General features: G+C 46.1%; 3 protein-coding genes across 3 annotated transcripts; 2 read left to right on the top strand and 1 right to left on the bottom strand.

The window, feature by feature from the left end:
• The first annotated feature begins 34,957 nt into the window (after positions 1–34,957).
• LOC138657431 (zinc finger protein 300-like) lies at positions 34,958–102,965 on the top strand. Its single transcript, XM_069745221.1, has 9 exons — positions 34,958–35,177; positions 64,093–64,239; positions 64,542–64,721; positions 91,947–92,070; positions 95,021–95,118; positions 95,197–95,275; positions 95,381–95,478; positions 95,601–95,718; positions 100,197–102,965. The coding sequence occupies exons 2-9, from the start codon at positions 64,150–64,152 to the stop codon at positions 101,597–101,599; spliced, it is 2,190 nt and encodes a 729-aa protein (XP_069601322.1). The 5' UTR covers positions 34,958–35,177; positions 64,093–64,149; the 3' UTR covers positions 101,600–102,965.
• Positions 53,215–62,740, bottom strand: LOC138657410 (uncharacterized). The gene is made up of 2 exons (XM_069745183.1): positions 61,912–62,740; positions 53,215–56,693 (listed from the first exon to the last, which is right to left on the bottom strand). Exon 2 carries the CDS (start codon positions 56,685–56,687, stop codon positions 54,039–54,041), a length of 2,649 nt encoding a protein of 882 aa, XP_069601284.1. The 5' UTR covers positions 56,688–56,693; positions 61,912–62,740; the 3' UTR covers positions 53,215–54,038.
• LOC138674417 (uncharacterized) lies at positions 68,056–84,360 on the top strand. Its single transcript, XM_069762266.1, has 6 exons — positions 68,056–70,860; positions 70,939–71,017; positions 71,123–71,220; positions 71,342–71,459; positions 82,528–82,699; positions 84,276–84,360. Exons 1-6 carry the CDS (start codon positions 70,738–70,740, stop codon positions 84,358–84,360), a joined length of 675 nt encoding a protein of 224 aa, XP_069618367.1. The 5' UTR covers positions 68,056–70,737.
• Positions 102,966–144,179: the final 41,214 nt, after the last annotated feature.

Raw genomic sequence — 144,179 nt, 5'->3', positions numbered from 1 at the left:
CCACAGGTGACCTAGGTTATTCTTAGGCTGGCTTCTCTATTTAACTCCACTCAGATCGTTACTCCATGCCAGCTGTCAATGTTCCTGTACTGGTTCAGTTCGCTCTTGGATCTTTCTGGTGACCTGTCTCTTCCTGCAAGAAGCTAAGTCCCCGATTGTTATTTTCTGTTCATTGCTTTCTTGTCCAGCTTGCTTTCATGATTTTGTCTTGCTAGCTGGAAGCTCTGGGATGCAGAGTGGCACCTCCGCACCGTGAGTCGGTGCGGGGGTCTTTTTGCACACTCTGCGTGGTCTTTTGTAGTTTTTTGTGCTGACCGCAAAGATACCTTTCCTATCCTCTGTCTGTTTAGTTAGTCTGGCCTCCCTTTGCTAAAACCTGTTTCATTTCTGTGTTTGTGACTTTCATCTTAACTCACAGTTAATATTTGTGGGGGCTGCCTTTTCCTTTGGGGAAATTTCTCTGAGGCAAGGTAGGCTTTATTTTCTTTCTCTAGGGCTAGCTAGTTCTTAGGCTGTGACGAGGCGTCTAGGTCATGTCAGGTACGCTCCACTGTTATTTCTAGTGTGTGTGATAGGATTAGGGATTGCGGTCAGCAGAGTTCCCACTTCCCAGAGCTTGTCCTGTATCGGTGTAACCATCAGGTCATTTCGGGTGCTCCTAACCACCAGGTCCATAACAATTTGCCCCATATAATGCTGCACAAATGCTGATTATGGCCCCATAAGATGCTCCATAGAGATATTTGCCCCCATATAATGCTGCACATGGCTCCATAAGATCCTCCATAGAAATATTTGCCCCATATAACACTGCACATGGCCCCAAAAGATGTTCCATAGATATTTGCCCCATATAATGCTGCACATGGCCCCATAAGATGCCCCATACAGATATTTGCCCCATATAACACTGCACATGGCCCCATAAGATGCTCCATAGATATTTGCCCCATATAACGCTGCACATGGCTCCATAAGATCCTCCATAGAAATATTTGCCCCCATATAACGCTGCACATGGCCCCATTAGATGCTCCATAGAGATATTTGCCCCATATGCTGTTGCTGAGATTTAAAAAAAAAAAAATCACATACTCACCTTTCATTGCTCAGGCCCCCGGCACTTTTATTATTATTATTATACATTTTTATAGTGCTATTTATTCCACGGTGCTTTACATGTGAACGGGGCAAATATAGACAAGTACAATAAACATGAGTAAAACAAGGCACACACAAGTACAGGAGGAGAGAGTATCCTGCCCGCGAGGGCTCACAGTCTACAGGGGATGGGTGAGGATACACTAGGAAAGGGTAGAGCTGGTCATGCGGCGGTTCAGTAGACTGGGGATCACTGCAGGTTGTAGGCTTGTCAGAAGAGGTGGGTCTTCAGGTTCTTTTTGAAGGTTTCCGTGATAGGCGAGAGCCTGATGTGTTGGGGTAGAGAGTTCCAGAGTATAGGGGAAGCACGGGAGAAGTCTTGGATGCGGTTGTGGGAGGAAGAGATGAGAGAGGAGTAGAGAAGGAGATCATGAGACGATCGAAGGTTGCGTGTAGGTAGGTAACGGGAGACCAAATCACAGATGTATGGAGGAGTCAGGTTGTGAATGGCTTTGTATGTCATTGTTAGTGTTTTAAACTGTAGCCTCTGGGCAATAGGAAGACAGTGAAGGGCCTGGCAGAGAGGAGAGGCTGGGGAGTAACGGGGAGACAGGTGGATTAGTCGGGCAGCAGAGTTTAGGATGGATTGGAGTGGTGCCAGAGTGCTAGAGGGGAGGCCACAGAGTAGGAGGTTGCAGTAGTCGAGGCGGGAGATGATAAGGGCATGTACTAGTGTTTTTGTGGTTTCATGGTCAGGGAATGCACGGATTCGGGAAATGTTTTTGAGTTGGAATCGGCAAGAGGAGGCAAGGGCTTGGATATGTGGCTTGAAAGAGAGGGTAGAGTGAAGGATCACCCCGAGGCACCAAGCGTGCGGGACTGGGGAAATTGAGCAGCCCCATTGACATTAATGGATAGGTCAGGTGGAGGGGTAGAGTGAGGTGGGGGAAAGATGATGAATTCTGTTTTGTCCATGTTCAGTTTTTGAAAACGAGCAGAAAAGAAGGATTAAATAGCAGACAGACATTGTGGGATTTTGGTCAGTAAGGAAGGGAGGTCGGGTCCAGATAGGTAGATCTGCTTGTTATCAGCGTAGAGATGATATTGTAAACCATGGGATTCTATGAGCTGTCCCAGGCCGAAAGTGTAGATGGAGAAGAGTAGGGGTCCTAGAACTGAGCCTTGGGGAAAACCGACAGACAGGGGGCAAGATGGTGGTGTGGGAGAGGGAGACACTGAATGTCCGGTCTGTTAGATATGATGAGATCCAGGATAGGGCCAAGTCTGTGATGCCAAGAGATGAGAGAATCTGTAACAGGATGGAGTGGTCCACAGCGTCAAAGGCAGAAGACATGTCCAGGAGATGGAGGACAAAGTAGTGTCGCTTGCTCTTGGCAGTTAGTAGGTCATTGGTCACTTTAGGGCAGTTTCAGTTGAGTGATGTGGTAGGAAGCCAGATTGTAACCAGTCAAAGAGGGAGCAGGAGGAGAGGTGGGAGGACAGTTCAAGATGGACATGCTGTTCCAGTAGTTTTGAGGCATAAGGGAGAAGGGATATCGGGTGATAGCTGGACACAGAGGATGGGTCGAGGGAGGGGTTTTTGAGGATAGGTGTGATTGATGCGTGTTTGAAGGATGAGGGGAAGACACCGTTTGTAAGTGAGAGGTTGAAGAGTTGTGTTAGGGTTGGGATGAAGACTTTTGCGAGGTTAGGGATGAGGTGGGACGGGAGCAGGTCAAGCGTGCAAGTGGTGAGATGTGATCTTGACAGAAGGATGGAGAGCTGATAGTCTGTCATGGTGGGGAAGCTGGCTTTGGAACAGGGCTGTGAAGTCAAGAGGAGGGGCATTGGGGGCTGTGGGCCAAAGCTTTATCTGATGTTATCGATCTTCTGCTTAAAGAAAGAGGCAAATTCTTCAGCCGAAATGAGAGGGGAGGGAGGATATGCTGGGGGATGGAGTAGAGAATTGAAAGTGTTGAAGAGCTGTTTAGGGTTGTGAGTCAGGGAGGATATGAGAGATGAGAAGTAAGTTTGTTTTGCGGCAGTGAGCGTGGACTTGAAGCTGACGAGGGACTGCTTGTATGCAGTGAAGTGGTTGGCAGAGTGGGATCGCTTCCATCACCGTTTAGCGATCCTGGAAGCCCGTCTCGGTTCTTTGGTCTGGCTGGTTAGCCAGGGCTGCCTGTTTATTCTACGAATTTTGCTATGCATGAGCGGGGAGGCCGAATCGAGTGTTGCTGTTATTGTGGTGTTATAAAAAGTGGCAGCAGCATCTGTGTCATGGAAGGAAGCTATGTCTGTAAGAGGGAGAAGGGACTCAGAGTGAGTGTAGATTGAGGTGTTTGAGATTTCTGCAAGGGTGAGTTTGTGGAGTGGAGGTTGCACACTAGGAGGGGAGAGGGAAGCAAATGTCAGTAGGTTGTGGTCAGACAGGGGGAGGGATGAGTTAGTGAGATTAGTAAGGGAACAGAGGCGGGTGAAGATGAGGTCCAGCGTGTGGCCATCTTTATGGGTGGCTGCGGATGACCATTGAGTGAGACCAAAGGAGGCAGTGAGCGATAAAAGTTTAGAGGCGGCTGAGGTGGAAGTGTCAATGGGGATATTAAAGTCACCCATGATGATAGTGGGGAAGTCAGCTGAGAGGAAATAAAGTAGCCAGGTGGTGAAGTGGTCAAGAAAGGTGGAGATGGCTAGTTCTGGGGGGCGGTAGATGACAGCCAGCTGGAGGTTGGAGGGGGAGTAGATGCAGACGGAGTGCACCTCGAACGAGGGAAGAGTAGCGGAGGGTGGTAGTGGAATTGGGGTAAAGGAGCAGGTATCGGACAGGAGCAATCCAACTCCTCCACCACGTTTGTTGCTGGGGCGAGGGGTGTGAGAGAGGTGGAATCCGCCATAGGAGAGCGCAGCTGGAGAGGCAGAGTCAGAGGGGGTGAGCCAGGTTTCAGTGATGTCGAGGAAGGAGAGTTTGTTATTGATAAAGAGGTCGTGATAAATAACAGTTTATTGCAGACAGATCGTGCGTTCCATAGTGCTCCAGGTAGGGGGATTGGGGGAGTGGGGGCTGGTTGAATGGATATGAGGTTGCTGTGGTTGCGAAGACGTGTAGAGGATCATGGCAGGGGATTAGAAATGAGTGTGGGGATGTGTTGAGGAGGGCCAGGATTTGGGGATATGCCGCCAGGAATGAGGAGCAGCAGACAGAGCGTTAGAAGGTGGGAGCAGGATAGGACATGATGTGGCCGTGTGTGCCTGGAGAAAAAGGATTGTATGTGGAGGAACAGTTCTGTGGAGGAGGTGAGATGACTGGGGAGGATGGAGGAAGAAATGACTAGTTCCTTACTGGGTGGAGGGATTACAGGAGATAGGAAGAAATAAAGTAGTATGGGGGTGAATGTTACAAGAAAGTGAAACATTATAGTAGTTTTCTATTCCTTTACTTTCCAGTCAATTCCAGTCTAATTCTATTCTAATTCGTAGTAATTAAAAATCTGTAATTTAAAAGATGGAATTTCAAAGATGGTCAGACACATCTGGTCAGACTCATGGCTTTGAATTTATGTGCACCTAAGGGCTCGCAGCTGAGAGGGAATGTGGGCGTGTGTGTCCAGAGCACATGTTCACAGTTAAGCCAGGTCATAAAAATGTAAAAATGGGGTGGTGTAGATTGACCACTCAGTTATGCAAAGGAGAAGCAAGAGGAGTGAAGTACATATGGATAGAAAATAATGGGTAAGCAAAGCATACCAGGTGGGAATTATATGCACTTTTTATAGACAGACATAGCAGGAAAAGCTGAGTAGATGAGCAGCATGCCAGGTGGGAATTATATGCACTTCACATAGACAGACATAGCAGGAAAAGCTGAGTAGATGAGCAGCATACCTGTGGGTAGACAAAACAACTCGATTAGATGATACAGTTTGGTGACGATGATGGAAGTACAGCAGTGATGAATGGGTAAGTGCTTCATGGAATTCTAGTCTAATTCATAGTAATTAAAAATCTGTAATTTAAAAGATGGAATTTCAAAGATGGTCAGACTCATGGCTTTGAATATTCACCTGTCCTCCGTTCCACCGCTGAGCGTTGCTGTGTCTTCCGCGTCCTCCGCACTGATGCTCAGGCACAGGGCGCGCACTATACACGTCATCGCACCCTCTGACAAAGCGTCACTGCAGACGACTCAAGACAGCGGCGCCGACAGTGGAATGAGGGACAGGTGAATATAGCGCACTGCCCCCACCATACTCACCTGCTCCCGGCACGGTCCCTGGATGTCCCTGTTTCTCCGGGCGCTGGCAGCTTCTTCCTCTATTGAGCAGTCACATGGTACCGCTCATTACAGTAAAGAATATGCGGCTCCACCCCTATGGGAGTGGAGTGGGGTCCATATTCATTACTGTAATGAGCGGTACCATGTGACCGCTCAATACAGGAAGAAGCTGTCAGCGCCCGGAGAACCAGGGACGGCAGGGACCACGCCAGGAGCAGGTGAGTATGATTAGACAGCTGCCGCTCCCCCTCCGCTGCCGAACCCCGGGAATGACTCGAGTATAAGCCGAGGCAATTTCAGCCTAAAAAAATGGGCTGAAATTCCCGGCTTATACTCGAGTATATACGGTAAATTGTGTGCTGCCTTCATTTTTTTGCTACTATATTGAGGATCAGTAAATGCCTGGAAGATTTGGCAGCCGTATAATACACAGTTTCCTAGTGCTGCTTTCACATCTTTTTGCTGTGTGTGTATATGTCCATATATATATATATATTGTAAAGCTGCAGTAGCATCGTACACTGAAGAAGCAGTGACCCACAAATTCAAACACAAAAGTCTCTTTCTCTGTGGAGGGGTATTGGACCTACTTTAAAACACCTGAAGCTAGGAGGCGGGGAGTGCACGATCAGAAGGCTAGAGAATACATTTCAAAAACCTGATCTGCACATCCAAACATAGACTGAGTGTGAACAGGTGCTGAACCCAGAGTCGCCAACTCGTATATAGTTAAATAAACAGGGCAGCACACTGCAGCGCCAAAACATGCAATACCCCTCCACAGAGAGAGAGAATTTGAGTCCAAGAAGAGGTTTTCACATGTACCCATTCAGATGGAGACATTTATTCTCAGCGAGGTAGGTTTAGAGTAGGACCTCGTATAAGAGAGATGCCGTAAAGTGGCTACGAGGTACACATAAAATTGGCCATTTTTATGCTCTAAAAGCTCTCATTTTTCATATTTCTAGTGCAGTAATGCAGTTTAAATTTCGTGTTTTCAAGTTTGCATGTTTTGGCGCTGCAGTGTGCTGCCCTGTTTATTTAACTATATACGAGTTGGCGACTCTGGGTTCAGCACCTGTTCACACTCAGTCTATGTTTGGATGTGCAGATCAGGTTTTTGAAATATACCAGTATATGGTCACCATATGGTGGTAATATCAGTCTTGGCCATTGTATAGAGATTTATGTCAGTTACAGCGCTGTCATCTGTTGATATTCCCCAATACCCACGGCTAGAGTGCGCCACCTGAGTTGTAATCAGGGTTACCGGTTAGGGGCCCACTCAGATTTTTTGCCCCCCCGAGCTGAACCCTTAGCTACGCCTCTGAACAGAGGAGTTGTGTGTGGGTGAATATAACAGAGCAGCCTGTGTGGGGAATGTGATGGAGAGGAGCTGTGTATAAGGGGAATATAATAAAAAGGAACTGTGTGTAGGGGGAATATGACGGAAAGGATCTTTATGTGTGAAGGGACTATAACACAGGAGCTGTGTGTGGGGATATGATGAAGCGGAGCAGTGTGTGTGGGGGGAATATGACAGAGAGGAGCTGTATGTGTGAGGGGAATACAACAGAGAAGAGCTGTGTGTGTGGGCATATGACGGAGAGGAGCTGTGTGTGTTAGCTGCAATCATAGCAACCTAGGAAAATACTCCAGTACAAGAAATGCTGAGAGGGGTTAATCAGCCATATTTAGTGCTAGGCTGATTGAACATCTGTAGAGTGAGAGGATTCCAGAGGATAAATACACAGCCTTAGGCTGGCGTCACACTACCGTAGAATATGAGAGTGCTATGCGATAAACATCGCATAACACTCGGACCAGTGTAAACCTACGGGACAGCTCACATCAGTGTGCCAGAATTGACACATCTTAGTGATGCACGTTTTTCGAGTGGCTGAGAGCAGATGTTTTTAACCTGGGGGGGCAGTATCCATGATCCCTTCCTAGGCTATTAATATCAGCCCGCAGCTGTCTGCATAGCCTTTGCTGGTTATTAATTATAGGGGGACCCTACGTCATTTTTTTTAGGATCCCCCATTTTAATAGCCAATAAATGCTAAGTATACAGTTGTGAGTTGATATTAATAGCCTGGGACGCCCCATGAGTATTACATCCTTCCCAGGCTATAAACATCGGCCCCAGCTGTCTACTTTCACTCTGCTGGTTACGAAAATTGCTCAGGAGTCCATGCCATGAAAAATAATCTTTTTTTTATTAAATACTGTAACGGAGTCTGCCGTGCTGGAGTACCTCTTTCAGTACCACCCCGTGTTTCAGGAGGTCCACTCTGCTTTGGCTGGAGTCGAAATGAAGGACGCTGGCTGGAATTCCTTGATTACATAGGCACATATAAAAGATCACTGCGTCTCCACATATTTCCGGTATGACAACACTTTACTCACAGGACACAGAATATATATCACACAGATACAGAGGGCAGGCCAATTGAAAAGCGGCAGGCCAGACATACATTACCTTAGCCGCAGGTGGTCGGAGCCTGACGATATTTACTGTGGGAATTAAAAAGGTGGGGAAGGTCAAAAGGGGAATATCTTGTCCTCTCTGCCCAGGGGCGCACCTGGTACCTATTATACATACATATAACTGCACAACATATTCTGGGTGCTGAGTGGTTCCATAACACGGCTCCCCTTTTCAGCGACGCGATCGGCATACACAGTCTGATCCTTAACGGATCAGTTTGGGGATGACCGAAGTTTATAGGGTGGGTACATGTTCCGTTTGTCGACTTAGTCCATCGGCGTTACCGTTTTGTTTGCCGGGTCTGTAGTGGATGGTGAAGTCCAGAGGTTGTAGGGCTAAACTCCACCGCAGTAATCTGGCGTTGTCTCCGGAGACCCGAATAAGCCAGACTAGGGGATTATGGTCCGTTAGGAGGGAAAACTGTCGTCCATACAAATATGGTTGCAACTTTTTGAGTGCCCATACTACTGCCAGGCACTCCTTCTCGATGGCCGCATAGCTTACTTCACGGGGCAGTAGTTTCTGACTCAGATAAGCTACCGGGTGTTCTTGGCCGTCCGGCCTGACTTGGCTCAGTACTGCCCCCAATCCAAACATAGAAGCGTCTGTGTGGACAAGGAAACGTTTAGTTGGATCGGGTGCAGCCAATACAGGGGTATTGGTGAGGGCATCCTTTAGCTGGCGGAAGGCTTCCTCACACTCTGGGGTCCAGGTTACCTGGCAGGGTTGGTTCTTACGGGTCAGATCAGTGAGGGGCTTGGCTACGCTGCTGTAATTGGGGACAAATTTCCTGCAATACCCTGCTGTCCCTAGAAACGCCATGACCTGGGTTTTAGTGCGTGGGGTGGGCCATTTGGCTATCGCCTCAATCTTGGCTGGTTCTGGTCTCTGTTTCCCACTTCCCACCCAATGCCCTAAATACTGAACCTCTGCTTTGCCCACCTGACACTTGTTTGGGTTCAGGGTGATTCCGGCCTTGTGGATCCTGTCCAATACTGTCTCTAGGTGATTTAGATGCTCTTCCCATGTCGCGCTGTAGATGGCGATGTCATCCAGGTAGGCACAAGCATAGTCCTGGAGACCATCCATAAGCCAGTCAGCCAGCCTCTGGAAGGTCGCCGGGGAATTCTTCATCCCGAATGGCATAACTCGAAATTGGAATAAGCCAAACGGGGTGACAAAGGCCGACTTGGGAATAGTGTCAGGACTAAGGGGAATCTGCCAGTAGCCTTTGTATAGATCGATGGTGGTCAAATACTTTGCCCCCGCCAGCCGGTCTAACAACTCATCTACACACGGCATGGGATACGCATCCGTCACCGTTTTCTCATTGAGCTTATGATAGTCTACACAAAACCGTGTAGTCCCATCCTTCTTGGGCACTAACACTACAGGGGATGCCCAGGGACTATCTGACTCCTCAATGACCCCAAAACGCAACATCTCTTGTATCTCTTGTTGCATCCCTTCTCGTACAGACTCAGGGACATGGAAGGGGGTTGTCGCAGGGGGTCTAATCCTGGGTCTCCACCTTGTGTTGTGCCAGGCAAGTGTACCCTGGTCTCCCCGAAAACATCCTCTGTCACTGCCTCAACAACTCCTATGCCTGCTGTCTCTCCCGGGGGCCTAGGTCTTCACCCAAGTGTACCTGGTCCCATGTTTTAGACTGAGCCCTTTCCCCTAAGACATCAGGCAAGGGAAGTCCAGCTAAATCCTCTGCTTCAGGTGCACAGATGGCCACTATCTCTTCAGGGCGCTCCCGGTAGGGCTTCAGCATATTCACGTGAAACATGCAGATAACCCTGGGGTCGTCACAATCGACGACATTATAGGTGGTGTCGGCTATTTTCCCCACTACCTGGTAGGGCCCCTGCCATGCAGCTTGGAACTTGTTCTGCCTAGTGGGCTCTAACACCAGGACCTTCTGTCCTATTTCCAAGGTGCGTCCTCTGGCCCTCCGATCGTACCATACGCGCTGGCGCCGCTGGGCCACCTGCATGTTCTCACGTACAGCCTGGGTCAGCTCCTGTAGGCGGTCCCGGAATTCCAGCACATAGGGTACAATAGGTACCCCTTCTATGAGGCCCTCCCCTTTCCAGTGTTCTAGCACTAAGTCTAGGGGTCCCCTTATCCGTCTCCCGTATACCAGCTTGAACGGGGAGAACCCCGTGGATTCTTGGGGCACCTCCCGATAGGCAAACAGGAGGTGTGGCAAGAATTTCTCCCAGTCTCTGTAGGTCCTGGTAAAAGTCCCAATGAGTTGTTTTAACGTCCCGTTAAAGCGTTCACACAACCCATTGGTTTGCGGGTGGTACGGGGCGCTTCTAATGGACTTTATGCCACACAGCTTCCACAGTTGGTTGGTCACCTCTGCTGTAAACTGGGTACCCTGGTCCGAGATAATCTCCTGGGGAAATCCAACCCGTGAGAAAACCTGGAGCAGGGCGGCCGCCGCCGTCTCTGCCAGTATGTTAGGTAACGCAACCGCCTCTGGATACCGTGTGGCATAATCTACCACTGTCAATATATACCTTTTCCCTGATGGACTGGGTTTGGCTAACGGCCCTATCAGATCGACCGCTACTCGGCTAAATGGTTCCTCCACAATGGGGAGGGGGTGTAATTTGGCCTTGCATCGATCTCCCCTCTTGCCAATGCGCTGGCAACTGTCACAGGTCTGGCAGTATTGACGAACATCATAGGTTACCCCTGGCCAAAAGAAGTTTTGTGTCAGACGATGCCTGGTGCGACTGACGCCGAAGTGCCCGGCCAAGGGTATGTCATGAGAGATTCACAGTAACTCCTGCCTATACTTCTTGGGAACTACCAGCTGTCGTTTTATAGTGGGGCTCGTCCCTGTGTGGTGCTGCTCTGTGATCCGGTAGAGGAGTCCCTGCTTCCATACAAACTGTTCTCCTTCCAGTACCCCACTCCCCTCCTGTGCCTTCCCACGATATTCCTCCAATGAAGGATCCTCAAGTAACTCCCTCTTAAATTCATCTGGGGTGGCCCAAGAAATGTGTCTGGCTATGGGAATACGTGTAGGGCTGCGATGTCTTACCTGGGCCTCCTCTGAGTGTGATTCCGCCTCCGCAGCTCGAGCTTGTCTCCGGGTGGTCACAGGATATGTCTCAGCCAGAGGGACAACCGAGAAGGCGGACAACATGGGCCCCAAGTCATTTCCCAGCAAGACGTCTGCAGGCAAATCCTCCATCAAGCCGACCTCAACAAGGCCATCCCCGACTCCCCAGTTCAGGTGAATCCTGGCAGTGGGCAGTCGATGTATAGCTCCCCCTGCTACACGGACTGCCACTGTCCAGTCCGTCTTCTCTTGGTCCCGGACGAGATGAGGCTTCACAAGGGTCAAAGTTGCCCCGGAATCTCTTAGTCCCTGCATACGTTTCCCATTAACCCACACGACCTGTCGATGCTGTTGTCGATTATCTGCCCGGGCTGCCTGCATGGGGTTTACTTCATGCAGCACTTCCTCCATCTATTCCACCCTTTGGTTAGTCGTAGCCCCCAATGCCGGGTCAGCTTCGCCTTGGTAGCAGTGTAGAGCAGCCCAGCTAAAGGTAGCTGTTCCTGCCTTTGGCCACTGGGTATGCTGAGTCCGGTTGGGACATTGTCTTTGCAGGTGGCCCAGCTGACGGCAGGTGTGGCATTGCGCCCCAGGGGGACTGTGGTAGGCCGGGTTTTTAGCTGGTCCCCCTACAACAATCTTCTGTGGTTTGGGGGCCTCCAGGTCCATGGGCGGACCTCTAGTGACCATCTTTGATCCGGACAGCTGAGGCCTCCTGGCATCATGATGTTCATCGGCCAGCCGAGCGGCTCCCTTAAGAGTCGTTGGCCGCCTGTCCCGAAGCCATTCCTGTGTCTCGGGGGTTAGTCCATTAAAGAATTGTTCTAAAAAGAAGAGCTGGAGGACGTCCTCCTTAGTGGTTGCTTGGCTCCCTTGTACCCACTGTAGCAGTGACCGCCATAATTTACAGGCCCATTCAGCATGGGTATTGGTTACTCGTTTTATAAGTCCGCGGAACTTTTGGCGGTATGCTTCTGGGGTCAGCGCATATGGGGCCAAGATCATTTCTTTGATCCGCTCATAGTCCATACAGTCCTCATCAGGTACCGTGCGATAGGTGTCCGCTGCCCGGCCTGTCAGCTTGCTGGCCAGGATGTGAACCCGTTCCTCCGGCTTCACGTGATGAAGGGCACACTGCCGCTCAAAATCCTGCAGAAAGCCATCAATGTCTTCCTCTGCCTCCCCCAACTGTTGGAAGGCATTATACTGGATCTTTTTGTGGCTTACTGTTGAAGGTACCTGGTCGAAGGCCAGAGCTCCCCCTGCTCGCTGACTCTCCTCTCTCCGCTGTGCCATCTCCATCTTGGCCAGCTCCACTTTGGTCCGCTCTGCCATCTCCATCTTGGCTAGCTCTATCCTGGTCCGCTCGGCCATCTCTTCCTTCAGATCAGTACGCACATCAGCCATCACCTCTCGTATGATCTCTACTGCAGGGTTTGGGCCATAGAACGCCAGTCTGTTCTTTACCTCCCTCTGGATTTCAGTCTCCTCCACGTTCACATTGGGGGGCGCTGCACTGTTGTGTTCCATGATGGCTGCTATCAAATCCACTTTTGTTTTGTTGCTGCCGATTAACCCTCGAGCTTCCACCAGATCTTTTAATGTAGTCCTCTTTAACTTCTGGTAGTTGTTTTCCATTCATTCCTTTTCTCCTGTAGACTGGGTATCACATTCCGCTGTCTGCCACCAGTGTAACGGGGTCTGCCGTGCTGGAGTACCTCTTTCAGTACCACCCCGTGTTTCAGGAGGTCCACTTTGCTTTGGCTGGAGTCGGAATGAAGGACGCTGGCTGGAATTCCTTGATTACATGGTCGCATATAAAAGATCACTGCGTCTCCACATATTTCCAGTATGACAACACTTTACTCACAGGACACAGAATATATATCACACAGATACAGAGGGCGGGCCAATTGAAAAGCGGCAGGCCAGACATACATTACCATAGCCGCAGGTGGCCGGAGCCTGCCGATATTTACTGTGGGAATTACAAAGGTGGGGAAGGTCAAAAGGGGAATATCTTGTCCTCTCTGCCCGGGGCACAGCCTGTGCCTGTGAGCTGATGCATTAGGGACATGCATCTCACCTGGAACCTATTATACATACATATTACTGCACAACATATTCTTGGTGCGGTGGGGTTCCGTAACAAATACATGTTCAGAAATTTGCACACACACTGCATTAATTGTATTTCTCACTAACATCTCTATATATTCTATATGTATTTACTGTATGTAATCCATCTCTTCTTTCCTGTCGGCTCCTGCAATGATTTTACAGTACAAGGCAGATGTATTGTCGGCTTTTCTTCTATGAATGTAACATAAATACATATATATATATATATATATATATATATTTATATATATTTGTATTGCTCAAAAAAATAAAGGGAACACTTAAACAACAGAATATAACTCCAAGTGAATCAAACTTCTGTGAAATCAAACTGTCCACTTAGGAGCAACACTGATTGACAATCAATTTCACATGCTGTTGTGCAAATGGAATAGACAACAGATGGCAATTATCAAGACACACTCAATAAAGGAGTGGTTCTGCAGGTGGGGACCACAGACCACATCTCAGTACCAATGCTTTCTGGCTGATGTTTTGGTCACTTTTGAATGTTGGTTGTGCTTTCACACTCATGGTAGCATGAGACAGACTCTATAACCCACACAAGTGGCTCAGGTAGTGCAGCTCATCCAGGATGGCACATCAATGCGAGCTGTGGCAAGAAGGTTTGCTGTGTCTGTCAATGTAGTGTCCAGAGGCTGGGGGCGCTACCAGGAGATAGGCCAGTACACCAGGAGATGTGGAGGGGGCCTTAGGAGGACATCAACCCAGCAGCAGGACCGCTACCTCAGCCTTTGTGCAAGGAGGAACAGGAGAAGCATTGCTAAAGCCCTCCAGCAGGCCACAAATGTTCATGTGACTGCACAAACGGTTAGAAACCGACTCCATGAGGATGATTTGAGTGCCCGACGTCTACAGATGGGGTAGTGCTCACAGCCCAACACCGTGCAGGATGCTTGGCATTTGCCACAGAACACCAGGATTGGCAAATTCGCCACTGGCGCCCTGGGTTCTTCACTGATGAAAGCAAGTTCACACTGAGCACATGTGACAGATGTGACAGAGTCTGGAGACACACCGTGGAGAGCGATCTGCTGCCTGCAACATCCTTCAGCATGACCGACAGTGGGTCAGTAATGGCAGTGGGTCAGTAATGGTGTGGAGTGGCATTTCTTTGGAGGGCCGCACAGCCCTCCATGTGCTCGTCAGAGGTAGCCTGACTGCCATTAGGTACCGAGATGAGATCCTCCGACCCCTTGTGAGACCATATGCTGGTGCGGTTGGCCCTGGGTTCCTCCTAATGCAGGACAATGCCAGACCTCATGTGACTGCAGTGTGTCAGCAGTTCCAGCAAGATGAAGGCATTGAAGCTATGGACAGTCCTGCCCATTCCCCAGACCTGACTCCGATTTAACACATCTGGGACATCATGTCTCGCACCATCCACCAACGTCACGTTGCACCACAGACTGTCCAGGAGTTGGTATTTGTTCCTTGTATGTGGTATTATTGGTTATCATGTGGTGGTAATATGTGGTCTGGACATGGTGCAGTGGTATTTGTCCCTTGCTTGTGATATTATTCGGTCACTGTGGTGGTAATATGTGGTCTGGACATGGTGTGGTGGTATTTGTTCCTTGTATGTGGTATTATAGGTCAATATGTGGTGGTAATATGGTGTATGGTCATGGTGATTGGTGAGAAGTGGAGTTTTTCCGAGACAGAGCGGTGGGACTGTGGACAGTTCGAGGGGTGGAGCCTGGGTGGAGTCTCAAGGAGGCCCTGAAATTTTTGCCAGTATGGAACCCCGAAATTCCTAGTGGCAGCCCTGATTATATAAAAATCTCCAAAAATAAGTAAGGGACCTTTTTGGTGTTTAATGACTTTTCATTAATTTTTTAAAACCGATATTTGACCTCTGTTAGGTGCATAGATGTTGACTATCCTGTAGGTTGTTGTATCGATATTACATATAAGAATATGGTATTTTCCGTTGATGTCATCAATTTCGTAAATTAATTAAAAATTTCCAGAATTTTGTAATTGCGATGAGCACACCGGCTTTTTTTCTTTTCAGATGAGGAGTTAAATATATGAGGGAAATCCTTGTGAGAGAATTTTGGTGGGTCGTTCTGTGTAAATTTGGTTTCCTGATATGCTATTATATCAGAGTTGCATCTTTTTGCTTCTTTCCAAGCAGAATACCTCTTGAAAGGGCTATTAAGTTCTTTCACATTCAATGTCAACATTTCTAACACTATAATTACACATATTGAAATACTGTTGGTGATCCAGAAATACTGTGGGTACGGAAAGTATTCATAGGCTCATAGCCCTTTAAATTTTTCACTCTTTGTTTCATTGCAGCCATTTGATAAATTCAAAAAAGTTAATTCATTTTTTTCTCATTAATGTACAGTCTGAACCCCATCTTGACTGAAAAAAAAAACCATAAATGTAGAAATTTGTGCAAATTTATTAAAAAAGAAAAACTGAAATATCACATGGTCATAAGTATTCAGACCCTTTCCTCAGTATTGAGTAGAAACACATTTTGAGCTAGTACAGCCATGAGTCTTCTTGGGAATGATGGTGGACAGCCATTTTCCGGACTCTCCAGAGATGCTCAATTGGGTTTAGGTCAGGGCTCTGGCTGGGCCAGTCAAGAATGGTCACAGAGTTGTTCTGAAGACACTCCTTTGTTAGTTTAGCTGTGTGCTTATGGTCATTGTCTTGTTGGAAGGTGAACCTTGGGCCAAGTCTGAGGTCCAGAGCACTCTGGAAGAGGTTTTCATCCAAGATATCTCTGTTCTTGGCCGCATTGATGTTTCCTTTAAAGGCAACCAATCGTCCTGTTACTGCAGCTGAAAAACACCCCCGCAGCATGATACTGCCACTACCATGCTTCACTGTTGGGATTGTATTAAGCAGGTGATAAGCAGTACCTGGTTTTCTCCACAAATACTGCTTAGAATTATCACCAAAAAGTTCTATCTTCATCTCATCAGACCAGAGAGATTTCTCATAGTCTGGGAGTCCTTCATGTGTTTTATAGCAAACTCTTTCATATGTCTTGCACTGAGGAGAGGCTTCCGTCGGGCCACTCTGCCATAAAGGCCTGACTGGTGGAGGGCTCCAGTGATAGTTGACTTTGTGGAACTTTCTCCCATCTCCCTAGTGGAGCTCAGCCACAGTGATCATGGGGTACTTCTTTACCTCTCTCACCAAGGCTCTTCTCCCCCAATTGCTCAGTTTGCCTAGATGGCCAGGTCCAGGAAGACTTCTGGTGGTCCCAAACTTCTTCCATTTAAGGATTATGGAGGTCACTGTGCTCTTAGGAGCCTTGAGTACAGCAGAAATTCTGTTGTAAACTTGGCCAGATCTGTGCCTTGCCACAATTCTGTCTCTGAGCTCCTTGGCCAGTTCCTTTGACCTCATGATTCTCATTTGGTCTGACATGCACTGTGAGCTGTGAGGTCTTATATAGACAAGTGTGCACCTTTCCAAATCAAGTCCTATCAGTTTAATTACACACAGCTGGACTCCAATGAAGGAGCAGAACCATCTCAAGGAGGATCACAATGAAATTGACTGCATGTGACTTAAATATGAGTGTCTGAGTAAAGGGTCTGAATTAGTGATGAGTGAGTGTACTTGTTGCTCGTGTTTTCCCGAGCACGCTCGGGTGACCTCCGAGTATTTGTTATTGCTCGGAGATATAGTTTTCATCGCCTCAGTTGCATGATTTACGGCTGCCAGATAAGCTGAATACATGTGGGAATTCCCTAACAAACAGGCATTCCTCACATGTATTCAGTGTATCTGGCAGCCGTAAATCATGCAACTGAGGCGATGAAAACTATATCTCCGAGCAATAACAAATACTCGGAGGTCACCCGAGCGTGCTTGGGAATACCCGAGCAACGAGTATACTCGCTCATCACTAGTCTGAATACTTATGACCATGTGATATTTCAGTTTTTCTTTTTATTAAATTTGCAAAAATTTCTAAATTTCTGTTTTTTTCAGTCAAGATGGGGTGCAGAGTGTACATTAATGTACTTTTTTGAATTTACCAAATGCCTGCAATGAAACAAAGAGTGAAAAATTTAAAGGGGTGTGAATACTATCCGTACCCACTGTATACAAGTACATTGGTTATTAATATTTAGGCAATAAAACCTGTGAAGAAAAATGTTAAATAACACTAAATTTTTTGACTTGTTTGAATTGTTAACGCCACAATTCAGAAACATGGAAATACCAAAAAGAAAAACCAAAATACTGGGTTTCCTCAGACGTTCTGATGAAGAGGACGAGAGCAGCATGACTCGGGCGCTCAAGTACCTTTTCCAGATGTTGGGAGGTAAAGAAAAGTTTGGCCGACTCTGCCCATGAGTCCTGGAATTAGGACACAAAGAATTAAAATATCAAATAAGATAAAATCAGAAGACGCTTGTAGAATGCTTTCTCAAGATGTCACTTTGGGGGTTCTGGGTTCCTTTTCTGATGGGGATTGCGGTCATAGCCGGGAATGTTTATAGGTTTTTAAAAAATTCCAGCCATCATCAGGATCAAGTATTGGATGAGATTAGTGGGGAAACCCCATTTTTAGAGAGTGTTATTAGCTCTCAGGATGGTGGGAATAGCTGCAAATGATTTTCTTGCGTTTAAGGTCTCTTTAGAAAAATCCGGAAACACTTTGATGTTTTCATATGGAGGATAAAAATTCTTGTGCTTCATAAGATAATCTAATAGTCTGTCTTTTGTTTTAAAGAAATGAAGTTTAGCAATCACTTCCCTCGGGACCTCTCTTGGGAGAAAAGTAGGTTTTTGCAACCTGTGAGCCCTGTCTATGGTCAGATCGATGTTGGAGAAAGTTGGTAGAGCCTAATGAATTAGATCTTGGATCGATGGAGCAAGATCTGCAGGTGAAACATTTTCTGGAACATCTTGAGGTTACATCTTCTGTTACAATCCTCCAAGTCTGTGAGTTTTGCCTTCAGTACTTTAACCTCGTGTTTTAACAGGCAATGATCCGTCTCCAGTGTATTCTGTTTGGTGGCTATAAACTCAACTTTTTTGTCTATGTCTGTAATTTTTTTATTCATTGTTTCTATTGACCACGTTGACCACCTGGGACCCCCATCTCTTTTTTGCAAATGTTTGCATTTTAAAGTGTTTTCAATAAATTGACTTTTTAGAAGATCCATGCTGGAGATTATTTTTTCTTTTTCATTGCTGGCTCTGGACTACGCCCTTGACCAAGGCGGCTCCGTGCATGGACATCATTGCACTGTTGAGGGATTGGTGAGCTGACTTATTTTCTTCCCATTTTTTCCTTTTTCCCTATTTTTGTATTGTTTCTATTTGGGTTCATATAGCCGCAAATGAGGAATGAGGTCGGTTTTCAAAACAATCAAACTTGGTTATGACAACCCTCCGATGTAAGGGTTTCTTACTTCTATACATTGTCTTTGGAGACCCACTGACATCATACTGTAACGGGGGCCAGGGTGGTAGCCGGACCGAGGGATTGCTGCTTCTTCATCACACCCCGATGCTCCGCTACAGAAATTTCATGTCCATTCTTTGGTGTGCTGTGTGTGTCAAGTAGTTCACCCACCTGTGAGTCAGAATCCTTCACCGCATACAGGGCTCCAATCCGTCGCAGATACACACAAATGTTATCAAAGTCCTGATTCATTTTCAATAAAACTTTACTTAACTCCTTCAGTTGCATTACAGACACCCTCCAACAGTCTTCACATGTCACAGATGTTTCACCTTCTAAGCTGTCACTGGTTTTTCCTGACAACACATCAAATGGTACCGTGATCTCCATTCCTGCAGTATTCTGGATTGTCGGCCTAGCTGGTCCCTGTTGCTCCCCGTCCACTTTCCCCATCTTGGGTGAAAAATCAGGTTGCCTCTGCAATTCCTGTTCGGACCGTAAGTCCCAGATGTCATGGGAGGTAACCCACAGACAAGCCACGACCCTTCCAGACTGCTTCACTTCCCACTTGCTTCAAGATCTAACATCTGCAGACCTGCTTCCCTCAGTGCTCCTTCTGTCTCTTTCAACTGTAACTCACCACGTAACTATTACCACTCCATCTAGAACAATTCCTCTCACTCTGCTCTAGCTCCTCCCACTAACTGAAAGGCACTCTCCCTGCCACTACATTGGTCCCACCTCCTTTCTCAACTGTCACTACTTCGGCTGAAACCAGTTCTTAACACAATCTAATATCTAACTCTACAGTGCCCTCCAGTGTGTCTAACCCACAACTACACTGCCATAACCCTTACCAATGCTGACCTACCACTGCCACTGAGTGTCCCTATTTGTGTCCCTAACACACAAATAACAGAACAGTGTCAGCCATTATTATATTATACAGTGTCAGCTATCATATATTACACAGGGCACACAGTAAACACAAAATGTACTCGGTTTCATTAGGTAGGCATGTACCGAAATGCAGGGCCCAAGCCAGCCGCCTGCACACCCCTTACATACCTCCCTCCTAAAACCATGGTCGTCCCCGACCATGCAGCACTGGTACACATGAAATGCAAAAAAACATGTAAACACATTCTATTAAAACATGTTTAAACTATAACAAATATTACTCTTCACATCAGAGTCCATTGTTCCACTCCACCACGTTTGACCTGTCTTTGGTCAGGACTGGTATCGCATGGAACAAACAGTTCAGTTCTTTTCTCACCAGCTCACCATCACGTGAGCACAGTCCTTGTATAACCCGGCTCGATCCTCGGGTTTTGCAGACAGGTCCACTTGACCCTGGTCACTCTCCTTATGGGATCCGGACACTTAAACAGTTCTCAAAAGGACACATCAGGCCCTTTGGCCAGTCTTTTTCCTGTTTTCTACCAGTGTCCACACTATTCTTCATGGCCCACATGGCCAAATTACTACAGCTCCAACCGTCTAGGAGCATGAAGTCCATTCTGTTCTGACCCGACTCACTCATCAGGTCATCCTGCATATGTTTTTTCCCCTCCCTCCTATTTCCAGACCACATTCCCTTTAAAACATGTGTGCAGCTCAGTTTACCTCCTGCAAACAAAATTCAGGTTAAACAATGACATTTCACAGATCTTATGACAGTCCCCAGAGCAGCCACACACAGTAACCCAGTAGTCTATAGGGCACCATCTCTTTATAAGGTCTGAGTCCTGCAATCCAGCAGGGGAAGCGCAACTGGCGCAACATAACTTAGAAAGGGGGAAAACTAAACGTCTCAACTTTTCAACTGTGGCTACTCCAACCACGCTATCTTCAGGACTCCTGTCCTCAGGGACGCCGAACAGTCCCAATTTCAAATTTCAGGGCTCCTGCCCACAGGGACGCAGAACAGTCCCAATTCCTTTCACATCATGTGCTAGTTGCACAACTTTCTTATAGGACAAGTTGCAGTCACTGTCCTTCCTCAAGTGAGAACCGGAGGAGCGTCCACTAGCCTCTGCTCCACTTCCCCTCCGGTCCCATACATCATCATCATCAGGGCTCTGTGCCCACGCTCCAGACATCCTCTCTGGCACTGCAGCTTCTGGGATACCAGAGCGGATAGCACCAGGCCTCAGGTGCATGGTCTCCCTGTTGTGAATTCTGTTATCGAACTCCCTCCTGTGGTCATGAATGGTACTTTGGTGAGTTCTGTCCATGGACTCCCTCTGGTGGCTGTGAGTGGAGCTGCTGGTTCTGAGGTTCCTTCCACAGGTGACCTAGTTTAGTCTTAGGCTGGCTGCTCTATTTAACTCCACTCAGATCGTTACTCCATGCCAGCTGTCAATGTTCTTGTACTGGTTCAGTTCGCTCTTGGATCTTTCTGGTGACCTGTCTACTCCAGCAGAAGCTAAGTCCCTGCTAGTTATTATTTGTTCATTGTTTCCTTGTCCAGCTTGCTATCATGATTTTGCCTTGCTAGCTGGAAGCTCTGGGATGCAGAGTGGCATGTGCTGACCGCAAAGATACCTTTCCTATCCTCAGTCTGTTTAGTAAGTCTGGCCTCCCTTTGCTGAAACCTGTTTCATTTCTGTGTTTGTGACTTTCATCTTAACTCACAGTCAATATATGTGGGGGGCTGCCTTTTCCTTTGGGGAATTTCTCTGAGGCAAGGTAGGCTTTATTTTCTATCTCTAGGGCTAGTTAGCTCTTAGGCTGTGAAGAGGCGTCTAGGTAGAGTTAGGTACGCTCTACGGCTATTTCTAGTTGTGTGATAGGATTAGGGGTTGCGGTCAGCAGAGCTCCCACTTCCCAGAGCTTGTCCTGTGTGAGTTTACCCATCAGGTCGTTCCGGGTGCTCCTAACCACCAGGTCCATAACAGTACAGCTGGCCCAAAGTATTAATGCATCTCAAAAGAGGGATAAGAGAAGTTCTGAGACCATTTTTTTTTCTCTGCAGTGTGTTTTGTCTTTCTTTTCCCCTTAACCTCTGGGTGGTTCAGGACACAGGTGTAGATATGGACATTCAAGGTCTGTCCTCTTGTGTGGATCATCTCACTGCAAGGGTACAAAACATTCAAGATTTTGTGGTTCAGAATCCGATGTTAGAGCCTAGAATTCCAATTCCTGATTTGTTTTCTGGGGATAGATCTAAGTTCCTGAATTTCAAAAATAATTGTAAACTGTTTCTAGCTTTGAAACTCCGCTCCTCTGGTGACCCCGTTCAACAAGTAAAAATCATTATTTCTTTGTTGCGTGGTGACCCTCAAGACTGGGCATTTTCCCTTGCGCCAGGAGATCCTGCATTGCGTGATGTAGATGCGTTTTTTCTGGCGCTTGGATTGCTTTATGATGAACCAAATTCAGTGGATCAGGCAGAGAAAATCTTGCTGGCTTTGTGTCAGGGTCAGGATGAAGCGGAGGTATATTGTCAGAAGTTTAGAAAGTGGTCTGTGCTTACTCAGTGGAATGAGTGTGCCCTGGCGGCAATTTTCAGAAAGGGTCTTTCTGAAGCCCTTAAGGATGTCATGGTGGGATTTCCCACGCCTGCTGGTCTGAATGAGTCTATGTCCTTGGCCATTCAGATCGATCGGCGCTTGCGTGAGCGCAAAGCTGTGCACCATTTGGCGGTATTCTCTGAGCATAGGCCTGAGCCTATGCAATGTGATAGGACTTTGACCAGAGCTGAACGGCAAGAACACAGACGTCGGAATGGGCTGTGTTTTTACTGTGGTGATTCCACTCATGCTATCTCCGATTGTCCTAAGCGCACTAAGTGGTTCGCTAGGTCTGCCACCATTGGTACGGTACAGTCTAAATTTCTTTTGTCCGTTACTCTGATTTGCTCTTTGTCATCCTATTCTGTTATGGCATTTGTGGATTCAGGCGCTGCCCTGAATTTGATGGACTTGGAGTTTGCCAGGCGCTGTGGTTTTTTCTTGGAGCCCTTGCAGTATCCTATTCCATTGAGAGGAATTGATGCTACGCCTTTGGCCAAGAATAAGCCTCAGTACTGGACTTAATTGACCATGTGCATGGCTCCTGCACATCAGGAGGATATTCGCTTTTTGGTGTTGCATAATCTGCATGATGTGGTCGTTTTGGGGTTGCCATGGCTACAGGTCCATAATCCAGTATTGGATTGGAAATCTATGTCTGTGTCCGGCTGGGGTTGTCAGGGGGTACATGGTGATGTTCCATTGCTGTCAATTTCGCCTTCCACTCCTTCTGAAGTTCCTGAGTTTTTGTCAGATTACCAGGATGTATTTGATGAGCTCAAATCCAGTGCCCTACCTCCTCATAGGGACTGCGATTGTGCTATTAATTTGATTCCTGGTAGTAAGTTTCCTAAGGGCCGACTGTTTAATTTATCTGTACCAGAGCACGCCGCTATGCGGAGTTATATAAAGGAATCCTTGGAGAAAGGTCATATTCGCCCGTCGTCATCACCGTTGGGAGCAGGGTTCTTTTTTGTGGCCAAGAAGGATGGTTCTTTGAGACCTTGTATTGATTACCGCCTTTTTAATAAGATCACAGTTAAATTTCAGTACCCTTTGCCGCTGCTGTCTGATTTGTTTGCTCGGATTAAGGGGGCTAGTTGGTTCACCAAGATAGATCTTCGAGGGGCGTATAATCTTGTGCGAATTAAACAAGGCGACGAATGGAAAACAGCATTTAATACGCCCGAGGGCCATTTTGAGTACCTGGTTATGCCATTCGGGCTTTCTAATGCTCCATCTGTGTTTCAGTCCTTTATGCATGACATCTTCCGAAAATACCTGGATAGATTCATGATTGTATATTTGGATGATATTTCGGTCTTTTCGGATGATTGGGAGTCTCATGTGAAGCAGGTCAGAATGGTGTTCCAGGTCCTTCGTGCGAATTCCTTGTTTGTGAAGGGGTCAAAATGTCTCTTTGGAGTACAGAAGGTTTCATTTTTGGGTTTCATTTTTTCCCCTTCTACTATCGAGATGGACCCTGTTAAAGTTCAGGCCATTTATGATTGGACTCAGCCGACATCTGTGAAGAGCCTGCAGAAGTTCCTGGGCTTTGATAATGTTTACCGTCGCTTCATTGCTAATTTTTCTAGTGTTGCTAAACCGTTGACTGATTTGACCAAGAAAGGTGCTGATGTGGTCAATTGGTCCTCTGCGGCTGTAGAGGCTTTTCAGGAGTTGAAGCGTCGTTTTTCTTTTGTCCCTGTGTTGTGCCAGCCAGATGTTTCGCTCCCGTTTCAGGTCGAGGTTGATGCTTCTGAGATTGGAGCAGGGGCTGTTTTGTCGCAAAAAAGTTCTGATGGCTCGGTGATGAAACCATGTGCCTTCTTTTCTAGAAAATTCTCGCCTGCTGAGCGCAATTATGATGTTGGCAATCGAGAGTTGTTGGCCATGATGTGGGCATTCGAGGAGTGGCGACATTGGCTTGAAGGAGCCAAGCATCGCGTGGTGGTCTTGACGGATCTCAAGAATCTGACTTATCTCGAGTCTGCCAAACGGTTGAATCCTAGACAGGCTCGATGGTCGCTGTTTTTCTCCCGTTTTGATTTTGTGGTTTCGTACCTTCTGGGCTCCAAGAATGTGAAGGCTGATGCCCTGTCAAGGAGTTTTGTGCCTGACTCTCTGGGTGTTCCTGAGCCGGCGGGTATTCTCAAAGAGGGGGTAATTTTGTCTGCCATCTCCCCTGATTTGCGGCGGGTGCTGCAGAAGTTTCAGGCTGATAGACCTGACCGTTGTCCAGCGGAGAAACTGTTTGTCCCTGATAGATGGACTAGTAGAGTTATCTCTGAGGTTCATTGTTCGGTGTTGGCTGGTCATCCTGGAATCTTTGGTACCAGAGATTTGGTGGCTAGATCCTTTTGGTGGCCTTCTTTGTCATGGGATGTGCGTTCTTTTGTGCAGTCCTGTGGGACTTGTGCTCGGGCTAAGCCCTGCTGTTCTCGTGCCAGTGGGTTGCTTTTGACCTTGCCGGTCCCGAAAAGGCCCTGGACGCATATTTCCATGGATTTTATTTCAGATCTCCCTGTCTCTCAAAGGATGTCTGTCATTTGGGTGGTTTGTGATCGCTTCTCTAAGATGGTCCATTTGGTACCCTTGTCTAAATTGCCTTCCTCCTCTGATTTGGTGCCATTGTTTTTCCAGCATGTGGTTCGCTTGCATGGCATTCCGGAGAACATCGTCTCGGACAGAGGTTCCCAGTTTGTATCGAGGTTTTGGCGGTCCTTTTGTGCTAAGATGGGCATTGATTTGTCTTTTTCCTCGGCTTTCCATCCTCAAAAAAATGGCCAAACCGAACGAACTAATCACACTTTGGAAACATATCTGAGATGCTTTGTTTCTGCTGATCAGGATGATTGGGTGTCCTTCTTGCCTTTGGCTGAGTTCGCCCTTAATAATCGGGCCAGCTCGGCTACTTTGGTTTCGCCTTTTTTCTGTAATTCCGGTTTCCATCCTCGTTTCTCTTCTGGGCAGGTTGAGCCTTCGGACTGTCCTGGTGTGGATACTGTGGTGGATGTTATGTTAACCAATTCAGTAACACAATGGACATAGAGGTCAGAGCACATACAGTGATCTGACAAAACCCCAAAATAATAGAACGAGCTCTGAGACGTGGGAACTCTGCAGACCGCAATCCCTAATCCTCTCCAACAACACTAGAGGCAGCCATGGATTGCGCCTAACGCTCCCTATGCAACTCGGCACAGCCTGAGAAACTAGCTAGCCTGAAGATAGAAAATAAGCCTACCTTGCCTCAGAGAAATACCCCAAAGGAAAAGGCAGCCCCCCACATATAATGACTGTGAGTTAAGATGAAAAGACAAACGTAGCGATGAAATAGGTTTAGCAAAGTGAGGCCCGACTTTCTGAACAGAGCGAGGATAGGAAAGGTAACTTTGCGGTCTACACAAAACCCTACAAAACCACACAAAGGGGGCAAAAAGACCCTTCGTACCGAACTAACGGCACGGAGGTATACCCTCTGCGTCCCAGAGCTTCCAGCAAACAAATAGACAAGCTGGACAGAAAAAATAGCAAACAAAAATAGCAAAGAAGAACTTAGCTATGCAGAGCAGCAGGCCACAGGAACGATCCAGGAAAAAGCAAGTCCAATACTGGAACATTGACAGGAAGCCAGGATCAAAGCACTTGGTGGAGTTAAGTAGAGCAGCACCTAACGACCTCACCAAATCACCTGAGGGAGGAAACTCAGAAGCCGCAGTACCACTTTCCTCCACCAACGGAAGCTCACAGAGAGAATCAACCGAAGTACCACTTGTGACCACAGGAGGGAGCTCTGCCACAGAATTCACAACAGTACCCCCCCCTTGAGGAGGGGTCACCGAACCCTCACCAGAGCCCCCAGGCCGACCAGGATGAGCCACATGAAAGGCACGAACAAGATCGGGAGCATGGACATCAGAGGCAAAGACCCAGGAATTATCCTCCTGAGCATAACCCTTCCACTTAACCAGATACTGGAGTTTCCGTCTTGAAACACGAGAATCCAAAATCTTCTCCACAATATACTCCAATTCCCCCTCCACGAAAACCGGGGCAGGAGGGTCAACAGATGGAACCATAGGTGCCACGTATCGCCGCAACAATGACCTATGGAATACGTTATGTATGGAAAAAGAATCTGGAAGGGTCAGACGAAAAGACACAGGATTAAGAACCTCAGAAATCCTATACGGACCAACGAAACAAGGTTTAAACTTAGGAGAGGAAACCTTCATAGGAATATGACGAGAAGATAACCAAACCAGATCCCCAACACGAAGTCGGGGACCCACACAGCATCTGCGATTAGTGAAACGTTGAGCCTTCTCCTGGGACAAGGTCAAATTGTCCACTACCTGAGTCCAAATCTGCTGCAACCTGTCCACCACAGTATCCACACCAGGACAGTCCGAAGACTCAACCTGTCCTGAAGAGAAACGAGGATGGAACCCAGAGTTGCAGAAAAATGGCGAAACCAAGGTAGCCGAGCTGGCCCGATTATTAAGGGCGAACTCAGCCAAAGGCAAAAAGGACACCCAATCATCCTGATCAGCAGAAACAAAGCATCTCAGATATGTTTCCAAGGTCTGATTGGTTCGTTCGGTCTGGCCATTAGTCTGAGGATGGAAAGCCGAGGAAAAAGACAAGTCAATGCCCATCCTACCACAAAAGGCTCGCCAAAACCTCGAAACAAACTGGGAACTTCTGTCAGAAACGATATTCTCTGGAATGCCATGTAAACGAACCACATGCTGGAAGAACAATGGCACCAAATCAGAGGAGGAAGGCAATTTAAACAAGGGTACCAAATGGACCATCTTAGAAAAGCGATCACAGACCACCCAAATGACTGACATCTTTTGAGAAACGGGAAGATCTGAAATAAAATCCATGGAAATATGCGTCCAGGGCCTCTTCGGGACCGGCAAGGGCAAAAGCAACCCACTGGCACGAGAACAGCAGGGCTTAGCCCGAGCACAAATCCCACAGGACTGCACAAAAGTACGCACATCCCGCGACAGAGATGGCCACCAAAAGGATCTAGCCACTAACTCTCTGGTACCAAAGATTCCAGGATGACCAGCCAACACCGAACAATGAACCTCAGAGATAACTTTATTCGTCCACCTATCAGGGACAAACAGTTTCTCCGCTGGACAACGATCAGGTTTATTAGCCTAAAATTTTTGCAGCACCCACCGCAAATCAGGGGAGATGGCAGACACAATTACTCCTTCCTTGAGGATACCCGCCGGCTCAGACAAACCCGGAGAGTCGGGCACAAAACTCCTAGACAGAGCATCCGCCTTCACATTTTTAGAGCCCGGAAGGTACGAAATCACAAAGTCAAAACGGGCAAAAAACAGCGACCAACGAGCCTGTCTAGGATTCAACCGCTTGGCAGACTCGAGATAAGTCAAGTTCTTATGATCAGTCAATACCACCACACGATGCTTAGCTCCTTCAAGCCAATGACGCCACTCTTCGAATGCCCACTTCATGGCCAGCAACTCTCGGTTGCCCACATCATAATTTCGCTCGGCAGGCTAAAACTTCCTGGAAAAGAAGGCGCATGGTTTCATCACTGAGCAATCAGAACCTCTCTGCGACAAAACAGCCCCTGCTCCAATCTCAGAAGCATCAACCTCGACCTGGAACGGAAGCGAAACATCAGGTTGACACAACACAGGGGCAGAAGAAAAACGACGCTTCAACTCTTGAAAAGCCTCCACAGCAGCAGAAGACCAATTGACCACATCAGCACCCTTCTTGGTCAAATCGGTCAATGGTTTGGCAATACTAGAAAAATTGCAGATGAAGCGACGATAAAAATTAGCAAAGCCCAGGAACTTTTGCAGACTCTTCAGAGATGTAGGCTGAGTCCAATCATGGATGGCCTGGACCTTAACAGGATCCATCTCGATAGTAGAAGGGGAAAAGATGAACCCCAAAAATGAAACCTTCTGCACACCAAAGAGACACTTTGATCCCTTCACAAACAAAGAATTAGCATGCAGGACCTGAAAAACCGTTCTGACCTGCTTCACATGAGACTCCCAATCATCCGAGAAGATCAAAATGTCATCCAAGTACACAATCAGGAATTTATCCAGGTACTCTCGGAAGATGTCATGCATAAAGGACTGAAACACTGATGGAGCATTGGCAAGTCTGAATGGCATTACTAGATACTCAAAATGACCCTCGGGCGTATTAAATGCAGTTTTCCATTCATCGCCTCGCTTAATTCGCACAAGATTATACGCACCACGAAGATCTATCTTGGTGAACCAACTAGCCCCCTTAATCCGAGCAAACAAATCAGATAACAACGGCAAGGGGTACTGAAATTTAACCGTGATCTTATTTAGAAGGCGGTAATCTATACAAGGTCTCAGCGAACCATCATTCTTGGCTACAAAAAAGAACCCTGCTCCTAATGGCGATGATGACGGGCGAATATGCCCCTTCTCCAGGGTCTCCTTCACATAACTGCACATAGCGGCGTGCTCAGGCACAGATAAATTAAACAGTCGGCCTTTTGGGAATTTACTACCAGGAATCAAATTGATAGCACAATCACAATCCCTATGCGGAGGTAGGGTATCGGACTTGGGCTCCTCAAATACATCCCGGTAATCAGACAAGAACTCTGGAACCTCAGAAGGGGTGGATGACGAAATTGTCAGAAATGGAACATCACCATGTACCCCCTGACAACCCCAGCTGGACACCGACATGGATTTCCAATCTAATACAGGATTATGGACTTGTAGCCATGGCAACCCCAACACGACCACATCATGCAGATTATGCAACACCAGAAAGCGAATAACCTCCTGATGTGCAGGAGCCATGCACATGGTCAGCTGGGTCCAGTACTGAGGCTTATTCTTGGCCAAAGGCGTAGCATCAATTCCTCTCAATGGAATAGGACACTGCAAGGGCTCCAAGAAAAACCCACAATGCTTAGCATACTCCAAGTCCTTCAAATTCAGGGCAGCGCCTGAATCCACAAATGCCATGACAGAATACGATGACAAAGAGCAGATCAAGGTAACGGACAGAAGAAATTTTGACTGTACCGTACCAATGGTGGCAGACCTAGCAAACCGCCCAGTGCGTTTAGGACAATCAGAGATAGCATGAGTGGAATCACCACAGTAGAAACACAGCCCATTCAGACGTCTGTGCTCTTGCCGTTCAACTCTGGTCAAAGTCCTATCGCACTGCATAGGCTCAGGTTTAAGCTCAGGTAATACCGCCAAATGGTGCACAGATTTACGCTCACGCAAGCGTCGACCGATCTGAATGGCCAAAGACATAGACTCATTCAGACCAGCAGGCATAGGAAATCCCACCATGACATCCTTAAGGGCTTCAGAGAGACCCTTTCTGAAAATCGCTGTGAGCGCACCTTCATTCCATTGCGTGAGTACGGACCACTTCCTAAATTTCTGACAATATACCTATATCTCATCCTGACCCTGACAAAGAGCCAGCAAATTTTTCTCTGCCTGATCCACTGAATTAGGCTCATCGTACAGCAATCCAAGCGCCAGGAAAAACGCATCGATATTACTTAATGCAGGATCTCCTGACGCAAGAGAAAACGCCCAGTCCTGAGGGTCGCCACGCAAAAAAGAAATAATGATCCTAACTTGTTGAACTGGGTCACCAGAGGAGCGAGGTTTCAAAGCCAGAAATAGTTTACACTTATTTTTGAAACTCAGAAATTTAGTTATATCTCCAAAAAACAAATCTGGAATAGGAATTCTCGGTTCTAACATAGAATTCTGAACCACAAAGTCTTGAATATTTTGTACTCTTGCCATGAGCTGATCCACACATGAAGACAGACCTTTAATGTCCATTGCTATACCTGTGTCCTGAACCACCCAAATGTCTAGGGGAAAAAAAAGGCAAAACACAGTGCAGAGAAAAAAAAAATGGTCTCAGAACTTTTTTTTCCCCTCTATTGAGAATCATTAGTACTTTGGGCTTCCTGTACTGTTATGTTAACCAATTCAGTAACACAATGGACATAGAGGTCAGAGCACATACAGTGATCTGACAAAACCCCAAAATAATAGAACGAGCTCTGAGACGTGGGAACTCTGCAGACCGCAATCCCTAATCCTCTCCAACAACACTAGAGGCAGCCGTGGATTGCGCCTAACGCTCCCTATGTAACTCGGCACAGCCTGAGAAACTAGCTAGCCTGAAGATAGAAAATAAGCCTACCTTGCCTCAGAGAAATACCCCAAAGGAAAAGGCAGCCCCCCACATATAATGACTGTGAGTTAAGATGAAAAGACAAACGTAGAGATGAAATAGATTTAGCAAAGTGAGGCCCGACTTTCTGAACAGAGCGAGGATAGGAAAGGTAACTTTGCGGTCTACACAAAACCCTACAAAACCACACAAAGGGGGCAAAAAGACCCTCCGTACCGAACTAACGGCACGGAGGTACACCCTCTGCGTCCCAGAGCTTCCAGCAAACAAATAGACAAGCTGGACAGAAAAAATAGCAAACAAAAATAGCAAAGAAGAACTTAGCTATGCAGAGCAGCAGGCCACAGGAACGATCCAGGAAAAAGCAAGTCCAATACTGGAACATTGACAGGAAGCCAGGATCAAAGCACTAGGTGGAGTTTAGTAGAGCAGTACCTAACGACCTCACCAAATCACCTGAGGGAGGAAACTCAGAAGCCGCAGTACCACTTTCCTCCACCAACGGAAGCTCACAGAGAGAATCAACCGAAGTACCACTTGTGACCACAGGAGGGAGCTCTGCCACAGAATTCACAACAGGTGGACAGGTTGCAGCAGATTTGGACTCATGTGGTGGACAATTTGACATTGTCCCAGGAGAAGGCTCAACGTTTCGCTAACCGCCGGCGCTGTGTTGGTCCCCGACTTCGTGTTGGGGATTTGGTTTGGTTGTCGTCTCGTTATGTTCCTATGAAGGTTTCCTCTCCTAAGTTTAAGCCTCGTTTCATTGGTCCGTATAAGATTTCTGAAGTTCTCAATCCTGTGTCATTTCGTTTGGCCCTTCCAGCTTCTTTTGCCATCCATAATGTGTTCCATAGGTCGTTATTGCAGAGATACTTGTCGCCTATGGTTCCCTCCGTTGACCCTCCTGCCCCGGTGTTGGTCGAGGGGGAGTTGGAGTATGTGGTGGAGAAGATTTTAGATTCTCGTATTTCGAGACGGAAACTCCAGTACCTGGTCAAGTGGAAGGGTTATGGTCAGGAAGATAACTCCTGGGTTGTTGCCTCTGATGTTCATGCTGCCGATCTGGTTCGTGCCTTTCATTTGGCTCGTCCTGATCGGCCTGGGGATTCTGGTGAGGGTTCGGTGACCCCTCCTCAAGGGGGGGGGGGGTACTGTTGTGAATTCTATTATCGAACTCCCTCCTGTGGTCATGAATGGTACTTCGGCGAGTTGTGTCCATGGACTCCCTCTGGTGGCTGTGAGTGGAGCTGCTGGTTCTGAGGTTCCTTCCACAGGTGACCTAGTTTAGTCTTGGGCTGGCTGCTCTATTTAACTCCACTCTGATCGTTACTCCATGCCAGCTGTCAATGTTCTTGTACTGGTTCAGTTCGCTCTTGGATCTTTCTGGTGACCTGTCAACTCCAGCAGAAGCTAAGTCCCTGCTAGTTATTATTTGTTCATTGTTTCCTTGTCCAGCTTGCTATCATGATTTTGCCTTGCTAGCTGGAAGCTCTGGGATGCAGAGTGGCACCTCCGCACCGTGAGTCGGTGCGGAGGTCTTTTTGCACACTCTGCGTGGTCTTTTTGTAGTTTTTTGTGCTGACCGCAAAGATACCTTTCCTATCCTCAGTCTGTTTAGTAAGTCTGGCCTCCCTTTGCTGAAACCTGTTTAATTTCTGTGTTTGTGACTTTCATCTTTACTCACAGTCAATATATGTGGGGGGCTGCCTTTTCCTTTGGGGAATTTCTCTGAGGAAAGGTAGGCTTTATTTTCTATCTCTAGGGCTAGTTAGCTCTTAGTCTGTGAAGAGGCGTCTAGGTAGAGTTAGGTACGCTCCACAGCTATTTCTAGTTTTGTGATAGGATTAGGGGTTGTGGTCAGCAGAACTCCCACTTCCCAGAGCTTGTCCTGTGTGAGTTTACCCATCAGGTCGTTCCGGGTGCTCCTAACCACTAGGTCCATAACATCTCCCGTAATGGCGCTGTCAAGCCAGACATGTGGTTTTCTTCTTCCTGGCTCTGTCCGGACCAAAGCGGCACTGACTCCGGCTGCTCCTATCAGCATGGGACTCCTCCTGCTCTTCAGAAATCTGCTGTGGGAGGTAATTTTCCTTCTTTCTTCGCCACACCCACCACAGGCGGGCACCGCTCACCCAGGGGGTGGCCTAGGCGCAAAGCACCCTCCCCACCAGATGAATTTTCACGCCACTTTCAGTTCAGAATGCCTACGATGGGCGGAGCTATCTTCAGCTACTGCGCCATCATCCGCCATTTTAAAGTTACTCACGGCCGCCATCTTTGCCATGCTGGGGGTTCCTCCGTTTACTACATGAGAGGAATCTCCATCCTGCCGACTATGCCACTTTGTAACGGGGGCCAGGGTGGTAGCCGTACCGAGGGATTGCTGCTTTCTCATCACACCCCGATGCTCCGCTACAGAAATTTCATGTCCATTCTTTGGTGTGCTGTGTGTGTCAAGTAGTTCACCCACCTGTGAGTCAGAATCCTTCACAGCATACAGGGCTCCAATCCGTTGCAGACACACACAAATGTTATCAAAGTCCTGATTCACTTTCAATAAAACTTAACTCCTTCAGTTGCATTACAGACACCGTCCAACAGTCTTCACATGTCACAGATGTTTCACCTTCTAAGCTGTCCCTGGTCTTTCCTGACAACACATCATCTGGTACCGTGATCTCCATTCCTGCAGTACTCTGGATTGTCGGCCTAGCTGGTCCCCGTTGCTCCCCGTCCACTTTCCCCATCCTGGGCGAAAAATCAGGTTGCCTCTGCAATTCCTGTTCGGACAGTAAGTCGGTCCAGACTGCCTCGCTTCCCACGTGCTTCAAGATCTGACATCTCCAGACCTGCTTCCCTCAGTGCTCCTTCTGTCTACTCACCACACAATTATTACCACTCCTTCTAGAACAATTCCTCTCAGTCTGCTCTAGCTCCTCCCACTAACTGAAAATTACCTCAGGAAGGCTCTGTCCCTGCCACTACACTGGCTCCGCCCCCTTTCTCAACTGTCACTGGGGCTGAAACCAGTTGTTAACACAATCTAATATCTAACTCTACAGCGCCCTCCAGTGTGTCTAACCCGCAACTACACTGCCATAACCCTTACCAGTGCTGACCTACCACTGCCACTGACTGTCCCTATTTGTGTCCTTAACACACAAATATCAGATCAGTGTCAACCATTATTACATTATACAGTGTCAGATATCTTATATTACACAGGGCACACAGTAAACACAAAATGTACCTGGTTTCATTAGGTAGGCATGTACAGAAATGCAGGGCCCAGACCAGCCGCCTGCACACCCCTTACAGTACCCTGCATACTGCCTGAGGATTTATATCTAGTATGTGGTCACCAGGACTATAAATGGCTTCTCCTGGGTGCAAAAGGAACCTGCACCTTAGCACGCCTTATATTATTATTATTATACATTTTTATAGCGCCATTTATTCCATGGCGCTTTACATGTGAACCGGGCAAATATAGACAAGTACAATAGACATGAGTAAAACAAGGCACACACAAGTACAGGAGGAGAGAGGATCTGCTACCTTCATACTTCTGTATGGTGGCCCAGATATAAATGCTGTCCCCAAACATTCCCTATATAAACGAGCTGCAGACAATCGCCCTGAATGGTGGACCTCATATAGTGGAGATAGGGACAGGGAATAAGAATATATTCATTTACCCTTTCATCATACATAAATGTTGCTATTACTAGTGGATATAACCGCTAGAACTGGTATATTTGTTATGACGACACTATGTAAAGAGACGTAAGATCAGACATCATAGATCGTCAGTTATCACATCTGCAGAATATCACCGAGCTCCGCCAGTAATCATATATGACGAGATCTACAGACAAGATGTCCGTCAGTGACCGGGATTCGTCCCCTCCAGGCTCTTATAGCACAAGGAAGTATCTGATGGACACATTGTCTGCAATAATAAAAAGGAGGAATTGTTATGGGAAATATTTATACATTGATTATTATTATACAGTTAAATCTCCCGCTATATCTCTCATAATTCTGTAGTTAGTATTCGCTCTATAAGTGTTATTGATAATATCAGTAACACCGGGCGCTGTCTCTATATAGAGGGTCTGTGTGTTATATAATGCTTGGTCTCTGAGTATTGTAATCTGGGGAGAAAGGAATTTGGCAAAATCCATCACTTATTATTCTGTTTTTTCTCTCTCAGGTAATGTAAGCAGCCATTCCCACTTTCCTTATCCTCAGCCACCCTCAGTGCCCCCTCTGTGCCCCTATACACACTCCCTGCCTGTCATTATAGGACACATTCTGCTCAAAATCAGGAGAAAAACTAACAACAGCTCAGAAACAGCACAGAAAAGGGCAAAGAATCCGGAGGAGCCTCCTAGTCTGTGTATATATGTATATAATGGCTGATAACAGCGAGAGCTAGAGAGCCAACACTGCACAACCTGCTCCACTATAAGGCTGCCGTCACACTAGCAGTATTTGGTCAGTATTTTACATCAGTATTTGTAGCCAAAACCAGGAGTGGGTGATAAATGCCGAAGTGGTGCATACGTGTCTATTATACTTTTCCTCTAATTGTTCCACTCCTGGTTTTGGCTACAAATACTGATAGTGTGACGGCACCCTAAGGCAAAGAACTAGTCACATGACACTGACGTCACAGGTCCTTCACCACACACTACTGAGCTCCGCCCCTGATCACATGACACTGACGTCACCACAGGTCCTGCAGATCATCCACCGCAACAGATTCGACCTGAAAGAGCAAAAAATTAATCTATCAGATATCAACCAATAACCTCAGCAGTGCGATCAGCAGAGGCCGAATGTACAGAGAGCGGGAGGCGGCTCAGTACTGAGCGTGTACCAGCACCTGAGTGACGGCAGCACCGAGGAGAGGAGCGACAGAGACTCCGGTACAGGATCCATCAGTCACTGACGTCTTGTAGATGTGATCGGTCCCTTAGTTACAGGATCCATCGGTCGTAGTCGGTGACTTCTTGTAGATGTGATCGGGGCCTTAGTTACAGGATCTATCGGTCGTGGTCGGTGACGTCTTGTAGATGTGATCGGAGCCTTAGTTACAGGATCCATCGGTCATGGTCGGTGACGTCTTGTAGATGTGATCGGAGCCTTAGTTACAGGATCCATCGGTCGTGGTCGGTGACGTCTTGTAGATGTGATCGGAGCCTTAGTTACAGGATCCATCGGTCGTGGTCGGTGATGTCTTGTAGATATGATCGGAGCCTTAGTTACAGGATCTATCGGTCGTGATCGGTGACGTCGTGTAGATGTGATCGGAGCCTTAGTTACAGGATCTATCGGTCGTGGTCGGTGACGTCTTGTAGATGTGATCGGAGCCTTAGTTACAGGATCCATCGGTCGTGGTCGGTGACGTCTTGTAGATGTGATCGGAGCCTTAGTTACAGGATCCATCGGTCGTGGTCGGTGACGTCTTGTAGATGTGATCGGGGCCTTAGTTACAGGATCCATCGGTCGTGGTCGGTGACGTCTTGTAGATGTGATCGGAGCCTTAGTTACAGGATCCATCGGTCGTGATCGGTGACGTCGTGTAGATGTGATCGGAGCCTTAGTTACAGGATCTATCGGTCGTGGTCGGTGACGTCTTGTAGATGTGATCGGAGCCTTAGTTACAGGATCCATCGGTCACTGACGTCTTGTAGATGTGATCGGAGCCTTAGTTACAGGATCCATCGGTCACTGACGTCTTGCAGATGTGATCGGAGCCTTAGTTACAGGATCCATCGGTCGTGGTCGGTGATGTCTTGTAGATGTGATCGGAGCCTTAGTTACAGGATCCATCGGTCGTGGTCGGTGACGTCTTGTAGATGTGATCAGAGCCTTAGTTTCAGGATCCATCGGTCGTGGTCGGTGACATCTTGTAGATGTGATCGGAGACTTAGTTACAGGATCCATCGGTCGTGGTCGGTGACGTCTTGTAGATGTGATCGGAGCCTTAGTTACAGGATCCATCGGTCGTGGTTGGTGACGTCTTGTAGATGTGATCGGAGCCTTAGTTACAGGATCCATCGGTCGTGGTCGGTGACATCTTGTACATGTGATTGGAGCCTTAGTTACAGGATCCATCGGTCGTGGTCGGTGATGTCTTGTAGATGTGATCGGAGCCTTAGTTACAGGATCCATCGGTCGTGGTCGGTGACGTTTTGTAGATGTGATCGGGGCCTTAGTTACAGTATCCATCGGTCGTGGTCGGTGACATCTTGTAGATGTGATCGGAGCCTTAGTTACAGGATCCATCGGTCGTGGTCAGTGACGTCTTGTACATGTGATCGGAGCCTTAGTTACAGGATCCATCGGTCGTGGTCAGTGACGTCTTGTAGACGTGATCAGAGCCTTAGTTACAGGATCCATCGGTCGTGGTCAGTGACGTCTTGTAGATGTGATCAGGGCCTTAGTTACAGGATCCATCGGTCGTGGTCAGTGACGTCTTGTAGACGTGATCAGAGCCTAAGGCTATGTTCACACTTTGCAGATTCCACTGCGGATTTTTCCGCAGCAGATTTCCAAAATCCGCAGTGAAAACCCGTTGCGGTTTTTACTGCGGATTTATCGCGTTTTTTACTGCGTTTTCTTCTGCGGATTTTCATCTGCAGTTTTCTATTGGAGCAGGTGAAAATCCGCAGAAAAGAAGTGACATGCTGCGGAATGTAATCCGCAGCGTTTCCGCGCGGTTTTTTCCGCAGCATGTGCACTGCGTTTTTTGTTTCCCATAGGTTTACATTGTTCTGTAAACTCATGGGAAACTGCTGCGGATCCGCAGCGGTCAAATCCGCTGCGGATCCGCAGAAAAATCCGCAAAGTGTGAATATAGCCTTAGTTAGAGGATCCATCGGTCGTGGTCAGTGACGTCTTGTAGATGTGATCAGGGCCTTAGTTACAGGATCCATCGGTCGTGGTCGGTGACGTCTTGTAGATGTGATCGGGGCCTTAGTTACAGGATCCATCGGTCGTGGTCTGTGACGTCTTGTAGATGTGATCAGAGCCTTAGTTACAGGATCCATAGTTTGTGGTCAGTGACGTCTTGTACATGTGATCGGAGGCTTAGTCACAGGATCCATCGGTCGTGGCTGGTGACGTCTTGTACATATGATCTGAGTCTTACTAAGGGTGGTTTCACACTTGCGTTTTTGTCTGCAGCGTTTTTTTGCACAAAAAAACGCATGCGTTTTTTTTCTTATATTTAACATTGAAAACGCATGCGTTTTTTGTTGTGCGCGTTTGGTCGCGTTTTGAAACGCATGCGTTTTTTTGCTGCATGCGTTCTTTTTCAGAAATGCAACTTGTAGTATTTTTGAGAGGCGTTTTTTTGACACATAAAAACGCATGCGTTTTCATGCGTTTTTTGTGTGCCAAAAAATACATTGGAGTCAATGGAAACGCATGCGTTTTAAGCACATGCGTTTGTTTGCTTTAAAAACGCATGCGTTTTTATAAAAAAAAAACAGAAAACACACTGATATGCCACCCCCCAACATAAAGGTGATAAAGGGATCCTAACCCTAACCCTAACCCTAAAGGGATACTAACCCTAGCCCTAAAGGGATCCTAACCCTATCTCTAACCCTATCCCTAACCCTACCCCTAACCCTAACCCTAAAGGGATCCTAACCGTACCCCTAACCCTACCCCTAACCCTAAGCCTAAAGGAATCCTAACCCTAACCCTAATCCCTTTAGGGTTAGGGTTAGGATCCCTTTAGGCTTAGGGGTAGGGTTAGGATCCCTTTAGGGTTAGGGTTATGATCCCTACCCCTAACCTTACCCCTAACCCTAACCATTTCTGTTTATAGTGGGTTTTTTACTTTATTTTGATGATTGGCAGCTGTCACATTTCTCAGCATGCGTTTAAAAAACACAAATGCATGAAAAAACGCATGTAAACGCGTCAAAACGCTGCGTTTTTTTCACCACATGCAAAAACGCATGCGTCAAAAAAACGCAGCGTTTGCACGCGTTTACATGCGTTTTTTCACCATGTGTTGTTTTTTAAAAAAATGCATGCGTTTTGAAACGCAAGTGTGAAACCAGCCTTACAGGATCCATCTGTCTTGGTTGTTGTCATCTTGTAGATGTGATCGGAGCCTTAGTTACAGGATTTATCGTTCGTGGTTGGTGTCATCTTGTAAATGTAATCGGAGCCTTAGTTACAGGATCCACCTGTCGGTGACGTCTTGTAGATGTGATAGGAGCCTTTTTTACAGAATCCATCGGTCATGGTTGGTGACGTCTTGTAGATGTGATTGAAGCCTTAGTTATAGGATCCATAGGTTGTGGTCGGTGACGTCTTGTAGATGTGATTGGAGCCTTAGTTACAGGATCCATCTGTCATGGTTGGTGATGTCTTGTAGATGTGATCGGAACCTTATTTACAGGATTCATCGGTTGGTGACATCTTATAGTTGTGATCGAAGCCTTAGTTACAGGATCCATCGGTCGTGGTCGGTAACGTCTTGTAGATGTGATCGGAGCCTTAGTTACAGGATCCATCTGTCGTTCTCGGTGAATTCTTGTCGATGTGATCGGAGACTTAGTTACAGGATCCATCAGTCGTGGTCGGTGATGTCTTGTAGATGTGATCAGAACCTCAGTTACAGGATCCATCGGTCCTGGTTGTTGACGTCTTGTAGATGTGATCAGAGCCTTAGTTACAGGATCCATAGTTTGTGGTCAGTGCCGTCTTGTACATGTGATCAGAGGCTTAGTCACAGGATCCATCGGTCGTGGCTGGTGACGTCTTGTACATATGATCTGAGTCTTACTTACAGGATCCATCTGTCTTGGTTGTTGTCATCTTGTAGATGTGATCGATGCCTGAGTTACAGGATTTATCGTTCGTGGTTGGTTTCGTCTTGTAGATGTAATCAGAGCCTTAGTTACAGGATCCACCTGTCGGTGACGTCTTGTAGATGTGATAGGAGCCTTAGTTATAGGATCCATCAATCGTGGTCGGTGACGTCTTGTAGATGTGATTGGAGCCTTATTTACAGGATTCATCGGTTGGTGACATCTTATAGTTGTGATCGAAGCCTTAGTTACAGGATCCATCGGTCATGGTCGGTAACGTCTTGTAGATGTGATCGGAGCCTTAGTTACAGGATCCATCTGTCGTTCTCGGTTAATTCTTGTCGATGTGATCAGATACTTAGTTACAGGATCCTTCGTTCATGGCTTGTGATGTCTTGTAGATGTGATCGGAGCCTTAGTTACAGGATCCATCGGTCGTGGTCGGTGATGTCTTGTAGATGTGATCGGAGCCTTAGTTACTGGATCCATCAGTCTTGGTTGGTGACGTCTTGTAGATGTGAGCGGAGCCTTAGTTACAGGATCCATCGGTCGTGGTCGGTGACGTCTTGTAGATGTGATCGGAGCCTTAGTTACAGGATCCATCTGTCGTGGCCATTGACCTCTTGTAGATGTAATCGGAGCCTTAGTTGCAGGATCCATCTATCGTTCTCAGTGAATTCTTGTAGATGTGATCGGAGCCTTAGTTACAGGATTCATCAGTCTTGGTTGGTGACGTTTTTTAGATTTAATCGGAGCCTTAGTTGCTGGATCCATCTATCGTTCTCGGTGAATTCTTGTCGAGGTGATCGGAGACTTAGTTACAGGATCCATCGGTCGTGGTCGGTGACGTCTTGTAGATGTGATCGGAGACTTAGTTACAGGATCCATCGTTCGTGGTCGGTGACATCTTGTAGATGTGATCGGAGGCTTAGTTACAGGATACATCGGTCGTGGTTGGTGACGTCTTGTAGATGTGATTGGAGCCTTAGTTACAGGATCCATCGGTCGTGGTTGGTGACGTCTTGTAGATGGTATCGGAGCCTCAGTTACAGGATTCTTCGGTCGTGGTTATTGACTGCTTTTAGATGTGATTGGAGCCTTAGTTACAAGATCCATCTGTCATTGACGTCTTGTAGATGTAATCGGAGTTTTAGTTACAGGATCCATCGGTCATGGTTGGTGACCTTTTGTAGTTGTGATCGGAGCCTTACTTACAGGATCAATCAGTCATGGTTGGTGACGTCTTGTAATTTTGATCGGAGCCTTCGATACAGGTTCCATCGGTCGTAGTTGGTGACATATTGCAGATGTAATCGGAGCCTTAGTTACAGGATCCATCTGTCTGTGACGTCTTGTAGAAGTGATCACAGTTTTAGTTACAGGATCCATCTGTCTGTGACGTCTTTTAGATGTGATCGGAGTTTTAGTTACAGGATCTATCGGTCTTGGTTGATGACGTCTTGTTATTTTGATCGGATTCTCAGTTACAGGGTCCATCGGTCGTAGTAAGAGGTGTCCTGTAGATGTGATAAGAGCCTTGATTACAGGATCCATTGTTCGTGGTTGGTGATGTCTTGTAATTTTGACTGGAGCCATAGTTACAGGGTCCATCAGTCGTGGTTTCGTGTACTCTTGTCATTGTGATCAGAGCTTTAGTTACAGGATCCATCGGTCGTCTTCAATGACGTCTTGTAGATGTGATCGGAGACTTAGTTACAGGATCCATAGGCCGTGGTTGTTAACTTCTTGTAGATGTGATTTGAGCCTTAGTTACAGGATCCATAGGCCGTGGTTGTTAACGTCTTGTAGATGTGATTTGAGCCTTAGTTACAGGATCCATTGGTCGTGGTTGGTGTATTTGTGTAGTTATGATCGGAGCCTCAGTTACAGGATCTGTCAGTCGTGATTGGTGACATTTTGTAGATGTGATCGGAGCATAAGTTAACCCTTTTCTGTCCTCGGATGGAATAGTAAGTCCGAGGACAGAACTCCAGCTTTGATGCGGGCTCCGGCGGTAAGCCCACATCAAAGTCGGGACATATCAGCTGTTTTGTACAGCTGACATGTTCCCGCAATAGCAACGGGTGGAATTGCGATCCACCCGCCGCTATTACCGCTGTCAAACTCTGACATCGGCATTTAACTAGCGCTTCCGGACATCCAGCCGGAAATACCCTCATCTCTGACCCCCATCACGTGATCGGGGGTCAGCGATGCGTCGGCATGAGAACCAGAGGTCTCCTGAAGACCTCTATGGTTGTTGATGCCTGATTGCTGTGAGCGCCACCCTGTGGACGGCGCTCACAGCAATGCTGTAATTCAGCTACATAGGAGGGATCTGAGCATCGGTTCTATGTAGCAGAGCCAATCAGGCTATGCCAGCTTCTATCCTACCATGGAGGCTATTGAAGTATGGCAAAAGTAAAAAAAAAATGTTTTAAAAAATATGAAAAAAATAAAAGTTCAAATCACCTCCTTTTTGCCCCATTCAAAATAAAACAGTTAAAAAAATAAACATGCACATATTTGGTATCGTCGTGTTAATAATCACTCGATCTATCAATTAAAAAAATTAACCTGATCTCTAAACGGCATAGCGAGAAAAAAATTAAAAATGCCAGAATTACTTTTTTTTTGGTTGCGCGACATTGCATTAAGATCCTATAACGGGCGATCAAAAGAACCTATCTGCGCCAAAATTGTATCATTAAAAACGTCAGTTCGGCATGCAAAAAATAATCCCTCACCCGACCCCAGATCACGAAAAATGGAGATTCTACGGGTAACGAAAAATTGCGCAATTGTTTTATTTTAGCAAAGTTTGGAATTTTTTTTACCACTTATATAAAAAATAACCTACACATGTTTGGTGTCTATGAACTCAAAATGATGTGGAGAATCACATTGGCTGCTCAGTTTTAGCATTTAGTGAATCTAGCAAAAAGGCCAAAAAAAAACCAAGTGTGGGATTGCACTTCTTTTGCAATTTCACCGCACTTGGAATTTATTTTCCTGTTTTCTAGTACACGACATGCTAAAACCAATCATGTTTTTCAAAAGTACAACTTGTCCCGCAAAAAATAAGCCCTCACATGGCCATATTGACGGAAAGATAAAAAAGTTATGGCTCTGGGAAGAAGGGGAGAGAAAAACGAAAACGCAAAACTGAAAAAAGCTGGGGTCATTAAGGGGGTTACAGGATCCATCAGTCGTGATTGGCTTCGTCTTATAGATGTGATTGGAGTCTTAGTTACAGAATTGATCGGACGTGGTTGGTGACATCTTGTAAACCTGATCGGAGCCTTAGTTACAGGATCCATCAGTTGCGGTTAGTGACGTCTTTGAGATGTGATCGGAGCTTTAGTTACAGGATCCATCGGTCATGGTCGGTGACGTCTTGTAGATGTGATTGGAGACTTAGTTACAGGATCCATCGGTCGGTGACGTCTTGTAGATGTGATCGGAGCCTTAGTTACAGGATCCATCGGTCGTGGTTGGTGACGTCTTTTAGATGTGATCAGAGCTTTAGTTACAGGATCCATCGGTCATGGTCGGTGACGTCTTGTAGATGTGATTGGAGACTTAGTTACAGGATCCATCGGTCGGTGACGTCTTGTAGATGTGATCGGAGCCTTAGTTACAGGATCCATCGGTCGTGGTCGGTGACGTCTTGTAGATGTGATTGGATCCTTAGTTACAGGATCCATTGGTCGTGGTCGGTGACGTCTTGTAGATGTGATCGGAGCCTTAGTTACAGGATCCATTGGTCGTGGTCGGTGACGTCTTGTAGATGTGATCGGAGCCTTATTTACAGGATCCATCGGTCGTGGTCGGTGACGTCTTGTAGATGTGATCGGAGCCTTAGTTACAGGATCCATCGGTCGTGGTCGGTGACGTCTTGTAGATGTGATCGGAGCCTTAGTTACAGGATCCATCGGCCGTGGTCGGTGACGTCTTGTAGATGTGATCGGAGCCTTAGTTACAGGATCCATCGGTCGTGGTCGGTGACGTCTTGTAGATGTGACCAGAGCTTTAGTTACAGGATCCATCGGTCGTGGTCGGTGACGTCTCGTAGATGTGATCGGAGCCTTAGTTACAGGATCCATCTGTCGTGGTCGGTGACGTCTTGTAGATGTGATCGGAGCCTTAGTTACAGGATCCATCGGTCAGTGACGTCTTGTAGATGTGATCGGAGCCTTAGTTACAGGATCCATCGGTCGTGGTCGGTGATGTCTTGTAGATGTGATCGGAGCCTTAGTTACAGGATCCATCGGTCGGTGACGTCATGTAGATGTGATCGGAGCCTTAGTTACAGGATCCATCGGTCGTGGTCGGTGATGTCTTGTAGATGTGATCGGAGCCTTAGTTACAGGATCCATCGGTCGTGGTCGGTGATGTCTTGTAGATGTCATCGGAGCCTTAGTTTCAGGATCCATCGGTCGTCTTTGGTGTCGTCTTGTAGATGTGATCGGAGCCTTAGTTATTGGATACTTTGGTCGGGGTTGGTGTCATTTTGTAGTCTTTGCAAAAAGGAAAAAAAAGAGCATGAACCGCACATCCCAAAATCATACGTTGATCTAAAGCCGCTAGGCAAAAATTTATATACTGAACATGAGGTTTTCAGTTTAACATTCTGATCAGACTGTATGAAGCCCACTGCCACTTCACGGCAAACCTCGTGGGTCCTATCGCCCTAACGGAGCGGAGCCGTGCAACGACCACCGCCACAGCGGCCACGCACCAGCAGGGCGGACGGCCTGTTGCCCCACAGCACCCATGCTGCGAGACTGAGCCGCCATGACTCCAGACCGCGCCGCCCCACTAGCACAAAGCCACAGCAACGATGGCCGCCACACAGCACCAGCACCAAAATGAAAGGAGCATTGAAACTCACCTTCCTCCAGCTCTTCAGTGAGAGCCAAAATGGGCTAGACCCCATACAAAGCATGTTCTAGTCTTCTTCTTGGACCAGCACTCCTCCCATTTGGCACAGGTGATTTTAATTAGCAGGAGACTGCAGAGTAAGGGGTCTAGCCCATTTTGGCTCTCACTGAAGAGCTGGAGGAGGGTGAGTTTAAGTGCTCCTTTCATTTTGGTGCTGGTGCTGTGTGGCGGCCATTGTTGCTGTGGCTTTGTGCTGGTGGGGCGGCGCGGTCCGGAGTCTTGGGGACTCAGTCTTGCAGCATGGGTGCTGTGGGGCAACAGGCCGTCCGCCCTGCTGGTGCGTGGCCGCTGTGGCGGTGGGCGCCGCACGGCTCCGCTCCGTTAGGGCGATAGGACCCACTACGAGGTTTGCCGTGAAGGGGCAGTGGGCTTCATACAGTCTGATCAGAATGTTAAACTGAAAACCTCATATTCAGTTATATTAATTTTTGCCTAGCGGCTTTAGATCAACGTATGATTTTGGGATGTGCGGTTCATGCTCTTTTTTTTTTTCTTTTTTGCAAAGCATTTTGTAGTCTTTATTGGGGCCTTAGTTACAGGATCCATCGGTCGTGGTCGGTGACGTCTTGTAGATGTGATCAGGGCTTTAGTTACATTATCATATTCACATCAGAATAAGTGATAGAAATCCAGAAACCCGGGCAGCAGACTTTTTTTTTTGGTAACTTTATTAGTCCAGAAGAATCAGCACATTTTGTCCTCACAATGCATTTATCTAGCCATATAAATAGAGAGATTTGCATTCTGGATCTCACGTTATATTGTTTTTTATATTTTCCATCTTCTCCTTCATCATGAAGACGCCGGCAGGACGAGATCCCTCCAGCTGATCCAGTGCTCATCCCTCCTCCTCCTGAATGACCCCGAGGATGGACGAGGACAGGGATGAGACCACCAGAAGATTATTCCACTTCGCCCTGGAGATCATCTCCCTGCTGAGCGGAGAGGTAACTCCTCTACATTTCTATCAGCTTTATTGTGTTCTGTGACAAGTCCGACATCCAGAATAGAGAGAAGGATTCTTTACTGTAAGAGCAGTGATTGTGTGGAGCTCTCTGTCCGGAGGAGTTGTCATGGGGATTCCCTATAAGAGCTGTAGAGGGGCCGGGATGTCTGTCCGGAGGGGAATAATATTCCCGGTTATGGCCCCAGATTACTGGAGACGGTTATTGATCCCGGGATTTCTACTGATTGTCAGATCTGGAGTCGGGAAGGAATTCTTCTCCCTAAGTGTCTCTCTCCATACACAGGATTACACAATAGTGAGGAAGACACCGGGGGACGGTGTGACTCCCATCATCCATCTCCAGGAGTCAGGAGGGCGGAGCCCGGGCCCCATCACAGAGCCTCCCCCGCACTCCCTGCTACATGAGAGGAACAAGAAGGTCCTGGAGCTCAGCAACAAGATGATTGAGCTGCTGAGCGGAGAGGTGACTGCTGGGAGATTATACAGGACTGGAGGATTCTGGGTGATGAGCGGAGAGGTGACTGCTGGGACATTATACAGCACTGGAGGATTCTGGGTGATGAGCGGAGAGGTGACTGCTGGGACATTATACAGGACGGCACTGGAGGATTCTGGGTGATGAGAGGAGAGGTGACTGCTGGGACATTATACAGCACTGGAGGATTCTGGGTGATGAGCGGAGAGGAGACTGCTGGGACATTTTACAGCACTGGAGGATTCTGGGTGATGAGCGGAGAGGTGACTGCTGGGACATTATACAGGACGGCACTGGAGGATTCTGGGTGATGAGAGGAGAGGTGACTGCTGGGACATTATACAGGACAGCACTGGAGGATTCTGGGTGATGAGCGGAGAGGTGACTGCTGGGACATTATACAGGACGGCACTGGAGGATTCTGGGTGATGAGAGGAGAGGTGACTGCTGGGACATTATACAGGACGAGGATTCTGGGTGATGAGCGGAGAGGTGACTGCTGGGACATTATACAGCACTGGAGGATTCTGGGTGATGAGCGGAGAGGTGACTGCTGGGTCATTATACAGGACGGCACTGGAGGATTCTGGGTGATGAGCGGAGAGGTGACTGCTGGGACATTATACAGCACTGGAGGATTCTGGGTGATGAGCGGAGAGGTGACTGCTGGGACATTATACAGCACTGGAGGATTCTGGGTGATGAGCGGAGAGGTGACTGCTGGGACATTATACAGGACGGCACTGGAGGATTCTGGGTGATGAGCAGAGAGGTGACTGCTGGGACATTATACAGCACTGGAGGATTCTGGGTGATGACGGTTTGGCTGTTGTCAGGTTCCTATAAGGTGTCAGGACGTCGCTGTCTATCTCTCCATGGAGGAGTGGGAGTATCTAGAAGGACATCAGGATCGGTACCAGGATGTGATGATGGAGGAGCTCCGGCCTCTTACACCACGAGGTGAGAGGCTCCTTGTTGGCTCTGGTGGATGTGATGACGTCTCTCCGGCGTCGTCCTATAGTAGATGAGTTTTCTCCAGATTTGCTCCGGTTTTCTCTACATTTTCTCCGTCTGACAACAGCTTTCATTTCCTGATTATTTCCTTCTGATCTGTGAGTCGCGGTTTCTCAGCTGTTGTTTCGTCTTCATCAGTCTTGAGTCTTCGTCCTCGGCGGCTTCTTTCAGAATCTTTCTCCTTCCTTAGAGCATCGGTCACATTTTCTCTGCAGATCTCCCGTCCTTCTGTCCATTCTCTCCTGTGAGTTCTTTCCCTAAGTCTGTCGTGGATTGTTACTCAGCAAAGTCGGGGTTAATTTACAGCTGATTTTCCCCCTAATCCGCTGTCGCTCCTCCGTCCCTCAGAATCGGTGCAGGCTCAATGTCGTCATCACTTGTGGTCGGTGTCCGGCTCCTCCCTCTTGGCTGACACTTGTGTCTCCTTCCTTGGTCTTCTCCTTCATTCTCTCTTCTTCTTTGTGACAAATCACTTTCTCTGTTCTGCGCACAAAGTCCTGGATAAATATCGGCACCGGACCGTCCCTCAGACCTGGAAACACATAAAGATGGGACGTGGTGGAGCCGATCACCGTCAGTCTGACATGGAGGCTTTCCAGCCGTTCTCCGGCTCCGCGTCTTTTCACCACTCGCTCTGGAGGTGTAGAAGCCAGAACTTTCCGTTCTGGAGGAGATGGTCGGATCACTGCACACTCCTCTCTTTAGGGGGTAATGTTTCTTTTGAGGAGAGACGCAATTTTGAGTACGGAGAGTTATAGGCCATGCAATGTCCCATGGGAAATATGATTTGCAAATTTCCTCTTACCAGATGCAGAGGACGGGGTCTCTAGCGCCTCCTATAGGAGACAGCAATCCATGGAGTCAATATCAACGTTTCAACCCCGTCCTGATGGGGCAAATTTCCATTTTTGCATTTTTTTCCCTCCTCTTTTTTTTTATATCCACATATGTTTGAGATCTTGTGTTTTTTTTTGCATCATGAACTTTGCATTTTGCCCTGTAATGTGCTGAAAAACAGGAAAAAATTCCAGATGAGGTGAAAGCTAATAAAAATGCTGATGTTTAGATTTTTTTTTCTTATAGTGTTTTTTTCAGGATAAAACCTGATGTGGCAAATATGTTTGCTGATACATTTATTTTTTTGTTCTCATTTTTGGAAACAAAGTAAGACTAATCGGGACTTTAACCTGAGATCCTGTTCATACCGGACTTCATAGGAAAACCTTGGCGGCAGAGACGGGGGTCTTCTGGAGGCCACAGACGGTCAGTGCCGGCTCTAATGCTGAGCTGGCTGTCAGTCAGTGCCGGCTGTAATGCTGAGCTGGCTGTCAGTCAGTGCCGGCTCTAATGCTGAGCTGGCTGTCAGTCAGTGTCGGCGCCGCGGTAACAGCTGCCGCTGTCTATACACTGAGCGGTGACTGTAGCTGCTTCAGCCGAAACTCGATGACTGGAAGCCGAACGCTGCTGAGTGGGACTAAAGTTAATTTCCTCTCACTGCTGACACCGGACAGGTTCAATATGTTATTAACCTGCCGGTTAACCCCATGCAGGTTATTAACATTATGTTACATGACAGGTTCCCTTTAAATTACACTGTCAGGCTGTCAGCAGCAGTGAAGTGGTTAAACAGCAGGAATCTGAGCTTGTGCCACAGACTCGCACCTGGCCTCCTACATGCATGAACACCAGATATCAGGAAGGGATTAACGAGCCTTATTACATGACGTTAGAGTGCATGGGACGGGGTTCCTAGCCTCAAGTTCTAAATGACCGCAAAATGTCAGGGGGTCCGCTCTTCCTCTTCATGGGGTCTGACCAGAATGATATAAGAGGGATGATGATGCAGGGGATTTATTTATATCCTACTTCCCAGTTCCGGTTTGGAACTCACAGCTCTCTGGCACCCCCCCTTACCCTCAGGTCAGTCAGGCAACTGTACCTAAGATGATTAGTCACCAGAAACGCTGCCTGCTATGTACTGGCTGTGGGGCACACACTGCAGTGAGGGTGATATAATTATTCCCAGCCACAGCTGAGCAATACACTCTAAAAACCCCGTTCCGTCACTGCCAGCGTCACCCACCAGCGCTGCCACCATCTCCTGTTCCTCAATTAATAATGGGTCAGGAACCAACCCAATTAGTAGGGTAAATTACTTCAGAGGATGTGACAGTACGTTATAGAGCAAGGAGAAACTAAGCTAGTAATTTTATATATTTTACTCCAAAAGGTAGGCTGTGTTTACAAAAGTGTAAAAAGATATTATAAAATGAGACAATTATGTATATACAGACAATTACAAAATAAAAAAAAAGGATTAAAGGAAGAAAATAGACTTACAGTTCTTTCATATCAGGGCTATCCATGCAGTTGGGGGGAGGAGAGCATATGTCCCAATGCATCACAGATGTGACTCTCAACTAGTTCCTTGGACAAAAGCTGACTCAGCAGGTTTTATACCCTCTCGTTGTGATATCACTGAGTGGGCTGAGTTATGAACTACAGTCCTCTTTTCTCAGAGGGTCTGAAGCATACTGAAAACTCCTAACCATCGTAGCTCGGGGATGGCACCCCGTATAGTGACCATGGAACTACCATTCTTCCGGGCATGAGTTGGGCATTAATTTCATCCCAAACATGAAGTATCTGTATGACCCGGTTAAGCATAAATCCATTTCTCTGTTTCTGCTAGGTGCTGCGCTTAGAAAATGCACTGATGTGTAGCCCTATTGTCTCACATCACAAATATATAACTTTCATATCTCTGTCACCACCTGAGGTCGAATTATTCATCATGAATAATTCTCACATAACTCAGAGGACGCATGGCTGCAAACAAAAGCATTCCTGGGGGGGGGGGGAGTATAGGATTACACAGAGCTGACAGGCAGCGTGAGGAGGGGGGTCAGAAGCCCACAGCGTGTGTCTGGGCCCCATGTCACTTACACATGAAGAGAGATGCAGCAGAGCTCAGTGTGTGATCGAACAATAAGACATTACATCATATTTCCTGACAGTGGAGCTTTCTCCATCTCCTCTGTGGTTTCATCGATGGTGGAGGGAAACTTGGAGAAGTTGTGTTTATTAGTGCGGCTCCTCCATCTGACTGACGAGGGTCTCCTCTGTCCCCCTCCTCAGGGTCCTCATCCTCCAAGTGCAGAGCAGAGAGCATTAGGCTTTGGCCTCGCTGATTATCACTTCATACTTGAGGCCACAATGTGCTGGGACCTCGGTACCGGTGGTGAGGACCACAACAATGTAACTTAGTCCCTGATACATAAAGGTAGAATTACCGGTTCTGAGAGACGTCTCATATATAGACAGATACACGGCAGGTGATGTATTCAGTCTGTGTCTCCACAGATGGATCCAGGAGGAGAAATCCACCAGAGAGATGTCCCCGTCCTCTGTATCCCCAGGACTGTCCGGAGGAGAATCACAACATCCCGGAGGATCATCAGGTAGACGGTGCTGAGCCCTGTACCGGATCTGTATATGGGGGACTTTTCTGATCGAGGTCATAGAGGTCACAGATTTTGGTGGTTTCTTGTATTGTGCTGATTGTTACATCTGATGTATCAGGAGGAAGATCCGACTAAGAATAAAGTGAAGGATGAGACAGAAGAAGCGATGATGAGGGGGGATCAGCCGTGTGTGAGTGACGGGAAGGAGGAGATTCCGGGAGATGTTTCCACAGGTAACAATGACCGATGTGTGATGATGACCGGCTCGTGATGATGATGATGACATGTTTGTGATGATGATTATGTCCGGTGTGTGATGATGATGACCAGCGCGTGATGATGATGATGACCTGCGTGTGATGATGATGTCCAGCGCGTGATGATGATGATATTTGTCACGTGATCATAGAATGGTAGAGTTGGAAGGGACCTCCTGGGTCATCTGGTCCAACCCCCTGCTCAAAGCAGGATTCACTAAATCATCCCAGACAGATGTCTGTCCAACCTCTGTTTGAAGACTTCCATGGGAGGAGAACTCACCACCTCTCATGGCCGCCTGTTCCACTCATTGATCACCCTCACTGTCAAAACGTTTTTTCTAATATCTAATCTGTGTCTCCTCCCATTCAGTTTCATTCCATTGCTTCTAGTCTTTCCTTGTACAAATGAGAATAAAGATGATCCTTCTACAATGTGACAGCCCTTGAGATATTTGTAGACGGCTATTAAGTCTCCTCTCAGACTTCTTTTATTGCAAGCTAAACATTCCCAAATCCTGTAACCGTTCCTCATGGGACATGGTTTGCAGACCGGTCACCATTCTGGTCGCTCTTCTCTGAACTTGCTCCAGTTTGTTGATGTCTTCTTTAAAATGTGCCCAAAACTGGACACAGTATTCCAGATGAGGTCTGACCAAAGAGGAGTAGAGGGCAATAATGACTTCAAATGATCTAGGCTGTATGCTTCTGTTAATACATCCCAGAATAGCATTTGCCTTTTTTTGCTGCTGCATCACACTGTTGACTCATGTTTAGTCTGTGATCTATTAGTATACCCAAGTCTTTTTCACATGTGCTGTTGCTTAGCTCTATTCCTCCCAATCTGTATATGCTTTTTTCATTTTTATTGATGATGATGATAATGATGCCCACCGTGTGATGATGATGATGACCGCCGTGTGATGATGATGACTGGCGCATGATGATGATGACCGATACGTGATGATGATGACCGGTGCGTGATGATCATGACCGGTGTGTGATGATGATGACCGACGCGTGATGATGATGACTGGCATGTGATGATGTCCGGCTCGTGATGATGATGACCTGCGTGTGATGATGGTTGGCACGTGATGATGATGACTGGAATGTGATGATGATGACCAGCGCGTGATGATGATGACCTATACTTAAGATAACAGCCGCACTCAGATTTTGGGTTTTTAAATGCATAACAAGAGCAAAGGTTTATTCAAGTCACCACAGTATTAAAGAAGGTCTCCGTAGTAGGTCTCTCCACGGGGTCGAAAAGTTACCTACTTTAACCTACTACGGAGACCTTCTTTAATACTGTGGTGACTTGATTCTTTGTGTTGGTCTATGGGTATGCTTCCTCTGATATATTTTTTGTATCCTGCCCACTTACTATTATTAGTCTTTGTGGGCTAGGATTCCCTTTAAGGACCTTGCTCCATTTCAGCTTAAGGGTTTTTCTTTTATATTGAAGCCCCCATTATTTGTCTAGCCGTGCTCTTTGAACTTTGGTATTACTCTGTCGCCTCATTGGGGGACACAGGACCATGGGTGTTATGCTGCTGTCCACTAGGAGGCGACACTATGCATAATCTGAAAAAGATTAACCGTGGCTCCTCCTCTGCAGTATACACCCCTGGACGGCGTCAGCCTTCTCCAGTTTTTGCTTAGTGTCGCATAGGAGGCACACCTAAAACTTTTTTTTATACTGTTTTTTCCGACAGATTACAGATGAAGAAAAGTGGGTCTCCTGCGAGACTCCTGGCATGGCTCCTTCCTCGGCCCCCTATTATGGGGTGCCCGGTTGAAGTAGAGATGGCTATTCCCCGTGTTGCTCCTTCCCCAGTCCCTCGGGTGCTGTTCGAAGTCGAGACCCCCCCTCCTTCCCCAATTCCTTTTAATTTCTGGGTTGAGGTCGAGGCGAGGATAAAGCCCCCTGATGGTGATAGCAGCACCCTCCCTAATCCCCCTCTGGGGGCATTAGGTTGAGACACCTCAGGTAGGGCCTGTACAGGCAGCACTCTGCACCCAGCACCATGGGCCAGCACACTGCGCCTGCATCCAGGGACCCCAGCCCAGCTGCGGGCTCCTGTCGGGGCCGGCGGGAGTGCAGGCAGGCATGGCACAGGGCTCCCTGCGCCATTGTATCTGCGGCAGCACCAGCTCTATACTGCCTCAGGGGGACCCCTCACAGGGCCCCCCATTCTGCTTATAGCCCCACCGCTATCCTGCCTTCAAATCCGGGGGGTTTTGGTTCAGATCCGACCCCCTCCCGGACTTCCGCGCCGGCCTGGAGCCTTTCTGGGCATCAGGCATCTAATTTAGGCCCCGGCTTCGGCCTAGCTGAAGCTGCAGCCTCCTCTCCGCCCCCCCGGCCCGCCCCCCGGAAGACAAATATGACACTCTACAGTGTCATAGAGGGGGTGGATTGAGACAGAAAGGGCGCCTTTTTACACAGCTTTGCCGCCTTTTTACTCACTCTCCGCCCCCTTCTTTCCCTGCTCTTCTCCTTGGCTGCCATTTCTACTGCAGCAAGGATTAACCCTGCATCTTCCGGTAAGCAGGAGCAGGACCAGGCCAGCCAGTCTCTGGGGGGCACAGGACTGTGTTTCTTCGGTGCTGGACCTAGGAGCAAACTGGTGGGGTAAGATCACAGCTGGGTTGTTTTACTTGGCTGTGAATCCATATTCCCTATAAGGCTCCTCTATAAGGTTCCTCTGCATTGCTACCCCTGTAAGGTGCTCTGCATAGCCTGTAAGGCGCTCTGCATAGCCAGCCCTTTTGCACTCTGTGCACTATGCCGGGCTCAAAGTCCGAGAGAACCAGGCAGGACTGCTATTATGCATTCTGCACAGCTTGCAGGACCGCTCTTCCCAGCGGCAACACGTACCCGCACTGCCAGGGCTGCACTCAGACTACTGTGTCGGAGCCCCAAGAGGCCCCTGGTAATGCCTCAGTGTCTAATGCCACGCCGGAATGGGTCACTCAGTGTTAGAAAAAGTAACCGTTCCTTATTTTTGTAAGTAATACGATGAGAATAGGAAAAATAAGCAAAATTGAATTGTGTGGATAAAACAAGTCTTATTTAATGTCCATTCAAAAATTCATTACAAAATTGAAGAAAAAGTCAGTTTATAAGTCCATAGCACACAAATCAAGTATTATATTATCAGAGAAAAATTAAGCATAGGTCTTACGTATGTCTTTGAGGCATGATGTGGTCCATGTGGAGTATTCTCATGGAATGAGAAAGTCTGCCCCCTACTGGTGCTGGGTCTACCCTTATATACTCTTTTGACCCATAGACTTCCATTGGTTACTATCTTTTCCTACCTCTTAACCACATAAGGTGATCTACCTGGTACCATATTCATAGCGCATACCATATTAGTAAAGCCTAACATTTTGCAAACTTACATTGGCTCTTTACATTACCACCCTTTACATTACCTCATGGTACATCTTAAATATATTTTGTCTTAGTTACGGGTAACCTAAGCAATCCACATATAGATACAGTTTGACAACTCCTCTTAGGCTTTGACATACAAACAACAGATGCAGAGGCCAAGGTCCTCAGGATAGCTGACATGCACACACTAGATAGAGCTCAGAGCTGATCTCTGCATATACGTTGCATTATTATATTATTATTTTTATTATATATTATTTTACATTCCCCCCTGATTATGATTTGAGAAATATCATAATCAATCCTAAACTCTTTCTCTCACCATTCGTATCACATTCATTCTTTATTCTGAAAACCTTGTATCAACATCTGCTTTGAATGTCATCTAAATTTTGGAGTCTAAAATAAAATTAAATCAAAGATTATATTTTTCTTTTTAGCATTTCTCTCAAAATATCATCCTCCTTTTTCATTTCTATCTTTATCTTTTTGTAAATATTCTTAATTTTACACATAATAATTATTTGATATATGATACACAGCAAAACTATAATAAATATAATAACAATCGGATTAGATAATACATTTTCTACTGCCATTTTCGCTGAAGACTGTGACCAACTATTTACTGATTTTCCTAAATTTTTCCACCAAGATGAGCCTGACATACTCGTCCATTCATGTTCAATATCATTTAGATTCCCTTGCTCATGTCTGAATACAATTTCAGCTTCTTTTAGCTGTTTTGTTAACAAATTTAACAAACCCTTATCTTTCTTTATCTCATTTGTCCACATATTCCAAGGAAAATTATTTATTTGAGACAAATTGAACTGTATTGGAAGGATTTTTAGATTCCTTGAACCTATTGACGTAATATTAACACTTCCTTCCTTCTTTGAGAGAGTTTTCACATTTCCCTCAATACAATATAAACCTATTGTCAGATTTTCAGTATGTACACAAGATGAAAAGAAAGCAGAAACAACTTCTTTTTCTGACATAACTTGGAAACAAATCTTATTAGTGCTTACTGGTGTCACCAAGTCATGGATCGTGTGTACATTCTCAACTCTGCCATGACATGAGGTATGATTATGGAAACATGAATGGTAAATGACTTTATCCTGTCCAGGTAAACACATTACCTTAGAAACAAAATTTAAGCATGAGGAAATGTCTACTTGTTCAGTGTTTGTACCGTCAAATGCAAAATCTGTGTACTGTAATTGATAATATAGCAATTGTGTACGACTAACAGGAATTCCCAGAACAGCTATAGGAACCAGGGTTTCTTCTCTTCCCGACACTGGAATCAGTGATGTTCCTACACAAATGTCCTGTTCACATCCTAACCACTTATTTACCCACAAATCTGTATGATTTAACGCAAAATTATATTCTGTAGGCAAATTCCTCATTAGTCCTAAAGGTGTAATTCCACTTTGTAATGCTTGTGCAATCATTTTCAGATTGGTGGAATATTCAATCTGAATTTCTAGACATGTTTTGGCCACTTGAGATTCCTGTTCACTTTCTATCAATGCTAAAGTAGCATCCTGTAGATGTGACACGGAAGATCCCAATACAGTAGCAGTGTTCAGAACCATCTTCTCAAGGACTTGATTCAAACTTTTCTGAATCTTTATTCCTTTACCGCCAATATATCCCACATTTTCCAAATCTGATTTAAGTGTATGTATGTCCATAGTGTTAATTAGACTTCCTACTGTTCCTAATCCCCCCAAAATACCTTCTAACACTCCCCTCTTACTTCTAACTTGTGCTGGGGTTCTTTTCCCAAACCATTGTTCTATTCCCATTTCCATGTTAATGAGATGTGATTGACACTGGGGATATCTAGAAGAGATTTTCCAATTAGACATGTTAAAAGTCCATATCATAGTCACAAACACTCCTTCTCGTAATAGAGGTTTAGATTGGAATTGGTTAATTTGGAAAGGGGTAGATGGTTGAAATCTTGTCTGTGTGCATACATTATCTACTGCTGACCATATATTCACATTTACATCTTTACATTGTTTGTAATTATTTTTCGTTAAAACGCAACATTGGTATAGTCCAGAATCCTTAGGAGATGGATTATCTACAGAAAAAATAAAATTCTTATTCAACCATCTCACATTACCGGATTGACCTCTGTGTATAACATTTGTTGGACCATTTGAAAAACTTCCCAAAAATAATCTATCTTTGGTCCATGTTAACAGAGATTCCGAAGGTAACTCTAACCTTGTGTTGCATTTTAATGACAAAGGAGACATATTTTCTTGACTGTGTACTGTTTGTGGTGTAACCCTCACTTCTGGAACTATAGTATTTGTTACTGTAAAAATTACAGATACCTGTACTTGTACTGGTTCTCTAGTTATCTGAAAGTTCCATGTTTTTACCCAATCTTCATCTCCCTCTGTAATAGAAAGTAATGAAGGATCTAAAATTTTCCCAAAAAGTTGTGTCTTTAACCAAATATCTGTTTTGGATGTTCCAAACTTCCCTTTTGCGATCATATCATTTGTAATATCACCTGACCACACAGCTTTTTCTTCACCCTTTATCTCTATATTCCAGAATAACACATCTGTAGGGTTACATTCCCATGTGCCTGTCTTATTATTGTGTACATAATCTCCTTGTAACTGTATAAACCCAGTCTTAGGTCCTGTGGTAACATGTAATATTATGTCAGTGTCGTGTATGAAGTGTAGCTCAATACAGCATTTTGCACCATAACCCATGCAAATGTTTCCGGTAATATCTACTGAATTGTCCGGTATGTCTTCGTCTATTAAGTTTTGTAGACTCGATCCTCTTGGTTTCCTCGAATGTAAAGTTCTTTCAAAAGATTCATTCACTTCACTAATGTTGGTTCCACGATGCAAGATATCTTCTGCGTAGATCACCGTTGAAATAGTACATAGCAGCAGAAATGTGATTCCCATCAGATAGTAGCTTTTCTTGGGAAATGTCGTCTTCTCCTGAAGGATTGGTGTTGATTCCCTTCCATCAAGGTCATGGTGTTTCGTATTCCAGCTCTTATTGGAATCCATTTCTTCCTAAAAGAAATGCAGTATCATTATTTTGCAATATACAATTTGCATTGATCGACATGTACCCACACTTTTTGTTGTCTGCGGGTATTTTTGACCGCATTAGATGCTCGTTGGACAAGAATCATAACTCGTCCCATGGTTTCAATAATCTCAAAGGGACCTTCCCAGTTACTTTCCCAAGGTCCATTCTTCCTGAAAGTTTTGATCATCACCTGAGCCCCTTTTTTGAATTTGGACTCATATGGTGGCTCCATTCTCTGCATTCTTGATGCAGCATGTGGAAGAATTGTTTTCAAATTTTCCTGCAACAATTGCAACCATTTGGACCTTGCAACAGCATCTTTTTGAGGTGTGGACAAAAATGGTTCATGTGGAAAAATCAATGGCATTTTTCTTCCTGTCATTAGTTCAAAAGGAGTAAACTGAGTTGTGGAAGAAGTTGTTCCTCTCACACTCAACAATACAAAAGGTACGGCATCAACCCAAGTATTGCCTTTGTCCAATAGCATCTTGGCAATTCTGGATTTTATTGTCCTATTCATCCTTTCCACAATACCAGCAGACTGTGGATGGTAGGGTACATGGAACTGTTGTTGTACCCCTAGAATAGTACAAACGGCTTGCATGATTTTTCCTGTAAAGTGACTTCCTCTATCGGAGGAGATCATTCTTGGGATCCCCCAAGTACAAAAGACATGGTTAACTAATGCTCTAGCTGTAGACAAAGCATAATCTTTTCTGACAGGTAAAATTTCAACCCATTTAGAAAAAACATCTACTACTACCAATGCATACCTGAGACCATTTTTACCTGATGGTAGCGGACCAATGTAGTCAATTTGTAGTGTAGACCATGGACCATCTGCAGGTGCGGTTCGGAGTAATGGCGGTTTCTGTCCTTTTGGTCTTGGATTAATTTGGGCACAAATGAGACATGATTGGACAACACCTTGTACTGTCTCTTCCATTTTTTCCCAGTAAAATTTCTCTCTGAGAATGTCTAACAATTTCTGCTGACCCAAATGACCCAAGCTTTCATGATTATATTTTGTAAACTCGGCCTGTAGATGTTTTGGTACAACAGGACGCAACTCCCCGTTTAAGTCATGACACAAAACCCCGTTTTCACAAACAAAGGGAGGTTTTGGATCAACCCGGGAAGCAACAAGAGATTTGTCTTTTTCTTGTTCTTCCGCAAAAGAAGGGATATGCGTGTCTGTTCTTTGAACTGCTCTAACCTCGAGAAGTTCGGATTGAAACACTTCTTCTCCTGTCAGGGCTGCCTCTTTGGCTAACCTATCTGCGGTGGCATTTCCAACAGATAATTCGTCATCAGATTTTTTATGGGCAGGAACTTTAACAATAGCAAAACCATTAGGGGTTTTTGATGCTATCTCAAAGATTGTTTTCAGTGTGTCACTATGTACAAGAGTCTTATTAGAAGAATCTACATAGCCTCTTTTTTCCCAAACTGGCAGATAATCTGTCAGTGATCTAACAACATAGGAGCTATCACTGTAGATTACAATGGGACACCGATCGTCAGCTTCGTTCAGCTGTAGCACCATTTTTACTGCTTCTAGCTCTGCCCTTTGAGCTGAAAAATGACTTGGTAATTTGTGTTTTACAATCTGTTCTCTTTTGGGATAAAAAATGGCATATCCTGAATAGTAGTGTCCATCTGCATAGAATCTGGAACCATCTACAAAAATTGGTTCATCAGTTGCCTCTGCCTTCCTCCTGAAAAGCGATGGACTAGGATCCTGAAAAGACTGTAAACAATCATGAGTTTGTCCTTCATATTGCATCAGTTGAGGAAGAACATATTTGGCTTTATAATCTACCTCAATTTGTTTGGGAGACAATGACAATAACCAATGAGCAAATCTCTGATGTGACACACCTGGGATATTATTCTCAAAGAGAAGTTTTAGTGTAGAATGAGGAGTTTGCAAAGTGATTTTGTTGAACCCAACAATGTGTTCAGTTGCTTTGACTGCAAAGTACACACCTACCAGGTGTCTTGCACATGTCTCAAAACCTCTTTCAACAGGTGAGAGAAGTTTAGAAAAGTAGCCCAAAATTCTCCACTCTTCTCCCTGCAACTGTAGCAGCACAGCAGACACAGAAGTCTCTGATGTGTGCACTTGCAAAGCAAATGGAGCCGAAGGATCTACTGTGGACAAAGCAGGTGCAGTTTGTAAATTCATTTTCAATTGTTCAAATGAGGTTTGTTGTTCATCACCCCAGGGACCAAAGTAATCACTATTTTCACCTTTTAGAAGATCGTACAAAGGCCTGGCCTTGTCTGCAAAATTTTCAATGAAGTCCCTTGAAAAGTTTATAAGACCCAAAAAATGTCTCACTGCCTTGTGTGATTGTGGAACTGGTAGAGAAGCAATTGCCTCTATTCTTTCCTGCAGTGGCGGTCTTTTTCCTGGACTCAACAACACTCCTAAAAATCTGACCTCAGTCTGCATCAATTTGACCTTTTTAGTGTTCAATTTCAATCCTGCATCATGCAGCAGCTCAAACAATTCTTTCAGAAGTGAAACATGTGACTCTTTGTCCTCAGTAGACAATAGGATATCATCCACATACTGCAAAATACAATCAGGTCTCGAAAATTTAGATAATACCTTTGCCAATGCCTGATGGAACACACTGGGTGACAAATGCGCCCCTTGAGGTAGCCTGCAGAACAAATATTGCTCATCCAAGAAAGTAAATGCAAACTTATACTGACAACTCTTTTCAAGAGGTATGCTGAAAAAACCATTACTGATGTCCAGTACAGAGAAATATTTGGCCTTTGCATTCAGCCTTGACATCATGTCATGAGTATCTGCAACAATGGGTGCTACATTGGGAGTATGTTTGTTAAACATCCGCAAATCCAATATCATTCGATAAGAACCATCAGATTTCAAGACACACCACAAAGGATTGTTACTGACAGAATTAGCCTTTCGGATGACACCTTGTTTTAACAATTCCTGTATGATCTTTGACATAGACTCAATTGATTCTGGAGGCAATTTATACTGACGCTGAGGGGGTGCATCTTTTCCCTCGACATTCACAATGACATTTTTCATCAAACCCACTTCATTCCTGAACTGAGCCCAAAGAGAAGGAAAAAGCTGTACAATTTCTGTCAATACCTCATCACCACCAGTTTCAGGCCACAGGTGTTCTGCTGACACAACATCATTTAAGCAAATACTTCCAACATGGCTATAATCACTAGGATCAATGACTACAGGTTTACAACCATTAGAATCTTTCCAGATCACTTGATTCCCTAGATCAACAACCCATCCAAATTTCTGCATAAAATCTGTGCCAAGTATATTTTCAGAATCATGACAATACCAAATGTCAATTGTTGTTTTGAAAGAACTAGGTATTTCCAATGTCACATCCGTAACTAAGGTTGCTTTAGTTCCACCTTTTCCACTAAAACCAACAATTGTACAAACTGGTGAATCTGGTTGTAACTTCAAATCAAGATTTGTTACGCTTAACTGGGCTCCTGTATCAATCAAAAATACAACAGTCTGTCCTGCTAGATTTACCTTGATAAAAGGTCTCCCACAATCATCTAATGTCACTCGAGCCACAAATTCCAATGGATGAGGTGTAGGAATTGTCTGTGATTGTCAGAAAGATGGAGGAGATGGGAGAAGTCCAATGTCCTTTTTAAAAGCACTTGGAGTTCTATTTCTGGACTCCGTCTCCTTTACTGTCATCTCTCTGATCTGTCTGATTAATGGTGCATACGGTGACTGCGTTTGTCTGTTGTCAGTGTGAGTGGGTGCATTTGATTGTAATGGAGGTGCAGAAGGCCTAGTGGATAGTTTTGGCATGAGTCCGTTTTCCCTTCCAAGTTTTTCTGTCCCTTGTGTACCTGACTCTGATTCTGCTCTCAAGAATTTTCTGCACTGCCACTTTAAGTGTCCAGGTATACCACAGAAATAACAATGAATATTGTTCCTTTGTGTAGTATTTCTACCTCTATGATCTACATAATCTCTGCTCTGGAAGGTTACTGTAGGTCTAGGTTCCAGCTGGCGATCCTTTTCATTAACTACCGCTATTTTGGCTTTCACCTGATTTTGTTTCATGGATCTCCTTACTCTGTCGATAAAAACTGTTGCTTCTTGCAATGATGGCTGAGTACTAGCCATCTGTTCTGAGGCAGGATCCAAATATTTGAACTTTTTTACAAAAAATCTGATCATGGATGTTGGCTCCTGATTAGGCCCAATTTCCATCACCATTCTATAGGCCTGCTCAAATTTTACCAAAAATGCAAATGGATCCTCATTAATATTAGTACGTAATGATTCCAGAATTTCCGCAGTCGGGGTAGACTCTCCCGTAAAGAATAAATTTAATTGCCTAAGTCTGTCTTCTCTAGTACTATGAATCTGCTCATGCTCCTCATTCAATCTGGGTGTGGTCTGTAACCTTTTTCCCATATATGAGGGTAACCAAACTTTGAATATCTTATTTTTTTGTTCATCATTAAGATTGTATTTGTCAGTATTCGATTAAAAAATGTCTGCATTATAAAAGGCATCCATCTTGTCATTGAAGTTTGGAATGTCTTTTACAATTTTCATTAACTGATCGTGTATTTTCATATTAATGCGTGCTGCTCTGTCATGGAATTTTTTCAGTTGTAATTCTTCTGCCTGAATATCTACCGTTTCATCCAAATCTTGTGTATCAGGGACAAATGATGCAGCGGCATTATCTTCATGTTGGGCTGATCGAGTAAGAACAGAAGCCTTTTTTATATCTTGTCTCAATTTGGACAATAATTCTGTTCGAACATCAATCTGATCTTCCAATTGTTCAATATGTTCTGACAATATTAAACAATTTGGACAATCAAAGTAATCCTTGTCAGATTCGTGTGTGTCACCTTGTGTATCAGTATGACCAGTATCTTGTGTGACAGTACATATCTCATGTTTCTGTGTGTCAGTTTTCTCAAAAACTAAATTATTGTATACTCGGACCATATGCATGACATTTTGAAGCTTCCTTTGTAACTTTTTTACTGAAAAAAACTTTTTATCAATTTTAAGATTCTCTGTTTCACATTGACTAAACAAACTAGACCATAATTGTGAATCTGTATGGCTATGAACAAACTTAAACTGTATATTACTTTTCTTAGAATATTCATGAATAAACTCCATTTTCTCACCTAAGGAATATCTTTTTCCTCCTGGAATGATCCGACCGTCAATGGATGGTCCTCTGTGTCTTTTCACTGATCTGCCGACTGGATGAGACGTGCAGCTTTCTGGAGACACGAATGCTCACTCCTCTGTAGGCCCCGTCTGATTCTTGTGACGTGATATAGTGGAATTTCTGCGCCTTGAACAACAGGTGTTTAGCAGAACTCCCTTCCCTTCCCCCCTGTACAAGGGGTGGAATTCCACAAAAGCACAAAAAAATCAGATCTGGCTGACTCGCCAAAATGTTAGAAAAAGTAACCGTTCCTTATTTTTGTAAGTAATACGATGAGAATAGGAAAAATAAGCAAAATTGAATTGTGTGGATAAAACAAGTCTTATTTAATGTCCATTCAAAAATTCATTACAAAATTGAAGAAAAAGTCAGTTTATAAGTCCATAGCACACAAATCAAGTATTATATTATCAGAGAAAAATTAAGCATAGGTCTTACGTATGTCTTTGAGGCATGATGTGGTCCATGTGGAGTATTCTCATGGAATGAGAAAGTCTGCCCCCTACTGGTGCTGGGTCTACCCTTATATACTCTTTTGACCCATAGACTTCCATTGGTTACTTTCTTTTCCTACCTCTTAACCACATAAGGTGATCTACCTGGTACCATATTCATAGCGCATACCATATTAGTAAAGCCTAACATTTTGCAAACTTACATTGGCTCTTTACATTACCACCCTTTACATTACCTCATGGTACATCTTAAATATATTTTGTCTTAGTTACGGGTAACCTAAGCAATCCACATATAGATACAGTTTGACAGCTCCACTCGTTAGGTTTGACATACAAACAACAGATGCGCAAGCCAAGGTCCTCAGGATAGCTGACATGCACACACTAGATAGAGCTCAGAGCTGATCTCTGCATATACGTTGCATTATTATATTATTATTTTTATTATATATTATTTTACACACTGACATCTTGTAGATGTGATCAGAGCCTTAGTTACAGGATCCATCGGTCGTGGTCGGTGACGTCTTGTAGATGTGATCGGAGCCTTAGTTACAGGATCCATCGGTCGTGGTCGGTGACGTCTAGTAGATGTGATCGGAGCCTTAGTTACAGGATCCATCGGTCGTGGTCGGTGACGTCTTGTTGATGTGATCGGAGCCTTAGTTACAGGATCCATCGGTCGTGGTCGGTGACGTCTTGTAGATGTGATCGGAGCCTTAGTTACAGGATCCATCGGTCGTGGTCGGTGACGTCTTGTAGATGTGATCGGAGCCTTAGTTACAGGATCCATCGGTCGTGGTCGGTGACGTCTTGTAGATGTGATCGGAGCCTTAGTTACAGGATCCATCGGTCGTGGTCGGTGACGTCTTGTAGATGTGATCGGAGCCTTAGTTACAGGATCCATCGGTCGTGGTCGGTGACGTCTTGTAGATGTGATCGGAGCCTTAGTTACAGGATCCATCGGTCGTGGTCGGTGACGTCTAGTAGATGTGATCGGAGCCATAGTTACAGGATCCATCGGTCGTGGTCGGTGACGTCTAGTAGATGTGATCGGAGCCATAGTTACAGGATCCATCGGTCGTGGTTGGTGACGTCTTGTAGATGTGATCGGTGCCTTAGTTACAGGATCCATCGGTCGTGGTTGGTGACGTCTTGTAGATGTGATCGGAGCCTTAGTTACAGGATCCATCGGTCGTGGTCGGTGACGTCTTGTAGATGTGATCGGAGCCTTAGTTACAGGATCCATCGGTCGTGGTTGGTGACGTCTTGTAGATGTGATCGGAGCCTTAGTTACAGGATCCATCGGTCGTGGTCGGTGACGTCTTGTAGATGTGATCGGAGCCTTAGTTACAGGATCCATCGGTCGTGGTCGGTGACGTCTTGTAGATGTGATCGGAGCCTTAGTTACAGGATCCATCGGTCGTGGTCGGTGACGTCTTGTAGATGTGATCGGAGCCTTAGTTACATTGTCATATTCACTTCAGAAGGAGTGACTGAAATCCAGAAACCTTTGCTGCAGACGTCCTCCTTTTTGGTAGCTCTATTCGTCCATAAAAGTCAGCACGTTTTGGCCTCACAATGCCTTTATCTAGCCGTATAAATAGAGAGATTTGCATTCTGGATCTCACGTTATATTGTCCCTTGTGATTTCCACCTTTTCCTTCATCATGAAGACGCCGGCAGGACGAGATCCCTCCAGCTGATCCAGTGCTCATCCCTCCTCCTCCTGAATGACCCCGAGGATGGACGAGGACAGGGATGAGACCACCAGAAGATTATCCCACTTCGCCCTGGAGATCATCTCCCTGCTGAGCGGAGAGGTAACTCCTCTACATTTCTATCAGCTTTATTGTGTTCTGTGACAAGTCCGACATCCAGAATAGAGAGAAGGATTCTTTACTGTAAGAGCAGTGATTGTGTGGAGCTCTCTGCCCGGAGGAGTTGTCATGGGGATTCCCTATAAGAGCTGTAGAGGGGCCGGGATGTCTGTCCGGAGGGGAATAATATTCCCGGTTATGGCCCCAGATTACTGGAGACGGTTATTGATCCCGGGATTTCTACTGATTGTCAGATCTGGAGTCGGGAAGGAATCTTCTCCCTAAGTGTCTCTCTCCATACACAGGATTACACAATAGTGAGGAAGACACCGGGGGACGGTGTGACTCCCATCATCCATCTCCAGGAGTCAGGAGGGCGGAGCCCGGGCCCCATCACAGAGCCTCCCCCGCACTCCCTGCTACATGAGAGGAACAAGAAGATCCTGGAGCTCAGCACCAAGATGATTGAGCTGCTGAGCGGAGAGGTGACTGCTGGGAGATTATACAGCACTGGAGGATTCTGGGTGATGAGCGGAGAGGTGACTGCTGGGACATTATACAGCACTGGAGGATTCTGGGTGATGAGCGGAGAGGTGACTGCTGGGAGATTATACAGCACTGGAGGATTCTGGGTGATGAGCGGAGAGGTGACTGCTGGGACATTATACAGGACTGGAGGATTCTGGGTGATGAGCGGAGAGGTGACTGCTGGGAGATTATACAGCACTGGAGGATTCTGGGTGATGAGCGGAGAGGTGACTGCTGGGAGATTATACAGCACTGGAGGATTCTGGGTGATGAGCGGAGAGGTGACTGCTGGGACATTATACAGCACTGGAGGATTCTGGGTGATGAGCGGAGAGGTGACTGCTGGGAGATTATACAGCACTGGAGGATTCTGGGTGATGAGCGGAGAGTTGACTGCTGGGACATTATACAGGACTGGAGGATTCTGGGTGATGAGCGGAGAGGTGACTGCTGGGAGATTATACAGCACTGGAGGATTCTGGGTGATGAGCGGAGAGTTGACTGCTGGGACATTATACAGCACTGGAGGATTCTGGGTGATGAGCGGAAAGGTGACTGCTGGGACATTATACAGCACTGGAGGATTCTGGGTGATGAGCGGAGAGGTGACTGCTGGGAGATTATACAGGACTGGAGGATTCTGGGTGATGAGCGGAGAGGTGACTGCTGGGAGATTATACAGGACTGGAGGATTCTGGGTGATGAGCGGAGAGGTGACTGCTGGGACATTATACAGCACTGGAGGATTCTGGGTGATGAGCGGAGAGGTGACTGCTGGGAGATTATACAGGACTGGAGGATTCTGGGTGATGAGCGGAGAGGTGACTGCTGGGAGATTATACAGGACTGGAGGATTCTGGGTGATGAGCGGAGAGGTGACTGCTGGGACATTATACAGGACTGGAGGATTCTGGGTGATGAGCGGAGAGGTGACTGCTGGGACATTATACAGCACTGGAGGATTCTGGGTGATGAGCGGAGAGGTGACTGCTGGGACATTATACAGCACTGGAGGATTCTGGGTGATGAGCGGAGAGGTGACTGCTGGGAGATTATACAGGACAGCACTGGAGGATTCTGGGTGATGAGCGGAGAGGTGACTGCTGGGACATTATACAGGACTGGAGGATTCTGGGTGATGAGTGGAGAGGTGACTGCTGGGACATTATACAGCACTGGAGGATTCTGGGTGATGAGCGGAGAGGTGACTGCTGGGAGATTATACAGGACTGGAGGATTCTGGGTGATGAGCGGAGAGGTGACTGCTGGGACATTTTACAGGACTGGAGGATTCTGGGTGATGAGCGGAGAGGTGACTGCTGGGACATTATACAGCACTGGAGGATTCTGGGTGATGAGCGGAGAGGTGACTGCTGGGACATTATACAGCACTGGAGGATTCTGGGTGATGAGCGGAGAGGAGACTGCTGGGACATTATACAGCACTGGAGGATTCTGGGTGATGAGCGGAGAGGTGACTGCTGGGACATTATACAGCACTGGAGGATTCTGGGTGATGAGCGGAGAGGTGACTGCTGGGACATTATACAGCACTGGAGGATTCTGGGTGATGAGCGGAGAGGTGACTGCTGGGAGATTATACAGGACTGGAGGATTCTGGGTGATGAGCGGAGAGGTGACTGCTGGGACATTATACAGGACTGGAGGATTCTGGGTGATGAGCGGAGAGGTGACTGCTGGGACATTATACAGCACTGGAGGATTCTGGGTGATGAGCGGAGAGGTGACTGCTGGGACATTATACAGCACTGGAGGATTCTGGGTGATGAGCGGAGAGGTGACTGCTGGGAGATTATACAGGACTGGAGGATTCTGGGTGATGAGCGGAGAGGTGACTGCTGGGAGATTATACAGCACTGGAGGATTCTGGGTGATGAGCGGAGAGGTGACTGCTGGGACATTATACAGCACTGGAGGATTCTGGGTGATGAGCGGAGAGGTGACTGCTGGGACATTATACAGCACTGGAGGATTCTGGGTGATGAGCGGAGAGGTGACTGCTGGGACATTATACAGCACTGGAGGATTCTGGGTGATGAGCGGAGAGGTGACTGCTGGGACATTATAAAGCACTGGAGGATTCTGGGTGATGAGCGGAGAGGTGACTGCTGGGACATTATACAGCACTGGAGGATTCTGGGTGATGAGCGGAGAGGTGACTGCTGGGAGATTATACAGGACTGGAGGATTCTGGGTGGTGAGCGGAGAGGTGACTGCTAGGACATTATACAGCACTGGAGGATTCTGGGTGATGAGCGGAGAGGTGACTGCTGGGAGATTATACAGGACTGGAGGATTCTGGGTGATGAGCGGAGAGGTGACTGCTGGGACATTATACAGCACTGGAGGATTCTGGGTGATGAGCGGAGAGGTGACTGATGGGACATTATACAGCACTGGAGGATTCTGGGTGATAAGCGGAGAGGTGACTGCTGGGACATTATACAGCACTGGAGGATTCTGGGTGATGAGCGGAGAGGTGACTGCTGGGAGATTATACAGCACTGGAGGATTCTGGGTGATGAGCGGAGAGGTGACTGCTGGGACATTATACAGCACTAGAGGATTCTGGGTGATGAGCGGAGAGGTGACTGCTGGGAGATTATACAGGACTGGAGGATTCTGGGTGATGAGCGGAGAGGTGACTGCTGGGACATTATACAGGACTGGAGGATTCTGGGTGATAAGCGGAGAGGTGACTGCTGGGACATTATACAGCACTGGAGGATTCTGGGTGATGAGCGGAGAGGTGACTGCTGGGACATTATACAGCACTGGAGGATTCTGGGTGATGGGCGGAGAGGTGACTGCTGGGACATTATACAGCACTGGAGGATTCTGGGTGGTGAGCGGAGAGGTGACTGCTGGGACATTGTACAGCACTGGAGGATTCTGGGTGATGGGCGGAGAGGTGACTGCTGGGACATTATACAGCACTGGAGGATTCTGGGTGATGGGCGGAGAGGTGACTGCTGGGACATTATACAGCACTGGAGGATTCTGGGTGATGAGCGGAGAGGTGACTGCTGGGACATTATACAGCACTGGAGGATTCTGGGTGATGAGCGGAGAGGTGACTGCTGGGACATTATACAGCACTGGAGGATTCTGGGTGATGACGGTGTGGCTGTTGTCAGGTTCCTATAAGGTGTCAGGACGTCGCTGTCTATCTCTCCATGGAGGAGTGGAAGTATCTAGAAGGACACCAGGATCGGTACCAGGATGTGATGATGGAAGAGCTCCGGCCTCTTACACCACGAGGTGAGAGGCTCCTTGTTGGCTCCGGTGGATGTGATGACGTCTCTCCGGCGTCGTCCTATAATAGATGAGTTTTTTCCAGATTTGCTCCGGTTTTCTCTACATTTTCTCCATGTGACAACAGCTTTCATTTCCTGATTATTTCCTTCTGATCTGTGAGTCGCGGTTTCTCCGCTGTTGTTTCGTCTTCATCAGTCTCGAGTCTTCGTCCTCGGCGGCTTCTTTCAGAATCTTTCTCCTTCCTTAGAGCCTCGGTCACATTTTCTCTGCAGATGTCCCGTCCTTCTGTCCGTTCTCTCCTGTGAGTTCTTTCCCTAAGTCTGTCGTGGATTGTTACTCAGCAGAGTCGGGGTTAATTTACAGGTGATTTTCCCCCTAATCCGCTGTCGCTCGTCCGTCCGTCAGAATCTCATCATCGGTCGTGGTCGGCGTCCGGCTCCTCCGTCTTGGCTGACACTTGTGCCCCATGGGAAATAAGATATGCAAATTTCCTCTCCCCAGATACAGAGAAGGGTCTCTAGCGCCTCCTATAGGACGCAGCAATCCCAGAAATCAATATCAATGTTTCAGCCTCATCCTGATGGGGCAAATTTCCATTTTTGCAGTTTTTCCTCCTCTTCTTCCATAAGACGTAACATTCTTATTTTCCATCCACAGACGTTTGAGATCTTGTGTTTTTTTGCATCATAGATTTTTCATTTTACCGTATAATGAGCTGAAAAACAGGAAAAAAATCCTGATGCAGTGAAACAATTAATAAAAAAAATTAATTTCCACATTTATTTTTTGTTTTTTTTTCCTCGGCATTTATTGGGCGGTAAGAACGACCTCGCTGTGATTTTCTGGGTCAGTTATGGTGACACCAATCTTGTGTGTGGTTTTATATATTTTCTGGATTATAATATCAGCCGTTTCCCTGAGGTCATATCCATCTCTAAAGCTGAGCTGGCTGTCAGTCAGTGCCGGCTCTAATGCTGAGCTGGCTGTCAGTCAGTTCCGGCTCTAATGCTGAGCTGGCTGTCAGTCAGTGCCGACTCTAATGCTGAGCTGGCTGTCAGTCAGTGCCGACTCTAATGCTGAGCTGGCTGTCAGTCAGTGCCGGCCCTAATGCTGAGCTGGCTGTCAATCAGTGCCGGCCCTAATGCTGAGCTGGCTGTCAGTCAGTGCCGGCCCTAATGCTGAGCTGGCTGTCAGTCAGTGCCGACTCTAATGCTGAGCTGGCTGTCAGTCAGTGCCGGCTCTAACACTGAGCTGGCTGTCAGTCAGTGCCGGCCCTAATGCTGAGCTGGCTGTCAATCAGTGCCGGCCCTAATGCTGAGCTGGCTGTCAGTCAGTGCTGGCTCTAATGCTGAGCTGGCTGTCAGTCAGTGCCGGGGCCGCGGTAACAGCCGCCGCTGTCTATACACTGAGCGGTGACTGTAGCTGCTTCAGCTGAAACTTTATGACTGGAAGCCGAACGCTGCTGAGTGGGACTAAAGTTAATTTCCTCTCACTGCTGACACCGGACAGGTTCAATATGTTAGTAACCTGCCGGTTAACCCCATGTCTGCAGGTTATTACCATTATTTTACATGACAGGTTCCCTTTAAATGTCGCTGTCAGCAGCGGTGAAGTGGTGAAAGAGCAGGAATCTGAGCTCACTCCACAGACGCGCACCTGGCATCCTCTATGCATGAACACCAGATATCAGGAAGGGGTTAACAAGCTTTATCACATGATGTCAGAATGCACGGACGGGGTGTCCTAGCCTCAAGGGATAAACTACAGCAAAATGTCAGGGGGTCCGCTCTTCCTCTTCAAAGGGTCTGACTATAACGATATAAGAGGGATGGTGACGCAGGTGTTTCCCCCGCAGGGACATCGGGCCGCACAATGGTGATAATAATCAGTGTAAGTCTCCCGTAAAGGGTTGTTCGTTCAGTACAATATGTATTATGGGGTTTTCTGTGGAATCTGACCAGACAATCTCTCCTCGGCTCCCCGTGTTCACCAGTAAGCGCCCATGACCCCGGTGTCTGCTCTCTAGTTGTCCTTTCTGCACATTGATGGGCACTAACCGTTGTATACCGGGGGCTCCACACAACACCGTCCTCCCGCGCACTTGCTGCCTGTTTTACTCTTTATATTGATGCAGATGCTGAGATTTGTCTCTCTTTAAAAAAGAATAAAAACGCAGTAATTCGTCTATTAATAGGAGGACGTCAGGTTCTCTCCTCTTAGTGACCCCAGAGGATCCTGTCCAGGATGGAGGCCGTGTCCTCATGGTGACATCATGAGCTCTCAGAAAGCAATCACTGGTAAATGGTAACCGTCCTTCCCTCAATCTCCATAACGGTGAATTAGGAGGGAAGAAACCGCTGGATAGAAATGTGGAGCTTTCTCCAGCTCCTCTGTGGTTCCATCTCTGGTGGAGACGAAACTTGGAGAAGTTGTGTTTCTTAGTGCGGCTCCTCCATCTGACTGACGAGGGTCTTCTCTGTCCCTCTCCTCAGGGTCCTCATCCTCCGAGTGCAGAGCAGAGAGCATTAGGCTTTGGCCTCGCTGATTATCACTTCATACTTGGGGCCACAATGTGCTGGGACCTCGGTACCGGTGGTGAGGACCACAACAATGTAATTTGGTCCCTGATACATAAACCTAGAATTACCGGTTCTGAGAAACGTGTCTCATATATAGACAGATACACGGCAGGTCATGTATTCAGTCTGTGTCTCCACAGATGGATCCAGGAGGAGAAATCCACCAGAGAGATGTCCCCGTCCTCTGTATCCCCAAGACTGTCCGGAGGAGAATCACAACATCCCGGAGGATCATCAGGTAGATGACACTGAAGCCTCCACAACATCTGACCATGAAGTGATGGGACCTGAGCTCATCTTACATTTTTCTTTTTAGGGTGAAGATCTGATTGATATTAAGGTTGAGGTTATACATGGAGCACAAGAGGCGATCGCAATATGGGCCGATCAGCAGGGTGAGGAGGGGAGACTGTCATGTCTGTTCTGTGGTCACCGACTACTACTCCCATCATCTCATCATCACATGACACAATCTATTCCATCACTGTGTGTCTCCACAGATGGATCCAGGAGGAGAAATCCACCAGAGAGATGTCCCCGTCCTCTGTGTCCCCAGGACTGTCCGGAGGAGAATCACAACATCCCGGAGGATCATCAGGTAGACGGTGCTGAGCCCTGTACCGGATCTGTATATGGGGGACATTTCTGATCGAGGTCATAGAGGTCACAGATTTTGGTGGTTTCTTGTATTGTGCTGATTGTTACATCTGATATATCAGGAGGAAGATCCGACTAAGAATAAAGTGAAGGAAGAGACAGAAGAAGAAGTGATGACGAGGGGGGATCAGCCGTGTGTGAGTGACGGGAAGGAGGAGATTCCGGGAGATGTTTCCACAGGTGTGTAATAATGACCGATGTGTGATGATGATGACCTGCATGCGATGAGGATGACCTGCATGCGATGAGGATGATGAGCAACGGCTGATGATGAGCAGCGTGTAATAATAATGACTGGCGTGTGATGATCATTTCCAGCATGTGATAATGACGACCGGCATATGATGAATATGACCGACGTGTGATAATGATATCCGGCATGTGATGATGTCCAGCGCGTGATGATGATGACAATGACTGACGTGTAAGTTCCGGACTGGACCAAAGGAACCCAGTAGATGTAGTGTATATGGACTTTTCAAAAGCTTTTGATACGGTGCCACACAAAAGGTTGATACATAAAATGAGAATAATGGGGATAGGGGAAAATATGTGTAAGTGGGTTGAGAGCTGGCTCAGGGATAGAAAACAAAGGGTGGTTATTAACCCCTTCCCGACCTTTGACGCAGCATATGCGTCATGGAAAGATCGCGTCCCTGCAGATCGGGTGAAAGGGTTAACTCCCATTTCACCCGGCCTGCAGGGACAGGGGGAGTGGTAGTTTAGCCCAGGGGGGGGTGGCTTCACCCCCTCGTGGCTACGATCGCTCTGATTGGCTGTTGAAAGTGAAACTGCCAATCAGAGCGATTTGTAATATTTCACCTAAAAAAATGGTGAAATATTACAATCCAGCCATGGCCGATGCTGCAATATCATCGGCCATGGCTGGACACACTAATGTGCACCCACCCCACTCCTCCGATCGCCCCCCCAGCCCCCCGATCTGTTGTCCGCTCCCCTCGGTCCTGTGCTCCGCTCCCCCGTCCTCCTGCCCACTCCCCCCGTGCTCCAATCACCCTCCCCGTGCTCCAAACAAACCCCCCCGCACTCCGATCCCCCCCCCCGCACAGCGATCCCCCCCCGCACAGCGATTCCCCCCCCCCCGTGCTCCGATCCACCCGCCCGCACAGCGATCCCCCACTCCGTGCTCCAATCCACCCCCCCGTGTTCCGATCCCCCCCCCGTGCTCCGACGCCCCCCCCCCCCGTGCCCTGATCTCCCCCCCTTATACTTACCTGGCCTCCCGGGGACCGTCCGTCTTCTTTCCTGGGCGCCGCCATCTTCCAAAATGGCGGGCGCATGTGCAGTGCGCCCGCCGAATCTGCCGGCTGGCAGATTCGTTCCAGAGTGAATTTTGATCACTGAGATATAATCTATCTCAGTGATCAAAATAAAAAAAAAAAGTAAATGACATCCCCCCCCCCTTTGTCACCCCCATAGGTAGGGACAATAAAAAAAATAATTTTGTTTTTTTCCACTAAGGTTGGGGTAAGAACTAGGGTTAGAGGTAGGGTTAGGAGTAGGGCTAGGGGTAGGGTTAGGGCTAGGGTTAGGGTTTTGGTATGTGCACACGTATTCTGGTCCTCTGCGGATTTTTCCGCTGCGGATTTGATAAATCCGCAGTGCTAAACCGCTGCGGATTTATGGCGGATTTACCGCGGTTTTTCTGCGCATTTCACTGCGGTTTTACAACAGCGATTTTCTATTTGAGCAGTTGTAAAACCGCTGCGGAATCCGCAGAAAGAAGTGACATGCTGCGGAATGTAAACCGCTGCGTTTCCGTGCAGTTTTTCCGCAGCATGTGTACAGCGATTTTTGTTTCCCATAGGTTTGCATTGAACTGTAAACTCATGGGAAACTGCTGCGGATCCGCAGTGTTTTCCGCAGCGTGTGCACATACCTTTAGAATTAGGCTATGTGCACACGGTGCGGATTTGGCTGCGGATCCGCAGCAGTGTTCCATCAGGTTTACAGTACCATGTAAACATATGGAAAACCAAATCCGCTGTGCCCATGGTGCGGAAAATACCGCGCGGGAACGCTGCGTTGTATTTTCCGCAGCATGTCAATTCTTTGTGCGGATTCCGCAGCGTTTTACACCTGTTCCTCAATAGGAATCCGCAGGTGAAATCCGGACAAAAAACACTGGAAATCCGCAGTAAATCCGCAGGTAAAACGCAGTGCCTTTTACCCGCGGATTTTTAAAAAATGGTGCTGAAAAATCTCATACGAATCCGCAACGTTGGCACATAGCCTTAGGGTTAGGGTTGGGTTGGAATTAGGGTTGTGGTTAGGGTTAGGGCTGTGTTGGGGTTAGGGGTGTGTTGGGGTTAGGGTTGTGATTAGGGTTACGGCTACAGTTGGGATAAGGGTTAGGGGTGTGTTGGAGGTAGAATTGAGGGGTTTCCACTGTTTAGGCACTTCAGGGGGTCTCCAAACGCAACATGGCGCCACCATTGATTCCAGCCAATCTTGTATTCAAAAAGTCAAATGGTGCTCCCTCCCTTCCGAGCCCCGACGTGTGCCCAAACAGTGGTTTACCCCCACATATGGGGTACCAGCATACTCAGGACAAACTGCGCAACAATTACTGGGGTCCAATTTCTCCTGTTACCCTTGTGAAAATAAAGAAATGCTTGCTAAAACATCATTTTTGAGGAAAGAAAAATGATTTTTTATTTTCACGGCTCTGCGTTGTAAACATCTGTGAAGCACTTGGGGGTTCAAAGTGCTCACCACATATCTAGATAAGTTCCCTGGGGGGTCTAGTTTCTAAAATGGGGTCACTTGTGGGGGGTTTCTACTGTTTAGGCACACCAGGGGCTCTGCAAACGCAACGTGACGCCCGCAGACCATTCCATCAAAGTCTGCATTTCAAAAGTCACTACTTCCCTTCTGAGCCCCGACGTGTGCCCAAACAGTGGTTTACCCCCACACATGGGGTATCAGCGTACTCAGGAGAAACTGGACAACAACTTTTGAGGTCCAATTTCTCCTGTAACCCTTGGGAAAATAAAAAATTCTGGGCTAAATAATTATTTTTGAGGAAAGAAAACGTATTTATTATTTTCACGGCTCTGCATTATAAACTTCTGTGAAGCACTTGGGGGTTCAAAGTGCTCACCACACATCTAGATAAGTTCCTTTCGGGGTCTAGTTTCCAAAATGGGGTCACTTGTGGGGGGTTTCTACTGTTTAGCCACATCAGGGGCTCTGCAAACGCAACGTGACGCCCGCAGAGCATTCCATCAAAGTCTGCATTTCAAAATGTCACTACTTCACTTCCGAGCCCCGGCATGTGCCCAAACAGTAGTTTACCCCCACATATGGGGTATCAGCGTACTCAGGAGAAACTGGACAACAACTTTTGGGGTCAAATTTCTCCCGTTACCCTTGGGAAAATAAAAAATTGCAGGCTAAAAGATCATTTTTGAGAAAATAATTTTTTTTTTTATTTTCGTGGCTCTGCGTTATAAACTTCTGTGAAGCACTTGGGGGTTCAAAGTCCTCACCACACATCTAGATTAGTTCCTTTGGGGGTCTAGTTTCCAAAATGGTGTCATTTCTGGGGGATCTCCAATGTTTAGGCACACAGGGGCTAATGATTGGAGCTAATTTTCCATTTAAAAAGCCAAATGGCGTGCCATCCCTTCCGAGCCCTGCCGTGCGCCCAAACAGTGGTTTACCCCCACATATGGGGTATCAGCGTACTCAGGACAAACTGGACAACAATATTTGGGGTCCAATTTCTCCTATTATCCTTGGCAAAATAGGAAATTCCAGGCTAAAAAATCATTTTTGAGGAAAGAAAAATTATTTTTTATTTTCATGGCTCTGCGTTATAAACTTCTGTGAAGCACCTGGGGGTTTAAAGTGCTCAATATGCATCTAGATAAGTTCCTTGGGGGGTCTAGTTTCCAAAATGGGGTCACTTGTGGGGGAGCTCCATTGTATAGGCACACAGGGGCTCTCCAAATGCGACATGGTGTCCGCTAACAATTGGAGCTAATTTTCCATTCAAAAAGTCAAATGGCGCGCCTTCCCTTCCGAGCCTTGCCGTGTGCCCAAACAGTGGTTTACCCCCACATATGAGGTATCGGCGTACTCGGGAGAAATTGCCCAACACATTTTAGGATCCATTTTATCCTGTTGCCCATGTGAAAATGAAAAAATTGAGGCTAAAAGAATTTTTGTGTGAAAAAAAAGTACTTTTTCATTTTTACGGATCAATTTGTGAAGCACCTGGGGGTTCAAAGTGCTCACTATGCATCTAGATAAGTTCCTTGGGGCGTCTAGTTTCCAAAATGGGGTCACTTGTGGGGGAGCTCCAATTTTTAGGCACACGGGGGCTCTCCAAACGTGACATGGTGTCCGCTAAAGAGTGGAGCCAATTTTTGATTCAAAAAGTCAAATGGCGCTCCTTCCCTTCCAAGCCCTGCCGTGCGCCCAAACAGTGGTTTACCCCAACATATGAGGTATCAGCGTACTCAGGACAAATTGGACAACAATTTTCGTGGTTCAGTTTCTCCTTTTACCATTGGGAAAATAAAAAAAATGTTACTAAAAGATAATTTTTGTGACTAAAAAGTTAAATGTTCATTTTTTCCTTCCATGTTGCTTCTGCTGCTGTGAAGCACCTGAAGGGTTAATAAACTTCTTGAATGTGGTTTTGAGTACCTTGAGGGGTGCAGTTTTTAGAATGGTGTCACTTTTGGGTATTTTCAGCCATATAGACCCCTCAAACTGACTTCAAATGTGAGGTGGTCCCTAAAAAAATGGTTTTGTAAATTTCGTTGTAAAAATGACAAATCGCTGGTCAAATTTTAACCCTTATAACTTCCTAACAAAAAAAAATTTTGTTTCCAAAATTGTGCTGATGTAAAGTAAACATGTGGGAAATTTTATTTATTAACTATTTTGTGTCATATATCTCTCTGGTTTAACAGAATAAAAATTCAAAATGTGAAAATTGCGAAATTTTCAAAATTTTCGCCAAATTTCCGTTTTTATCACAAATAAACGCAGAATTTATTGACCTAAATTTACCACTAACATGAAGCCCAATATGTCACGAAAAAACAATCTCAGAACCGCTAGGATCCGTTGAAGCGTTCCTGAGTTATTACCTCATAAAGGGACACTGGTCAGAATTGCAAAAAACGGCAAGGTCTTTAAGGTCAAAATAGGCTGGGTCATGAAGGGGTTAATGGAGCACACTCGGACTGGGTCGCGGTTAGCAGTGGGGTACCACAGGGGTCAGTATTGGGCCCTCTTCTTTTTAACATATTTATTAATGACCTTGTAGGAGGCATTCAGAGCAGAATTTCAATATTTGCAGATGACACTAAACTCTGCAGGGTAATCAATACAGAGGAGGACAATTTAATATCACAGGATGATTTATGTAAACTAGAAGCTTGGGCTGGTAAATGGCAAATGAGCTTTAATGGGGATAAATGTAAGGTCATGCACTTGGGTAGAAGTAATAAGATGTATAATTATGTGCTTAATTCTAAAACTCTGGGCAAAACTGTCAATGAAAACGACCTGGGTGTATGGGTGGATGACAAACTCATATTCAGTGGCCAGTGTCAGGCAGCTGCTACAAAGGCAAATAAAATAATGGGATGCATTAAAAGAGGCATAGATGCTCATGAGGAGAACATAATTTTACCTCTATACAAGTCACTAGTTCGACCACACTTAGAATACTGTGCACAGTTCTGGTCTCCGGTGTATAAGAAAGACATAGCTGAACTAGAGCGGGTGCAGAGAAGAGCGACCAAGGTTATTAGAGGACTGGGGGGTCTGCAAGACCAAGATAGGTTGTTACACTTGGGGCTATTTAGTTTGGAAAAACGAAGACTAAGGGGTGATCTTATGTTAATGTATAAATATATGAGGGGACAGTACAAAGACCTTTCTGATGATCTTTTTAATCATAGACCTGACACAGGGACAAGGGGGCATCCTCTACGTCTGGAGGAAAGAAGGTTTAAGCATAATAACAGACGCGGATTCTTTACTGTAAGAGCAGTGAGACTATGGAACTCTCTGCCGTATGATGTTGTAATGAGTGATTCATTACTTAAATTTAAGAGGGGACTGGATACCTTTCTGGAAAAGTATAATGTTACAGGGTATATACGCTAGATTCCTTGATAAGGCGTTGATCCAGGGAACTAGTCTGATTGCCGTATGTGGAGTCGGGAAGGAATTTTTTTCCCCAATGTGGAGCTTACTCTTTGCCACATGGTTTTTTTTTGCCTTCCTCTGGATCAACATGTTAGGGCATGTTAGGTTAGGTTATGGGTTGAACTAGATGGACATATAGTCTTCCTTCAACCTTAATAACTATGTAACTATGTGATGATGATGTCCGACATGTGAGTATGATGACCTGCATGTGATGATGATGAACGGCATGCAATGAGGATGATGAACGGCATGCAATGAGGATGATGAGCAACGTCTGATGATGAGCAGCGTGTGATGATGATGACCGACGTGTGATGATGATGACCGACGTGTGATGATGACGACCGGCGTGTGATGATGATGACCGGTGTGTGATATCGTGTGGAGTCTCCGGTGCAGTGAAGCTTTATCCGCTGTCCACATCACAGCAGAAGTGTCCGGTGATGGCGCGGCTGCTCCTGTAGAGTCCGGCGGTGCAATAATGAATAATGGATCCGCCTTCACACCTCTCCTTAATGATTTAGGAAGCACAGATTTAGTTTTCCTTTACCTTTGTTAATATTCCTTCCATACTTTCCGTCCATATTTTTCTTCTACAAGTCCCGTGCTCCCATATAAATGACTGAGCTTGTGATTCGGACGGAACCTCTGATGGAAGATTCCCTATAATAAGGCAGATAGAGACACTGTGGACGCCATAGAGCTGGTGATCCGGCGGTGTCAAGCGTGCATGAAAGTGATGTTGGCCACAGTTTTGTGCATCTTTGAAGAGACGGACAATGCTGAACAAAGGCTAGACAGTGACTGTGCTGCTTCATTAGTGATTGGATCCCTCGAGGTTTCGTCTGGATCACGTATTTTGTATATTTAGAGGGAAACCCCGATGTAAGTGCTCAGTGTAGAGCGCAGGATAAATGTCAATCAAAATGGTTTTTAAAATGTTCCCAATAAAAGCTTCATCTCAATTCACTCCCGAATCCAAATACCCCTTCCTCCTGGGCCCCATATTGTGCTTAAACCGAAGTTAGCATTTATATATTTGGCAATTCTGTAGCAAGTAGAGACCGCTTAATTTACAGGGTGGGCATCTCCAGAAGCGCAAGCTGGGCATAATGTACAGGCGCTACAAGGTACAGGCACTACAATGTCTTGGGTGCTACAATGTACTGGGCACTACAATGTACTGGGCACTGCAGTCTACTGGGCATAACGCACTGGGCATTACAATATATGGGCACTACAATGTACTGGATACTACAAGGTATGGGCACTAATTTATATGAGCACTCCAATGACTGGCACTGCATTATATGTGTACTGCAATGTATTGGACTCTATAATGAACTAGGCACTGTGATGTACGAGCACTTCAACGCACTAAGCACTTTAATATATAGGCACTACAATATCCTGCACTCTATAATGTACTGGGCCCGATTATGTACTGGGCACTACAATGTACTGGGTGCTACAATGTACTGGACACTACAGTGTACTGGGCATAATGTACTGGGCACTACAATCTACTGGGTGCTACAATGTGCTGGGCACTACAGTGTACTGGGCATAATGTACTGGGCACTACAACATACTGGGCACTACATTGGCATATTTGCATTTTCACTTAGCAACATCCACTGCTGCTTGTTTGTGGAGAACACCCATGGAGTCAATTACATCACTGAACCTGTGGATAAATTCTCAGAGGGGTGAAATTTCAAAAATGGGGTTACTTGAGGGGAATTCTGCTCTTCTAGCACTTATGGGTTCTGTATATGGAATCCGCAAACTATTCTAGGAAAATCTGCCCTCCAGGAGACACTTCTTTCCTCCCAAGTCTCACCGTGTAGCTACGCAGTACTGCACAGCATCATATGGGATACTTCCACGTTCAGCAGAAATTGTGTAACAAATGTGGTCATTTCTACCGATTTCCCCTTGTGAAAATGTAAAATCTGGGGCTTAAACAACAATATAATGGTAAAAATGTAACTTTTTCTCCACACTTCAATGTATAACATTTTGTGAAACCATATCTCTAGATATATTCCTTGAGGGGTCTAGTTTTTAAATTGCACTGCAAAAGTCAAATGGTTCTCCTTCCTTTACGAGCCCCGCCATGCGCCCATACAGTAGTTTCCCCCCACATATGGGGTAACGGCGTACTTAGGAGAAATTGTACAACAAATTGTATGGTGCATTTTCTGCTATTACTTTTGTGAAAATTAAAAGTTTGGAGCTAAAGCAACATTTTTTTGTGGTGGAAAAATTAAAATGTTTCTTTTTTTCCTTCCACATTTCATTAATTCCTGTGAAGAACCGGAAGGGTAATAAACTTCTTGAATGTGGTTTTGAGCACCTTGAGGGGTGCAGTTTTTCGAATGGTGTCACTTTTGGTATTTTCTGTCACATAGGCCCCTCAAAGTCACTCCAAATGTGAGGTGGTCTCTAAATTAATAAGGTTTTATAAATTTTGTTGGAAAAAAAGAGAAATTGCTCATAAACTTTTAACCCTTATAACTTCCTAACAAAAAAATGATGTTTCAAAAACGATTCTGATGTAAAGTAGACATGTGGGAAATGTTATTTATGAACTATTTTTGGTTATTGAACTATATGGTTTAAGGGGATAAAAATTTGTAAACTCCGAAATACTCTTAATTTTTGTTGTCAAATTTTTGATATTTTCATAAATAAACGCAAATAATAACGACCACAATTTACCACAAACATGAAGTACAATATGTCACAGAAAACAATCTCGGGATCAGTGGGATGTGTGGAAGCTCCAGAGTTATCACATAAAGTGACGCTGGTCAGAATGCGGCTCGGTCATTAACATAAGTAACTTACAATGTGGCTTGGTCCTAAGGAGTTAATGTTCCTTCAGAGCTATTGCAGTCTTCTAAGGTTTCCTTTCCTGCTCTTCGGCATACTGAGGACATGATTACGGTGGCTGGAGCTCGGCTACTCGCGGATGTACGGTCACCTTTGTGACTAGTCAATCTCATTTGCATACAGTAATGAAATATTAAAACTCCATTTTTAATTGCATGGACACTTTTCTACACTAAGAGCAAGATAGGAAGCTTGAGAGAGTGAAATGGCACTGGTGGTATATTGAGGGGTAAATCCTGATGGCGGGGTCCCTCTGAGAACTATTTGTTGGCTAATCTCCACCCCTGATTGTGCCAATGTCACCAGTTTATAAGTGTTCCTCACTTTACCTGTCATTGTGCTAATGTTATAGTTACATAGTATTTAACCCCTTTACCCCCAAGGGTGGTTTGCATGTTAATGACCGGGCCAATTTTTACAATTCTGACCACTGTCCCTTTATGAGGTTATAACTCTGGAACGCTTCAACGGATCCCGGTGATTCTGACATTGTTTTCTCGTGACATATTGTACTTCATGTTATTGGTCAAATATCTTTGATATTACCTGCATTTATTTGTGAAAAAACTGAAAATTGATGAAAATTTTGAAAATTTCACAATTTTCCATCTTTGAATTTTAATACCCTTAAATCAGAGTTATGTCACACAAAATACTTAATAAGTAACATTTCCCACATGTCTACTTTACATCAGCGCAATTTTGGAACCAACATTTTTTTTGTTAGGAAGTTATAATGGTTAAAAGTTGACCAGCAATTTCTCATTTTCACAACACCATTTTTTTTAGGGGCCACATCACATTTGAAGTCACTCTGAGGGGTCTATATGGTAGACAATACCCAAGTGTGACAGCATTCTAAAAACTACACCCCTCAAGGTGCTCAAAACCACATTCAAGAAGTTTATCAACCCTTCAGGTGCTTCACAGGAATTTTTGAAATGTTTAACCCCTTAATCCCATATGACGTACTATCCCGTCGAGGTGGGGTGGGCCTTAATTCCCACCGACGGGATAGTACGTCATAGCGATCGGCCGCGCTCACGGGGCGAGCGCGGCCGATCGGCCAGGTGTCAGCTGCCTATCGCAGCTGACATCCGGCACTATGTGCCAGGAACGGTCACGGACCGCTCCCGGCACATTAACCCCCGGCACACCACAATCAAAGATGATCTCAGTGTACCGGCGGTAGAGGGAAGCATCGCGCAGGGAGGGGGCTCCCTGCGGGCTTCCCTGAGACGATCGGTACAAGGTGATCTTCTCACCTTGTACCGAGCGTCTTCTCCCTGCAGTCCCCGGACCCAAAATGGCCGCGGGGCTGCATCCGGGTCCTGCAGGGAGTACTTCCGGGTCAGGAGCAGGCTGCAGCTGCAGCTCTAATCCTGCACGGCTGTTTGTCAGATCACCGATCTGACAGGGTGCTGTGCACACTGTCAGATCGGCGATCTGTGATGTCCCCCCCGGGACAAAGTGAAAGAGTAAAAAAAAAAAAATTTCCACACGTGTAAAAAAAAAAAAAAAAAAATTCCTAAATAAAGAAGAAAAAAAAAAATATTATTCCCATAAATACATTTCTTTATCTAAAAAAAACCCCAAAAAACAAACAATAAAAGTACACATATTTAGTATCGCCGCGTCCGTAACGACCCAACCTATAAAACTGTCCCACTAGTTAACCCCTTTAGTGAACACCGTAAGAAAAAAAAAAACGAGCCAAAAAACGCTTTATTATCATACCGCCGAACAAAAAGTGGAATAACACGCGATCAAAAAGACGGATATAAACGTCATCTTGTCCCGCAAAAAACGAGCCGCCATATAGCATCATAACCAAAAAAATAAAAAAGTTATAGTCCTCAGAATAAAGCAATGCCAAAATAAAAGCTATTTTATACAAAAAAATAATTATCGTATAAAAGTGCCAAAACATAAAAAAATGATATAAATGAGGTATCGCTGTAATCGTACTGACCCGAAGAATAAAACTGCTTTATCAATTTTACCAAACGCGGAACGGTATAAACGCCTCCTCCAAGAAATTCATGAATAGCTGTTTCTCAGTCTCCCATGACCGCACCACGGAGAGAGGGGATCCGCCCTTCAGGGACAGGAAACCTACAGATAAAAGGGCCGTACCTCTCCCTCGCATCAGTTGGTTTCCTGTCCCTGACGGAAACCTTCATTGCGGAACCTTCACGAATATGTCTACCAGACGAAGATAAAGGACCAGGGCCGGCCAGTCGGGATGCGGCAGCGAGGAGGCTCCTGCCGCGGCTGATCCAGTACTTGAGGCCGCCACCGCTGGGACTGATGGGTCCTTCAGGGTGAGTGGGGGGGGAGCGCTGTCACCCCTCCAGAATGGAGTATGGGGCACCTGGATTCCCTAGGAGTACACGCGCCGACAGCGTGCACAGTAGGTGCGCCAAGATGGCCACCGCCCCGGAAGTAGAGCGCGACTTCTGGGGTGGGCGCATGCGCAGTAGCGCTCCACTCTTTCCCAATGAGCGCAGGAGGAGGGGGGCAGGACCGGAGGTGACGCTGCAGGGCGGCAAATTTTAAAAGGAGACCGATGCAGACAGCTTTTGCCGCATGCGGTCTCCATGAACATGGAAGGCAGTGACGAGCAGCTCCAAGAGCAGCAGCAGCACCACCAGCTTAAGCAGCAACAACAGAGGCGCCATCATAAACAGCAGGATGGCCCAGCGGAGTAGCTGTTCCAGTAACCGCTCCACGCAGAGCAGCAGATCAGCGGGGGGAAATCTTACGCCGGCTATAACTGCAACATGTACCTCCAGATCTCATGGTATGGGTGGATCAACTGGAGAAACAACTGAGGGACACCAAGGAACAAAATCCTGGAATCCCTACCCATGATAACGGGCAGCAGCATTCCTAGCGGACTCATCGGCAGATTCAGTCCGTTTAACATCAAAATCGGCAGCACTTTCAGACACGGCCAGGCGACCCCTATTTCTCAAAAGCTGGCCTGGAGACCTTCAAATCAAGCTTAAACTATGCTCAATTACCTTTGAGGGTAAATATTTGTTTGGTGAAACTTTGGATGATATACTCCAAAAAGCAGGAGATAAAAAGAAAGGATTCCCGAACCTAGGTCCAGCATAATTCCAACGACCCTTTTGGAATAATCTTCTGTACAAAACCCACACAGGAAAAAATTAGATGGGAGGAAGGACGGAAGGACAGGGGATTTCTCTTCGGCAACCCCTCCTGAGATAAAAAAAATCCCCCAAGTGACTGTCTTCCCAGGTTGGGGGGGGGAAGATTAACTTTTTTCCTCCCAGCCTGGGAAAAAATATCAAACAGCCCTTGGATCCTAGGTCTGATCGGATCGGGGTTGAAGATAGATTTCTCCTCCTTTCCCCCTCAAAACTAAGTCATAACTCCCCTAAGGTCTTCAGCAAAGGAACAAAGAGCATTAGAAAACGAGGTCTTAAATTTAGTAAAGAAAGCGGTTCTACAGCGTGTTCCACCTCACGAAATGGGGAAAGGATTTTATTCCCCGCTATCCTTGGTATCAAAACTAGACGGTACATATCGGACAATAATAAACCTACGGAAATTGAACAACTATGTCCGAAACCTAAAATTCAAGATGGAATCAATAAGATCCACCATCAAGATACTGTTTCCAGGATGCTTTATGAGGGTATTAGACCTCAGAGATGCGTATTATCACGTACCTGTCCACATGGAATATTGGAAATTCCTCAGGCTGGCAGTCTTCTTAAAATGGGGAGGTGGAAGAATTCCAATACAGAGGTCTTCCATTTGGAATATCAATAGCCCCCCAGGTGTTTACATAATTAGTAGCAGAAATAATGGCCCATCTGAGGGAACAAGACATTCTAATCATTCCATACTTATATGATCTGCTAATAGTGAGCGACTCAGCCCAGAACTGCAGAGTTCAAAGAGACAGAGTGATGAGAACCCTGGAAAATCTAGGATGGCTCCTAAACTTTAAAAAAAACAAGATTGGAACCCAGCAGAATTCAAGAGTTTCTAGACCTAACACTGGACTGACAAAAACAAGAATGCCACCTTCCAGTGTACAAAACACAGAACATCTCACACATAGTAACAAAAGCCTTACGGAATCCCTCCATGACATTAAGAGAGGTAATGTCACTACAGAGCTCTCTCTCGGCTTGCTTACCGGTGGTACAGTGGGCCCAGCTACACACAAGAGACCTCCAATGGGACATATTGGAGAATCAGTACAAGTTGAGAGGCCACTTAGAAAGGCAGATAACTCTAAATTCTTCTTCTACTCATTCCCTACTTTGGTGGACAGATGCCCACAATTTATCCAAAGGGATCCCCTGGGCAACAAAGATATCCCATATAATTACTACAGATGCAAGCCCCACAGGATGGGGAGCTCACATGAACAACCTAGTTACTCAGGGGACATGGGAAAATCAGGAGCTAGAAGCTTCTTCGAATCAGAAAGAGCTATGGACTGTGGGTCAGGCTCTCTCAGCTTTCCTACCCCAACTATGGGGTCACCATGTCAGCATATTTTCGGACAACCAAGTAGCAGTAGCTTATGTAAACCATCAGGGAGGTACCAGGTCCCACCTCTGCCAGGATCCTCAGACTAGCGGAAGAGAATCTTCTATCCCTCTCGGCACTACATATTCGCGGGGTAGAAAATCAAAAGGTGGATTATCTGAGTCGTACTCAAGTAAAGCGAGGCGAATGGGTCTTGAATCAATCCATCTTTCAAAAAATAACAAAGATGTGGGGAACTCCAACGATAGACTTGTTTGCCGATCACAAAAAACAAGAAGTCTTCTGCTCCCTTAATCCCAAGGGAAATCCTCAGGTTCTAGATGCCTTTATGCTTCCATGGACTCAGAATCTGACATATGCCTTCCCCCCCCCATCATCCTTATACCAGCACTAATGCGGAAAGTCAGAGAAGACAGGGCAAGGATGATACTAATAGACCCATTCTGGCCGAAGAGAACCTGGTTCTCTTGGCTGAGGATGCTATCTATCATCGACCCTTGGGTGCTACCGGACTTCCCAGACCTCCTGTCTCAGGGACCAGTCTTACATCCCTCAAGCAGCGAACCTCCATTTAACAGCATGAAATTTGAAAGGACACTGCTGAGGGAAAGAGGGTTCTCAGACTAACTGATTTCTACACTACAAAAAAGTATGAAACCAGTTACCACTAGAACTTACGGCAAAACCTGGAGGAAATTCCTATCCACCTCCAAGGTAAAGATCCAGGAGGGGTCCTCAATTACGGAAGTACTTGAATTCTTACAAAAAGGTCTAGAAAAGGGCCTAGCAGTTAGCACGTTAAAAGTACAGGTATCAGCCTTAGGTGCACTTTATAATCAGGACATTGCAGGCAACCCTTGGGGAGCAAGATTCATCAAAGCAGCAACAAGATCTAAACAATTGGTCAGCCAAAAACTGCCATCCTGGGATCTGAATCTGGTCCTATCTGCCCTAACAGGACCCCCGTTTGAACCGATAGACACAGCCTCCCTTGAAATGTTATCCTTAAATACCATACTACTGGTAGCCTTAACATCGGCCCGTAGAGTAAATGACATTCAGGCCCTATCGGCAACACCCCCATTAACGAAGATCCTAGATGATGGGGTTATATTAAAACCTGACCCAGCCTATTTACCTAAGGTGGCATCTCGGTTACACAGGTCCCAAGAGGTAGTCCTTCCTTCATTTTGCCCAAATCCTAGAAATGGTAAAGCGGAGGAATTCCACACTCTAGATGTCAAAATATGCCTAGTTCAGTACCTAGAGTCCACCAAGAGCTGTAGGAAGAAAGGATCTCTTTGTCTGCTTTCAGGGGCCAAGCAAGGGACTTAAAGCATCCAAGGATACCCTGGCAAGGTGGATAAAGGAAGCGATAACCCTGGCCTACTCATCCACTGGGAACACAATCCCGTATGGTCGAAAGGCTCATTCTACAAGGGCCATAACGACCTCATGGGCAGAGAGGTCAGAGGTATCTATAGAACAAATCTGTACGGCGGCCACCTGGTCATCACCTTCAACCTTTTTTAGACACTACAGATTAGATTTAACTTCTACATCTGATTTGACCTTTGGGAGAAGAGTCCTTCAGGCGGTGGTCTCTCCCTAAGCTTCCATTCTCTGAAATGCTCTCCGTGGTGCTGTCATGGGCTCTGAGAAACACCGCTATCGGTGAGTAACTATGACTTTTTTCATTCTGCCTCCCCAAAATCGTAATAAAAAGTGATCAAAAATGTCATGGTACCGATAAAAAGTCAACTCGTCCCGCAAAAAAAAGACCTCACATGACTCTGTGGGCCAAAATATGGAAAAATTATAGCTCTCAAAATGTGGTGATACAAAAACAATTTTTGCAATAAAAAGCGTCATTTAGTGTGTGACAGCTGCCAAACAAAAACCCGCTATAATAACCCGCTATAAATAGTAAATCAAACCCCCCTTTATCACTGCCCTAGGGAAAATAATAAAATAAAAAAATGTATTTATGTCTATTTTCCAATTAGGGTAAGGTTTGTTTTACACATACCGTTGTTTTGTGGCCCCATTAGATTTCTATGGGGCCGCAAAAACGGTAATAATAATAATTTCACGGTGTGCCGTATAGCCGTGAGGGCCATGTTTACAGCCATCAAAAAAAGATCGAGCCTGCTCTTTTTCCCGGCTTACAGACATGGCCCCCATTCAAAATCAATGGGGCCGCAAAGACAACAGAAGTTTGTTTTTGCGGTGCACCGTGACTTCCGGTTTTGCAGAAGGATGATTTCTGAAACCCGAAAAACAGCGATCCGCAAGTTTTTTGCAGTCCATTGTGGCAGATTGTGAAAATTGCGGCGATACGGCCCGCAATAATGGGCCACATAAAACCCGGTATGTGTAAAAGAAGCCTTAGGGTTAGGACTAAAGTTAGGGTTGGGGCTAAGCTTAGGGATGGGGCTAAAGTTAGGGTTGGGGCTAATGGTAGGGTTAGGGCTGGGGCTAGAGATGGGGTTAGGGTTTGGATTACGTTTACGCTTGGGATTAGGGTTAGGGGTGTCAGGGTTAGGGGTGTGGTTAGGGTTGGGATTAGGGTTAGGGGTATGGTTAGGGTTGGGATTAGGGCTAGGGGCGTGTTGGGGTTAGGGGTGTGGTTGGGATTAGGGTTAGGGGTATGGTTAGGGTTGGGATTAGGGCTAGGGGCGTGTTGGGGTTAGGGGTGTGGTTAGGGTTGGCATTAGGGTTAGGGGTATGGTTAGGGTTGGGATTAGGGCTAGGGGCGTGTTGGGGTTAGGGGTGTGGTTAGGGTTGGGATTACTGTTAGGGGTGTGATAAAGTTGGAGTTAGAATTGGGGGGTTTCCACTGTTTAGGCACATCAGCGGCTCTCCAAATGCAACATGGCGTCCAATCTCAATTCCAGCCTATTCTGCGTTGAAAAAGTAAAACAGTGCTCCTTCCCTTCCGAGCTTTGTCGTGCGCCCAAACAGTAGTTTACGCTCACATATGGGGTATCAGCGTACTCAGGACAACTTGGACAACAACTTTTGATGTCCAATTTCTCCTGTTACCCTTGGGAAAAATACAAAACTGGGGGCTAAAATATGAATTGTGAAAAAAAAAAATTATTTTCACTGCTCTGCGTTAGAAACTGTAGTGAAACACTTGGGGGTTCAAATTTCTCATAACACATCTGGATAAGTTCTATGGGGGTCTAGTTCCCAATATGGGGTCACTTATGGGGGGTTTCTACTGTTTAGGTACATCAGTGGCTCTGCAAACGCAACGTGACGCCCACAGACTATATCATCTAAGTCTGCATTCCAAACGGCGCTCCTCTTCCGAGCTCTGCCATGCCCCCAAACAGTGGTTCCCCCCACATATCGGGTATCAGCGAACTGAGGACAAATTGAACAACTTTTGGGGTCCAATTTCTCCTGTTACCCTTGAAAAAATAAAAAATTGGAGGCAAAAAATAATTTTTGTGAAAAAAAAAAATATGATTTTTTTATTTTTACGGCTCTACATTCTAAACTTCTGTGAAGCACTTGGGGGTTCACAGTGCTCTCCACACATCTAGATGAGTTCCTCAGGGGATCAACTTTCCAAAATGGTGTCACTTGTGGGGAATTTCCACAGTTTTAGGCACATCAGGGGTTCTCCAAACGCAACATGGCGTCCTATCTCAATTCCAGTCAATTTTGCATTGAAAAGTCAAATGGCGCTCCTTCCCTTCCGAGCTCTGACATGCGCTCAAACAGTGGTTTACCCCCAGAAATGGAATCGGCATACCCAGGACAAATTGCACAACAACTTTTGGGGTCCAATTTCTCCTGTTACCCTTAGTAAAATAAAACAAATTGGATCTGAGTAATTTTTTTGTGAAAAATAGTTAAATGTTCATTTTTTTAAAACATTCCAAAAATTCCTGTGAAGCACCTGAAATTAAATAAATAATAAACTTCTTGAATGTGGTTTTGAGCACCTTGATGGGTGCAGTTTTTAGAATGATGTCACTTTTGGGTATTTTCTATAATATAGCCCCCTCAAAGTGACTTCAAATGTGATGTGGTCCCTAAAAAAAAATGGTGTTGTAAAAATGAGAACTCGCTGGTCAACTTTTAACCATTATAACTTCCTAAAAAAAAAAAAAAAATTTGGGTTCTAAAATTGTGCTGATGTAAAGTAGACATGTGGGAAATGTTATTTATTAACCCCTTCCCGACCTTTGACGCCACGTAGGCGTCAAGAAAGTCGGTGCCAATCCGACCCATGACGCCTATGTGGCGTCATGGGAAGATCGCGTCCCTGCAGATCGGGTGAAAGGGTTAACTTCCATTTCACCCGATCTGCAGGGACAGGGGGAGTGGTAGTTTAGCCCCCCCTCCCCTCCCCCCCCCCCCCCCCGTGGCTACGATCGCTCTGATTGGCAGTTTCACTTTCAACAGTCAATCAGCGATTTGTAATATTTCACCTAAAAAAACTGGTGAAATATTACAATCCAGCCATGGCCGATGCTGCGATATCATCGGCCATGGCTGGAAACACTGATGTGCCCCCCCACCCCACCGATCGCCCCCCCCAAGCCACCGATCTGTGGTCCGCTCCCCTCCGTTCTGCGCTCCGCTCCCCCGTCCTCCTGTCTGCTCCCCCTGTGCTCCTATGCCACCCCCTGTGCTCCTATGCCACCCCCGTGCTCTGACGCCCCCCCCCCCCCCGTGCCCCGATCTCCCCCCCCCCTCTTATACTTACCGAGGCTCCCGGGGTCCGTTCGTCTTCTTCATGGGCGCCGCCATCTTCCAAAATGGCGGGCGCATGCGCACTGCGCCCGCCAAATCTGCCGGCCGGCAGATTCGTTTCAAGTGCATTTTGATCACTGTGATAAAACCTCACAGTGATCAAAATAAAAAAAATACTAAATGACCCCCCCCTTTATCACCCCCATAGGTAGGGACAATAATAAAATAAAGAAATTTTTTTTTTCTTCCACTAAGGTTGGGGTAAGAACTAGGGTTAGGGTTAGGGTTTCGGTATGTGCACACGTATTCTGGTCCTCTGCGGATTTTTCCGCAGCGGATTTGATAAATCCACAGTGTTAAACCGCTGCGGATTTATCGTGGATTTACCGCGGTTTTTCTGCGCATTTCACTGCGGTTTTACAACTGCGGTTTACTATTGGACATTATACAGCACTGGAGGATTCTGGGTGATGAGCGGAGAGGTGACTGCTGGGACATTATACAGCACTGAGGGATTCTGGGTGATGAGCGGAGAGGTGACTGCTGGGACATTATACAGCACTGGAGGATTCTGGGTGATGAGCGGAGAGGTGACTGCTGGGACATTATACAGCACTGCAGGATTCTGGGTGATGAGCGGAGAGGTGACTGCTGGGAGATTATACAGCACTGGAGGATTCTGGGGGATGAGCGGAGAGGTGACTGCTGGGACATTATACAGCACTGGAGGATTCTGGGTGATGAGCGGAGAGGTAACTGCTGGGACATTATACAGCACTGGGGGATTCTGGGTGATGAGCGGAGAGGTGGCTGCTGGGACATTATACAGCACTGGAGGATTCTGGGTGATGAGCCGAGAGGTGACTGCTGGGACATTATACAGCACTGGAGGATTCTGGGTGATGAGCGGAGAGGTGACTGCTGGGACATTATACAGGACTGGAGGATTCTGGGTGATGAGCCGAGAGGTGACTGCTGGGACATTATACAGCACTGGAGGATTCTGGGTGATGAGCGGAGAGGTGACTGCTGGGACATTATACAGCACTGGAGGATTCTGGGTGATGAGCGGAGAGGTGACTGCTGGGACATTATACAGCACTGGAGGATTCTGGGTGATGATTGGAGAGGTGACTGCTGGGACATTATACAGCACTGGAGGATTCTGGGTGATGAGCGGAGAGGTGACTGCTGGGACATTATACAGCACTGGAGGATTCTGGGTGATGAGCGGAGAGGTGACTGCTGGGACATTATACAGGACTGGAGGATTCTGGGTGATGAGCGGAGAGGTGACTGCTGGGACATACAGCACTGGAGGATTCTGGGTGATGAGCGGAGAGGTGACTGCTGGGAGATTATACAGCACTGGAGGATTCTGGGTGATGAGCGGAGAGGTGACTGCTGGGAGATTATACAGCACTGGAGGATTCTGGGTGATGAGCGGAGAGGTGACTGCTGGGACATTATACAGCACTGGAGGATTCTGGGTGATGAGCGGAGAGGAGACTGCTGGGACATTATACAGAACTGGAGGATTCTGGGTGATGAGCGGAGAGGTGACTGCTGGGACATTATACAGGACTGGAGGATTCTGGGTGATGAGCGGAGAGGTGACTGCTGGGACATTATACAGGACTGGAGGATTCTGGGTGATGAGCGGAGAGGTGACTGCTGGGACATTATACAGGACTGGAGGATTCTGGGTGATGAGCGGAGAGGTGACTGCTGGGACATTATACAGGACTGGAGGATTCTGGGTGATGAGCGGAGAGGTGACTGCTGGGACATTATACAGCACTGGAGGATTCTGGGTGATGAGCGGAGAGGTGACTGCTGGGAGATTATACAGGACTGGAGGATTCTGGGGGATGAGCGGAGAGGTGATTGCTGGGACATTATACAGCACTGGAGGATTCTGGGTGATGAGCGGAGAGGTGACTGCTGGGAGATTATACAGGACTGGAGGATTCTGGGTGATGAGCGGAGAGATGACTGCTGGGACATTATACAGCACTGGAGGATTCTGGGTGATGAGCGGAGAGGTGACTGCTGGGAGATTATACAGGACTGGAGGATTCTGGGGGATGAGCGGAGAGGTGATTGCTGGGACATTATACAGCACTGGAGGATTCTGGGTGATGAGCGGAGAGGTGACTGCTGGGACATTGTACAGCACTGGAGGATTCTGGGTGATGAGCGGAGAGGTGACTGCTGGGACATTATACAGCACTGGAGGATTCTTGGTGATGAGCGGAGAGGTGACTGCTGGGACATTATACAGCACTGGAGGATTCTGGGTGATGACGGTGTCGTTGTCAGGTTCCTATAAGGTGTCAGGACGTCGCTGTCTATCTCTCCATGGAGGAGTGGGAGTATCTAGAAGGACACCAGGATCGGTACCAGGATGTGATGATGGAGGAGCTCCGGCCTCTTACACCACGAGGTGAGAGGCTCCTTGTTGGCTCTGGTGGATGTGATGACGCCACTTCGGCGTCGTCCTATAATAGATGAGTTTTTTCCAGATTTGCTCCGGTTTTCTCTACATTTTCTCCGTCTGACAACAGCTTTCATTTCCTGATTATTTCCTTCTGATCTGTGAGTCGCGGTTTCTCCGCTGTTGTTTCGTCTTCATCAGTCTTGAGTCTTCGTCCTCGGCGGCTTCTTTCAGAATCTTTCTCCGTCCTTAGAGCCTCGGTCACATTTTCTCTGCAGATGTCCCGTCCTTCTGTCCGTTCTGTCCTGTGAGTTCTTTCCCTAAGTCTGTCGTGGATTGTTACTCAGCAGAGTCGGGGTTAATTTACAGGTGATTTTCCCCCTAATCCGCTGTCGCTCGTCCGTCCCTCAGAATCTCATCATCGGTCGTGGTCGGCGTCCGGCTCCTCCTTCTTGGCTGACACTTGTGCCCCATGGGAAATAAGATATGCAAATTTCCTCTCCCCAGATACAGAGAAGGGTCTCTAGCGCCTCCTATAGGACGCAGCAATCCCAGAAATCAATATCAATGTTTCAGCCTCATCCTGATGGGGCAAATTTCCATTTTTGCAGTTTTTCCTCCTCTTCTTCCATGAGACATAACATTCTTATTTTCCATCCACAGACATTTGAGATCTTGTGTTTTTTTGCATCATGGATTTTTCATTTTACCGTATAATGAGCTGAAAAACAATAAATTCCAGATGAGCGGAAACGGTTAATAAAAAAAGTTTTTTTCCACATTTATTTTTTGGATTTTGCTTCTCGGCATTTATTGGGCGGTAAGAACGACCTCGCTGCGATTTTCTGGGTCAGTTATGGTGACACCAATCTTGTGTGTGGTTTTATATATTTTCTGGATTATAATATCAGCCGATTCCCTGAGACCGATCACTTTATCTTCCGTTATCGGAGCGGTGTGACGGCTTCTCTTCTTGAATGCAGCGCTGACCTTTTGGGATCATTTTGGGGCATCTGTGACTTTTTGATCGTTGTGTTTTTATTACATCTTTGGGGAGGTGTTTGTGATGTGTTTACTGTGTGGGATAAATCCTCATTTGACAATGACAAATATGTTTGTTGATACATTTATTTTTTGTTCTAATTTTTGGAAACAAAGTAAAACTAATGGGGACTTTAACCTGAAATCCTGTTCATACTGGACGTCATAGGAAAACCTTCGCGGCAGAGACAGGGGTCTTCTGGAGGCCACAGACGGCCATAGCCGGCTCTAATGCTGAGCTGGCTGTCAGTCAGTGCCGGCTCTAATGCTGAGCTGGCTGGTAGTCAGTGCCGGCTGTGATGCTGAGCTGGCTGTCAGTCAGTGTCGGCTCTAATGCTGAGCTGGCTGTCAGTCAGTGCCGGCTCTAATGCTGAGCTGGCTGTCAGTCAGTGCCGGCTCTAATGCTGAGCTGGCTGGTAGTCAGTGCCGGCTGTGTTGCTGAGCTGGCTGTCAGTCAGTGTCGGCTCTAATGCTGAGCTGGCTGTCAGTCAGTGCCGGCTCTAATGCTGAGCTGGCTGTCAGTCAGTGCCGGCTCTAATGCTGAGCTGGCTGGTAGTCAGTGCCGGCTGTGATGCTGAGCTGGCTGTCAGTCAGTGTTGGCTCTAATGCTGAGCTGGCTGTCAGTCAGTGCCGGCTCTAATGCTGAGCTGGCTGGTAGTCAGTGCTGGCTGTAATGCTGAGCTGGCTGTCAGTCAGTGTCGGCTCTAATGCTGATCTGGCTGTCAGTCAGTGTCGGGGTTGCGGTAACAGCTGCCGCTCTCTATACACTAACCAGTGACTGTAGCTGCTTCAGCCGAAACTTTATGACTGGAAGCCGAACGCTGCTGAGTGGGACTAAAGTTAATATCATCTCACTGCTGACACCGGACAGGTTCAATATTTTATTAACCTGCAGGTTCTCTCCTCTTAGTGATCCCAGAGGATCTTGTCCAGGAGGGAGGCCGTGTCCTCATGGTGACATCATGAGCTCTCAGAACACAATCACTGGTAAATGGTAACCGTCCTTCCCCCAATCTCCATAACGGTGAATTAAGGTACCTTCACACTCAGCAACTTTGCAACGAGAACGACAACAATCCGTGATGTTGCAGCGTCCTGGATAGCGATCTTGTTGTGTTTGACACGCAGCAGCGATCTGGATCCCGCTGTGCCATCGCTGGCCGGAGCTAGAAGTCCAGAACTTTATTTTGTCGCCAGGTCGGCGTGTATCATCATGTTTGACATCAAAAGCAACGACGCCAGCAACGAGCATAGGGCCCCTAGATGTGTGTCGGATCAGTACACTCTGGCTGTTTGACATGGAGCTAACATCCAGCGAGAACAAGAAGTGAGTCGCCGTTACGTCACTGGATCGCTCCTGCATCGTTCTGGAGCTGCTGTGTTTTACGTCTCTACAGCGACCTAAACAGCGACGCTGCAGCGATATAACATAGTAACATAGTTAGTAAGGCCGAAAAAAGACATTTGTCCATCCAGTTCAGATCTAGTTTAGGTCGGCTCGTTGTCTATATCGCTGCAGCGTCGCTGAGTGTGACGGTACCTTTAGGAGAGAAGAAACCGCTGGATAGAAATGTGGAGCTTTCTCCAGCTCCTCTGTGGTTCCATTCCTGGTGTAGGGAACTTGGAGACGTTGTGTTTCTTAGTACGGTTCCTCCATCTGACTGACGAGGGTCTTCTCTGTCCCTCTCCTCATGGTTCTCATCCTCCGGGTGCAGAGCAGAGAGCATTAGGCTTTGGCCTCGCTGATTATCACTTCATACTTGGGTCCACAATGTGCTGGGACCTCGGTACCGGTGGTGAGGACCACAACAATGTAATGTAGTCCCTGATACATAAACCTAGAATTACCGGTTCTGAGAGATGTCTCATATATAGACAGATACACGGCAGGTGATGTATTCAGTCTGTGTCTCCACAGGTGGATCCAGGAGGAGAAATCCACCAGAGAGATGTCCCCGTCCTCTGTATCCCCAGGACTGTCCGGAGGAGAATCACAACATCCCGGAGGATCATCAGGTAGATGACACTGAAGCCTCCACAACATCTGACCATGAAGTGATGGGACCTGAGCTCATCTTACATTTTTCTTTTTAGGGTGAAGATCTGATTGATATTAAGGTTGAGGTTATACATGGAGCACAAGAGGCGATCGCAATATGGGCCGATCAGCAGGGTGAGGAGGGGAGACTGTCATGTCTGTTCTGTGGTCACCTACTACTACTCCCATCATCTCATCATAACATGACACAATCTATTCCATCACTGTGTGTCTCCACAGATGGATCCAGGAGGAGAAATCCACCAGAGAGATGTCCCCGTCCTCTGTATCCCCAGGACTGTCCGGAGGAGAATCACAACATCCCGGAGGATCATCAGGTAGACGGTGCTGAGCCCTGTACCGTATCTGTATATGGGGGGACATTTCTGGTCGAGGTCATAGAGGTCACAGATTTTGGAGGTTTGTTGTATTTTACTGATTGTTACATCTGATATATCAGGAGGAAGATCCGACTAAGAATAAAGTGAAGGACGAGACAGTAGAAAAAGCGATAACGAGGGGGGATCAGCCGTGTGTGAGTGACGGGAAGGAGGAGATTCCGGGAGATGTTTCCACAGGTATGTAATAATGACCGGCACGTGATGATAATGACTGGTGTGTAATAATGACCAGCGTGTGATGATGATGAGCAGTGTGTAATGATGACGACGACTGGCGTTTGATGATGATATCCGGCATGTGATAATAATGATTGAAGTGTGATGATGATGAACAGCGTGTGATGATGATGATGACTGGTGTGTGATGATGATGACTGGCGTGTGGTGATGATGATGACCGGTGTGTGATATTGTGTGGAGTCTCCGGTGCAGTGAAGCTTTATCCGCTGTCGTCATCACAGCAGAAGCGTCCGGTGATGGCGCGGCTGCTCCTGTAGAGTCCGGCGGTGCACCGATGAATAATGGATCTGCCTTCACACCTCTTCTTAATGGTTTAGGAAGCACAGATTTAGTTTTCCTTTACCTTTGTTAATATTCCTTCCATCATTTCCGTCCATATTTTTCTTCTACAAGTCCCGTGCTGCCATATAAATGACTGAGCTTGTGATTCGGATGGAGCCTCTGATGGAAGATTCCCTATAATAAGGCAGGTAGAGATACTGTGGACACCATGGAATCGGTGATCCGGCGGTGTCAAGCGTGCATAAAAGTGCTGTTGGCCACAGTTTTGTGCATCTTTGAGAGACGGACAACGCTGATCAATGGCTAGACAGTAACTGTGCTGTTTCATTAGTGATTGGATCCCTCGAGGTTTCGTCTGGATCACGTATTTTGTATATTTAGACAGAAACCCCGATGTGAGTGCTCAGCGTAGGGCACAAGATAAATGCGAATCAAATTTTTTTTTAAATGTTCCCAATAAGAGCTTCATCTCATTTCACTCCCGAATCCAAATACCTCTTCCTCCTGAGCCCCATATTGTGCGTAAACCGCAGTTAGCGTCCATATATTTGGCATTTCTGTAGCAGGTAGACAGAGACCGCTTAATTTACAGGGTGGGCATCTCCAGAAGCGCAAGCTGGGCATAATGTATGGGCACTAAAATGTACAGGCACTACAAGGTACTGGCAGTACAATATCCTGGGTGCTACAATGTATGAGCACTACAATGTACTGAGCACTGCAGTCTACTGGGCATAATGTACTGGGCACTACAATATATGGGCACTACAGTGTACTGGACTCTATAATGTACTGGACCCTACTATGTACTGGGCACCACAATGTACTGGACACTGCGATGTTTGGGCACTTTAGCTTTCTGGGCACTACAATATATGGACACTACAATATCCTGCACTCTATAATGTACGGACACTGCAACATACTGGGCACTACAATGTACTGGGCACTACAGTGTACTGGGCATAATGTACTGGGCACTACAATGTATGGGCACTACAATGGCATATTTGCATTTTCACTTAGCAACATCCACTGCTCCTTGTTTCTGAAGAACACCCATGGAGTCAAATACATCACTGAACCTGTGGATAAATTCCCAGAGGGGTGCAATTTCAAAAATGGGGTTACTTGAGGTCAATTCTGCTCTGGTAGCACTTATGGGTTCTGTATATGGAGTCTGCAAACTATTCTAGGGCAATCTGCCCTCCAGGAGGCAAATAACACTTCTTTCCTCCCAAGTCTCATTGTGTAGCTACGCAGTACTGCACAGCATCATAGGGATATTTCCACGTTCAGCCGAAATTGTGTAACAAATTATGTGGTCATTTGTACCCATTTCCCCTTGTGAAAATGTAAAATCTGGGGCTAAAACTACAATATAATGGTAAAATTTAACTTTTTTCCACACAGTTCAATGGTATAACATTTTGTGAATCCATAACTCTAGATATATTCCTTGAGGGGTCTAGTTTCCAAAATGGGGTCAGTTGTGGGGGGTTTCCACTGCTTAGGCACAGCTAGGGCTTTGCAAATGCGACGTGGCATCCGCTATCTATGTCATCCGATTTTGCGCTCCAAAAGTCAAATGGTTCTCCTTACCTTCTGAGCCTAGCCATGCGCCCATACAGTAGTTTCCCCCCACATATGGGGTAACGGCGTACTTAGGAGAAATTGTACAACAAATTGTATGGCGCATTTTCTGCTTTTACTTTTGTGAAAATTAAAAGTTTGGAGCTAAAGCAACATTTTTTGTGGTGGAAAAATTTAAATTTTATTTTTTTTCCTTCCACATTCCATTAATTCCTCTGAAGAACCGGAAGGGTAATAAACTTCTTGAATGTGGTTTTGAGCACCTTGAGGGGTGCAGTTTTTCGAATGGTATTTTCTGTCACATAGGCCCCTCAAAGTCACTTCAAATTTTAGGCGGTCTCTAAATAAATAAAGTTTTGTAAATTTTGTTGGAAAACAGAGAAATTGCCCATAAACTTTTAACCCTTATAACTTCTTAGCAAAAAAATGATGTTTCAAAAATGATTCTGATGTAAAGTAGACATGTGGGAAATGTTATTTATGAACTATTTTTGGTTATTTAACTATATGGTTTAAGGGGATAAAAATGTGTAAATTTTTTTTTTTTTATATTTTCATAAATAAATGCAAATATTGACGACAATTTACCACAAACATGAAGTACAATATGTCACAGAAAACAATCTCAGGATCAGTGGGACGTGTGGAAGCTCCAGAGTTATTACATAAAGTGACGCTGGTCAGAATGCGGCTCGGTCATTAACATAAGTAACTTACAATGTGGCCTGGTCCTAAGGAGTTAATGTTCCTTCAGAGCTATTGCAGTCTTCTAAGGTTTCCTATCCTGCCCTTCGGCATACTGAGGACATGATTACGGTGGCTGGAGCTCGGCTACTCGCGGATGTACGGTCACCTTTGTGACTAGTCAATCTCATTTGTATACAGTAATGAAATATTAAAATTCCATTTTTAATTGCATGGACACTTTTCTACACTAAGAGCAAGATAGGAAGCTTGAGAGAGTGAAATGGCACTGGTGGTATATTGAGGGGTAAATCCTGATGGCGGGGTCCCTTTAAGAACTATTTGTTGTCTTATCTCTGCCACCACTGATTGTGCCAATGTCACCAGTTTATAAGTGTTCCTCACTTTACCTGTCATTGTACTAATGTTATAGTTACATAGTAACATAGTATTTAAGGTTAAATAGAGACTTTAAGTCCATCTAGTGCAACCCATCACCTAATCTAACATGCCCTAACATGTTGATCCAGAGGAAGGCAAAAAAAAACATGCGGCAAACGGCAAGCTCCACATTGGGGAAAAAAATTCCTTCCCGACTCCACATACAGCAATCAGACTAGTTCCCTGGATCAACGCCCTATCAAGGAATCTAGTGTATATACCTTGTAACATTATACTTTACAAAAAAGGTATCCAGTCCCCTCTTACATTTTACTAGGGAATCACTCATTACAACATCCTACGGCATAGAGTTCCATAGTCTCACTGCTCTTACAGTAAAGAATCAGCAACTGTTATTATGCTTAAACCTTCTTTCCTCCAGACGTAGAGGATGCCCCCTTGTCCCTGTCCCAGGTCTTAGAGTAAAAAAAGTCATTAGAAAGGTCTTTGTACTGTCCCCTCATGTATTTATACTTTGTAATAAGATCACTCCTTACCCTTCGTTTTTCCAAACTAAATAGCCCCCAGTGTAATAACCTATCTTGGTATTGCAGACCCCCCAGTCCTCTAATAACCTTGGTCGCTCTTCTCTGCACCCGCTCCAGTTCAGCTATGTCTTTCTTATACACCGGAGACCAGAACTGTGCACAGTATTCTAAGTGTGGTCGCACTAGTGACTTGTATAGAGGTAAAATTATGTTCTCCTCATGAGCATCTATGCCTCTTTTAATGCATCCCATTGTTTTATTTGCCTTTGCAGCAGCTGCCTGACACTGGCCACTAAATGTGAGTTTGTCATCCACCCATACACCCAGGTCTTTTTCAGTGACGGTTTTGCCCAGTGTTTTACAATTAAGCACATAATTATACATCTTATTTCTTCTCCTCAAGTGCATGACCTTACATTTATCGCCATTAAAGCTTATTTGCCATTTATCATCCCAAGCTTCTAGTTTACATAAATCCTCCTGTAATATTAAATTGTCCTCCTCTGTATTGATTACCCTGCAGAGTTTAGTGTCATCTGCAAATATTGAAATTCTACTCTGTATGCCCCCTACAAAGTCATTAAGAAATGTTAAAAAAAAGAGGGCCCAATACTGACCCCTGTGGTACCCCCACTGCTAAGCGCGACCCAGTCCGAGTGTGCTCCATTAATAACCACCCTTTGTTTCCTATCCCTGAGCCAGCACTTAACCCACTTACACATATTTATCCCTGTCCCCATTGTTTTCATTTTAAGTAGCAACCTTTTGTGTGGCACCTTATCAAAAGCTTTTGAAAAGTCCATATACACCTTATTACCGGTCCTTTCACGTACGAGGTTCTTCATTGTGAGCTCCATAAAATAAATGTAGAAATCTCTTTGGAGTTGTAGAAGAAATTCACATACAATCTACCTTTCTTCTTTATAGGAAATTTTTGTGAGATTAACGGTTTATCGCTAAATTGTAAAAAAGAAGATATCAGGAAGCACTCTAATGGAGAAAACCTCTTTACCCTTCATGGACCTCCTGGACTTCACAGTACTTCACTTTCTTATAATCCTCCTAATCATGAAGAACCCTCTCCTGAGCAATCTCACATTGTTACCACAATTCCAGGAGCCAAAGTGGATACAAGATTTCAGTGTGACAAGCAAATTACTAGAAGCTCTGATATTTTAACACAAGGCAAACACAAAGGAGAGAAGCCATACTCCTGTTCAGAATGTGGGAAATGCTTTACTAAGAAATCACAATTTGTTAGACATGAGAGAAGTCACACAGGTGAGAAGCCATACTCCTGTTCAGAATGTGGGAAATGCTTTACAGAGAAATCAAAATTTGTTAGACATGAGAGAAGTCACACAGGAGAAAAGCCATTTTCATGTTCAGAATGTGGGAAGTCCTTCACAAATAAAGGGTATCTTATTATACATCAGAGAATTCACACAGGAGAAAAGCCATTTTCATGTTCAGTATGTGGGAAGTCTTTCACAGAAAAAGGGAGTCTTATTACACATCAGAGAATTCACACAGGAGAGAAGCCATTTTCATGTTCAGAATGTGGCAAGGCCTTCAAATATAAAGGGAGTCTGATTATACATCAGAGAATTCACACAGGAGAAAAACCATTTTCATGTTCAGAATGTGGGAAATGCTTTTCATATAAATCACAAGTTGCTGTGCATGAGAGAACTCACACAGGAGAAAAGCCATTTTCATGTTTAGAATGTGGTAAGTCCTTCACAGATAAAGGGTATCTTATTACACATCAGAGAATTCACACAGGAGAAAAGCCATTTTCATGTTCAGTATGTGGGAAGTTCTTCACAGCTAAAAGGAGTCTTATTAAACATCAGAGAATTCACAAAGGAGAGAAGCCATTTTCATGTTCAGAATGTGGGAAGGCCTTCACATATAAAGGGCATCTTATTACACATCAGAGAATTCACACAGGAGAGAAGCCATTTTCATGTTCAGAATGTGGGAAATGTTTTTTCTATAAATCAAAAGTTGCTATGCATGAGAGAATTCACACAGGAGAAAAGCCATTTTCATGTTTAGAATGTGGGAAATCCTTCACAGATAAAGGGTATCTTACTATACATCAGAGAATTCACACAGGAGAAAAGCCATTTTCATGTTCAGTATGTGGGAAGTCCTTCACAGAAAAAGGGAGTCTTATAATACATCAGAGAATTCACACAGGAGAGAAGCCATATTCATGTTCACTGTGTGGAAAGTCCTTTAGAGTTAAAGGGAGTTTTAGTAGACATCAGAACGTTCATACTAAAGAGACACCATATTCATCTCATGCTTTACAAAAAAAATGAAGTCTTGTGAGCCACGAGAGAAGTCACACATTGAAGCATGTTCGGAATGTGGTAAATCTTTCATACACAAATTATATCTTGTAAAACATGAGAGAAGACATGCAGGACAGATACTGTAATTATGTTCTGTGTTTTATAAATTTTAAAAAACATTGCTCAGTTTAAATGAGTACACCCCTTTGATAAGATGTAATTAATATCTCACTGAACTTTAGAACAATTTCTAACATTTTGCCAACACTAATTTTCATAGAACATATTGGTGGGGGGATATGATGCAGAGGAGCTGTGTGGGAGGGGGAATATGACAGAGAAGAGCTATGTGTGGGAATATTATGGATAGGTGCTGTGTGTGTGGGGGGGGGATATAACAGAGAGGAGCAGTATGCATGGGGAATATGACGGAGAGGAGCTGTGTGGGGGAATAAATGTAAGAAACAGGAACTCTGTGTGTGTGGGATATACCAGAGAGAAGCTGTGTGTGTGGGGATATGATGAAGACGAGCTGTGTGTGGGGGAGAGTGTGAGGAAAATGTATATAAGTTTTAGTTTCTCTTGCTAGCCCATGCTGTGGGCAAAAACACCCCTTCTCTGTGTTCCTGTTCTGAGATATGTATGTGCAGCTCCCAAACCCCTCATGCCCCTCCCAAAATAATTTTTACGATCGCTTGTGTCGGCTCAAACCTTCCTCCAGCAGAAACTGGTCTGATCTCCTTCTTTAAAGGCAAGAAGTCCTTTGTTCCATTATAGTGAGATATTGGGCCAACGGTTTAGGCTAGGAAAATAATACGTCCAGTTTGTGAATCTCCATTGGCGGATCTATCCGCCACGGTAAGCGCGGATTTCTAGTTCCAACAGGGACAGAGTATGGATTTCTCTGGAACTATGCATCCCATCAAGCCCAAATTTGGTCTCATTAGAACGCCAATGTTAATACAAGATGAATGCTGGGTGTGTTATGATTCTGACATGTTCTGTAGCGGAGATACAGGCATTAGACAAACTTGTGTTAAATTTAGTAAGACTGAAGAGATAGGAGGGTCTGAGGAAACCAGCCCTGTTAGTGATGTCACGAGGCTGTGGTTATTTAAGTGAATCCACTTTACCCAGCCTTCAGAGTCTGTCAGAGTCTGAGTCTGAATTCAGGAGCTCTTACTGCTAGCCCTGATGAACTGGGATATTTGGATCTCCGCCCACTAGCCTGATTGCCTGAAATGACCTGAACACATGTGTTAATTTCTCATTTAACTCCTGATATTTTTATAATTACCTTGTACATATTTTCAATTGTCTCATATTGTAACATCTTTTATACCTTTTTATAAACACTGCCTTAATCTTTAATGGAGTAAAATATTTAAAATACTAGATTCGTTCTCCTGTTCTAAAACGTACCCTAAGTCTTCTGAAGGGAATTACACTACTGTTTTGGGTTAGCTTCGGACCCGTTTAATCGAAGCTGGTGGCAGCATTCCTTTGGTCTGTGCCTTTGGGAGTCGTTGTAGTGACTGCGGCATTGATAATTATTGTTCCTGCCTGAGTGGGAGTAGTTATATCGCCTCGCTGCAGCGTGCCCAATAGCCAGTACATAGCAGGCAGCCTTTCTGGCGACTAATTACCCTAGGTGCAGTACCTAGTCTGACCTGAGGGTGAGGGGGGCGCCAGAGAGCTGCAAGTTTTCAAGCGGAACTGTAAAGCGGGATATACATAAATCCCTGCAGTTCGTGGTATATTGAAGAGCAGTGGGATACCTAAAATAAGCCTCTACTGTAAACTAAGAGGTCAATAGCCTTGTGTGTGTTTTTTCATCACATTGTAGCAGTGGAGGGATACCTAAGATAAGCCCCCTGCACATGTGATAGCCGTCTGTTGGCCTAAAGTCACCCCAATCCGTGACATAGGTGTGAATCGTGACAAATTGGTGGCAAGGCGGTGGGATCTTAGAGCATTAGTGATTTGGTTTGAGCAATCATTCCTCTCACTAAAAACTTGCAAAGTTTTTGCGAGGACCCTGCGCAAATAAGTTTGGAGAACGAACTCAGTGTTTATTAGTCCTAAGACAATTGTGTGTACTGGTAATTATCCCTTCCCTTTCTCTTCGTTTTTCTATCCTATCTTTCATTTGGCAGCCATGGCTGCAATGGGAGAAGAGTGGTATAAGCAGCTTAAGAAAGACACTCTTATTGCCCTGTGTGGGGTGTGGCAGATCGACACCACGAACAAAAACAAAGGCCAACTGGTCACGACTCTGGTGCAACAGGAAACCGGCCAAAGCCCAGTGGGCGCTGAAGTAGAGGTCCAACCACTGAATGCCGGCCCTGCTAGCAATCGGGGCAAATTGGACCCCCACCTGCTGGCGGCCTTGGAAGAATACCCCACTGACGACCATGAGGGATGTCGGCAGCTGATTCAGCAATACCGGCAGGAGGCCCAGGGAGCCGAGCGAGAGCCCCGAGCTGAGCGGGAGGCCCAGGCCCAACGAGCTGAGCGCCAAGCCCAGCGAGAATATGAACTGGAGATGCTCCGGCAGGGGGTGATGCCCTCCACCGCCCGGAGCCGTGAGCCCAACAGCGCTCAGATACCGAAGCCCTGGCCCGATCACTTTCCTGTTATGGAAAAGGACAGGGACTTGGACACTTTTCTGTGATCCTTTGAGAAAGCCTGCAGACAGTACCAGCTGTCTACAGATGAATGGGCACGATACCTGACACAAGGGCTGAGAGGCAAAGCTCTGGAGGTGTTTGTTTCCCTCCCTCAAGAACAAGATGGTGACTATGAGGCCATCAAGCAGGCCCTGGTAGCAAAGTACCAGCTTACACCTGAGGTGTACCGTAGAAAGTTCCGGAACCGCCAACGTGGCCCACACGACAGTTACAGCGATGTGGCACATGGACTGGGGACCCACATTGACCAATGGACCCAAGGACTGTCAGTGACCACCTTTGCACAGCTGCAAGACCTGATGATCAAAGACCAGTTCTTACATCTTTGCCCAGCAGAGGTGCGACAGTTCGTGATGGACAGAGAACCCAAAGACATGACGAAAGCAGCGCAGATTGCCAATGCCTGTGAGGCCAACCGTAGATCGGAAGTTCAGAAGCCAGTCACCACCAGCTAGAGAGGGGGTAAGCCTGCAACCAATGCCAGTACCCCTGCAGCCAACCCACCAGAGGTCCTGTCCCCGTGGACAACAGCACCAGACCTACCACCGAACCTCGCCAGTCTTTCTTCTGCAAGCGGACTGGTCATATCAGTCCCCACTGTCCAGACAAGCAGAAGAACCCCCCAGCCAAGGCCCCAGGGCCTAACGCAGCAGTTCTTTTGGTGGGTGGGGTGGCTGGGAGGGTGTGTGACAATGAACAGCACGTCACTGTGGGAGGCCATGTTGCTACAGGCCTCAAGGACACCGGGGCTGAACGAACCCTCATCCGACCCGAACTGGTGGCTCCTGAAGAAATAATTCCGGGGAAAACCCTAAAGGTACCGTCACATTTAGCGACGCTGCAGCGATCTAGACAACGATCCCGATCGCTGCAGCGTCGCTGTGTGGTCGCTGGAGAGCTGTCATACAGACAGCTCTCCAGCGACCAACGATGCCGGTCCCCTGGTAACCAGGGTAAACATCAGGTTACTAAGCGCAGGGCCGCGCTTAGTAACCCGATGTTTACCCTGGTTACCAGCGTAAACGTAAAAAAAAAACACTACATACTTACATTCCGGTGTCTGTCCCCCCGGCGCTGTGCTTTCCTGCACTGACTGTGAGTGCCGGCTGGCCGTAAAGCACAGCAGTGATGTCACCGCTGTGCTCTGCTTTACGGCTGGCCGGCGCGGACACAGTCAGTGCAGGGAAGCAGAACGCCGGGGGACAGACACCGGAATGTAAGTATGTAGTGTTTTTTTTTTTTTACGTTTACGCTGGTAACCAGAGTAAACATTGGGTTACTAAGCGCGGCCCTGCGCTTAGTAACCCGATGTTTACCCTGGTTACCAGTGAAGACATCGCTGAATCGGCGTCACACACGCCGATTCAGCGATGTCTGCGGGAGGTCCAGTGACGAAACAAAGTATTGGACTTTCTGCTCCGACGAACGATGGCACAGCAGGATCCTGATCGCTGCTGCGTGTCACACTGAACGATATCGCTAGCCAGGACGCTGCAACGTCACGGATCGCTAGCGATATCGTTCAGTGTGAAGGTACCTTAACTGTCACTGGGATTGGGGGCATCAGCTGTCCCTTGCCAACGGCCCGGGTTTATATTGATTGGGGTGCCGGGAGCGGGGTGAAGGAAGTGGGGCTGTCTGAAAATTTGCCCACTGATGTTTTGTTGGGGACTGATTTGGGGAGGATGGTTGCATACTACGTTCCTGACACCCCTCCCCAATCTGCTAATGAGCGTAACATTAACCCTGATGATGATGATGATGGGAAATCGCATGTGTTACCTGACCATGCTTTATCTTATAATAATGCATCTAATAACCATATTTTCCCTAGGATTGATGGTGAAAATGTTGTACCTGTGCCAACTGAACCTGATAACCCTTTTTCTGCAAAGATTAATGTGTCCATAGGTACAGGCGTGCTCAGCCACGTCGCTCTGCGGAGTGAGACGGCTGAGGAACCCCTAGCAGAGGCAAGTGTCGGTGCTACAGGAAATGGGGAGAAGCATGGGAACCGTGAGAAAGGTGATGCCATGAAATTGACCAGTGCCACAGAGGAAGGTAACTGGCCCATACGTAGCACTGCCTCTGGAGTGTTGGGGGTGGATGGGGAGGTAGAGCCCATAGCAGCGCCAGCTGATGGGTCTGTAGAAATCCCCGTGGAGACAGCCTACGTAGCTGCTGTCACCCGCAGTCAGAGTGCCCGGAACGCAGATAACTGCCTTCCGGAGCCTCCTCAGTCATCATTGTGACTGAACCAGAGGTGGACCCAGAGCAGGTCCCAGAGGGTTCCCGTGGGGAAGGGACCCTGACGTCACTTCTGGCTTCCCCTAGCCAGGAGTTTCAGACCGCTCTGCACGCAGATGCAAGCCTAGAGAGTTTGAGACAACTCGCCGAGACGCCCACCTCCGTGAATGATAAGGAGAAGGTGTTCTGGGAACGAGGAAGGTTGTACCGGGAGACAGTACCCAGAGAATCACAAAAGGAGTGGTTGAGGGAAAGACAGCTGGTCGTCCCGCAGCAATTCCGGAGTGAGTTGTTACGGATTGCCCATGAGATCCCGCTAGCTGGACACTTGGGGATCATCAAAACTAAGGCCCGGCTGTCTCAACACTTCTATTGGCCTAAGATGGGGACAGATGTGTCAAACTACTGCCGCTCCTGTATCACCTGTCAAAGAGTGGGGAAGGCGGGGCCTGCTCTTAAGGCTCCCCTGATCCCTTTGCTAGTGATAGAGAAGCCTTTCCAGAGGATTGCGGTGGACATTGTGGGCCCACAGGCCGTCCCCAGCAGCTCTGGAAAGCAATACATCCTTACTGTGGTAGACTACGCTACCCGGTACCCAGAGGCAGTAGCTCTGTCGTCAACTAGGACAGATAAGGTGGCGGATGCCCTGTTGGCTATATTTTCATGTGTAGGATTTCCCAGGGAAATGCTTACTGATCAAGGGACCCAATTCATGTCTCACCTAATGGAGGCTCTCTGTAAGAGAATGCAGGTGAAGCACCTGGTATCGAGAGCGTATAACCCACAGACCAATGGCCTGTGTGAACGCTTCAATGGTACCCTCAAACAGATGCTACGCATGCTGGTTGAGACCCAAGGGCGCAACTGGGAGCGGTACCTCCCACACCTGCTATTCGCTTACCGAGAGGTTCCGCAGGCCTCGACTGGGTTCTCCCCCTTCGAGCTCCTGTATGGCAGGCGAGTCCAGGGGCCCCTTGGTTGGTAAAGGAATCCTGGGAAGAGGAGCCGAATCATTCTGAAGTATCCATAGTGGAGTATGTCATGCACTTCCATGACAAGGTGCAAACCTTGACGCAGTTGGTGCATGAAATATGATGCAGGCTCAGGCTGACCAGAAGCACTGGTACGACCAGAATGCCTTGGAGCGGACCTACCACGTGGGTCAAAAGGTGTGGGTGCTGGTCCCCGTACCAACGGATAAGCTTCAGGCAGTCTAGGAGGGCCCGTACGTCGTCCACCAACAGCTCAACCCGGTCACCTACGTGGTGACGCTTGACCATGCTCGGGGTAGGCGAAAGGCCTTTCACGTCAACATGATGAAGGCTCATCACGAACGTGAACCTTTCGTCCTACCGGTCTGCAGCTTGCCCGAAGGTGGGGAGGAAGACACCCTCCTGGACATGCTGGCCCAAGCCAAGGCCGGTGGCTCCATCGAGGATGTGGAGGTAAGCGCCTCACTAACCGAACCCCAGCGATTGCAGTTGCGGACCAAGCTGGAACCCTTCCGGGCCGTGTTCTCCAACCGACCTGGAAGGACTGAGTTAGCAGTCCACTAGGTGGACACCGGGAATCTTGCCCCACCGCGGCGAACACCTTATCGAGTCTCCGACCAGGTGCAGCAGGTTATGCGCCAGGAGATCGATGAGATGTTACAGCTGGGGGTGATTCGACTGTCAAAGAGTGCGTAGGTCTCACCTGTAGTTCTCGTGCCAAAGAAGGATCGGACCACCTGGTTCTGCGTGGAGTGGACTACAGGGAGCTCAACGCCATCACAGCCTCTGACGCTGTCATGTCGGACGCTGTTCACACTTGGGCGTCTGACAGACCGGTAATTCCTCATTTGTCCACTATACGCTCAGTGGCGCCGGCTACATTTTATCCAGGTTATCCAGGGTTAATCTTGCTGGTAATCTGGTTGGAGGCTGGGTCACGCCCGTGGCCTTTAAATAGTCATTCTGGACTTTGGGCGTCGCCGATTATAGCTTGTGTCTTGTGCCTGGTGATCTCGGTCTGGAGTGGTGGTCTAGGAGTTGAAGTATCGTATCTGGTGGTGTATAACCCTTTGTCATATTTCTCCTTCCTATATTTGTGTTTATTTTTGCCTTGTGCACATTATAGTGTTTTCCTGTGTGTCTGCAGCGAGGTGTGTTTTTAGTTTTCCCTGTCTGTACTTTCTGTGTAGGTTGGTGTGTGGTCTTATCACTGGGTGGCGGGTGGAGGTTTCAGCATAGGGCTGAAACAGGAGTCAGGGTCAGGCCTGGCAGCCCAGACAAGCACACCATCAGTGTAAATTCTGGGAGAGAGACAGACAGGGTTTTCCCCAGTCTGAGGGATATCGCAGGGGCCCGGGTAATCAGCTTTAGTCTACCCAATACCCCCGTGACAGTCGCGCACCCAATGCCGCGCATCGAGGAGCTGCTTGAGAGGTTAGCTGGCGCAAAATACCTGACAATAATGGATCTGAGTAGAGGATACTGGCAGATTCCCCTGAGCCCCGAGGCGCAGGAGAAGTCTGCCTTTATCACGCCCTTTGGACTGTATGAGTCCACGGTCATGCCCTTCGGCATGAAGAATGCCCCAGCCACTTTAAAGCGGATGGTCAACCTCCTGCTTCAGGGACTCTAGAAGTACGCAGTGGCGTCCTTGGATGACATTGCCATCTTCAGTTCCTCCTGGAAGGGACACCAGCAGCATCTCGAGGAGGTGCGAAGGTGAATTCTCCGAGCTGGACTGACTATCAAGTCGGGAAAGCGCCAGATGGGCATGAGTGAGGTCCACTACCTGGGGCACCGGGTAGGCGGGGGCACCCTAAAGCCAGAGCCTGAGAAAGTGGGAGTGATCGTGAACCTGTTGAGGTGCGCATGGAGGAGCACTGAGCGGTCCTGCCTCCGTAGCGCACACCAGAAGGGGGAGGTGTGAGGAAAATGTATATAAGTTTTAGTTTCTCTTGCTAGCCCATGCTGTGGGCAAAAACCCCCCTTCTCTGTGTTCCTGTTCTGAGATGTGTATGTGCAGCTCCCAAAGCCCTCATGCCCCTCCCAAAAGAATTTTTACGATCGCTTGTGTCGGCTCAAACCTTCCTCCAGCAGAAACTGGTCTGATCTCCTTCTTTAAAGGCAAGAAGTCCTTTGTTCCATTATTGTGAGATATTGGGCCAACGGTTTAGGCTAGGAAAATAATACGTCCAGTTTGTGAATCTCCATTGGCGGATCTATCCACCATGGTAAGCGTGGGCTTTACCCAGCCTTCAGAGTCTGTCAGAGTCTGTCTGAGTCTGAATTGAAGAGCTCTTAATGCTAGCCCTGATGAACTGGGATATTTGGAGCTCCGCCCACTAGCCTGGTTGCCTGAAATTACCTTAACACATGTAAGTGTTAATTTCTCATTTAACCCCTGTTATTTTTATAATTACCTTGTGCATATTGTCAATTGTCTCATATTGTAACATCTTTTATACCTTTTTATAAACACTGCCTTAATCTTTAATGGAGTAAAATATTTAAAATACTAGATTTGTTCTCCTGTTCTAAAACGTACCCTAGTGTTGTGAATTCTGTGGCTGAATTCACTCCTGTGGTCACAAGTGGTACTGCAGCTTCTGAGCTCCCTCCCTCAGGTGTTCTGGTGAGCTCGTTAACTGCTTCATTACTTAACTCCGCCTGATGCTGCTATCCTTGCTCCTTGTCAATGTTTCAGTGTTGGATCTGAGCTTCTCCTGATTGTTCCTGTGACCTGCTGCTCTGTATAGCTAAGTGCTTTTTGCTTTTTTGTTGCTTTTTTTCTGTCCAGCTTGTCTTTTGTTTTGCTGGAAGCTCTGAGACGCAAAGGGTGTACCACCGTGCCGTTAGTTCGGCACAGTGGGTTTTTTTTTGCCCCCTTTGCGTGGTTTTGCTTTAGGGTTTTTTGTAGACTGCAAAGTTCGCTTTACTGTCCTTGCTCTGTCCTAGAATATTGGGCCCCACTTTGCTGAATCTATTTCATCCCTACGTTTTGTCTTTTCATCTTACTCATAGTCATTATATGTGGGGGGCTGCCTTTTCCTTTGGGGAATTTCTCTGGGGCAAGTCAGGCCTATTTTTCTATCTTCAGGCTAGCTAGCTTCTTAGGCTGTGCCGAGTTGCCTAGGTAGTTGTTAGGCGCAATCCACAGCCGCTTTTAGTTGTGTTTTAGGATAGGATCAGGTGTGCAGTCTACAGAGTTTCCACGTCTCAGAGCTCGTTCTTGTATTTTTGGGTATTTGTCAGATCACTGTGTGCGCTCTGATCGCTATGCACACTGTGTTTCTGGATTGCCTTCATAACACCTGTCATTAGCAAACATAACAGTACAAGGAGCCATAACTAATGATTCTCAATAGAGGGAAAGAAATACTTCTGACATCATTTTTTTTTTTTTTTTTCTTTCTTCTGCTCTGTGTTCACTTCTTTTTTTTTTTCCCCTAGACATTTGGGTGATTCTGGACACAGGTGTGGACATGGATATTCAGGGTCTGTGCTCTTCAATGGATAATCTCGTTATAAATGTACAAAAAATTCAAGATACTATTGATCAGAAATCTATGTTAGAACCAAGAATTCTTATTCCTGATTTGTTTTTTGGAGATAGAACTAAGTTTCTAAGTTTCAAAAATAATTGTAAGCTATTTCTGGCCTTGAAACCTCATTCTTCTGGTAATCCTGTTCAACAGGTTTTGATTATTATTTCTTTTTTGCGCAGCGACCCTCAAGACTGGGCATTTTCTCTTGCGCCAGGAGACCCTGCATTGAGTAGTGTCGATGCGTTTTTCCTGGCGCTCGGATTGCTGTACGATGAACCTAATTCAGTGGATCAGGCTGAGAAAAATTTGCTGGCTTTGTGCCAGGGTCAGGATGATATAGAAGTATATTGTCAGAAATTTAGGAAATGGTCAGTACTCACTCAGTGGAATGAATCTGCGCTGGCAGCTTTGTTCAGAAAGGGTCTCTCTGAGGCTCTTAAGGATGTCATGGTGGGATTTCCTATGCCTGCTGGTTTGAATGAGTCTTTGTCTTTGGCCATTCAGACCGGTCGACGCTTGCGCGAGCGTAAATCTGTGCACCATTTAGCGGTACTGCCTGAGGTTAAACCTGAGCCTATGCAGTGCGATAGGACTATGACTAGAGTTGAACGGCAGGAATACAGACGTCTGAATGGTCTGTGTTTCTACTGTGGTGATTCCACTCATGCTATTTCTGATTGTCCTAAGCGCACTAAGCGGTCCGCTAGGTCTGCCGTCATTGGTACTGTACAGTCCAAATTCCTTCTGTCCATTACCTTGATATGCTCTTTGTCGTCGTTTTCTGTCATGGCGTTTGTGGATTCAGGCGCTGCCCTGAATCTGATGGATTTGGATTATGCTAAACGTTGTGGGTTTTTCTTGGAGCCTTTGCGGTGTCCTATTCCATTGAGAGGAATTGATGCTACACCTTTGGCCAAGAATAAACCTCAATATTGGGCCCAGCTGACCATGTGCATGGCTCCTGCACATCAGGAAGTTATTCGCTTTCTGGTGTTGCATAATCTGCATGATGTGGTCGTGTTGGGGTTGCCATGGCTACAAACCCATAATCCAGTATTGGATTGGAATTCCATGTCGGTATCCAGCTGGGGTTGTCAGGGGGTACATGGTGATGTTCCATTTTTGTCGATTTCGTCATCCACCCCTTCTGAGGTCCCAGAGTTCTTGTCTGATTATCAGGATGTATTTGAAGAGCCCAAGTCCGATGCTCTACCTCCGCATAGGGATTGTGATTGTGCTATCAATTTGATTCCTGGTAGTAAATTCCCTAAAGGTCGATTATTTAATTTATCCGTGCCCGAACACGCCGCTATGCGCAGTTATGTGAAGGAATCCCTGGAGAAGGGACATATTCGCCCATCGTCATCACCACTGGGAGCAGGGTTCTTCTTTGTAGCCAAGAAGGATGGTTCGCTGAGACCATGTATTGATTACCGCCTTCTTAATAAGATCACTGTTAAATTTCAGTATCCCTTGCCATTGTTATCTGACTTGTTTGCTCGGATTAAGGGGGCTAGTTGGTTCACTAAGATAGATCTTCGTGGTGCGTATAATCTGGTGAGAATCAGGCAAGGAGATGAATGGAAAACTGCATTCAATACGCCCGAGGGTCATTTTGAGTATCTAGTGATGCCGTTCGGACTTGCCAATGCTCCATCTGTGTTTCAGTCTTTTATGCATGACATCTTCCGTGAGTATCTGGATAAATTCCTGATTGTTTACTTGGATGACATTTTGATCTTCTCAGATGATTGGGAGTCTCATGTGAAGCAGGTCAGAATGGTTTTTCAGGTCCTGCGTGCTAACTCTTTGTTTGTGAAGGGATCAAAGTGTCTCTTCGGTGTGCAGAAAGTTTCATTTTTGGGGTTCATCTTTACCCCTTCTACTATCGAGATGGATCCAGTTAAGGTTCAAGCCATCCAGGATTGGATTCAGCCGACATCTCTGAAAAGTCTGCAAAAGTTCCTGGGCTTTGCTAATTTTTATCGTCGCTTCATCTGTAATTTTTCTAGCATTGCCAAACCATTGACCGATTTGACCAAGAAGGGTGCTGATTTGGTTAATTGGTCTTCTGCTGCTGTGGAAGCCTTTCAGGAGTTGAAGCGTCTTTTTTGTTCTGCCCCTGTGTTGTGTCAGCCAGATGTTTCTCTTCCGTTCCAGGTCGAGGTTGATGCTTCTGAGATTGGAGCAGGGGCGGTTTTGTCACAGAGAGGTTCTGATTGCTCAGTGATGAAACCATGTGCTTTCTTTTCCAGGAAGTTTTCGCCCGCTGAGCGTAATTATGATGTGGGCAATCGAGAGTTGCTGGCCATGAAGTGGGCATTCGAGGAGTGGCGTCATTGGCTTGAAGGAGCTAAGCATCGCGTGGTGGTATTGACTGATCATAAGAACTTGACTTATCTCGAGTCTGCCAAGCGCTTGAATCCTAGACAGGCCCGTTGGTCGTTATTTTTTGCCCGCTTCGACTTTGTGATTTCGTACCTTCCGGGCTCTAAAAATGTGAAGGCGGATGCTCTGTCTAGGAGTTTTGTGCCCGACTCTCCGGGTTTATCTGAGCCAGCGGGTATCCTCAAGGAAGGAGTCATTGTGTCTGCCATCTCCCCTGATTTGCGGCGGGTGCTGCAAAAATTTCAGGCGAATAAACCTGATCGTTGTCCAGCAGAGAAACTGTTCGTCCCTGATAGGTGGACTAATAAACTTATCTCTGAACTTCATTGTTCGGTGTTGGCTGGTCATCCTGGAATCTTTGGTACCAGAGAGTTGGTGGCTAGATCCTTCTGGTGGCCATCTCTGTCACGGGATGTACGTACTTTTGTGCAGTCCTGTGGAATTTGTGCTAGGGCTAAGCCCTCCTGTTCTCGTGCCAGTGGGTTGCTTTTGCCCTTGCCGGTCCCAAAGAGGCCTTGGACACATATTTCGATGGATTTCATTTCTGACCTTCCCGTTTCTCAAAAGATGTCAGTCATTTGGGTGGTCTGTGATCGCTTTTCTAAAATGGTCCATCTGGTGCCCTTGGCTAAATTGCCTTCCTCCTCTGATTTGGTACCTTTGTTCTTTCAGCATGTGGTTCGGTTGCATGGCATTCCTGAGAATATTGTTTCTGACAGAGGTTCCCAGTTTGTTTCAAGGTTTTGGCGAGCCTTTTGTGGTAGGATGGGCATTGACCTATCCTTTTCCTCGGCTTTCCATCCTCAGACTAATGGCCAGACCGAACGAACCAATCAGACCTTGGAAACATATCTGAGATGTTTTGTTTCTGCAGACCAGGATGATTGGGTGTCCTTTTTGCCGTTGGCTGAGTTCGCCCTTAATAATCGGGCCAGCTCTGCTACCTTGGTTTCTCCATTTTTTTGCAATTCTGGGTTCCATCCTCGTTTCTCTTCAGGACAGGTTGAGTCTTCGGACTGTCCTGGTGTGGATTCTGTGGTGGATAGGTTGCAGCAGATCTGGACTCAGGTAGTGGACAATTTGATCTTGTCCCAGGAGAAAGCTCAACTTTTCGCTAATCGCAGACGCCGTGTGGGTCCCCGACTTCGTGTTGGGGATCTGGTTTGGTTATCTTCTCGTCATATTCCTATGAAGGTTTCCTCTCCTAAATTTAAACCTCGTTTTATTGGTCCGTATAGGATTTCTGAGGTTCTCAATCCTGTGTCTTTTCGTTTGACCCTCCCAGACTCCTTTTCCATACATAATGTATTCCATAGGTCGTTGTTGCGGAGATACGTGGCACCTATGGTTCCATCTGTTGAGCCTCCTGCCCCGGTTTTGGTGGAGGGGGAATTGGAGTATATTGTGGAGAAGATTTTGGATTCTCGTGTTTCTAGACGGAAACTCCAGTATCTGGTTAAATGGAAGGGTTATGCTCAGGAAGATAATTCCTGGGTTTTTGCCTCTGATGTTCATGCTTCCGATCTTGTTCGTGCCTTTCATGCGGCTCATCCTGGTCGGCCTGGGGGCTCTGGTGAGGGTTCGGTGACCCCTCCTCAAGGGGGGGTACTGTTGTGAATTCTGTGGCTGAATTCACTCCTGTGGTCACAAGTGGTACTGCAGCTTCTGAGCTCCCTCCCTCAGGTGTTCTGGTGAGCTCGTTAACTGCTTCATTACTTAACTCCGCCTGATGCTGCTATCCTTGCTCCTTGTCAATGTTTCAGTGTTGGATCTGAGCTTCTCCTGATTGTTCCTGTGACCTGCTGCTCTGTATAGCTAAGTGCTTTTTGCTTTTTTGTTGCTTTTTTTCTGTCCAGCTTGTCTTTTGTTTTGCTGGAAGCTCTGAGACGCAAAGGGTGTACCACCGTGCCGTTAGTTCGGCACGGTGGGTTTTTTTTTGCCCCCTTTGCGTGGTTTTGCTTTAGGGTTTTTTGTAGACTGCAAAGTTCGCTTTACTGTCCTCGCTCTGTCCTAGAATATCGGGCCCCACTTTGCTGAATCTATTTCATCCCTACGTTTTGTCTTTTCATCTTACTCACAGTCATTATATGTGGGGGGCTGCCTTTTCCTTTGGGGAATTTCTCTGGGGCAAGTCAGGCCTATTTTTCTATCTTCAGGCTAGCTAGCTTCTTAGGCTGTGCCGAGTTGCCTAGGTAGTTGTTAGGCGCAATCCACAGCCGCTTCTAGTTGTGTTTAGGATAGGATCAGGTGTGCAGTCTACAGAGTTTCCACGTCTCAGAGCTCGTTCTTGTATTTTTGGGTATTTGTCAGATCACTGTGTGCGCTCTGATCGCTATGCACACTGTGTTTCTGGATTGCCTTCATAACACCTGTCATTAGCAAACATAACACCCTAGGTCTTCTGAAGAGAATTACACTACTGTTTTGGGTTAGCTTCGGACCCGTTTAATCGAAGCTGGTGGCAGCATACCTTTGTTCTGTGCTTTTGGGAGTCATTGTAGCGACTGCGGCGTTGATAATTATTGTTCCTGCCTGAGTGGGAGTAGTTATATCGCCTCGCTGCAGCGTGCCCAATAGCCAGTACATAGCAGGCAGCCTTTCTGGCGACTAATTACCCTAGGTGCATTACCTAGTCTGACCTGAGAGTGAGGGGGGCGCCAGAGAGCTGCAAGTTTTCAAGCGGAACTGTAAAGCGTGATATACATAAATCCCTGCAGTTCATGGTATATTGAAGAGCAGTGGGATACCTAAAATAAGCCCCTGCTGTAAACTAAGAGGTCTGTAGCATTGTGTCTGTTTTTTCATCACATTGTAGCAGTGGAGGGATACCTAAGATAAGCCCCCTTCACATGTTATAGTCGTCTGTTGGCCTAAAGTCACCCCGAACCGTGACGTAGGGGTGACGGTCACGGTGTGAATCATGACAGTATGACAGAGAGGTGCTGTGCATGGCTCAAATATGACACAGATGCAGTGTGTTTAGGAAATTTAACAAGGCGCTGTGTGGGGGTATTTGGGCGGAGCTGAGGGGGAATATGATGGAAAGGAGCTGTGTGTGTGGGGGAATGTGACAGAGTGGAGCTGTGTGTGGGAAATATGATTGAGTGGAGCTGTATGTGTGGGGGGAATACAACAGAGAAGAGCTGTGGGGGGGTATATGATACAAAGGAGCCGTGTGTGTATTAGCTTCAGTGATACAGTAGCAACCCAGTAAAATGCTCCAGCACAAGAAGTGCTGAGAGGCGTTAATCAGCCATATTCAGTGCTAGGTTGATTGAACAGCTGTAGAGTGAGAGGATTCCAGAGGATAAATACCCAGCCTTAGGGCTCATACCCATGTGTGTGAAAAAAAAGTTCCAATATCAGGACCGAAAAAAGTGATTGTGAGTACAATCCAATTTACATCTGTTTGCGACTTTAACATAAGCCCTTAGGCCGGTTTCACATGTCAGTGGCACCGGTACGTGAGGTGTCAGTTTCCTCATGTACCGGAGACACTGGCTCACGTAGACACATTAAAATCAATGTGTCTCTGCACATGTCAGCGTGTTTTCATGGACCGTGTGTCCGTTTGAAAAACACAGACATGTCAGTGTTCGTGGGAGCGCACGGATCACACAGACCCATTAAAGTCAATGGGTCCGTGTAAAACACGTACCGCACACGGATGCTGTCCGTGTGCAGTCCGTGTGCCGTGCAGGAGACAGCGCTACAGTAAGCGCTGTGCCCCCAGCTTGTGGTGCTGAAGCCCCATTCATTTCTTCTCTCCAGCAGCGTTCGTTGGAGCGAAGGAATTAAAAATCTTTTTTTTTTTTTTTTGCAGTGTAAATAAAGTTCCCGGTAATCTCTCCCCTCCCACCCCCTGTGCGCCCGCCTGCTGGCATTAAAATACTTACCCAGCTCCCTCGATGCTTCCTCTCAGCGTCGCAGCTCTTCCTGTATGAGCGGTCACGTGGTGCCGCACATTACAGTGATGAATATGCGGCTCCACCTCCCATAGGGGTGGAGCCGCATATTCATCACTGTAATAAGCGTTTCTTTGCTAGCAGCCTTCAGCTCCTCTGCATTGTTGGGTCTGGTGTCTCATCTTTCTCTTGATAATACCCCATAGCTAGGGGGTTAAGATCAGGCGAGTTTGCTGGCGAATCAAGCCCAGTGATACTGTTGTTTGTAAACCAGGTATTGCTACTTTTGGCAGTGTGGACAGGGGCCAAGTCCTGCTGGAGAATTAAATTTCCATCCCCAAAAAGCTTGTCAGCAGAGGGAAGCATGAAGTGCTCTAAAATTTCCTGGTATACGGCTGCGCTGACTTTGGTCTTGATAAAAAACACCATTTACATACACCAGCAGATGACATGGCGCCCCAAACGATCGATGATTGTGGAAATTTCACGCTAGACCTCCAGCAGCTTGGATTGTGGCCTCTCTACTCTTCCTCCAGACTCTGGGACCTTGATTTCCAAATTAAATGCAAAATTTACTTTCATCTGAAAACAACACCTTGGACCACTGACAACAGTCCAGTTCTTTTCTCCTTGGTCCAGGTAAGATGCTTCTGGTGTTGTCTATTGGTCCCGAGTGGCTTGACGCAAGGAATACGACATTTGTAGCCCATGTCCTGGATACGTCTGTGTGTGGAGGCTCTGGAAGCATTGACTCCAGCAGCAGTCCACTCCTTGTGAATCTCCGCCAAATTTTTGAATGGCCTTTTCTTAACAATCTTTTGAAGGCTGCGGTTATCCCAGTTGCTTGTGCACCTTTTTCTACCACAGTTTCCTTCCACTCAACTTTCCATTAACCCCTTTACCCCCAAGGGTGGTTTGCACGTTAATGACCGGGCCAATTTTTACAATTCTGACCACTGTCCCTTTGAGGTTATAACTCTGGAACGCTTCAACGGATCCCAGTGATTCTGACAATGTTTTCTCGTGACATATTGTACTTCATGATAGTGGTAAAAATTCTTTGATAGTACCTGCGTTTATTTGTGAAAAAAATGGAAATTTGGCGAAAATTATGAAAATTTCGCAATTTTCCAACTTTGAATTTTTATGCAATTAAATCACAGCGATATATCACACAAAATACTTAATAAGTAACAATTCTCACATGTCTACTTTACATGAGCACAATTTTGGAACCAAAATTTTTATTTTGTTAGGGAGTTATAAGGGTTAAAAGTTGACCAGCAATTTCTCATTTTTACAACACCATTTTTTTTTAGGGACCACATCTCATTTGAAGTCATTTTGAGGGGTCTATATGATAGAAAATACCCAAGTGTGACACCATTCTAAAAACTGCACCCCTCAATGGGCTCAAAACCATATTCAATAAGTTTATTAACCCTTCTGGTGCTTCACAGGAATTTTTGGAATGTTTAAATAAAAATGAACATTTAACTTTTTTTCACAAAAAATTTACTTCAGCTCCAATTTGTTTTATTTTACCAAGGGTAACAGGAGAAAATGGACCCCAAAAGTTGTTGTACAATTTGTCCTGAGTACGCTGATACCCCATATGTGGGGGTAAACCACTGTTTGGGCACATGGGAGAGCTCGGAAGGGAAGGAGCGCCGTTTGACTTTTCAATGCAAAATTGACAGGAATTGAGATGGGACGCCATGTTGCGTTTGGAGAGCCACTGATGTGCCTAAACATTGAAACCCCCCACAAGTGACACCATTTTGGAAAGTAGACCCCCTAAGGAACTTATCTAGAGGTGTGGTGAGCACTTTGACCTGCCAAGTGCTTCACAGAAGTTTATAATGCAGAACCGTAAAAATAAAAAATCATTTTTTCACAAAAATTATCTTTTCTCCCCAATGTTTTATTTACCCAAGAGTAAGAGAAGAAATTGGACCCCAAAAGTTGTTGTACAATTTGTCCTGAGTACGCTGATACCCCATATGTGGGGGTAAACCACTGTTTGGGCGCATGGGAGAGCTCGGAAGGGAAGGAGCGCTGTTTGACTTTTCAATGCAAAATTGACAGGAATTGAGATGGGATGCCATGTTGCGTTTAGAGAGCCACTGATGTGCCTAAACATTGAAACCCCCCACAAGTGACACCATTTTGGAAAGTAGACCCCCTAAGGAACTTATCTAGAGGTGTGGTGAGCACTTTGACCTGCCAAGTGCTTCACAGAAGTTTATAATGCAGAACCGTAAAAATAAAAAATCATTTTTTCACAAAAATTATCTTTTCGCCCCAATGTTTTATTTACCCAAGAGTAAGAGAAGAAATTGGACCCCAAAAGTTGTTGTACAATTTGTCCTGAGTACGCTGATACCCCATATGTGGGGGTAAACCACTGTTTGGGCGCATGGGAGAGCTCGGAAGGGAAGGAGCGCTGTTTGACTTTTCAATGCAAAATTGACAGGAATTGAGATGGGATGCCATGTTGCGTTTAGAGAGCCACTGATGTGCCTAAACATTGAAACCCCCCACAAGTGACACCATTTTGGAAAGTAGACCCCCTAAGGAACTTATCTAGATGTGTGGTGAGCGCTTTGACCCACCAAGGGCTTCACAGAAGTTTATAATGCAGAGCCGTAAAAATAAAACAAAAATTTTTTCCCACAAAAATTATTTTTTAGCCCCCCAGTTTTGTATTTTCCCGAGGGTAACAGGAGAAATTGGACCCCAAAATTTGTTGTCCAATTTGTCCTGAGTGCGCTGATACCCCATAAGTGGGGGGGAACCACTGTTTGGGCGCATGGGAGGGCTCGGAAGGGAAGGAGCTCCATTTGGAATGCAGACTTAGATGGAATGGTCTACAGGTGTCACATTGCGTTTGCAGAGCCCCTAATGTACCTAAACAGTAGAAACCCCCCACAAGTGACACCATTTTGGAAACTAGACACCCTAAGGAACTCATCTAGATGTGTTGTTAGAGCTTTGAACCCCCAAGTGTTTCACTACAGTTTATAACGCAGAGCCGTGAAAATAAAAAATCTTTTTTTTTCCCACAAAAAATATTTTTTAGCCCCCAGTTTTGTATTTTCCCAAGGGTAACAGGAGAAATTGGACCCCAAAAGTTGTTGTCCTATTTGTCCTGAGTACACTGGTACCCCATATGTGGGAAAAAACTGTTTGGGCACACGTTGGGAAGTACTGAAGTTTTGGAATGCAGACTTTGATGGAATCGTCTACGGGCGTAATGTTCCATTTGCAGAGCCCCTGATGTGCCTAAACAGGAAAAAAACCATATGTTGGGGTAAACCCCTGTTTGGGCACACGGGAGAGCTCGGAAGGGAAGGAGCACTGTTTTACTTTTTCAACGCAGAATTGGTTGGAATTGAGATCGGACGCCATGTCGCGTTTGGAGAGCCCTGATGTGCCTAAACAGTGGAAACCCCCCAATTATAACTGAAACCCTAATCCAAACACACCCCTAACCCTAATTCCAACGGTAACCCTAACCACACCTCTAACACTGACACACCCCTAATCCCAACCCTATTCCCAACTGTAAATGTAATCTAAACCCTAACTTTAGCCCCAACCCTAACCCTTGCCCTAATGGGAAAATGGAAATAAATACATTTTTTTAATTTTTCCCTAACTAAGGGGGTGATGTAGGGGGGTTTGATTTACTTTTCCATATTTTGGTCCACAGAGTCATGTGAGGTCTTGTTTTTTGCGGGACGAGTTGACGTTTTTATTGGTAACATTTTCGGGCATTTGACATTTTTTGATCGCTTTTTATTCCGATTTTTATGAGGAAGAATTACCAAAAACCAGCTGTTCATGAATTTCTTTTGGGGGAGGCGTTTATATCGTTCCGCGTTTGGTAAAATTGATAAAGCAGTTTTATTCTTCGAGTCAGTACGATTACAGCGATGCCTCATTTATATCATTTTTTTATGTTTTGGCGCTTTTATACGATAAAAACTATTTAACAGAAAAAAATAATTATTTTTGCATCGTTTTATTCTGAGGACTATAACTTTTTTATTTTTTTGCTGATGATGCTGTATGGCAGCTCGTTTTTTGCGGGACAAGATGACGTTTTCAGCGGTACCATGGTTATTTATATCTGTCTTTTTGATCGCGTGTTATTCCACTTTTTGTTCGGCGGTATGATAGTAAAGCGTTTTTTGCCTCGTGTTTTTTTTTTTTTCGTACGGTGTTTACTGAAGGGGTTAACTAGTGGGCCAGTTTTATAGGTCGGGTCGTTACGGATGCGGCGATACTAAATATGTGTACTTTTATTGTTTTTTTATTTTTTTTATTTAGATGAAGAAATGTATTTATGGGAATAATATTTTTTGTTTTTTTATTTAGGAATATTTTTTTTTATATTTTTTTACACATTTGGAAAAAATTTTTTTAACTTTTTTATTTTGTCCCAGGGGGGGACATCACAGATCGATGATCTGACAGTTTGCACAGCACTCTGTCAGATCACCGATCTGACATGCAGCACTGCAGGCTTCACAGTGCCTGCTCTGAGCAGGCTCTGTGAAGCCACCTCCCTCCCTGCAGGACCCGGATCCGTGGCCATCTTGGATCCGGGGCTGGAGCAGGCAGGGAGGGAGGTAAGAGACCCTCGCAGCAACGCGATCACATCGCGTTGCTGCGGGGGGCTCAGGGAAGCCCGCAGGGAGCCCCCTCCCTGCGCGATGCTCCCCTGTACCGCCGGCACATCGCGATCATCTTTGATCGCGGTGTGCCGGGGGTTAATGTGCCGGGGGCGGTCCGTGACCGCTTCTGGCACATAGTGCCGGATGTCAGCTGCGATAGGCAGCTGACACCCGGCCGCGATCGGCGGCGCTCCCCCCGTGAGCGCTGCCGATCGCATATGACGTACTATCCCGTCGGTGGTCATAGGTGCCCACCCCACCTCGACAGGATAGTACGTCTAATGTCAGAAACGGGTTAATATGCTTGGATACAGCACTCTGCCAGCTTCTTTAGCAATTATCTTTTCTGGCTTACCCTTACCTTTTTGTGGAGTGTGTCAATGACTGCCTTCTGGACATGTCAGGTCAGCAGTCTTCCACATGATTGTGGAGCTACTGAAACAGTATATGGAACCTTTATAAATGCTTAGGAAGCCTTTGCAGGTGTTTTTTGTTATTTATTCTAATTTACTGAGTTAATGACTGTCACGGATCCCTTCTCCGTGGTGTCACTTATTTGTCACATGCCTGCTCTCACACGTGACTTGGGGTTGTGCCTGCAACGGTTAATCTATCTCCCCACTCTCAGTCCAGCATTCAACCTCGGTCCTATGCTGTAATGGGAGCATAAATCACACACTTACCAAGGCCACACACCCACTCTTACACGCTGCCACCACTCACCGAATACATGGGCGATGAGTCCCAGACTAATAATGCTAGTAATGTCTACCATTGATAAGGCTTACACACCTTAGGCTATGGATTCTTTTAGAACATTCAAGGTTCAACTTGTTAAAGTTTTATACTTTAATAACAAAAGGGTCAGTGCTTACAATAAGAAAAGGTATAAAAATATGATAATAAAAAGACATACAACGTATGCAAAACAGTATAAAATAAAGAGGAGAACTTACAGAAATCATCTAACTGGTAGTTACTTCTGCTCCCTGAGGGTAGGACGAATGTAGATTGGATCACACCAGCTTCTCAGGCTGCCCCCATCATGTGAACACAATTCTCTGTCTGCAGCCTAAATTTATGACTTTGGTCTGAGGTCAGGTTTCTAGACCGGCCCCCCAGGTTAATATCATAATTGCAGTCTGTTTGATTGGTCCACGGCCGCTCCACTAATGAATATATATTATTTTCCTCTGGAGACACTTGTGAGATGGTTCCCAGGAATAGCCAACCTCAGGCTGCAATTAACATCTCCCCTCCAAGCACTAGGAGGTGTCAAGTGTTCCTTTCTTCTTGGCCATAGCTAGACTTCCTGGTGAGATATGGAGACACAATTCTACTAGTCCCAAGGAAGTACCTATTAACACCTAGGTGCGACTTGCCTTCAGGACAGATGTTACATTATCACTAGTCACACATATAACCCTAGACATATGTCACTACATATGTCACTACACACATATAGATATATATACACATATTTCACCACAATGACTTTTGGGCTTTCATTGGCTGTAAGCCATAATCATCAACATTAATAGAAATAAACACGTGAAATAGATCACTCTGTCTGTAATGACTCTATATAATATGAGATTCACTTTTTGTATTGAAAAAATGAAATAAATTAACTTTTTAAAGATATTCTAATTTTGTGAGGAGTTTTTACACTGCTCAAAAAAAATAAAGGGAACACTTAAACATCAATATAACTTCAAGTAAATCAAACTTCTGTGAAATCAAACTGTCCACTTAGGAAGCAACACTGAATCAATTTCACATGCTGTTGTGGAAATGGAATAGACAACAGATGGAAATTATCAAGAGACACTGAAAAAAGGAGTGATTCTGCAGGTGGGGACCACAGACCACATCTCAGTACCAATGCTTTTTGGCTGATGTTTTGGTAATTTTTTAATGTCGGTTGTGCTTTCACACTAGTGGTAGCATGAGACGGACTCTACAACCCACATGAGTGGCTCAGGTAGTGCAGCTCATCCAGGATGGCACATCAATGCGAGCTATGGCAAGGTTTGCTGTCTGTCAGCGTAGTGTCCAGAGGCTGGAGGCGCTACCAGGAGACGTGGAGGAGGGCAACAACCCAGCAGCAGGACCGCTACCTCAGCCTTTGTGTAAGGGGGAACAGGAGGAGCACTGCCAGAGCCCTGCAAATTGACCTCCAGCAGGGCACAAATGTACATGTGTCTGCACAAATGGTTAGAAACCGACTTTATGAGGATGGTCTGCGTGCCTGATGTCCACAGATGGGGGTTATGCTCACAGCCCAACAATGTGCAGGACGCTTGGCATTTGCCACAGAACACCAGGATTGGCAAATTCGCCACTGGCGCCATGTGCTCTTCACAGATGAAAGCAGGTTCACACTGAGTACATGTGACAGAGTCTGGGGACACCGTGGAGAGCAATCTGCTGCCTGCAACATCCTTCATCATGACCGATTTCTCAGTGGGTCAGTAATGGTGTGGTGTGGCATCTCTTTGGAGGGCCGCACAGCCCTCCATGTGCTCGCCAGAGGTAGCCTGACTGCCATTAGGTACTGAGATCCTCAGACCCCTTGTGAGACCATATGCTGGGGCGGTTGGCCTTGGGTTCCTCCTAATGCAGGACAATGCCACACCTCATGTGGCTGGAGTGTGTCAGCAGTTCCTGCAAGATGAAGGCATTGAAGCTATGGACTGGCACGTCGTTCCCCAGACCTGAATCCGATTGTACACATCTGGGACATGCTGTCTTGCACCATCCACCAACATCACGTTGCACCACAGATTGTCCACGAGTTGGTGGATGCTTTAGTTCAGGTCTGGGAGGAGATCCCTCAGAAAACCAGCCGCCGCCTCATCAGGAGCATGCCCAGGTGTTGTACGGAGATCATACAGGCACATGGAGGCCACACATACTACTGAGCATTATTTCCTTGTCTTTAGGCATTTCCACTGAAGTTGGATCTGCCTGTAATTTGATTTCCTCTTTGATTTTGAGCATCATTCCAACTCCAGACCTCTGTAGGATATTAGTGGTGATTTACGTTGATAATTTTTAGCTTTTATTGTTCTCAACACATTCCACTATGTAATGAATAAAGATTTACAACTGGAATATTTCAGTGATATCTAGGATGTGGAATTTTAGTGTCCCCTTTATTTTTTTGAGCAGTGTATATATATATATATATATATATATATATATATATATATTATATATACTATATAATTGTCTAAGGGTCACTTCCGTCTTTCTGTCTGTCTGTCCTTCTTTCCGCGCGACGCCCCGGTGACCGCTGCATGCATTGCGGTCTCGCGAGATGATGACGTACGGTCTCGCGAGACCGCTATGTCATCATCTCGCAAGACCGCAATGCAATCTTCAGACCGGAGCGCGCGACAAGCATCGGGAACTGGCCGCTTCGATCCGGAGGCTCCAGGAGGTGAGTATGTAACTATTTTTTATTTTAATTCTTTTTTTTTAACAGGGATATGGTGCATACTACGTGACTGGCCAATATATTACGTGACTGAGCTGTATACTACGTGGCTGGGCAATATACTACATGGCTCTGTGCTGTATACTACGTGGCTCTGTGCTGTTTACTACGTGGCTCTGTGGAATATACTACGTGACTCTGTGCTGTATACTACGTGGCTCTGTGCTATATAGTAATTGGCTCGCTGCTGTATACTACCTGGCTCTGGGCAATATACTACATGGCTCTGTGCTGTATACTACGTGGCTCTGTGCTGTATACTACGTGGCTCTGTGCAATATACTATGTGACTGGGCAATATACTATGTGACTGGGCAATATACTATGTAACTGAGCAATATACTATGTGGCTGGGCAATATACTACATGACTGGGCAATATACTACGTGGCTGGGCAATATACTACGTGAACTACGTGGCTGGGCAATATACTACGTGGCTGGGCAATATACTACGTGGCTGGGCAATATACTACGTGGCTGGGCAATATACTATGTGGACATGCATATTCTAGAATACCCGATGCGTTAGAATCGGGCCACCTTCTAGTATATATAATTGTCTAAGGGGTACTTCCGTCTTTCTGTCCTCAACTTCCATAACGGAAATCCTGCGTCGCTGATTGGTCTCACCAGCTGCCTGTCATGGCTGCCGCAACCAATCAGCGATGGGCACAGTCCGATTAGTTCTTCCCTACTCCCCGCAGTCAGTGCCCGGCGCCCGCATGCTCCCTTCAGTCACCGCAGTCAGTGCCCGGCGCCCGCATACTCCCCGCAGTCACCGCTCACACAGGGTTAATGACAGCGGTAACGGACCACGTTATGCCTTGGGTAACGCACTCCGTTATCGCTGCTATTAACCCTGTGTGTCCCTAACTTTTTACTATTGATGCTGCCTATGCAGCATCAATAGTAAAAAAATGTAATGTTAAAAATAATAAAAAAAATTTTTTAAAAACTGCTATACTCACTTTCCGTAGTCCGCCGAGCCGCACGCGGCTGCCGCCATCTTCCGTGCCCAGAGATGCATTGCGAAATTACCCAGAAGACTTAGCGGTCTACATGGCTCCTATATACTACATGGCCTGTGCTATATACTATGCAGCTGCTATATACATACATACATATTCTAGAACAGAGGTCCCCAACTCCAGTCCTCAAGGCCCACCAACATGTCATGTTTTCAGGATTTCCTTAGTCTTGCCCAGGTAATAATTGCATCACCTGTGCAATGCAAAGGAAATCCTGAAAACATGACCTATTGGTGGGCCTTGAGGACTGGAGTTGGGGACCTCTGTTCTAGAATACCCGATGCATTAGAATTGGGCCACCATCTAGTATATGTATATACAGTACAGACCAAAAGTTTGGACACATCTTCTCATTTAAAGATTTTTCTGTACTTTCATGACTATGAAAATTGTACATTCACACTGAAGGCATCAAAACTATGAATTAACACATGTGGAATTATATACTTAACAAAAAAAGTGTGAAACAACTGAAATTATGTCTTATATTCTAGGTTCTTCAAAGTAGCCACCTTTTGCTTTGACTGCTTTGCACACTCTTGGCATTCTTTTGATGAATTTCAAGAGGTAGTCACCAGAAATGGTCTTCCAACAATCTTGAAGGAGTTCCCAGAGATGCTTAGCACTTGTTGGCCCTTTTGCCTTCACTGTGCTGTCCAGCTCACCCCAAACCATCTCGATTGGGTTCAGGTCTGGTGACTGTGGAGGCCAGGTCATCTGGCGTAGCCCCCCATCACTCTCCTTCTTGGTCAAATAGCCCTCACAAAGCCTGGAGGTGTGTTTGGGGGTCATTGTCCTGTTGAAAAATAAATGATGGTCCAACTAAACGCAAACCGGATGGAATAGCATGCTGCTGCAAGATGCTGTGGTAGCCATGCTGGTTCAGTATACCTTCAATTTTGAATAATTCCCCAGTGTTACCAGCAAAGCCCCCCCCCACACCATTACACCTCCTCCATGCTTCACGGTGGGAACCAGGCATGTAGAGTCCATCCGTTCACCTTTTCTGCGTCGCACAAAGACACGGTGGTTGGAACCAAAGATCTCAAATTTGGACTCATCGGACCAAAGCACAGATTTCCACTGGTCTAATGTCCATTGCTTGTTTTCTTTAGCCCAAACAAGTCTCTTCTGCTTGTTGCCTGTCCTTAGCAGTGGTTTCCTAGCAGCTATTTTACCATGAAGGCTGCTGCACAAAGTCTCCTCTTAACAGTTGTTGTAGAGATGTGTCTGCTGCTAGAACTCTGTGGAATTGACCTGGTCTCTAATCTGAGCTGCTGATAACCTGCGATTTCTGAGGCTGGTGACTCGGATAAACTTATCCTCAGAAGCAGAGGTGACTCTTGGTCTTCCTTTCCCGGGGCGGTCCTCATGTGCGCCAGTTTCTTTGTAGCGCTTGATGGTTTTTGCAACTGCACTTGGGGACACTTTCAAAGTTTTCCCAATTTTTCGGACTGACTGATCTTCATTTCTTAAAGTAATGATGGCCACTCGTTTTTCTTTACTTAGCTGCTTTTTTCTTGCCATAGTACAAATTCTAGCAGTCTATTCAGTAGGACTATCAGCTGTGTATCCACCAGACTTCTGCACAACACAACTTATGGTCCCAACCCCATTTATAAGGCAAGAAATCCAACTTATTAAACCTGACCGGGCACACCTGTGAAGTGAAAACCATTCCCGGTGACTACCTCTTGAAGCTCATCAAGAGAATGCCAAGAGTGTGCAAAGCAGTCATCAAAGCAAAAGGTGGCTACTTTGAAGAACCTAGAATATAAGACATATTTTCAGTTGTTTCACACTTTTTTTGTTAAGTATATAATTCCACATGTGTTAATTCATAGTTTTGATGCCTTCAGTGTGAATTTACAATTTTCATAGTCATGAAAATACAGAAAAAATCTTTAAATGAGAAGGTGTGTACTTTTGGTCTGTACTGTATATATATATTTTTTTAGTATAATGTAAATTGTTCTTTTATTCTAGAAAGTACTGGCATGTCTCTGAAGTTCCAAGCAATAAATTTTGTATTTATTTTCTGAAAATCACAATTTTTATGCGTCTTGGCAGCTTTCCACCAGTCTTTCACACTGCTTTTGGGTGACCTTATGCCACTCCTGATACAAAAATGTAAGCAGTTTTACTTTGTTTGATGGCTTGTGACTATCCATCTTCCTCTTGATTACATTCCAGAGGTTTTCAATGGGATTCAGGTCTGGAGATTTGGCGGCCATGACGGGGATTTGATGTGGTGGTCCTTCATCCACACCTTGATTGACCTAGCTGTGTGGCATGGTGCATTATCCTGCTGGAAAAACCAGCCCTCAGATATGGGAACATTGCCTGAGCAGAAGGAAGCAACTGTTTTTCCAGGATAACCTTGTATGCGGCTTGATTCATACGTCCTTCGCAAATAACAACCTGCCCAATTCCAGCCTTGCTGAAGCATCTCCAGATCATCACCGATCCTCCACCAACTTTCACAGTGGGTGTGAGACACTGTAGCTTGTACGCCTCTCCAGGTCTCCATCTAACCATTAGATGACCAGGTGTTGAGCAAAGCTGAAAATTAGACTCATCAGAGAAGATTACCTTACTCCAGTCCTCTATGGTCCAGTCCTCATGGTCTTTGGTAAACTTCTGCTTGGCTCTCCTTTGCTTCTCATTGATGAAAGGCTTTTTTCTAGCTTTACATGACTTGAGTCATGGAGCTTGTTACAAATTGTTCTTGCCGTGCACTTCGCCCAGCTGCCATTTGCTGAGTGACATTCAAATAAGATGACGGTCATCCTGGTCAGTGGAGAGTCGTTTTCGCTTTCTGCCGGTCTGTAGCTTTGTAGTCCCCAATGTCTGCTACTTGACCTTTGTGACACCCCAGGAAGGCGAGCGTTAAGAGTGGACCCTCTAGCCCATGGAACAGACCTACTCCTGGGCAAGTTGACCTAGTGGAGTCCAACCCCTATACAGGGATCGTCAGGAGCAGGCCTGTTGTGAATTCTGTGGCAGAGTTCACTCCTGTGGTCACAAGTGGTACTTCGGCTGATTCTCTCTGGGAGCTTCCGTTTGTGGAGGAAAGTGGGACTGCAGCTTCTGAGTTTCCTCCCTCAGGTGATCTGGTGAGCTCGTTAGCTGCTTCTCTACTTAACTCCACCTGATGCTTTGATCCATGCTTCCTGTCAATGTTCCAGTGTTGGACTTGTGTATCTCTGGATCATTCCTGTGGCCTGCTGCTCTGCATAGCTAAGTGCTTCTTTGCTATTTGTTGCTATTTTTTCTGTCCAGCTTGTCTATTTGTTTTGCTGGAAGCTCTGGGACGCAGAGGGTGTACCTCCGTGCCGTTAGTTCAGTACGGAGGGTCTTTTTGCCCCTTTGCGTGGTTTTCTTTAGGGTTTTGTGTAGACCGCAAAGTTATCTTTCCTATCCTCGTTCTGTCTAGAATATCGGGCCTCACTTTGCTGAATCTATTTCATCCCTACGTTTGTCTTTTCATCTTACTCACAGTCATTATATGTGGGGGGCTGCCTTTTCCTTTGGGGTATTTCTCTGAGGCAAGGTAGGCTTATTTTTCTATCTTCAGGTTAGTTAGTTTCTCAGGCTGTGCCGAGTTGCATAGGGAGCGTTAGGCGCAATCCACGGCTGCCTCTAGTTGTGTTTGGAGAGGATCAGGAATTGCGGTCTGCAGAGTTCCCACGTCTCAGAGCTCGTTCTATTATTTTGGGTTATTGTCAGATCACTGTATGTGCTCTGATCGCTATGTACATTGTGTTACTGAATTGCCTATCACAACAGTACAGGAAGCCAAAACTACTAATGATTCTCAATAGAGGGAAAAAAGAAATTCTGAGACCATTTTTTTTCCTTTGCACTGTGATTTGTCTTTTTTTCCCCCTAGACATTTGGGTGCTTCAGGACACAGGTGTTACAATGGACATTAAAGGTCTGTCTTCATGTGTAGATCAGCTCACGGCAAGAGTTCAAGATATTCAAAATTTTGTGGTTCAGAATTCTTTGTTAGAACCGAGAATTCCTATTCCAGATTTGTTTTTTGGAGATAGAACTAAATTTCTGAGTTTCAAGAATAATTGTAAACTGTTTCTGGCTTTGAAACCTCGCTCTTCTGGTGACCCAGCGCAACAGGTTAGGATCGTCATTTCTTTTTTGCGTGGCGACCCTCAGGACTGGGCATTTTCTCTTGCGTCAGGAGATCCTGCATTAAGTAATATCGATGCGTTTTTCCTGGCGCTTGGATTGCTGTACGATGAGCCTAATTCAGTAGATCAGGCAGAAAAGAATTTGCTGGCTCTTTGTCAGGCTCAGGCTGAGATAGAGCTATATTGCCAGAAATTTAGAAAATGGTCCGTGCTCACTCAATGGAATGAATCTGCGCTTGCAGCCATTTTTAGAAAGGGTCTCTCTGAAGCCATTAAGGATGTCATGGTGGGATTTCCTATGCCCGCTGGTTTGAATGAGTCTATGTCTTTGGCCATTCAGATCGGTCGACGCTTGCGTGAGCGTAAATCTGTGCACCATTTGGCGGTATTACCTGAGATTAAACCTGAGTCTATGCAGTGCGATAGGACTATGACCAGAGTTGAACGGCAAGAACACAGACGTCTGAATGGGCTGTGTTTCTACTGTGGTGATTCCACTCATGTTATCTCTGATTGTCCTAAGCGCACTAAGCGGTTCGCTAGGTCTGCCGCCGTTGGTACTGTACAGTCAAAATTTCTTCTGTCCGTTACCTTGATATGCTCCTTGTCGTCGTATTCTGTCATGGCGTTTGTGGATTCAGGCGCTGCCCTGAATTTGATGGACTTGGATTATGCTAAACGTTGTGGGTTTTTCTTGGAGCCCTTGCAGTGTCCTATTCCATTGAGAGGAATTGATGCTACACCTTTGGCCAAGAATAAGCCTCAATACTGGACCCAGCTGACCATGTGCATGGCTCCTGCACATCAGGAGGTTATTCGCTTTCTGGTGTTGCATAATCTGCATGATGTGGTCGTGTTGGGGTTGCCATGGCTACAAGCCCATAATCCAGTATTGGATTGGAATTCCATGTTGGTGTCCAGCTGGGGTTGTCAGGGGGTACATGGTGATGTTCCATTTCTGTCAATTTCGTCATCCACCCCTTCTGAGGTTCCAGAGTTCTTGTCTGATTACCGGGATGTATTTGATGAGCCCAAGTCCGATGCCCTACCTCCGCATAGGGATTGTGATTGTGCTATCAATTTGATTCCTGGTAGTAAATTCCCAAAAGGTCGACTGTTTAATTTATCCGTGCCTGAGCACACCGCTATGCGCAGTTATGTGAAGGAATCCCTGGAGAAGGGGCATATTCGCCCGTCATCGTCGCCATTAGGAGCAGGGTTCTTTTTTGTAGCCAAGAAGGATGGTTCGCTGAGACCGTGTATAGATTATCGCCTTCTTAATAAGATCACTGTTAAATTTCAGTACCCCTTGCCATTGTTATCTGATTTGTTTGCTCGGATTAAGGGGGCTAGTTGGTTCACTAAGATAGATCTTCGTGGTGCGTATAATCTGGTGAGAATCAGGCAAGGCGATGAATGGAAAACTGCATTTAATACGCCCGAGGGTCATTTTGAGTATCTAGTGATGCCGTTAGGACTTGCCAATGCTCCATCAGTGTTTCAATCCTTTATGCATGACATCTTCCGTGAGTACCTGGATAAATTCCTGATTGTGTACTTGGATGACATTTTGATCTTCTCGGATGATTGGGAGTCTCATGTGAAGCAGGTCAGAACGGTTTTTCAGGTCCTGCGTGCTAATTCTTTGTTTGTGAAGGGATCAAAGTGTCTCTTTGGTGTGCAGAAGGTTTCATTTTTGGGGTTCATCTTTTCCCCTTCTACTATCGAGATGGATCCGGTTAAGGTCCAAGCCATCCATGATTGGACTCAGCCGACATCTCTGAAAAGTCTGCAAAAGTTCCTGGGCTTTGCTAATTTTTATCGTCGCTTCATCTGCAATTTTTCTAGTGTTGCCAAACCATTGACCGATTTGACCAAGAAGGGTGCTGATTTGGTCAATTGGTCTTCTGCTGCTGTGGAGGCTTTTCAGGAGTTGAAGCGTCGTTTTTCTTCTGCCCCTGTGTTGTGTCAACCAGATGTTTCTCTTCCGTTCCAGGTCGAGGTTGATGCTTCTGAGATTGGAGCAGGGGCTGTTTTGTCACAGAGAGGTCCTGGTTGCTCAGTGATGAAACCATGCGCTTTCTTTTCCAGGAAGTTTTCGCCTGCTGAGCAAAATTATGATGTGGGCAACCGAGAGTTGCTGGCCATGAAGTGGGCATTCGAGGAGTGGCGTCATTGGCTTGAAGGAGCTAAGCATCGCGTGGTGGTATTGACTGATCATAAGAACTTGACTTATCTCGAGTCTGCCAAGCGCTTGGATCCTAGACAAGCTCGTTGGTCGTTGTTTTTTGCCCGTTTTGACTTTGTGATTTCGTACCTTCCGGGCTCTAAAAATGTGAAGGCGGATGCTCTGTCTAGGAGTTTTGTGCCCTGACTCTCCGGGTTTATCTGAGCCGGCGGGTATCCTCAAGGAAGGAGTAATTGTGTCTGCCATCTCCCCTGATTTGCGGCGGGTGCTGCAAAAATTTCAGGCTAATAAACCTGATCGTTGCCCAGCGGAGAAACTGTTTGTCCCTGATAGGTGGACGAATAGAGTTATCTCTGAACTTCATTGTTCGGTGTTGGCTGGTCATCCTGGAATCTTTGGTACCAGAGAGTTAGTGGCTAGATCCTTTTGGTGGCCGTCTCTGTCGCGGGATGTGCGTACTTTTGTGCAGTCCTGTGGGATTTGTGCTCGGGCTAAGCCCTGCTGTTCTCGTGCCAGTGGGTTGCTTTTGCCCTTGCCGGTCCCGAAGAGGCCTTGGACACATATCTCTATGGATTTTATTTCTGACCTTCCCGTTTCTCAAAAGATGTCAGTCATTTGGGTGGTCTGTGATCGCTTTTCTAAGATGGTCCATCTGGTACCCTTGTCTAAATTGCCTTCCTCCTCTGATTTGGTGCCTTTGTTCTTCCAGCATGTGGTTCGTTTGCATGGCATTCCAGAGAATATTGTTTCTGACAGAGGTTCCCAGTTTGTTTCGAGGTTTTGGCGAGCCTTTTGTGGTAGGATGGGCATTGACTTGTCTTTTTCCTCGGCTTTCCATCCTCAGACTAATGGCCAGACCGAACGAACCAATCAGACCTTGGAAACATATCTGAGATGCTTTGTTTCTGCTGATCAGGATGACTGGGTGTCCTTTTTGCCTTTGGCTGAGTTCGCCCTTAATAATCGGGCCAGCTCGGCTACCTTGGTTTCGCCATTTTTCTGCAATTCTGGGTTCCATCCTCGTTTCTCTTCGGGACAGGTTGAGTCTTCGGACTGTCCTGGTGTGGATACTGTGGTGGACAGGTTGCAGCAGATTTGGACTCAGGTAGTGGACAATTTGACCTTGTCCCAGGAGAAGGCTCAACTTTTCGCTAATCGCAGACGCCGTGTGGGTCCCCGACTTCGTGTTGGGGATCTGGTTTGGTTATCTTCTCGTCATATTCCTATGAAGGTTTCCTCTCCTAAGTTTAAACCTCGTTTTATTGGTCCGTATAGGATTTCTGAGGTTCTTAATCCTGTGTCTTTTCGTCTGACCCTCCCAGATTCTTTTTCCATACATAACGTTTTCCATAGGTCATTGTTGCGGAGATACGTGGCACCTATGGTTCCATCTGTTGAGCCTCCTGCCCCGGTTTTGGTGGAGGGGGAATTGGAGTATATTGTGGAGAAGATTTTGGATTCTCGTGTTTCAAGACGGAAACTCCAGTATCTGGTTAAATGGAAGGGTTATGCTCAGGAAGATAATTCCTGGGTTTTTGCTTCTGATGTCCATGCTCCCGATCTTGTTCGTGCCTTTCATGTGGCTCATCCTGGTCGGCCTGGGGGCTCTGGTGAGGGTTCGGTGACCCCTCCTCAAGGGGGGGGTACTGTTGTGAATTCTGTGGCAGAGTTCACTCCTGTGGTCACAAGTGGTACTTCGGCTGATTCTCTCTGGGAGCTTCCGTTTGTGGAGGAAAGTGGTACTGCAGCTTCTGAGTTTCCTCCCTCAGGTGATCTGGTGAGCTCGTTAGCTGCTTCTCTACTTAACTCCACCTGATGCTTTGATCCATGCTTCCTGTCAATCTTCCAGTGTTGGACTTGTGTATCTCTGGATCATTCCTGTGGCCTGCTGCTCTGCATAGCTAAGTGCTTCTTTGCTATTTGTTGCTATTTTTTCTGTCCAGCTTGTCTATTTGTTTTGCTGGAAGCTCTGGGATGCAAGGGGTGTACCTCCGTGCCGTTAGTTCGGTACGGAGGGTCTTTTTGCCCCCTTTGCGTGGTTTTCTTTAGGGTTTTGTGTAGACCGCAAAGTTATCTTTCCTATCCTCGTTCTGTCTAGAATATCGGGCCTCACTTTGCTGAATCTATTTCATCCCTACGTTTGTCTTTTCATCTTACTCACAGTCATTATATGTGGGGGGCTGCCTTTTCCTTTGGGGTATTTCTCTGAGGCAAGGTAGGCTTATTTTTCTATCTTCAGGTTAGTTAGTTTCTCAGGCTGTGCCGAGTTGCATAGGGAGCGTCAGGCGCAATCCACAGCTGCCTCTAGTTGTGTTTGGAGAGGATCAGGAATTGCGGTCTGCAGAGTTCCCACGTCTCAGTTCTCGTTCTATTATTTTGGGTTATTGTCAGATCACTGTATGTGCTCTGATCGCTATGTACATTGTGTTACTGAATTGCCTATCACAACACAGGCCCAGAGGTCACTAGATCCATGGTAACTGATACCAAGAGGGACGGCTCAAGCAGTGAACAGGAACCGGGGCAAAATGGAGTAACAGAAGAAGGAGGACACAGAGGAATGGAAGCCGAGGAACACGGATACTGAGATGCAGACTGGAAGGGAAGACAAACCAGACACGGATGTTTGAACGGGACCACAGGAGGGCAAAAAGCGGAGACAAAGGAAAGGTGTAACATGGTAAAAAGATACTGCTATGACTGAGTACTGGGGTACCAGTGTATGTAGGGCAAGAGAGGACACTCAACACAAGAGCATGCCGTAGCGTACAAGGCAGAGCAACAGAAAACGTATAACAGTGAGAGCGTGACAAGCAAAGACAGCAGGCACAGGCCAGGGTATCAGAGCGAGTAGCAAATGGATAACCAGGCACCTTCCCTTAGAGGAGGCGTCCAGAAATACGCAAGGACTCACCCGGATGGGCTGCCGGGAATCACTGGGCAGAAACAACCAAAAGTATAAGTGTGTAGAAAAAATGCGCAGATGCCCTTGATGGGACCCGGCGCATGTGCAGACGCCGGGAAAAGCGCACAAGCGGAAGCCGAGGAGATAGGTGGCGGGACCGAGGAACAACAACGCGCCGGGACCCTGAGAGAAGCCGGATAATCCAGAACCTGCAGCAGAAGGGTGGGTCGCGGCGGACCAGGTGTGTGACCGACGGGCAGGCCGGCAGGGAGACAGCGGAGATGGCAGGGCCATCGGCGATGATAACCTCGTTGTAATGGACTACCTTCTTAGAAATTTTAAGGATGGAGGCAACATTACACTCACTGTGTCCCTCTGCTAGTAAAGCCAGAATTGAGCCCTTCTTTTCCTCACTCAAGACTGTTCAACTCCTTTGGCATGGCTAAAAGTTATTTTTTCATTCCTATTACCTTTGGGATATTACTAGCGCTTGTTTTGCCATCCAGCTTGTGCTATTGCAAGAGGATTCTGAACACCACAGCAGGGTTTTTTATTATTACTATTTTTTTTTATTATTATTCATTTTATAGCGCCATTTATTCCATGGCGCTTTACACGTGGAAGGGGTAATTATAGACATAAGTGTGTGCCGTCTACATGTGTGATGTATAAGTGTGTGCCGTCTACATGTGTGATGTATAAGTGTGTGCCATGTACGTTTGTATAAGAGTGTGCCATGTACGTGTGTATAAGTGTGTGCCATGTACGTGTGTATATGTGTGTGCCGTGTGTGTGTATAAGCGTGTGCCATGTACGTGTGTATAAGTGTTTGCCATATACGTGTGTATAAGAGTGTGTCGTGTACGTGTATATAAGTGTGTGCCATGTACGTGTGTATAAGAGTGTGTCGTGTACGTGTATATAAGTGTGTGCCATGTACGTGTGTATAAGAGTGTGCCATGTATATGTGTATAAGTGTGTGCCATGTACGTGTGTATAAGAGTGTCGTGTGTGTGTGTATAAGTGTGTGCCGTGTGTGTGTATAAGTGTGCCGTGTGTGTATAAGTGTGTGCCATGTACGTGTGTGTATAAGTGTGTGCCATGTACGTGTGTATAAGTGTGCCATGTACGTGTGTATAAGTGTGTGCTGTGTGTGTATAAGTGTGTGCCATGTACGTGTGTATAAGTGTGTGCCGTGTGTGTGTATAAGTGTGTGCCATGTACGTGTGTATAAGTGTGTGCCATGTACGTGTGTATAAGAGTGTGCCGTGTGTGTATAAGTGTGTGCCGTGTACGTGTCTATAAGTGTGTGCCGTGTACGTGTCTATAAGTGTGTGCCGTGTACGTGTGTATATGTGTGTGCCGTGTGTGTGTATAAGTGTGTGCCATGTACGTGTGTATAAGTGTGTGCCATGTACGTGTGTATAAGTGTGTGCCGTGTGTGTGTATAAGTGTGTGCCGTGTACGTGTGTATATGTGTGTGCCGTGTGTGTGTATAAGTGTGTGCCATGTACGTGTGTATAAGTGTGTGCCGTGTGTGTATAAGTGTGTGCCATGTACGTGTGTATAAGTGTGTGGTGTGTGTGTATAAGTGTGTGCCATGTACGTGTGTATAAGTGTGTGCCATGTACGTGTGTATAAGTGTGTGCCGTGTACGTGTGTATAAGTGTGTGTGTATAAGTGTGTGCCATGTACGTGTGTATAAGTGTGTGCCATGTACGTGTGTATAAGTGTGTGCCATGTACGTGTGTATAAGTGTGTATATAAGTGTGTGCCATGTACGTGTGTATAAGTGTGTGCCATGTACGTGTGTATAAGTGTGTGCCGTGTACGTGTGTATAAGTGTGTGTGTATAAGTGTGTATATAAGTGTGTGCCGTGTGTGTGTATAAGTGTGTGCCGTATGTGTGTGTATAGGAGTGTGCAATGTACGTCTGTATAAGAGTGTGCCATGTACATGTGTATAAGAGTGTGCCGTGTGTGTGTATAAGTGTGTGCCATGTACGTGTGTATAAGTGTGTGCCATGTGGTCTCGGCACAGAGACCCCATTCAGGCGGCATTTTGAAGCCCTCGGTGGGGGGAACAAAAATCGCATTTTAAGCAAAAATTTAACCATAGGAATTAATGGCGACCTTTCCATGACCCCCAACTGACATGGATTGAAGCCACAGCATAGGTGCACTGACCTTACAAAGATGGCAGCTATGCAAATGTACGGTGTCCATTTTAGGACATGATCATTTATCAAAGTCAAACATCAGAATAATGTGACTCCGACTCGTGACTCTGACTCGTGACTACCGAGGGGCCGAATGTGCCAAAGTGGCAACCAAGTGGCAAAAGTGGATACCAAGGTGCCAATAGTGCTAAAGTGGCTACCAAGTGGCCAAAGAGTCTACAGAGGTGCCAAATGTGCCAAAGTGGCTACCAAGGTGCCGAATGTGCCAATGTGGCTACCAAGTGGCCAAAGTGGCTACCGAGGTGCTGAATGTGCCAAAGTGGCTATCAAGTGGCCAAAGTGGTTACCGAGGTGCCGAATATGCCAAAGTGGCTACCAAGTGGCCAAAGTGGCTACCGAGGTGCCGAATATGCCAAAGTGGCTACCAAGTGGCCAAAGTGGCTACCAAGGTGCCGAATATGCCAATGTGGCTACCAAGTGGCCAAAGTGGCTACCGAGGTGCTGAATGTGCCAAAGTGGCTATTAAGTGGCCAAAGTGGTTACCGAGGTGCCGAATATGCCAAAGTGGCTACCATGTGGCAAAAGTGGCTACCGAGGTGCCGAATATGCCAAAGTGGCTACCAAGTGGCCAAAGTGGCTACCGAGGTGCCGAATGTGCCAAAGTGGCTATCAAGTGGCCAAAGTGGTTACCGAGGTGCCGAATATGCCAAAGTGGCTACCATGTGGCAAAAGTGGTTACCGAGGTGCCGAATGTGCCAATGTGGCTACCAAGTGGCCAAAGTGGCTACCGAGGTGCCGAATGTGCCAAAGTGGCTATCAAGTGGCCAAAGTGGTTACCGAGGTGCCGAATATGCCAATGTGGCTACCAAGTGGCCAAAGTATAGGTATAACCATAGCCAGCATATGGATAGAAGTAAGATCTGACACCACACAGGATATATATTAAAAAAACGCCTTTATTGAATATAATTGGCACAATATATGTATATTAAATAATCATAAGAGATGCACATAAGGACAGAATATTAATATTAACCAAACATCTAATACAAAAATATAGATAAAAGAATTTATTATATATAAAAAATGCTTGTTTGGAATAAAAACACTAGCTGACCCCAACAGTATCCACAATTAGGACCGAGGGTGTGGCTCCCCTAAAATGTATACAGCAAGAAAAAACAAAGACAAGGGGGAATTTTGGTAAAAAAATAGATACTAATACAAGTGCTGAGTAAAATGAAAGGCACAAAAAAACTCCTGTATGGATGTGTCAGACTGCACAGATCAAAGTGTAACGTGCCACAAATTATATACCACAAAATGAGGGTAATTATTAATATATTAATAGTGAATATTACTAAAGTGCAAAAAATGTGCAAAACTGTAAAAAGACAGGTAATAATAATAATATAAAAAGAGTGGTCTATCCAGTCTGACTCTCTACCATAATGTCAGTACATAGAGAGAAAGTGCCAAAGTGCAATGCAGCCGATAAAGCAGAGAGGGTGCCCAATAGAATATAAGTTTCCTACCAGCAGAAATACTGCTGGCACCCTCTTACGGTTGAGGGCAATAGAAGCACACAGCCCACAGATCGTTGAAAGTACCGCCTCAGCCAGAATATTCTAGTATGAAAGGTGGCAAACAGGGGAGCTCACTATACCTTAATAGATAGATTGGGTCAGCGGGGTCAGCCGGGTCCTCATACAAACGCGCCCCGACGCGCGTTTCGGATGGTACTCCTTCGTCAGGGGGGTGGCTATTAGGGCGCACAAGCGCTGATTAAATACTGTCCCTCTAACTAGCACCGCGGCCCGGGTGTAGGCGGCGCATGCGCAGTCTAACCGCTCCGGCACTTCCGCCGACCGCGTCATGCCGCCAGGACGTACGGGAGCTGAGTACCCGACGTCTCCATAGCAGCAAGGACGCGGAACGGCTGAGTCCCCTCACGCCGACTGGGCATGCGCACCACCAGAGGCCAGGTCTAGATAGGTATGGAGAAGTATAGAAATAATAACTGAGGAGAAAAATACGCAACAATATGCCATCACTCTAATATGAGAAGGGAATGTGGGGCAATATATGGAAGAGGGACATATGAAAAATCTATCATCAATTTAGTCTAGATTAACCCCAGGTGTAATAAAAGAAAAAAGATACACAAAATCCTAATAAATCCCAGATGTGCCAAACCGGCAGACAATACAGGGGATGTACCAAAGAAAAAAACTATCTAATAATCCCAAACTATACAAAAAATGCCGGGTGATATGCAAAAAATAGGGTATAACAATCATACTGGCCATATGTCAAAAGAGATTTTTTACATATATATATGCAGCTGGGTGGGATATGATGACATCAATATAGCTCTGTAATCAATATGATTACACCCTCGGTCCTAATTGTGGATACTGTTGGGGTCAGCTAGTGTTTTTATTCCAAACAAGCATTTTTTATATATAATAAATTCTTTTATCTATATTTTTGTATTAGATGTTTGGTTAATATTAATATTCTGTCCTTATGCGCATCTCTTATGATTATTTAATATACATATATTGTGCCAATTATATTCAATAAAGGCGTTTTTTTAATATATATCCTGTGTGGTGTCAGATCTTACTTCTATCCATATGCTGGCTATGGTTATACCTATCCCTTGGTGAGTGGGTTCTCCACAAAGTGTTCCACAGCGCACTGGTTATTTGCATAATATTATCTATTTTTATTATTGCCTACGTGGCATGTATATGTATACATAGTACCATTGTGCCCTGTGGATTTGTCTTAATTTGTATTACTGTGTTTCGCACAGGCCTTTTTCCGTAGCTGGATATGGATTTTAAGTCAAGAGAGGCATCTTGGCAGGGACAAATAAACGCGGTATTTTCTAACAAAGATGTGGCACCGAATAATACTGATGGTTTGCATTATGATGAAATTTTTAAAAATATTAAAAACCTCACTCACAAAAGAACGCGTTGCTGGTGGAGTAGAGCATTCCTAGAAAACTATATCCAGCATAATTTGATTCCGAGGGGTCTACGGATACATCTTACTCCCTCCTTCCCTGTAAGTGACGAAGAGTTCATCAGGAGTTGGGAAGAAGTGTGTAATCAGACTTCCAGACAATTGATGGAGCTCCTGGTTCGATATAATTCTAAAAATTTGACGGAGACTGACAAACAATTAGATGATATATATATTAAGGCCAAAACATGCCTGTCCACTGAACAGATTGGCACACTGGATGATCAGTTGGAGAAGCTCATGGACCAATGGATCAAGGATATCCGTATAAATCAGACCAGTAAACTACTGAGGGATCAAAAGGATTTTGCCATCGGAAAAGTTTATAAATGGCGTAGACCCAACGCTAATGGTATGGGCCGTGAGCGGAGTGCCTCAGTTTCCTCCAATCTAGCTCCCAGTGATGTCTCTGGTGCCTCGTGTTCCGCCTCTGTGGTGACATCAGTTGCATCGACACCAAAAAGGAAACGCGAACCGCGATATGCACCCGCTAAGCGCAGTTTTGGATATTCTCCAGGAAACTCAAATCTCAAGGTGATTAATCTGAGTAATCATGTTTTAACTGATATGGAGATTGATATCCTTCAGAAAGGTCTTATGTTCTGTCCTGTAGCTCAATTCAATAGGTTTACTGCAATAAAAGATCTGCATTTATTTGCTAGAAAACTCTTATTCAAAAAATTATTTCATAATGAGGGTGCATCACGATTGTTTCCCACAGAGGCGGAGCAAGAGGCACTGACTATACTTGAGGAATTGGCCATCGAGCACAACGAACCTATTGGAGGTAAGGTTCCGCCCTCTATTCGACCCAGGTCGCGTAAGTTCCCCCCCCTGTCGGCATGTCCAACTATTGATGTATTTGTGAAAACTGTGAGTAAAGATTTTGATCATATACCACGTTTTCCAAATGGTGCAAATTTAAGTAGTAAGGAGATCCAGGCACTCCGTGGTTTACAGAATTGGAAGGACGTAGTGTTTAAACCTGCCGACAAGGGGGGGAATATCGTGATTTGGCCTAAAGCTCTATATGAAGGTGAGGCGTTCCGTCAATTGGGAGACAGTGTGTGTTACAAAAAAATGACTTTTAACCCACTGACCAAATTTCAGGGTGAACTTGGAACAATCCTTAAAACAGCTCTTGAATTAAATACTATTACTAAGGAGCTGTTTGGGGCATTATGTGTACCTGAACCAACTATACCCACCCTATATTTATTACCAAAGGTTCATAAGAATCAGTCCAAACCCCCAGGCAGGCCTATAATTTCTGGGTGTGGAAATTATTTGGAGAAGATCAATAGATTCATAGACTCCAAGCTGCAGCCAATGGTCACTGAGCTCCCTTCACATATAAAAGATACAAACGATTTTCTTAAAAAGATTGATGGGCTACATATTGGTGTAGGGACTCTCCTGGTATCTTGTGACGTGGAGAGCCTCTATACTAATATCCGACATATTGATGGGGTTCAGGCGGTCAGGTATTATTTGGAGTCTTCGGTTTTACCTGAAGCCTTGAGGGACTTTGTGGTTCGGCTGCTTGAGTTCTCGTTATCTCATAATTTCTTTTTATTTAAGGGGTCCCTCTACCTACAGCTCCAGGGCACTGCTATGGGTGCTTCATTTGCACCCTCTTATGCAAATTTGTTCCTGGGGCTGTGGGAGAGGGACATTTTTATGTCTGGGCTTGTGCCCTCGGTGGACCGCATCCCGTTGTGGGTGCGGTTCATCGATGACATATTTTTTATTTGGCAGGGTCCTGAAGACACACTACGAGAATTCATGGGGCAGTTGAACCACAACACACGTAATTTACATCTGACATACAAGGTCCACACTGATGAGATGGAATTTCTAGACGTGCGTGTGAATAGGGACGCTGACAACTGTCTCTCCACAAATATTTTCCGCAAAAGCACAGCGGTTAATTCCCTGCTACATGCAACCTCATCTCACCCCCCTCCAATGGTCAATGCTATTCCAATTGGTCAATTCCTACGATTACGGAGAATATGCTCAAATGATGTCGACTTTGAGGAACAATCGGTGCTATTGAAAGAGAGGTTCATCGAGCGGGGCTACAGTCGGCGTTCCATCAAAAGAGGCTATAACAGAGCCAAGCATACAACACGTCATCAGGCCCTATACGGGAGTCGCCCCCAAAAATCTAATCAGAAGGTGAGATTTATCACCCAGTATAATGGCCAAACAGATATGTTGAGATCGTTACTCTGTAAGTCCTGGGGTATATTACAGTCTGATCCCATTTTGTCACAATACGTAGGTGAGGGTCCTAACATCACGTTCCGTAGATCCAAGAACTTGGGTGATTATTTGGTGAAAAGCCATTATGATTTTAAACCAACAATTCCCACCTTTCTGGACCATGGCACACCAAAAAATGGATGTAAAGAATGCGGTAAATGTGTGGCCTGTCCTAACGTGGTACGGGCTGAAACATTCACGGACTCTAGTGGGACCCGGACTTTTAAGATTAAACATGCCATTACATGTGCCTCGAAGGCGGTAATTTACTATGCGGTGTGCCCATGTTCATTGATTTATGTGGGAATGACTACAAGGCAATTTAAAGTACGCGTTCGTGAACACGTACGTGGTATAATGGCTGCCAAAACGATTGAGGATACATTGGAATTGAAGACTCTACCGAAGCACTTTAAAATTCACCATAACAGTGACCCCTCTGGCCTCAAATTTCTAGGAATTGACACCATCACAGTAAATGAACGTGGTGGGGAAATTGGTGTACCACTTGCTAAACTTGAGACCAAGTGGATTTGGCAGCTGAACACGGTTACGCCCAAGGGGTTAAATGAAAATTTGAGTTTCGCCCCGTTCCTTTAAGTAATACCATCAGTTTTATGTATATTCCATTTTATCTAATTATTGGCTATTGTGTTTTTACTATTTTACATTTTATCATCTTTTTTATCTTTTTTATGTCCCCCATTTTTTGGTGTGTGTTTTTTATATGTTTTTTTCATAAGTCTTTTCTTTTTTTTTAATTAATTCTCCTTTTCCCTCCACCAGTGATCTACTTACCTGACCATTTGATTCATCTGATTTCTGCTGCTGTAGAATGTGGTGCCTGTCGTCCGCTGCGATGCTTGTTGCTCTGGAGAAGCTTGCTCGTCTCTGGTTTT

The sequence above is a fragment of the Ranitomeya imitator genome, chromosome 1 (assembly GCF_032444005.1).
Source record: "Ranitomeya imitator isolate aRanImi1 chromosome 1, aRanImi1.pri, whole genome shotgun sequence".
In the NCBI taxonomy this organism is placed as follows: domain Eukaryota; kingdom Metazoa; phylum Chordata; class Amphibia; order Anura; family Dendrobatidae; genus Ranitomeya; species Ranitomeya imitator.
This window is presented reverse-complemented; position numbering and strand designations above follow the sequence as displayed.

What these genes read in the sequence shown, in the direction of transcription:
- LOC138657431 (XM_069745221.1), top strand. Translation starts at nt 64,150, where the DNA reads ATGACCCCGAGGATGGACGAGGACAGGGATGAGACCACCAGAAGATTA. An exon ending in TTGAGCTGCTGAGCGGAGAG is followed by an intron (nt 64,722 to 91,946) that starts GTGACTGCTGGG and finishes TGTCGTTGTCAG; the next exon opens with GTTCCTATAAGGTGTCAGGA. An exon ending in AATATGGGCCGATCAGCAGG is followed by an intron (nt 95,276 to 95,380) that starts GTGAGGAGGGGA and finishes GTGTCTCCACAG; the next exon opens with ATGGATCCAGGAGGAGAAAT.
- LOC138657410 (XM_069745183.1), bottom strand. Translation starts at nt 56,687, where the DNA reads ATGGATTCCAATAAGAGCTGGAATACGAAACACCATGACCTTGATGGA.
- LOC138674417 (XM_069762266.1), top strand. Translation starts at nt 70,738, where the DNA reads ATGTATTCAGTCTGTGTCTCCACAGATGGATCCAGGAGGAGAAATCCA. An exon ending in ACATCCCGGAGGATCATCAG is followed by an intron (nt 71,221 to 71,341) that starts GTAGACGGTGCT and finishes CTGATATATCAG; the next exon opens with GAGGAAGATCCGACTAAGAA. An exon ending in GGACTGATGGGTCCTTCAGG is followed by an intron (nt 82,700 to 84,275) that starts GTGAGTGGGGGG and finishes ATCTGCTAATAG; the next exon opens with TGAGCGACTCAGCCCAGAAC.